Source organism: Erithacus rubecula, assembly GCF_903797595.1.
Source record: "Erithacus rubecula genome assembly, contig: SUPER_Z_unloc_2, whole genome shotgun sequence".
Classification (NCBI taxonomy): domain Eukaryota; kingdom Metazoa; phylum Chordata; class Aves; order Passeriformes; family Muscicapidae; genus Erithacus; species Erithacus rubecula.
In genome coordinates, this window is record NW_027635860.1 from 1,325,682 (window position 1) to 1,464,542 (window position 138,861).

General features: G+C 43.6%; 1 protein-coding gene across 8 annotated transcripts; it reads right to left on the reverse strand.

Annotated features, from left to right (window-relative positions):
• Nucleotides 1–2,216: 2,216 nt before the first annotated feature.
• On the reverse strand, nucleotides 2,217–117,113 carry LOC306814823 (PH and SEC7 domain-containing protein 3-like). Of its 8 annotated transcripts, none has more exons than XM_079331268.1 (16): nucleotides 116,872–117,098; nucleotides 104,600–104,708; nucleotides 90,879–91,866; nucleotides 89,133–89,513; nucleotides 76,155–76,361; nucleotides 75,973–76,053; nucleotides 66,969–67,081; nucleotides 64,186–64,244; nucleotides 60,644–60,733; nucleotides 38,211–38,254; nucleotides 30,352–30,545; nucleotides 27,865–27,935; nucleotides 21,917–22,074; nucleotides 20,920–21,064; nucleotides 17,741–17,884; nucleotides 2,217–11,963 (listed from the first exon to the last, which is right to left on the reverse strand). In XM_079331268.1, the coding sequence occupies exons 1-16, from the start codon at nucleotides 116,890–116,892 to the stop codon at nucleotides 11,751–11,753; spliced, it is 3,018 nt and encodes a 1,005-aa protein (XP_079187394.1). In that variant the 5' UTR covers nucleotides 116,893–117,098; the 3' UTR covers nucleotides 2,217–11,750. The 8 variants fall into 8 exon arrangements, with proteins under 8 accessions (XP_079187394.1, XP_079187393.1, XP_079187396.1 ...); XM_079331267.1 differs by lacking the exon at nucleotides 116,872–117,098 and adding an exon at nucleotides 112,391–112,441; XM_079331270.1 differs by lacking the exon at nucleotides 104,600–104,708 and having other exon boundaries at nucleotides 116,872–117,113.
• Between the last annotated feature and the right edge of the window lie 21,748 nt (nucleotides 117,114–138,861).

Genomic DNA, 138,861 nt, shown 5'->3' on the forward strand with positions numbered 1-138,861 from the left:
AAATCTGTCCCAAAGTCTGGACTTCCCAAAGTTGTTATTGGTGAAAACTCAGCCTATTATTAATACACACTGCCTGGGAAGAGGGGACAAAACATCCCCACAAACTTCCAATTCATAATAGCAACCATTACCTCCACATTCTCCAAGGCAAATAAGTCTGTTTACTTTTGATTCCTTCACCTGATCTCAGTTTAGTTTCTCGTCTTTGCATCTTACTGTGAGGAGCAGGCCAGCAAAATAAAAACTTGCATCATTTATGTACTGATTTATCAAAAAATTAGCTGTGGAATGGGACCAAAAAATATGTCCTAAAATTAATGTGACCATGACACGGGAAACCTGGCAAGGTGAATAGCTGTTGTGCAGCAGCTCGTGTTTTTAGGATAGCCCTTTTGCTGGGAGAAATAGTTAGTACAGTGGTTGACATAATTTGAGAAACTTCAATTTAGTAGGAAACATGGAATGAATGTGCAATGTGCAATGACCTGAAAAAACAAAACCTGGGTTAACATCACATGATACCACATGATTTATCTTCCAGCTCTACCTTAAAAGCTACTAGGTATTTTTGCCCTTACCTTGTAGATTAGGAGGCCACTGCAGTACATCAGTGCTCTGATGGGTAAGAATTTTCTTCTCATTTCCAATCTAGAGATAACCATGACAATTTCAGACCAAACTCTGCAATACTTTGAGTCTTTTTCTCGTGCTACATTATTTATAAATACCCAGAGATGTGTAGCTGCTGTAGACTGTGAAGATTTCTCCTGAGTACACAAACTAGCCTTCTCAGTCTTCCTTGATAATTATATTCTGTACTTGGAAACTTGAACTGAAAATGGACAATGAAGAGAATATAAATGCATCTGTCTTTCACTTTGCACCTGTTCTGTCACTTTGTTCTTGCTCATTGCACTGTGAGCAACGTGACATGACTAATGATTCCAGGTAGAAAAATCACCAGAAAATGCTCAGCGTTGACTCTGTCAGCTAGGAAGAAACAATAAGAAAGGATGTGATGAGCAGTACTGACATTAACATTCAGACACAGTTCAAACATTCATTTGGGCTTAGAGGAGGTATTTAATGCATCTTTGTAAAATACTCCCACCCATCCTTACTACCACTTTGTTTAGTCTTTTCATTAAAAACATATTAATCCAGAAGCATGCACTGGAATCAAAACCACCAAGTGCTTTGAAGGAACCAGGATGGTACAATAATTAAGAAATTTGATATCCCAAGCACAGCGTGAAAAAACAAACAAACAAACAAACAAACAAACAAACAAACAGTTATCTTAATGTGAAAGTCTTACCATTCATCTAAAGGCAACACACTGAGGAAAAATATAAAGAAACAGTCATCTCAAGATAGTCAAACATTCACAGAAATCTTGGTAAGAAATAACACATCTCCCTTACTATTGTCCCAAGTACAAGCTGCTAGCCCTGTGGCAAAGCCTGGGCATGTCCCACCTGTGCTGGCCACGTCCTATCCATCTGTCCTGGCATCCACTCTCCACACAGTGTACTAACTTTCCATGTTGAGCTATGTCCAGCCCAAGAACTGCAAGCATAGTGGTGTTTACTGTGTGTTGAACAGACTGCTCCTCCTTACTTTGGACAAGCTCAGTTTCTTAACCACTCCCACCTCTGCCATTTTACACTCCATCTTTTTCTTTAGTGTCTGATTCTTCTGCTTTTCATGGGTCCTTTCCTCCCATATGCCCTTTCAGCAGCAATTCCCAACCCCAAGAGTGACCTCCTCATACAAATTCTGAGACCAACTCCCAGTTGTTTCTGAGCAGCTGTTTGCCGCAGCCTCTCTCTTTTAATCCACATGCTGCTAAAACCATTTAAAAACAGTTATTTCTCTTCTGGCTGTCTCTTCACAGCAAGCACTGCAGGCTACACACCCTTAAAGAACTGGAAGGGATGCCACCTCTTGTACAGGCACAGAAGGAAGAGAGATGTGCTCCAGCTGCCCTCACATGGGACTCATGTCAAAGTGCCACTGGTTCCACTGGTTACCACAACTACAGGTCAGATCCAGACTGTAAGGCAGACAGCACATGTGTGCTTCAGCTCAGGAAACCTTGAAGGTACTGACTGCCAGGACTCAGAAGCAGAACAGTCAGCCACTGTAAAGCCACCTTCATGCTCTTACTTTTAGGAACTACTGACAGGGTTCAAATAAAAAAAAAACCCATCCAGTTGCAGAACGTGAAATACATTTGGTTTATTTTTTTCTAAAGTTTGTACATATACATATATCATTATACATATGTGAGATCCTTCAATAGGGTTGCTTGAGTTCAATGACATAAAAATTATTGGAAAGCTTGCAGGCTCTTTGTTGCCCGTAAGCAACATTTATTCCAACTTATAAAAACACAGAGGAACAGAGTTATAGTCAGGAACATGGACACAAGAGAGAAGTCTACTTTATATCTCACAGTTTCAATACATCAAAGGCAAATTATTTGTCTGTATACTGTAGGCTTACTTTATCAGCAATGATAAAATAGAGGAAAATATTTATATACAGTCACCTCAAGTGAAAAATAAAGCAATGTAAACTTAAATTCCAAAATATTATTTTAAATGATATAACAATATCCCCAAAAGTCCTTCTTCCAAGGGGAAGAGGACTGATTAAGTGCCTTCATTTATCAGGAAATTATCATTCTAGTACCAGATACATGAAGCAGAATAAGGGAGGGCATCCTGTGATACCTGTAGAAAAGAGTGACAACTCTGCTTCAGGAAAGCATCTCTGTGTAAGCAAGTATATGTTTGAGTCCTTACGGACATCAGCAGCACATGGAAAAATCTCCCGTGACCCAGGACTTGACTTAATTCTGCACAGCTCTGACTCCAACCACTCAGTATGCTCTTCTGACCATGCCTATTCCCAGGGACAAAACAGGGTGTCCTGGTAGTAGGACAGCGTCAAACCTGAGATGATGACTTCCTCAAGAGTCAGAACAGCAAGTTCCATGCTGCTGGAAAAGATTTAATGGCTACCTCAATGTTGTTGCTTCACAGCAGAACCACAAAGCAGTGAGACTGGAACTGTGTCTTTAGTGTATTACATGAAAAACACTCCAGCAGTTCAGTGATAAGAGTAAACTGAATTCAAGGTTACCAGAAAGAAGGTTCCTACACATCACAAAAGCGATAGGAGACCACCCAAGGAAAGGTCTTGCAAGGACTGCTGTCAAGCCCTGTAAGGTTAGTTCTGCACAAAAGATATGTATAAGGTGTATGTACACGCATGTGCAAAATGTTTTTCTGTACTACCACTGCTGAGAGTTATGCTTCCCATATGGCTACCAAGCAACAGTGACTGAAAATTCAGCTCTCTTTCTCAGCCTAAGGGAAAACAACATAGCAACAGCTCAGGTGGAGGGTAAATGACACTTTTTAACTGTGACTCTGAAACTGACAGTGCTCACACACATCTTCCCATCACCATGGAGAGCAGGAAACCCAAGGGAGAAGCCCAGTACCTGAAAAAAGATTACAGGGCTACAGCTTGCCCAAAGCAAAGTGACGGGTGGTCCCCTTCATTTCATTCTGAGCTGCAGTTCACTTGCGTCTCAGTTCTGCAAGACACAATCACTCTGGCTGTGGTTCAGTGAAGTGCAAAGGCATAGTTTCACAGAAATTGCTCAAGTGCTTCAACCTAACTGCACAATAAAGAGTTTTATGACTCCAGGTAAGAATCACACCCTCAGGTTTTGCTCTCTCTTTCCAAGAATAATCCAGATCACACTACTGTTGCCCTCACTAGAACGCAATAGGAAAATTTACTGGGTTTTCCCTATGTCTTTTTCCTCAGACCAGCAACTGGTTAAAAGGTTGTTTAATGCTCCCAAGAGAAACCTCTTGGAAGCATATGAGATGCCCAAGAGAGATAGTTCAGCCCTGCTACTCTTCTTTGTCCTGCTGCTGAGCCACTCTTCTGGAAATTTGTACAGTTGCAGAAAAGAAAAACACCCTCAACACTGCTGTACAGCTGTATCTGCAGGAGACATCACAGGCACCTGTCCTTCCTGGACACATTGGACATGATGTCCCTTTGCTGAATTTTCACAGAGCAAGGTCAACATTTTCAGAAGTAAAGCTGTGTATTAGATCCCCAGAGCATGATTTTCAGAAGTCAGCGTGGATGCTCCCTGTACAGGCATTGGCTGATATAAACAGGGAGAAAGTCAGCCCAGTGTTAAGCTAGCAGAAAATTCCACCCACTAACTCTTGCTTAGATTCTCAAATATATGCCTTGCTTTCAACATGCAGAACAACAGGCAACCCCTGGTGGACAACACATGAAGATCAAAGGCAGCTCAAAGTATACCTTAAACCTGTAAAAGCTCTGATAGCTGTCTAACCTTGTTTGAGAACAATCAGAACAAGCATCCTAACAATGTTTGCAGCTGCAGAAGTGCTTTGACCAAAAAAGCCTCAGAAAAGAACAGCAGGCTTTGCAGTGCTGAGCCACAGAAGCCATACTACACTTAAGAAATACACACATCTACAGGCATCACTTAATATGTCCACCAAATAATGTAAGCCTCAGAGTGTACCTCAGACAGAGGAGTGATTTTAAAGTTTTTAAACAGCCAAAAAACTCTGTCCTTTTAGCCAAATTATAATTCTAGACTCAAGTAAGAGGACACAGTTGTCATGAATATGTACAAATTTAAAAAAAACCCAACCACAACCCACCCCTGTTCTCATCCTACAGTCTTTCAGAATCTGACAGCTCTGAGCATGAGATTTTCATAAGTGTGTGAGTTAAGACTTATATTACCAGTAGAGTCTGCCCTGTGTGGTGACACAGACTCGATAGCATTTATTTATCTCCCTCTTCCCAGCGAGAGGCTAAGGTGAGTTGGAGGATATTTTGTGTCAAGTCTCCATGGCAGCTTAGCTAGCTTCTTCGTCACTACACTATGATTCTACTCAATTGGCCCAAGCCGAAACCTCACCTACTTAGACAAATAGTATCTTCTTCTCCCAGTCTCATTTAGGCGAGTTACAGACAGGATCACTGCTAGAGTGGCTACTAATTACAATGGTTTATGTCAGAGAAAAATTCTGCCCTTATGGCTTGTTGCACTTTCAATGCTTGCATCGCTAAGTGATGTACCTTTATTGGTCCAAATAAAATTCTGGCCTGTACCCCAGCTGGTTCCTGGCCCAGATTTAAAAGCAGATGTCTTGGGAGGTCCCTCATTGATTAAACATCCACAATTTTTATGGAATAATTAAGCGTTCAAAGGTGAGGAAGAGAGAACACTGTGGACTAGACTAAATTTGCTCCTTCTGACCATAAGGGCAAAATCAGGTCAATGGTCCAAACCTTTGGGAAAGTTCTTGCTTCCATCTGGTAAGGGATGGGCTCTAATAAATACCTAAAACACAACCTTAATGCAGCTAACAAAATATATCAGCAAGAGACATTCTCTCGGGTAAGACCAGGTCTGCCTCCTTTCAGTGTTCAACTGGATGTTGCCAGGAGCAGAGCAGATACTCCCAGATGGCATTCAGACTCCTTCCAAGGACCTGTCCTCCTTGCTCTCAGGTAAACCAATCTCCTCACAAAGCGACTGTGGTAACCCCTGGATAAGGGTGCTGCTGTCACAAGGGAGAAAAGCAGTGGGTGGTAAGGACAGTTCCTCAATCAGCACAGACTAGAGGGAAAAGGAAGCCAGTTTCTCATTATTCCCAGCACTGAAGGCAATACTAGAGCTCTCAGCCTCCCAGCAGGTGAGCAGCCATGGGCAGTGGCACTGGCTTCTTCCTACAGCATCGTTTTCCTGTGCACTGGTGCTCAGCTCAGGTGGTATCATTTCTCAGAAGGCTGACAAAGCCTCTTTCCTGTAACTCAGGTCCCCATAGTGAAGCTCCAGGTGAAGCAGCTCACTGTGCAACATCTATGCTGCTGGGAGAGCTCTGGGAGAGAGGAGAGGCCAGACTTACTGCTTCCATATGCACTAAAAATATCCTTTAAAAAGCACAAGCTGCAGACTAGCTCTTTCTGAGACAGCTTTTATGGCTCATCCCTCTAGGCAGCCTAGATACCAGATGCTGAAAACACATGCTGAGGAGCAATGATTGTGCTCTGATGAGAAAAGTGGACTTCTTAACTGCCCCCTCAGAGCAGATGTGACATCCCAGAGCCTAGGGAGAGCAGTACTGGAGAAAATTTAAACAAGCAGCAAGCTGCAAGATTGCTTGACATAAGATGCGTATACTGCTTTTGACCCCACAAGAAGCAGCCAGTGTTTCCAACAACCTGGATACCAGAAGAGTGGGAATGTTGCAAGTGTCTGGTCTAAGTGTGGGAGGAGGGACTTTTTGCATCCCTGCAGCATACAGCTAGAGGACCATGGCAGTCTAAAACTTGGTCTCACACCTCCCAGCTATAACTGTGGCTGGAAACACAGGCTACCAACAAGCATAGTGAAAAAGCTTTTCACAGGGTTATCCATTCAATGCAGCACTACTTCGGAGCAAGTTTTCTCAAGGCAAGATGAGAGAGTCAAATTTTCTGGATTTCTGCAAGCATGGAAGGAAACAGACCTGTTATACAGAACCAGCTGAGGTGCTAAGATGACAGACAAGAGCAGCTTGTCAGAAAAGGAGGAGGAGCTGTCAGACTAACCGCAATAAGACCAAAATTCATTTAGAAATGGAGAATGCAGACACAGTAAGCAGTATGCCATCTGCAGAGAAAAGCCTTTCCCACTTTCAAGGAGAACACTGCCATGCAATGCCTCCAAGAAGCCTGATGATAACCCTGCCATCTCTGACTTCCTCCACTGCCATAACCACATCTTCACTGAATGGCCTGCTCTAGTCAAGCAAGAAGCTCATTTCCCCACTGGAAAAATGCAAAGTTTTGGCTTTTTCAAGTCAGAAGAGCAATCAGTCTTGTTATCCAAAGGCAGTGGAGCTGTAAAAAGTCACTGAATAATTCCAGTCCCTGGAGGTCTGAAGGGCAAACTCCTCTTTAAAGCAGGGCTGTGGAGAGCATGGCTCCACAGGACAGCCCCTTAACATGGACAGAGTACAATCTGGGAGCAGGCAGGATCAGAGGGAAAGTATTTTAGCAACGAGCTGTTACAGATAATTAGAAAGTTTCTGGTAACCGTCTACAATTGACTGGTTACAATGAAAAACTCTGAGTCGGCAACACAGCAGAACAGCATTCCAGCTCAACTCTGCTGCATTAATCATTCTGCTGGCTGACTTACCTCTCTACATCAATTAAAGACACAACATAAATACTAGATTTAGAAGCTGTAGTCATGTTCGCTGGTTCATGTGTAATTTATCTGCAAGATACAAACACACAGCCAGTCCAGGGAGTCTCTCTCAGAGCTGCTGATGAACAAAAACCAACCCAACCAGTCCCCTGACCCTGCTGACTCATAGAGGAGAGTGTGGTTTTGGCTTCAGAAGAGTATCTCACCCTTTGGTTGCTGGGTGGGGAGAGGGGAAGGCAATCTTCCCCATCCCCATCAGCTCTCTGCTGTCAGGTGCAGACTAGTGGGGACCTTTCCTGTCTCTCCTTGCTTAGCTGGGGATAGCAAAGGGTCCAACTCCTAGACGATGAGTAAGCCAGCAACACTTCAAAGCAGGGTGAGTCCCTCCAGAACCACTGTCTGTGCCTTAAGAAACAGGAAGCAAGGAAGTGTTGGCCCCAGCCTGCTCTCCTCTTTGCATCCCCACTCTCTACATGCAGGCACAGGCTTCACCTCAGCAATGATAGCACACTGGAGCAGAGAGGGTGACAAGGGAGGATGACACTTCCCTGCGTCACCAATGCAAAGGATCTCCTGCGCACACACATGCTCGTGGCGGCCAGCCAGTAACTCCTGCTTGCACTAAGCACACCCAGAAAACTGCAGGCTGCTCCAGTGATTTGCGGCTCAAGACCCAGAGGAGGGCATGAAAGCAGCAGAATATCCTTACATACTGCGACCAGAGCTCCTGAGTCGCTGCAGTCAAGCACTGCTCTTCCCTAAAGACAAACATCTCAGCAAAGAAATGCCATGCGCTGGGTACCATGCAAAGACACTCAGGGAGATGCACCACTTAAGATTGCCTGAGAACCTGTCCCACCCTTTACAGTATCACTAGGAGGGAAAAAAAGCAAATCACAGTACTGATTGGTGGATGAACCTATTCCCAAAGGAGGGCAGAAGTCTTACACTTTCACAATGGGATCACATTTTTTTCTTGGTCTCAAAAGCATGCATTTCTACATGGGTGCCTGCGATGCTTATAAATTATAAAGTAACAGAGGAAAATGGCACCAATTAAAACTGCAGCAGAAACCATACATTCTGGGTAAACTAATCCACATGCCTCAGCAGTCTCAGCAAGACTGCTCTAAGCTCGACAAACATTTAATGACTAAAAAATGCAGTAAAAAACTGCATTTGATATGCCCAGATGAGACCTAAAAAAAATAACCTAATCCGTTTACAAGTATACATGGAAATAGACAACAAATAATGAAAAAACCATCTTTTTGCAGTTCACTTTTTGATTTTTCCTATTGCTTCAAATCATTTTTTCTGCAATGACTTTCAAGAGGAATTACCCAGTTTCTGTGTCAAAGCTGGAAAATGCATTTAACAGGAGTAATTTCTTTTTGAGCTCAGCAATTTAACTGGAATTTTTAGCAACCAAAATATGTTAAAATCCAGAGAAGAAGGAAGTTAAATGTCATCTTTTTGCCTTTTGAAGCACTGCATTCCATAAACACAAGAGGTTTGCCAAGCATGTTCTAGCCTTCAAGAAGATCATGTAGGCAACCCAACCCTGACAGCCAAGCAGGGCCATTTACAGATCTGCACCTTTTTTGGGTTCTGTGTCTACTGCATGTATTGTATTGTTATATAAAATAATGTACTGGCCAGGATGGGATTGATTTTTGCAGAAGCCAGGCAGGGGCATTGGACTTGAAGGTTATTCTATACAACCTCATGTCATTTTCCAGAAACAGAAGGTGTCCATTCTGGGTCGGGGTATTGGGAAATGGGTATTTGGGTATTGTTGGGTTCTGCAGGGTGAGCATTCTTGAACACTCTGTTATTAATACTGCTATTGTTTACCACTCATTTTCTGATTTCATTACCATTTCCAGTAAATTGTTGTTATCTCAACCTGTGATCTTTGCCGTTTAAGTCTCCAATTCTCCTCTTCAGCCCACTGCAAGGATGGGGAGGGGAAAAAGGAAGTGGGCAAGGACCACAAAGCTTGGAGAGTCTCAGGGGGAACACTCAATTGGGGAATGCCACTCCTTAATCGCAACAGAGAGGTCAAGTTTTCTTCCCAAATATGCATTCAGCATTCCCCAACTGAATTCCTTCTCTCTGTTCTGCTTGCTTGCTTTCAACCTCCAAGGCATGACAAACAGCTGCAGGGATCTATATTGCTTCCCTTCCACAAACCGCTGATCTAGCACTCAATTATGCCAAACAATCCCTCCCAATAAGCAGTATCATGCTCTCTACACTGAGTCTCCCCAAACAGTAAGCTGCACCACACCACTTTAACTCCAGCAGCAGAACACATTTCTCTTCTTCAAGAAGAGAACTAAATGTTAATTTTACCTTAGAAATGTACAAATTCTAAAGCCCCAGCACTTGGGAAACTTTGCCAATTTCTAGTCAGGACTCTACAGCTTTTAGCAACATTGCCAAGGTTAGGAGCCAACCCCCTGACTTATAGCACAGAGTGGCCACTCTCATTGGCAGATGCCAGACGGATGCGTATCCCAACATCACTTGTGAGAACAGTGTCATCTGGTTTTGCTATCAAGCTCCAGCTGCAAGGATCAATTTGCCCCAAAACTTCACATCTGAGTGCAACTATGTTGTTACAGCCAACAGCCAGCACAACTCCAGGAAAGCTGTTGCACGGAGATACTTGGTCAGGGAAGCAAGTCATGCAGTGCCTGTTTTCTCTTTGATCACTCCCCGTTTTGCCCCCTGGACTGGTAGCTCAATAAACTGGATGAATTGACTTGGACCCTTGGAAAGCCTGACAGAACACATGACCACTCAGGCAGCAATTTTTTTGATGTGTGGCTCTTTGACTACCTGGGCTGAAAGCACCACTGCATTTCTAAACAGTCCTTGCATTGATCTTGACATTTCTATTTGCATTAAGAATTGCATTCATCGGGAAGGCTGCCCTGTGCCAGGCCCAAGAGAATGAATAGCAAGGAGCAATTTTCAACTGGCCCTCAACATTATCTCCCAAGGTGCTCTGTGGGAAATGCCAGTTTGGCTGTACTACTTCATACAGAGAAAGGGCAACACAAAATGGGAGAGACCAGTCCAAGCTCACCCTGTGTGTCAGCATAAAAACTGAGATGAAAACTCAGGTAACAGGTAAGGTAACAGGAGAGCCAGCACGCTCTGCAGAGCCATGACACTGCCCAGGCAAGAGGGGCAGGGAAGCAGGAAAATTATTTCTAGGTCATCTTTTTGCTCTCTGTGCCTGAAAACTGCTGGCCATCCCAAGGGTCTATGGCACAAACAGGGGCTTTTTAGGTATGAAAAGATCTACCCATGGTGGTCTCTCCCATCCTGTGCTCCCCTTGGAAAGCCTGGCACAGGGTATGCAGGAACTGTTAGGAGGCATGAGCCTCTTCCACCTGTATGTCAGCTAAAAAGGAAAATGGAGAACTGAGGAGAATCCCTTTCTGAATAAAAAAGGCAAAGTGCTTTGTCACTATGAGAGGAATTGAAAGCAGCTCTCTGTGCACACCAACAAGGAAACCCCTGGAAGGGGAAGCAACAGGACACAATATATCATAAGGCTCTATATAGCAGCTAAGTGAGAGCGTATAGTTAAAAACTACACAGAGGCCCTTTGTCTTTAATATATATAATTAACATATAATGCTAATGGCTGACATCTACAGCAGCCTTCTCTGCAAATAAATGTGAAGCCCAGATAGCCATTCCAACTGGGTAATCGCAAATCTTCCTGACTGCAGAGATAGCATGGGTTTGGATGCCTTCCAGCCTGCAAACTCAGGAGAAGGCTCTCTGCTTGGAAGGAAGCAAACAAATTATTCCAATGCCGTCATCCCAGCATTGCCAGAGGTTTCCCGGTTTCATTTCTTTGCACTCCCGTGTCCAGGGTCAATGCAGTAACAATAAGCAACAGTGACTATTTACTGTACCACCTGCTGCTAAGTACCAGTACCAACATGCCCCACATTGTCAGGAAACTAGTGTTCCCAGCACCCTAGCCTCTAGTCAGCCTTCTGCAGCTGCACAGTTCTCACAGCTACAGCTCATATTCACAGCACTGCAGCACTTGTCCAGTTATTTTTCCCACCCACCACGTAAATAAAGTGACAAGTGACTTGAGAGATGAAAGCCACATGCCGATGGGAGGAGATAAATGGGGAGGAGACAGAATAAACGTCACAGCGCTCCACCCCTTCCCCAGCTCCTTTAGAAACAGAACAACACAAAAAAGTCCCGATGCTTCAACTGCTAAATGATAAATTAACAAAGCAAAGCAAAGCAGGAGCAAAGACATCTCCCACAATCTGCACAGAAACAGCAAAATATACAATAGAAAATGTCACTAACACCCCATTCAGGCAGATGCACTTATTTTTTGTGAATGACAGGTTATTAAATGAAAAAATTTTGACCACCGATATTTTGCTGCATGGCTGTTCCCCTAGCTGTCATTTCCACCCTAAGTGACCTTCTGCTTAATGCTGGGTGTTTCTGGCCTGTAGTCCTTCCTCTCTGAGACATTGCGTTTCACCTTGGCACTAACTGGAGACTCCTGATTCAAAGAAGGACTTGAGTGGGACTTCTTCAGTCCTGGCGCATCGTTCTCTCCTCCGCTCAGCAGCTCCTTCACTCCTTCTTTCAGCAGGCCAACATAAATCTCATAGCGATTTTTCTGGGAAATGAAAAGAAAGGCCCAAATCAGTCTGGAAGAAATTTTGCAGGGGCACATGAGAGACCACGTAAGTAACTTAATGTTTTCCGTTGGTCTTAAAAGCCAGGACTCAACATGTACGTGAACAATGGTGCCTAATGTGGATATGAATAACAGTGGCTAATGTAAATTAAGCAAAGAGGATTTCAGGCAGACTGAGGCCTGGGGTGCAGTATAATTAGAGGCACTCAGTTCTACAGCACACCAGTTTGGATGCTCTGCTCACTGGTGGCTCCCATTCCAAGTAACACCACCAAACAAAGCTCAAAGGCTACCTCAATCATGCTGAGACCTAAGGTGTGCTTACATATACTGAGATCCTTTGTGCTCAGGCACACATGGAGATAGAAGTGCACCAAACTAAGGGACAACAAAAATCCTGCTCTGGTGCACTCCTCCACTCCCACCAGTATGTCCTGCTTTTCCTGCTTTTCTTATCCATGCGGGAGAAACCAAAGCAAGATCTAAGTTCAGACTGTACCTGCATGGCCACCACTCACCACTCTCACTCAGGCCTGTGAGAGAATGTTCTAAAAGGCCAGACTTAACAAAAAGGAGCAGATGAGAGGGCTATGACAGTAGCATGGCATGCTCCCCTGCTACGTCACTCACAGGGAACGATGAAGGTTGCTGTCTGTCCAAACACTTGTATTTTTCAACCGGAAAAGGTTCCCTTTAATGTACCCCATGGCCATTTGCTCTATTTCTTGTCTGGACCAGAGTTTTCCCTCTCCAACAGAAGGATTTAATTCTGTTTGCTACAATTGCATAATTTTCCAAGAAACAATTCAGCAAGGAAGAAAATGAGGGTACAGTAACAGAAGATCCCTGAGGTCTCAAAAACAGATGTTGGGGTAGGAGGTCTTGGGAACAGAGCAATCCACTTCACAGGAGTGATTTAATAACCTGCCCCTGATATATCCACTAAAGACATGGTGCAGGCATTGTAATGAGAGCAATCTCAGTCCCTCAGAATCCCTGGAAATCGGGGAAGGTAGATGCAAACATCTGTATTCATTGTTAATTTGTATTTCAAAGTGGCAAAACAGCAGCCAAGCTATTATGTTCCTGATAGAGAAAAAAGTATTTAAGAAAATAATTCAAATTTTGTAATAAAACAATAAAGTTCTGGTAAAAAACATTCATTTGAGGGCAGGAAGTCAAAAAGCTTGGTAACCATTCTTGAAGTGTGGAGTATAAAGGGAGGGAGGAAGAGGCTTTTGAGAATCCTTTGAATAAACAAACCCTCATAGAGGAAAATCATAATAGAATCCTCCCACAAATTAAATAAATCAGCATTCCTATGACTTCCATATCTGGAGTTGCAGCTTCATAATGTGAGAGACAAACACATGAAGCAGGTAAGATGTGTAATTTAATAAAAATGGAAATGGAGAACCAGCAAGAAGAATCCTGACGATGATGCACTGCGCTGATGGATGATTCATCACAAAATATAACAGACACTTCTGCAAAAGGCCAGCCAGTGTTCTTAGCTTGGGAACAGCTTAATATCATGAAATGGAGAGGGAGGCTTTACTGCTGTAAGGATTTATGCTTTTACTGGTCCAGTAAATACCATCAGAGTCTCAAGACTCGGCATTCAAAATAGAAATCCAGGACCCACATAAGTGCAAATGGCCATTTTTCCCCAGACTCTGTGGGCCCTTGATTATTAATATAATTAATTAACACATTTCTACTTTGATTTCAACCACAAAAAAAGCAGGTCTTTCAATGACCTGACATTTTAGTTAGGCAAAAACGAGTGGAAATTTTGACTTAAAAGAAATTAATTTGGAAATTTCTGTCAAGAAATAAAATCACAGAAGTTCAAGCCATTCAAAAGCTTCTGTACCATTATCTCTGAAGAATGAATGCACATAATAAAGAAGTATGAGGTAGACACACAAGAGTATTCTGGCTTCACCTCTCACCTGACAGCACTCAGATCTTTCTCCAACAATAAATTTTCTGCAATAAGCAACAAATTTTTTGCAATCTGATGCCATCCTTCCTCAAGAGAGCAGGCAATGAAAACTATGCCTTTCATGGTGTGTGTAAACAAAGAGACCATCAGAAACAAACGCTACTGGCTGCATACCTGAAAAAGGACTTGTTACCTCCTGGTTTACCTCCCCTCCATTTCATCTGTCTTTTCAGGAACAAGAATGAAGGCATCACCAGAGTGTGAACAAAAAGAAGTTGTAAGGACTTACAGAAAAGGGAAGTGGCATCTTTCTTCCTAATGGTACTATGCTGCTACCTTAGTAAATCACAGACCCTTCTGGTGTGTTTCCTGAGATGTATCAGGATGGCCCTTTGTACACATACACTAGGTTCAGCCTGCAGTCTCAGTGTGGAAGAGACAGTTACAAAATCCTACCTCATCTGCCTCTTGCCCTTTTCATTTAACCTCATGCAGCAAGCTCTTTCACCACCTCCTGGCAGCCCTGACAGGACATTGTTCTAAAGGGAAGATTTCCATACACAGAGTTGCCATTCAGAATTTTCATACATCTCAGCTTAGGTTTGGTTTGGGATTTTTAGTGCCTCACAAAATAATAGAATAAACTGAGTTGTAAGGGGCCCATGGAGATCATCCATGTCTAATTCCCGGCCCTGCACAGGACCATCCACAAGAATCACACCACGTGCCGACAGCATTGTCCAAACACTTCTTGAACTCTGTCAGCCTTGGCGCTGTGATCCCAGGGGAACCTGCTCAAGGGTTCACTCTCTGGGTGAAGAAAAACCTGTCTCTCTGCAGGGCCTCCTTGCCTTCAAGGGAGTCAACAGCTTCTCCCACTTCTGTAACATCTGCAAACTTGCTTCATATCCCTTCCAGTTCTGTGTCCGAGTCACTTATGAAGATGTTGAAGAGCACAGGGCTGAGGATGAAGCCCTGTGGAGCCCCACCAGTGACAGGTCCCCATACTGATGTCATTGTAACCCTTTGTGCCTGACACGAGCCAGCTGCTCACCCATCACATCATGTGTTTATCCAGCTGTGGGATGGACATTTTCTCCAGAAGAATTCTGTGAGAGACGGTATCAAAAACTTTACTGAAATTGAAAAAGATAGCATTAACTGGCTTCTTTTGGTCAAAAAAGTGGGTTATCCCATCATAAAAAGAAATCATGTTGGACAAGCAGGACTTTCCTCTCACGAACGTATGCCAGCTGTGATGATGGTTCCAGTGTCGTCCAGGTGTTTTCCAACACTTCCTAAAATAATTTTCTCTGTAATTTTACCAGGCACCAAAGTGATATTGACAGACCAACCGATAATTTACAGTGCCTTTTCGCCCTTCTTGAAAACTGGGAAAAATCTAGATAGTTTCCCAACCATCTGGGATCTCTCTAGACTGTTCAAATATCATTGAGAGAAGTTTTGTGATGATATCAGACAACCGATGTTTCTTGAATGAACCTCATTATTTGAGGTTCCATATATTTGAAGCCCCATATAATTGTAGGGATCCAGCTGGAACAGCTGATCCCACACAACTTCAAGGTTAACTGGGAGCTCATCATTCTTATAGTCATGGTCTTCCAGCTCAGGACATTGAGATCCCCCTGGTCTATCATCCATATTGAAGACAGAAGTAAATACTGCATTAAACACCTCTGCCTTGTCCATGTCCCTGTTTGTGAGATGACCATCCTCATCCTGTAAGAGACTGATGTTATTTCTACACTGCCTTTTGCCATTAATGGTAAAAACTTTTTTTAAAAAACTCCTTTTATTGTCCTCCACAGTTCTGGCCAGCTGCACCTCCAATTGAGATTTGGCCATATGAATTTTCTTGCTACGATGGTGAGCAGCATCCCTCTCTGTATTCCTCCCATGCCACCTGGCCTTACCTCCACTCAGCATAAACAGTACTTTTTTGCCTTGGCGTCAGAAGAAGATCCCAGTTAGCCTTCTGTCTCATCTGTTTGACTTCCAACATTTTGGAATTGCCTGCTTTCATGGCCCTTGGAATGGTGTGATAGTTCAACACGGCCTATTAAATCTGTGCTTGGTGTGAAGCTAATACAGCACTGCACAGCAGAATCTTGAATTACTATTTCTTCCACATAACTGAAGTTGCTGCCACAACTTGCCTGCTTAGATGAGCATTTCTGAAAAGCTGATCAATTATCTGAACTGCACAGCTCAAATGCTGTTTGAGACTCTCCCTAGTGAAGACAACAGCTTTTGTTTCCTGGGGCCTATACTGGCTCTGATTTGTTCTGAAGTACCTGAGGAATATCTCAAAAGATCACCCTGATTAAACTGACAGGAAACAGAAAAAACCCCACAACAATCTACTCCCCCATCAATCTTTCTATAATCATTTAACACTCCGGCCTACATTTCATCCTAACTCACCAAGCTTCTAAAAGTGATAGAAAATAAATTTTTTGTCAAGAGCCCAAAGTTCAGAAACATCTTTATCTTCCAAGTTTTATAAGACCCCCTCCAGAGAAAAAGTGTGTGGCTTACTCTGTACACCTGAGGGCTCTGTTCAAAACTAAGTGACACTGTGCCACTGATCACAACCCTTCAATCTCGATTGTTCAGCCAGACCACCTCACTGTCAATTTCCTAACCCACTTCATCAGCTTGACTACAAGCACATTAGAGGAGACAATGTCAGAATTCCTGTCAAAGTGAGGAACAAACAACTGTTCTTCCCTCATCCATCACACCTAACATCCCATTGTAAAAGACTATCATGTCAGTCAGGTTATGATTCTTCCTTCATAAAGCTATGCTGATTGACTTTGCTACAGAAAGTGAAACTCAACACAGTGGTTACAACCTTCTTTAAAATGAGTTAAGTCCAGGAGTAAAAAGAGTCCCTCTAACAGAAACTGATGGCACATGGCATAAGGCTTACTTCAGTTCTGGAGGCTTGCATTGTGTTGCCTCCAGCATCAGCTCTGGTGGTTTCATCTGTCTTATCTGCTCTTTCTCTTTTTCAGACTAGGTATTGTCCTTGCCAGGCAGTGTGTATTTAGAGTAGGATCCTTTCAGACCCACGGCAACATTGACTTGCTGTCCTGGGGGAAAAAGCTCAAAGGTACAGCCCTAACAAATACTAGACATCTGCTGGGTTGCCAATTCATTCCCACATAGTCCTAAAATGTGCCAGACACCATTACAGATAAAAGCTGTTGTCAGATATTCAAAACAATCTCCTAATGCTTCTGCCTAAGTTGCACCACTCAACCCTGTGATCTTTAATTCTACTGTTTTCCTTCTCATCCTGACATGCATCTCAGTATACATACACAAATGGCTCTGATGAGGGAGGCATGCCTATGACAATAACTTTAGCATATCTGTTCCTTCAGAACCTACCAATGGAAGACAATTACCAGGATCTACATCCCTGCAGAATGCTGTCATTCTCTAGAGACTGAGGCTCCAATACACTACGCAACACGGTTTTACAACATGAGACACTTTGCACATGAAGATCTTATAATCTCTTCAAACAGATACATCTGGAAGGACAGGAGTCTCATTTCTATCCTCCATGTTACATATTAGGAGCTAAATTCACAGTTAAGGAAGTTCTCATCAGAAAGAAGAGCCACATTCCAGATCTGCAATTGCTATGACTTATCTGTATAAAAAGAACATACTTCCTAGGGAAGTGAAAAATGCAGAACTTCAGGACTGTATCCCAAATGTAAGACTATACACACCAAAGAGTAAAAGTAATAATGTTTCCCATATGTACCTCAAACTCCAGGTAGTGGTCCTTCAGTTTGTAGTCATCTACTTCCTTGCCTTTGAGCTTCTTGTCAGGAGGATAGGAGCGATGTTCAGCAAGCTCAGTGGAGATCTGCTTCAGCTTAGCTTCATGGGACTTCAGCTGTTCATCCTTCAGAAATACATTAGGCATTTAAGTGACAGAATCTAAAATACCCAATAAGCAAAGAAAAACAAAGAGGTTCCTGTACAATAATACCTCATCGTTTCCTTTTCTTGGATTCACAAAGTCTGTCATCCCAGAGTGCTGTCACCAACAGCTCTCTCAAAGGCAAAGTGGCCAAGCTTGCAAAAAACTCAGCAGCTAGCAGATGCCACTGGGAAGGAGAGCAAACCTGTCATCCATTGCCTTGCTGTGAGCAATGGAAGCAGCTTGCTGCCGAGCAATACTGACAACATGACACTTTTGCTTTAATACATTTCTTGGTAAATTAATTGTTGTGTATGCAGACAAACCAAGGGCAGAAGGAGAGAGGCAATGAGCCTCTCAGTTCCTTCCAGGATAGAAAAGACATGGAGTCAGGGCCCCTGCTTCTACTTCTGCACTGCCAAAAGCTCTCCAGCATGTGGTTTCTATTTGTTTAGAACAATATAAGGCATTCAGAAGAGGAAGGGCTGTCCAGTTACCAAAAAGGATTTCATTTTGCTATGCTGCTACCAATTTTTAGCCCACTGTGCAGTTGGAGAAAGTGAGGAGCTGCTACTCCCACGTTTTAGGCAGTTTCCTTTATCATAATCCCAGGCCCACTCACTTCCTCCAGTCCATCTGTCAGCTAACCTTCCCTTATCTCAGAAGGTTTCCATCTCCTGCAGGATGGCCTTCTGTCCATTTCTAGGCTTGGATCTGAAATTTGAATTAGGTAAGTCCAAAACAGACACATGACCATGCAGATATTGGTGAATTAGCCAAGAGGTAGTATCCAGGTCAGCTCCTGTGTAGGCACCTCTCCTCAGAGGGGGGACCAGCTGCCAGTGTTGTCCCTCAGTGGTGTGGTTCTGAGCGCAGCCCACAGCTCAGATGAAGCCGCAAACCTAGCTCATACATGCCTGTACTGCACTGAGTCACACTGGGGACTGAGCCTCTTGGATCGCTGAGCTGGAGCTGCAGAAAACAGCAGAAAGGGGAGAAACTTCTACAGATGATGATAGCCAAGCCTCAGATAATCTTGTGTTTCAATTATTGTGCAGGAGAACTGAAGAAAGAAATGGGATAATTTGCCTCCATCTAAATATGGTAGGGCTGAAATCACTTGCTAATGGTTGCAAAAATTCTTGTTTCTGTTAGTTATTACCCTAAATGTATATGCTTTTTCATTAGTGTCCAAACACTCTTTACACTGTGCTGATTCCTACAGACATCCTGTGGTAGTGAGATCTACAGATAGACGATGGGAGGTCTTTGCGCAGCTATTAATACAGCAGTTGTCATTTCCAGGGCACCAGCTTTGGAGCTCTCGTGCGTGCTGCGCATTCTCAGGAAAAAAAAAAATACCCTAGTAAATCTTTTCTAGACTGGTTGTTCCTTTATATATAGCTTTGTCACATCCCTCTTTGGTTGGACTAACCATCTTCAACACAACCTTTATCATGTCCAGCCTCTCTTCCCTACCCATGTTGGGTCCTCACTGCACCCCAACTTCTGGCTGACCAGGAACAGACCCTTTGAAGAAGCAGTGTCCATCATGATTCATCCCACAAAACCCTAAGCATCAACTCAAGGATTTGACAATTTGTATTTTTTTTTGTCTGCCAAATGAGAAACAGCCTGCTGGCAGCTTTTCCACACTGATAGATGAAAGCAGACATGTTTCTGCTTGCCTTTGAATTTATATACTTCGAACACTTAACATTCTTCTGCTTGTCTAAAACAGCTTATCTTTTTCCATTTTTTGTGTCTCTCCTTCTTCAAGATACAAACCACAGGGCTGTGATCTACCTTTTCTCTTTCCAGATTAAATGGAACAATGAGACTAGGAAACAATGTGCTAAATGGAACAATCACACAGAACAGTAGTGAGTAAAAAAGCTTCCTTTGGTGGCTGGGAATAAATTATAGAAGCTCTATACTGTATTTTTTAAAAGGTATGCATGAGTAAAAAGAAAAACCAGGATGAGACAAGTTAGTATTATTTTTTACATAACATGCTTTAAAATTTAACCCAGAACAGAAGATGGTAAATCAGTCGCCACATTGTAAGAAGAAAGGCCACTGTCATGGAGAGAGAAAAAGCAGGGACAATCTAAAAAAACCCACACCCTTAAAGAAACACAGATTTTGAGACAGTGGTTTCTAAGGATAGTTGCTACGCTTTGAAGATGGTAAAAAATAGCCCAACAAATGCATTTAAGAAGCTATCCAGCATGGGCACATCACTTTAAAAACTACGGGAAGATGTCATGAAGTATAACCTCTGTCACTCTGTCTATCTGATCAACACAATCAGTATCGTGTTCCTGCCAATGTAAGAGGAATTCCAGACAGGAATTGCATCTTCCAAAGTACGAAAAGCTATGGGCACAATCATCTGACACAGCCAGTCTGAGATAAGCAGAAATACATGTGTTCATGCAAGTAGCAGTAGAGCTGTGAAACTCCCTGCCATGGGATGCTAAAAGCTTGTGTGATTACAAGAGAGACTGAAAACATTCATGTAAGACACAGTCTATAAATATATATTATACAGGAAATCCCTGAGCAGATAAATGGAGAAAATCTGGAAAATCTAATGGGAGAAATATAATTGATACTTATCTGATGCATCAGCTTTCACCTTTCATCAATTCAATAAGACAAAGACCTGGAGTATGTCTACTTCTTCTGAAATGACTGGCTTTCATAAACATTCAAATTCAAAACCCCATCAATCAGTATTTGAAATGTCCTCTGCAGGGCCACAAGCACAAGAAGAAAATTCTTTATCTGGTACTATTTTCTTCAAAAACATAAACCAATTCTATTTGAGTCTGTTCCTTTTCTCCCCCTACTTCAAATCTTGCATGAGGAAATGAGCAGAGACTTACCTATGCAAGCATTCTTCTCCCAGCACTGATAGTGGCAACAGTTATAAAACAGTGACAAAGACCACCACCCAGTCTCCAGCCAGAGAGAAATCATTATCACCTACCCTCTACATAAAAATGTCTCACCTGAGATAGCTTTGTTGTGGTGGCTGGCAGGAGTGGGCGACTGAACTTCTTCTGAGAGCCAATGGCTGCTGGAAATGGTGGTGCAGAGAAGACAGCAGCCACACAGTTAATCTTGTTGATCCAGGTCTGCATTTCTTCTTGGCTCCTGGGGAAGCAACACATATTAAGCAATTGACTCAGCCTTTTATACCTCTTTTCATCCTTTCTATAGCATTTTACAAGTCAGAATAACCAGAACTGGACAAGTCTTAAGAGTTTGCTGTCTTCCTGCCTATGTTTGTAAGCGGTCAGTGCTAAGTAACTCAGTCACAGACTGGCTTGTGAGGTCCATACCTCACCCTTGCACATATCTTTTCCTAATCCAATCCAAGTAACACAGGTGACAGGGCCAACTAATGCCCTGATTCAGACATATGTTCTAAGGTCTTGGTTGTGCCAGACACCACAGATCTCTAGGAGGTTTCATCTCAGAATGGATCTACTGGATCTCAGTAGAAAATGGCTCAGAAGCAAAAGGCAGGTCATCTGTTCTGTCTGGATATCATAGCATGAAAAACTTAATCAAATCATTCTTGTATTAAGTAGTAACTTTGGTACTAACCACAGCATATCTTCTAGAAAGACATCTGGCTAGGACCTGATGACATCAGGAGACAGACAATCCAAGACTGTCTTTGGTCATTTGCTTCAATGATTAATCACCCTGACTGTTACAAGTTTGTGCCTTTTTTCTAAATTGAATTTCCTGGAGCTTCAGCTTCTAGCTGCTGCGTCTTGTTATACCTCTCTCAGCTAGATTAAAAAGCCTCTTAAAACCGGATGTTTCTTTCTTATGCACTACTTGTACACCCTAATCACATCACTACTTAATCTTATTTCTGATCAAATAAACAGATTGAACCTCTTAAGCCTCTGTTTTAACCTGTCCAGGAAGGAATTTACCCCTCCTTCAGCAGTGCTTTCTTTCCTCAATGAGTGGCATGAGGAGAGCACTTACTGGGCTTGGAAAAGCAGGACTCTCCAATCTGCTGTCTTAAGCTTGAGGACATTGGGTTTCTTCTCATAGTCTGTTGCCTTGGATGCCAGTGCATGGTGCACACTAACTGCATTCTTCAGATCTTCCTCCGACAAAGCCTTTTCTGGCTTATATTCATCCTGAAGGAGATAGCAGAGGGAAGACAGCATTTTATTTCTGTGTGTACTATTCCTTTTTCCTTGGCATAGGGAAAAACCTTGTTCCAGAGTTCAGAAATAGTAAAAAAGTATATGAACTAAGTGCAACTTGACTTGCACACTTGTGGATTCCACTACCTTTAACACGTTTCCTTTCCCTTTCTTTCTCTGTTTGGATGTCTTTCCAATGGAGACAAGTAGTTCCACTATCTGCTTGACAGGAAGAGATGTAAGCAAAAAGTATTTGACTATGACAACAGCTGTGGATTATTTGTCTTAATTTCAAGAATCCTTCATAATCAGCTGCCCACCTCCACTGCTCAGCTACTTGCATACTCAGCCTATTTTTTGTCAACAAAATACCTTTGTAGGTGGCCCCAGGCAAGCCCTCACACACTGCAAAAGCCTCATTACCAATGTCCACAAAGCAAATTACAGCAAACTCCCTTAAATCTCTCTGATGAGGGTCTACGAACGGCAAGAACAGCTCTATCTGGGTTTCTGACCAATAACAGTACCACATCAGATGAAAAAACCAGGGACTCTTGTTTTGCAAGCATCAGCCTGGAAGCAGGATCTCCTGAGTGACAGAAGCTGGACAAAGGCATAATGTAGCCACAAGTTCCATCCAAAGTCCACATGACTATAAATGGCTTCGGAAAGCCAGGAGCTTTCTGAAAGAAAAGTGATTTGCCATTAAGGTTGCATCACTGTTACTGAAGGGCAGGCCAAAGTAGTCTGTAACTGACTCCATTCCTTCCCCCTTACTGCATTAGAGAAATCAGTCTCACCTGGAATATCCACCAATTGTGAGAGCTGCAAAGCAGTAAAATAACTCCCTGCAGGCATGGTAACTAGGAGGAAACAGTGCAGGACACAGAGTGTGTGTGGGGATAGCACTAGCTTCAACATCCAGGGAGGCACCCACCTGAGAAAAGAGCTGGTTAATGTGCATGAATTCATTAACAGAACTTCTCTGGCAGAACGCCAAATAGGATTGCAGCCAGAGACATCTACACCACTGGCAAAGGTACCTGTGCTTTCTGCCAGGCTGGGCTGGGGCTCTCTGGGTTGAGTTTCAGTGGATGGGGAGCCACCAGCTGCAGTGACCACCTCTCGGAAGGTGGGAGAAAACATCTTCCTCCTCTGCCATATCTCGTCCTTTCTGATGGAGGTTCTGCTAGTGCAGGCCCAAAATCTGCTATACTGCTGCTTAACCTGAGAAGAGGCAGCTACCCAGCAGTCCTGCCACACCATCACATCCATCTGGAGCTAGGTAAGGGCACAGCCAACCATGGGTCTGGCAGGCCCTGCAGAAAGGCACAGATTACTGCACAAGGGACCAAAGGGCAGCCTCCAACCTAGACTGTGACATAAGGGGTTTTCAAGGGCAGGCAGTGAGCAAAGCCAAATGTCCTTCCTCTCTCATAATTCAAGACTCAATAAGATTTAGAGGCATCCATCTATCTTGAAGGATTTTGTCTATGTCCACTAAGGGCATTCTTTAAACTTTCTTCCAGGAAGTCTGGAACACTCTGTCTTGAAGATGGAGGAGGCAAGGCCTCCTTTAAGGGTCAAAGCGCCTTCCTTTAAGGGTCCACAAGCTGATTTATTGGTTGTAGTTTTGGGGAAAATGACTGGCTCCATAGCCTAGGAAGACTGGGAAAACCTCAGAGCCAGGAAATTAACTTAGACAGGCTTCAGACACAGGATACTCTATCTTGCCTAGAGACAGTGTCAGCTATCACTTAGCTTGTTGTCTCCTAGCTTCCTCTGTGAGTTGCATCCGATGTCCACAACCTGTTCTGGTGACTAAACCTGTTTCAGAAGAAGTCCACATTTGGGCAGTCCCAGAAAAAGCCCTAGCTGATAACCTCTCCTTTCTAACAGAAAGCATTCATGGCAATCCTTGCTAATCCCACCAGAACAGTTGGCAGCAATCTACCTTGACAGCTGGGGCTCTGCTAGCTTCTCCAAAGGCATTGATCAGCATACCGGAAATGTCTCCACATAGTTTGCCAGCCTTGGAGAAAGCTGTAAGGACAAGAATGTGCTGCCAAAATTCCTTATCCAAGGCCTTTAACTCTTTTTGACTGGTAGGGAATGCTAGTGAATCCATTTTCGCCTAAGCCATCAAGGACAGCATGTGCTATGCTGTGCTGGTGTCAGTGTGCAGGCTGAGCTGAAATGGAAGGCAGTTCTCTAAAGTTAGACCTAGACAGTGGCAAGAAATATGTATGGAGCCAGAAAGGAACTGTGATCTGTCTATCAGCTGAGGGCTGATGTGCGTGCTGCATACAATGCAATGGCATATCAAATACATCTTTCTCAAACTTCTGGAGAATTACTTTCCCACATCCTGATGACCCAGAGCCAGCATAGTTCTAAATACATTTTTGGTAAGCCAGAGAATGACATATGTCTTTTCTTATCAGTCACTGTACCATGGATGGATATCTCCATGCAGCTGCATGTGATGGCTGCAAAAATTCTCTGTCAGAAAGTCTCACCACCAAACACTCTACATCAGTCAGGCCTTTCTCTATTTTTTTTTTTTCATTTTTAGCAGAGGAAATTTGAGAAAATTTATATTAAAATACCCAAAGCATGCAAGATTATAAAGCACCACATCAAAGAGCAAAGATGTTGCAAACCTCACAGAAGAGTCCAAACAAAAACATGAAGGTTTGTGTCCTGCACTGTTTGCCCAGAAGCAATTTCTGGCAAGGAAGCGAGGTCAGCCTTATGTTCTCTGCTTATAAGCTTCTCTTGTGTATGCACATCACATCCCATGTCAGTCTAGTGAACAGACATTCTGTCAAGCTCCTACTTTGCAATTTCCTCTTGCTATGAAGAGAGGGCAGGAAATTAACCTTGGCCTGAGGATGCCCAGAGACACAGCCAACATCCCAAACATGTCAAACTTCTTATTTTATATAATACTGTGCAGGCATGTTTAGTTGGCTAATTGTGAACATTTCCACTGAGCTCCTCCGGTGCTCTCTGTGCTCACTAATTCAGAAACCATCTCTCCTAAATCACTTATTTAAGAACAAAACAATATGCACCACAGGGAATTCCAATGGGAAAAAAAACCAGGTGGGCAGGAAGACTAGGCTGCCCAGAAGAAGCCCTCAGAAAATTTCAGGTGGCCACCATTTACGAAACACTCCCATACATGGACTTTGACAGCAAAAAACCAGAAGAACAGGAATGCAAACAGAGTGACAGAAGAATTGGAATCACACTGCCCACTGGGGGAATCACAGCTGCTATGAAAAATTAATATTTATTTTACAATACTATCTCGAGGGAACAGTTGAGTTGCAGATGAACACAGAAAGCAACACTGCAGAGGTTTGTGCATGTGTTTGTGTGTAGACAGACCTATACAGTGAGATTTCTCTTTATTCTGATGAATAGCACTCAGTGCAACAAAATCACCATCACAGATGTCATCTCCACAGACATATAGAGAATGAGAGAGAGAGGATATGCATGTGAATGTTGCCCTACTGCACTCTATAATCAGGAGAGAAGGTAAACTGAGGCAAGGTAATCCTTTGATTAGAACTATTGCAAGAACTACTGCAAGAATTATGCACTTGCAAAGAAATCAAGTTGTTCTAAAATGCTTCATTACTTTCTAAAATTACGATAATTTCAGTGCCTAGTATACTACAGAAGGAGCTCAGAAGCAGCTCAGCAACCTTTACTATAACTATTTAGCCTAGCTGTGTATTTTAAACTCTGGAACCTTTATCTTCTACAATACTGAATCCCCAATAGAGTAAAATGTATTTGAGTGCTAAAAGAAAGCCCTGGTGGACCTTCTGAAGCTGAAATCATAGGCTTTTTCACAGCTGCAGCATGTGGCTGAGCAGGGGCCAGAGGCACCCTGGGAAGGCTCACAGCCCTGTCACTCTTGGAATGAGTTACTTCTCATCACACCTTTCCCTCAATCTCTCACGAAAGCAAAAGTCTTGCCTGTCAGTGAGCTACAGTAAGATGGCTTCAGTGCAATGGGTGGCTCCCATGAAAATGGGAAAAAGCAGCTTTGCAGAGTACTGCCCTGTAATCACTGAATTCAAGTGCGCTGACAAGTGCAAAATACACAAATAAGAACAAGAATTCCAACAATGCATTTCATTCTGCAAAGATGCAGTCATATGTGAAATTACTCCCTGATCCTGAAAGCATGGAGGGTAACGAAGAGGAGGGCAGCATTCCATTGAAAAATTGCATGCTACATCAGCATCTCTCCATTCTGTTAAACAGAAAGCATTTAAAATAATATGTCAGCAATACTCATAAAAATATTTAATTAAGGTGCAAAAATAGACAGTATTCTCAATTCTTTCCTTTCAATATCAAACAAGAAATTAATTAATTTATTGCACAAATTAATTGTAGTACAAAAAAGGAGCCTTCTTATTTTTCAGAGAACCATGCAATCTTTTTCAGGAGAATATTAAAGATTACTTATCTCAGAAACTGAAGCAGATTAATCCACTTCGGTCAGCAAAGATCAAGTTCAAGCCTGCTATGAAGGCATTTTAGTAAAACTTCAACTTGCTCCCAACAAAAGGCTTTGGTATTCAGCAGACTTGGTTCTAGTCCCTTGCACTGGCTCTGAGCACATCACATCCAAGTTTCAGCCCAAATCTTCTATCCTGACTGTTTCCTCTGTTTCAGAATTTCAGTACCCCCAAAAAAGATACAGTGTCCCAAGCATTCACCTTGTAAACCTCATGCTAATAACCTGATCCAATCACTCTTTCTTCTCAAGAGGTTATGCAGGTTGGCTCCAATGAAACCAACAACTTCAGAAAGATACAGCAAGTGGGAAGGAAATGCAGTATGTATTTGCACTCCTGATTGCCACAAAAGTATCAGTTTTAGAGTGAAAATGTAAAACAGCTTTCAAAGAAGCATACCACTGCAATATAGGGCAGTCTGGACAAGGAGTTATCTATTCCATGAATATTTCATCTATATTAGAGGGCAAAAAGCCTTAACAACCTACTTAGCTGCTGCCATTTATTTGATTTTGACAAAATCAAGTAAGTTCTCACTCACATGTTGCATTTTATGTTCTAACAGTATAGTCAAAACTGTACTATAATTTATTTAAGCTTGCAACAAAAGGTTTGAAGGGTTTCATCTGACATTTTTTTTAGATATCTTGCCGTCAGGAAGCACATTTTGTTAGAAACCAGTCTCTTCTTGCTTTGTGGAATAAAGTATCCTTTTATCCTTCAATTTTGCAAAGGAACGGAAGCTGCAGATTCCTACTAAGGCCAAGCTGTTGTTCAATTGTTCTGCAGCTGTTCTTGCAGGCACTGCAGAAAAGTGTACTATGAAAAGGTGGGAAAGGAGGACAGCTTTACAGAAGGAGAAGTCATACGTACGAAATGCAAAGCTAAAAGCAGCCGAGAGGAATGCAGGCACGACACAGAGAGATGATGCTGACTTTGCTGGTGAAGCTGGCTATATTTTTCAGCCATGTGAGACACCAGTGGCATACACTGGAACTTACAGGGTGCACATGTGGATGCAGGCATTGGAACAGAATTTGAAATTGTGCAGAGGGAGAGGGTGTCAGTAAAAGATTCATGCCTGAATGTGTGTGTTAATAGGGTGGGGGTAGGGAGATCAGCTGTGCTGTGCATCAGAGGGAAGGAAGCCTGGAGGTGCGCTGAGAGAGTGGAGAGGATGCATGCTGCTTTATTCCTCTTTAATTAGTTTTCAAAATACAGCGATTTCCCCTACCTTCTGCAAGTACAGGACAGTTCCCTTCAGCACTGCATAAAAGGTTTTCCAGCCTCGTTTTCCCCGGGGAGCTGTAAAGAAAACAAATGAAAACCCATTTAACTCCGATATATTTTTACACTCTGTCTAGGCTACAGGAGAGCTACATTACTCCTGTGTTAAACCTCCTTCATACTATCTTTTTCAAAGCACCATGCAACTTAGCACAGTACCTGCTGTGAGACAGTAATACAACAACCCTGATGACAGCCCTGGACTGGATCAGAATGTAACAGCAGCAATGCAGAAAGCAGGCCACAGAGATCCAGTCTTTGTGCTCTTGAAGACAGGCAGACACTGCCCCTACACAACTACATCTGAGCTCTGCACCACGGCAATTTTTGGAAAGAAACAGTCTTTCTGCATGCCACAGTAGGCTGGCAGGCACTACTCAGAAACAGTGGGATACCACTCAGAAAGCAGTGTCTCACATAGCATCCTTCCCATTTACTGCTGCTGCACCCCCAAACTGACACTGAGAAAGCAGAAGGGTGCCAACCAAAATCATATGTAAAATACCCAACCACACAAGAAAGCCAAAGTCAGTTAGAGGTTGAAGAACATATCTAGCAGACATATAGACAACATATCTAGCCCACAAATTCCTAGAGACAAGGAGTGGGTGGGGGAGGGAAGGGGGAAGTAAATTAAGCATGAAGGCTGAAGGATCCAGTCTGAAATTCAGGTGTGACAGAGGAAGAGAATTAGGCACACGCTGTACAGTCACAGCAACAGAGACCAGAAGGCTGCATCTAAGCTCACTCCCCACCAAGTGCACACCACTGACCATTATCCATATAGTGTATCACTGATGCTATACTGAAATTAATACGCATACAACTGAAGCATCAGAAAGGCATCCCATTCTGAAGTCAGAAAGCGAAGATGAAGAGGTTACAAGTCACTCATCCCAGAGGTTAATCATTCTCATCTTGCATGACAAGCCTTACCTCTTATTGGCATTTGCTCAGTTCAGTTTCCAGTCACTGGCCCCTGTTACATCCTTCTCTTTCAAGTATCTAAGTGCTTTAGCCCTCAGAACTTGGTTCCCAAGAAAATACAGATGTGCACTCTAGCACATCACTTCATTAGAAATCCCACACGAGCTAATCTCTGCCCTGCACAAACTCCATTAGGAAATGAAATACAAAAAGGTTCTAACAAACAAACAAATAAAAAGAAAAAAGTTTTGCTTTATTTACACCTGAAAAGCTAGAATGCAACTTTTTAAAGAAAGACTGACCTTCAAATTGTACAGGAATTTCTGAAAACATGACCTTAATTATATCAATCATAAAGGAGTTACCTCCAGAATGCCAGTGTCCAGTGTGCTCAATAATGAGCAATTCTGGTATTTATAATAAAATAAATAATTTAATAAAGGCAATTAAATACAATTACTTATTAAGGTTGAATAAGAAGATGTTTAGTAAGGACGAGTCTATTTAGTGTATCCAGTCATCACAGAGAATTACGTCAGCTTGATTTTGACACCTCTGTCTGGATCCAGCTGCCCAGCTGTCAGCTTCCATCTTGAAAATACTGACCTCCAACTGTACCTTCTAAAACAGACTAGCAAAACATGTGAATATCAGAGACCTTAGCCCAGCTAGGAGAGACTGGCTGTTACCGGAATCCCATTATGAAGCCAGACTTTGTCTTTGGGATTTAGCCCAGCAATGTGAACCATAAATAGGCAATCATCAACACTGACTGAGGAAAAAGCAGATGTTCTCACTAAACTCAGCTTTTCCCAAGATCTGTAGCAACAAATGAAGAATAGCCAAACAACAAAACACACACAGGTGCATCAGAGGCCCTTGATAATTAGTGCATCACAAACAGAAGTAGGACAAGAAGGGAAGAAGATAATTAAAGTAAGTAAGAGACGCAGCAGGATTATTAGAAGAAAGGGGCAGGAAGGAAATGCATAGTAAAAAGCAGGCTGGTTCCAAAAGCTGCTGCCCTTCATTGGATATGTGACCCAAGGCTGCGAAAGTAGGAAAGGGAACAGCATCTTCCAAAGAACAGCCTTTCTTTAAAGACAGAGCCACAGGAGAGGGCAGATTTGGAACAATTTGGCATCACATAAGGAAAGGAGAATTATCAAATTACTGCAGAGCAGCTACTGTATTTCACTTGAAATTGTTTTCTATTCTGTAAATCATTGTATTAATTTTCTTTTAGCACAAAAAACCACATTACTTTGCTGCATTACATTACTTCTTATACTCATGTATTAGAACTGCTGCAAATAGGACTGAACATTGTGAATTCTGACCTAACAGTAAAAGTTAGAGATAATCCAATTGTTGTGTTGCCCGATATTGCTGCTATTTCCCCTAATGAAGAGCTCTATTCACCTTGAGAAGTACATGGGCTCATTGGTAAGTGGCATTGTGAAGACGGAACAAGAAAATAACACATTAGGATTGAAAAATTACTCACTTTTCTTTCCATCCATATCTGCATGGATTTTCCGAGCCAGAAACCCAGTTTTATACACGGCAGCATTGGGATCATGAGGGATGTCCAGGAATGGGTTATTTGAATTGCCAATTCGACTGACAGCCTTTGTCTGGTTCCCATTATCCTTTTCATCTGTACCATCCAAGTGAGATTTTTTTTTCTCTTCTTCATCCCTTAAAAAGTAGAGAAAATCATGCATGAAGGATGGACTGACCAGCAGTTTCATTTCAGCAATTTTTGAACACTCCTTGTCAAAGCATGCCTCTCTCTTTATAGGGGGCCATATTTCCATAGGGAAACCTAGAAATATATCAAAATATAGACATATCATAGCAAAACTTCACCTACTTCACCAGCACAGGACACCAATTTTCAATAAAGCCCAAGTTTCCATTATTATCTCATAAGACATCAAGAGTGTTCTGTGTCCTCCAGCTTTGCCAGTTTTTTAATTCCATATATTTGAGTGCTAAAAAGGGAAATATTTGTCTGCTGGTTTCAGCTGAAAAATCCCCAATTTCTTCATGAGTTCACATGTACATGAAAAGAATTAGAATACTATTATAGATCACTGTGATTTACCCCTTAACTTAGCATATGAAACACAGAATCTACCTATTTTTCTTTATTTTCCTCTACAAACCAGCATAAAATTAGTAATTTAAAAATAAAAACTACACAAAGTGAATTACATTATCTTTACTTTGGAAACAAAGTACTGCTCAAAATGTTACTTATTAGAGTAATGTACTCCACATAGTTCTTGGGGACAACAAAGCAAGTCATAAATATTGCCTGACTAATAAATACCTTTTCACTTGTCAAAGGCAAAGGCTAAAAAGGACTATGCAACCTAGAAAATAAAGGGTTATCCATCACAGGAGCAGGATAACAGTTTTTAGAGAACAGGCCAGATTACAGAGCAGCCTTCATCCTTTGAAGTCCGCATACATTCATTTCTGGTGACTAGGAAAGGTATGTCAGGGAGTATGAAGGCTGTCATGGTAGCAACACCCCCTCACACCAGCATCTGATTTTTTAAAAAATTATCACCTGATGGATAATAGTGCCAACCCATTGGGGGCGCACCTCAAGTTGCTGCATCTCACTGGACCCAGATGACCAGCAGAGAGAGCAAGCTCAGGCAGATCTTCCAAACACATGTATACATTCAAAGGCATGCATTTTATGAGGATTAGCAAGGCATATATCAATCCAGAAGCTCCTTCAGGGATACACTGTTGTCCTCCAAGAACCGCAGGCTACAGCAACAAACCTATCTTATCCTCAGGTATGCTGCAAAGGAAGCTCATTATCACTCTCTACAACTACCCAACAGGAGGCTGTGGCCAGGTGAGGGCTGGCCTTTTTGCCCAGGCAACCAGTGACAGAATGAGAGGACATAGCCTCAAGCTGTGCCAGGGGAGGTTCAGGTGGACTCAGGAGAAATTTCATCTCTGAAGGGTGGTTAAGCATTAGAACAAACTTCTCAAGGAGATGGTGGAGTCACCACCCTGCAGCTGTTCAAGAAACAAATGGATTTGGTACTTGTTGCTATGGTCTAGTTGAAAAGGTGATGTTGTAACGTGTCAGAAGGGAAAGGTTCCTTGATGATCCTGGACATCATTTCCAAACTAGATGATTCCAAACAAAACGATTCTATGATTCTACAAAATAGTCTTTGGGGGAATAACGTAATCTAAGGAGGTAAAATGATAAGAGACTGGTTTGACAACAAGGAAACAAATCCAGAAACATGCTGGCTGTATCAGTGCACTCTGCAGTAGCAGGGGATGTTCCCAAGCATTTGACTTTGATAACTTCACATAAATTATAGAACTATAGCTAAGGAGGTGAACCATATCTTCATGACATTATCTTGCAAGGTCCCCTAATTAAGAGGAACGAAACTTTTTACTTTTTTTTTTACTTGAAGACCTGATTCTTGTAAGGAAGAACAGTCCTTGCATCATTGGCCTACTGCTGTGTGCCTTCCCACTTCAGCACAGGAAGTTCTACAAAAATTTTTTATTACACAAAGCAATAAGGACTTCTTCAAGTACACTTTATTTGAACCTCTCTCTCAATTGAAAAAGTGCAGGCATTTCTGACAATTTTGTCTGTCCTCACCCTTCATGGGTCATATACACTTACTAGTTGCTGGTAAGTCTGAACCACTGTGTGTTACATGCTTCTTAGATATATGTCCATTCCAGAAGCAAACTCTCTCAACATGAGTCTGAGGCACCTAATCCAGACTAAAATCTCCCAAAGGACATAAGCACACAGGCTGATTTGTCACAGAGAAGTGTCTTGTGAATTCTGGGATTTCAGCCAAGGACACAGCAGATTTCTCCTTGTCAGCAGAGACCAACTGCAATAAAAGGCTTAATACTTTTTTGGAATAAGCTATCTCATTTGGAGCTATGGAAGTGAATTACTGTATACTGATCAATTGTCCTGTGGGAACATACTAGTGCCCTTAACCAAGCAGCCACAGTGGTGTGATGAGCAATCCTGTGGGGGAATCCTGGACACCACTAAGAACTGGGGCCAGTGCTCTTAAACTCAGCACTTCTGGAGTAGCTATTAAAACATTTCTCAAAAGACATGGTGGAAAGGCCAAAATAGCATCTGCTGTCATGACTACTGACAGCATTGAACAAACTAACTGGTCTTTTGTTCATCATGAAAATGGGACATCTTTGAGACTCAGAGGTTTCAGGCATTTCTGAGAGCTGAGTGCTCTGACAATATGCACGAGGGCAAGATGCACGAGTCTGTCTGCAATAGGCAATGAAGGGAGACAGAGACAAGAAGGACTCATTACAAACAAGAAGTGGAAGAAAACCAGGGGATCTGGGACTCACTGGTCAAACACAAGAAAAAAGCAACATGATTTGGAGGAATGTCAAAATAGCAAAAAAAGTTCAGGTATTAGCTTTTTCCACAGGTACCTTCCACAGCTAGCTGAAAAGACAGGTGCCAAATACTGTTTATCAGGGATTTAACAATTTGAGCTTAATTCTAATAAGCCTTTAGGGTACTTCTTAAAGAAAGAACTGCAGAAAATTCTGGGGGGCTCTGGACATACAAACCTGAAAACTGATCTTTGTCTGAAACCTTAAATTGTGGGGAAGGTGACTACCTGCCCATCCTCAGACAGATCACCCATGTGCTGTAATACCCTCAGTGTGAAGACCTCTAGTGATGTGGGTAAGAGTGAGTGGGTGGCAGTCTCCATGTAGGTATGTTGAGAGTCATGGACATAGTGTTACAAGAGCTCAGGTCCTTTTGAAGGGCAGGACCACTGCCTCTCTTTTCCACTTCATACAGGAAGTAGCACAATTCTTGTGCCTTTAGTGGAAAAAAGCCCACAATGGTTCCAAACACCTTTCAGTGTGCCAAACATCATCATGGGGGTTCAACTAGGCTTGAAGAAGTCTTAAGAGATTTTCTGCAGAAGAAGATCATTCCCAGCTCTGGGTCTGGAAGCAATTCCTCTGCTGACACCTCCTTGATGACTGAAAAGGACTGAGAGCTACAAAATTTCATTTAAGTCCCACTTTCCATTCATAGGCAATGGAGCCCATAGTGTCTCTGCTCTGCAGAGTACTGGTGACAGGAAAAGGTTACCATCTGTAAAGTTTATCTAAGACTCTGCTTATGGTACATGATGTCTGCAAGGCTTCCCAAATCAAGGAGCATCGGTTCCACCTCTGTAAGCCTGTCTCTTTGGAAAAGGACCTTCAGAGAGAGCAGTACATTCCTCTGGCTGCCTATGAGAACAAGCATACCAAAGCCAGGATCTACTTGTGCTATCACTTGCAGTCACAGCATTGAAACAGCAATGTGTGCCTTCCCAAATATATGTCAACTCAAAACCAGAAAGAGGCTGCCCCTTATTCTTGAACACACAGATATGAAAAACATAAAAATGCAGATGATGCCATTTTGGTGAAGAAAAACATTTTCTGCCTCTCCCTCTTCCTATATAAGGAAGTCCCATTTATGTCTTCTGGGAGAAAAGCACCATCTGATTCTCTCAGTAACAAAATTATTTCTGTACACTCTATTGTCTGATTTGGGGCTCTGCCTCAGGAAATTTTGAAATCATTAATCTGAAACAATGTGGTCAAGCCCTTCATTTTTAAAACTCTGCTTAATCTCTGCATTTATTCAAATAGCAAACTTATATGACACAGGAGAAGCTTGAGATCATTTATTTAAATATTGCAATTGAAAAAAAAAATCATGTCTGCAACATGCATATGTGGTACTAAGAGCATCTGTATTAGGAAATTGATTTGAGAGAAGTTTTGGCATCTTTCCCAGTGGGAGGAGGGAAGAAAAGAGAACCAGATTGAATACCACCTGACCCTGCATGAAAATCAATCAAGAAGCTGCAAACAGAAAACAGCCTAGAACCTGGGAGACAAAAGTTAATTATAATAGAAAGTTTGACCTAGAAAAATTTGAGCTTCAGCACAAATATCTTTGTAACTACGTACATCTCAGTATCACCATTTGATTGGGTAGCATCTCTTTACCACCATCACTGTTTGAATGACTTGTTTTGTTTTGGCTGAAGTAAGGTAATTTTTCAGTGTAGTCCAGAAAAACAAAAAAAAAAGAATATACCATGCCCCTGTAAGCTTCTCTGGATAAAGAAGTATATCATTGGCTACTGAAAAACTAAGTAATTCTCCTGGAAACTACACTGTTCTGCTGAGAGGCACTTTTGGGATACAACTGGCTCAAAAGAAGCCATTTTAGATTCAGCAATTTTGTAAATAGAGCTTTGAGAGTTCATGTATTAATTCTAGATCACCTATTTTAAAATGATAATTTTTTTATTCCTATTATCTTCAGCAGTAAGCAGACACAGTATTACAAAATAACAAAAACAATAATGGCCACCATGACATTTCCATACAGACATCATGCAAATAAAAGACATTTAGCTCTGGCATCTTTGTAATCAAATGTTTGGTTTTTTTCAGCTTAAAGCTGACAACGATCAGTGTGAAAGCCAAAGAATGAAAAACACCTAAGAACCTTGGGATACAGTATTATAGACAACGAAGGGATGTTACAAGGCCAGACAATCTATCTCTTTGCCTCTACGGCTGGATCTCCTCATCCTAATCCATTCCACACAGAACAACCAATTCACAAAAACCTCCAATGAAAGCACTTCTGTAGTTCACCCAGGCAAACCTGTGCCTTGGTTTAAATTTATAGAAAACTTCTTTAAAGGTTGATTTCAAATTTAAGCCCATCCACAACAGACATGAAGAACAGTTCACACCTTTGGGGCTTGCAGTATGGAGTAGAAGTGTGCTTTCAGGATCCTACACTCACCAGTTCAGTGTAAATTCCAGGTAAGATCTACTTATTTTAAGATTATGGTATGTGATTCACTTTTAACTTTGTGGAGAACTTGAACTACGTACTACTGCTGAAGAAGAGCTGTAATGCAATTCTCTCTTCAGAGGTGTACTCACTCTTTTCTGTTCTAAAAGGATAAATGAACACTCCTACTGAAATTCTCTGGTAAACATCTGCTGGTTAGGTTGTCACTTCTCGTGATTACAAAATTGAAGTCAATGGTAGTCTTTTCTTTGTGTGGGCTTTGGATCAGACTATAATTCTATTGGAAATGTACTGCAAACTGTTTAAGACAATAACACACCTAGCCCACAATTAATAAAATAAGGGTTGGATAGTAGTCTTTCCTCATCTTATGTTTCACTGTTACTCTTTCCTGCCTATGGACTTACTCACAGCCATTAATCCACTAAATAATGTACTTTCAGAGCAGTTCTTAAACCTTTGCTTAGATCATGAGTGTCTTAGATTCTCAAAGGATTTCTGGCTGGAGGAAAGGCATTCCTTCCAAACAGCAGCATTGCAGGAATGCTTATACTGGGGTTTGCAGTCCTATCTTTACCTTTGCCTTACCTCCCATTTCTTACCTTGCCAAATGCATCAAGGAGACAAAAGAATAATCTTTGAAAGAGAGAGGTGATTTTCGTTGGTCCCATCAGAACAAAACTGACCACGTCTCCTTACCATTTAGCTTTCTCTGCAGATCACAACAGTAGAGCAAGAGAGTTATGTGCCTTCTCCCTCAAGCTCAGGCAGCCCCAGGGCTTCTTGGGGTTATTACTTTACGACAACCACACATCTCTATAAAAATGAAGAGAAACATCTTCACACTCCCTCTTCCAGCAGTATTCTCAGCTCCAAAGGTTTTGACACAGCCCAGAGTGAGCTCTCTCTCTCATCACGGAAATAATTTGTACCATCACTCCTAGCTACACGTCAGTCTCAAACTGGAACAGACAACTGGCACCTTTGAACATTCTCCTGTAAGAAGTCAGCTTTATATCCAACAAAGAGTCTGAATTATCCCTCTTCCAGCTTGCGTGGAATTTTCCCCCAAACAAAGGGCATGGATTAGACTACATAAATGCCAAAGCAGTTACCACCTATACAGGAGCAAGATCTCATAAATCACCTCGATTGAGGTTCATGGGAGCAGAGCCAGTCATGAGCCAGCTCCCACCTGGAGGCTGCCCAAGTGTATTAGACACGGTATGGTCTCTTGGCAAGAGCTGGAGGAAAATTCTGACATTGAGAAAGTCACATAATGGATTCTGCTGGTTCTAAACTACCTGTGACAGTGTCTGGCTAACAGCTTTGGTGTGACATTCACACAGCGTGTTCCAGGTCCAAGATACAGTCTGTGAAAATGTCTCCCACCACGACTTTCAATACTCATCAGAGATGGCACTTGCTGATTTCCATTAATAGCACACCTTCTTTACTACTCTGACATCACCTAGCACATTTCTGAACTGGGACAGAAATCCCACTTGGAACCAGCTGCCCTTGCAAGGCTGCATACCCTGACAAGAAATTTGTGTGCAGACCATGAACTTAAAACAATGAAGACCAGAAGCCACTGGGCCTACAAGACCTACGGCAGTTGCTAGAACTTCTAGCACAAGAAGTGTAGAAGCACGCATTCCAGACATACACTGTTCCCAAGAAGATGAAGTTACAAGTATGTAAATACATGCAGGGAATTACCTTTGTATAGCTAAAATATATAAAATATATAATTTTCCTATTTTATACCAAAATCCACTGTTCTACAAGTGGCAAAATCAAAAGGAGACACTTCTACCCTTTCCTGGCATAAGAAGACTATATGAAACCTAAGCACAGAGAAATGTCAGTTTAACACAATCAGAAACTGAAGCTTTTTCTTGTCTGCAGCATTTACATAGTTAACAAGTGTTAGCCGGTCAAAAGCAACTAAGGATTGGAGGGAGTAATATCAGACTTTGTCCAATTTATCATCTTTCACATTAGATTGTTGTCAAGTTATCCATAGTTAATCAGGAGACAAACCAAGACAATCAACCAACAGCAGGAAACTCAATCCAAGAAGTGTGTTTCTATTCAGCAGTTCTGACACAATGAACAGAAAGATAAAGGGAGACGTCAACTTCTGTTTTATTTATGCAGTCATAGAACAACAGAGGATTTAATTTCTCACTTTTCAGGCTGAAGTTTCCTACCAAATGAAATGTCCTCTTTCCTTACAAATGCAGTTGGCTCCTATCATTGACAACTCCCCTTGCTGGAGAAACAGATGAGGCTGTATTGCCAGGTCATTCATTAGCAAAAAAGCAAACTCATTATGTATGCAGGCTATCTTCTACAGGCTTTGGAGCCCACACAGACAGTGACATAGGACATATAAACAGATTACTACAGAGGTACTATTGTTAAACTACTAATTTCCACAATAGAAGTATACTTACACTGCCCATTCCAACTTCTCATTCTTGATTGAATTGTAGAGGGCCTGCAAAGGGAAGGAAATGAGATGGAATTATTGTTTGACCCCTACTACACATACATTGATATGTTGAGGAAAGATATCCAGCTAATACCAGCAAGCAAGCAGTCTCTGATCAAGAAAGTTCCATAATCTGCTAACAGCAGTGTGAGAACCTTCAGCAGAAATTTCACCTAAGAAAAAATATGGAATGTATGTTTTGAGATCACAGTCATTTTCTCAAGCAAGAAGTTTTTGAGGTTTGTGCCTTCCTAAGAACATAGAATCATGGAATAGCCATGGAAAGAACCTTAAAGATCATCTAGTTCCAATACTCCTGCCATAGGAAGAAACACCCTCCACTAGGCCAGGCTGTTCAGAGACCCATCCAAACTAGCACTGAACACTTCCAGGGATGTGCATCCAGAGCTTCTCTGGGCAACCTGCTCCAGTGCCTCACCAAGCTTACAGTAAAGATTTCCTTCCTTACATGCAGTCTAAACCTATTATCTCTCAGTTTGAAGCCATTGCCCCTTGTCCATTCCTTACACGTACTTGTGAAAACTACTCGTAGGCTCTATTTAGGGGCTGGAAGATGACAATTAGGTCACCCTGAAGCCTCCTCTTTTCCAGGCTGAACAATCACCATTCTCTCAGCCTGTCTTCATAGGGAACGTGGTCCATCCATCTGATCATCTTGCTGTCCCTGTTCTGGACTCACTCCAGCAGTTCCATGTCCTTCCTGTGCTGGTACCCAGGGCTGGGTGCAGGGTTCCAGCTGGGGTCTCACAGAGCAGAGCAGAGGGACAGAATCCCCTCCCTCCCCTGCTGCCCACGCTGCTCTGGATGCAGCCCAGGACACGTTTGGTTTCTGTGCTGGGAGTGCCCATGGCTGGGTCATGTCCAACCTCTCACCCACCAGCACCCCCAAGTCCTTCTCACAGGGCTGCTCTGATCTGTTCATCCCCCAGTCTGGGTTGATGGCAGGGGTTGATCTGACCCAGGAGCAGGACCTTGAACTTGGTCTTGTTAAATCTCTCAAGATTCCCTTTCCTAACTTGTCCAGGTCAGTCTGGATGCCATCTCATCCTTCAGCTGGGTGTCATCTGCAGATTTGCTGAGGGTGCATCTGATGCCTTCATCCATGTCATTAATGAAGACATCATATAGTACTGATCCCTGTATAAACACTTGAGAAGCACCACTTGTCGCTGATATCTATCAGACCACTGAGCCACTGACCATTAACCTTCTGGATGTGACCATCCAACCACTTTCTTACCCATCTAACAGTCCATGCATAAAATTCATCTCTCCACAATTTAGAGACAGGCATGTTATGAGGAACTCTATCAAAGGTTTTACAAAGGTTCAGACAAATGACATGTATAGCCCTTCCTTTGTTCACTAACATGGTCACTCCCTCATCCAAGGCCACTGGGTTGGTCAGGCAGGACTTGCCCTTGGTGAAGCTGTGCTGGCTGTCTTGAATCACCTCCCCATTCCCATGTGCCTTAGCATAGTTTCTAGGAGGATCTGTACCATGATATTCCCAGGCACATGGTGAGGCTGGGAGGTCCCTGCTTGCCGGAGTTCTCCTTCCCACCCTTTCAGAAGATGGGCACAATATTTCCTCTCTACCACTCAACCAGGACCTCCCCTGACTGCCATGACTTTGGAGAGTGGCTTGGCAACTACATCAGCCAGTTGCTTCAGGACTCTGGGATACATCTCACTACTTCTAATAGACTTAGGTATATTCTAGCTCCTCAGGTGGTCATGAACCTGAACTTTACTTACAGTATGCAAAAGCCACAAGACTATGGCATTGAAATTCAAGGTTCAGTCTCATTCCTGACACTCAATGAGATGGTTTTGCCAATGACTCTAATGGGAACTTAAAGATTTCAGCATATGGGCTAATCAGTGAGAATTTGCCAGAATAGCTATCCAAAGTCCCTGGGCCTCACAGACACCTGAATGCTTTCTCAGTCACACATCTAAACATAAACATGTTCAACCTCCAAGTGCAAAACAGAAAATGAATGTCAAGCAACTTCTATGCTTGAAGATTACTATCTTGGACTGCTGCCCACTAACACCATTCCTCTTTCAATTCATAGGACATGTACCCAGTAGGCTTGACACCAAAGGAAACAGTTCTGTTTTTGACACATGCCTGCAAAGAAAACCTGACTTAAGACTGGGTGGGTATCAGACAGCTGGGATGGATTTTTTTTTTTGAGAGAAAGTACATGTATCAATTGGAGAAGAATGCCGTATTTCAGGCCTCCAGGAGCTGATGTATACAATGGTTAAACTCCTGGTATTACTGCAAGCTAATCGAGTTCTTCAAATAGGTCACTTAACTCAAGTGAAGTATTTTGGTATGGAATGTCCCTGATTCTCACACATACAATCTGCATTTGTAATTTACCTTACATACATAGCTAGATTTACTCCCTCTGGCACATAACTCCTACACAGCCTCAAAATATGTTAACGTGTAGAAGAACTGTTGATGCACATGATTAGCAAAAAGTAACACATCAAGCATGAACAAGGCTGAAAATCACATACTATAATAGCTATGACATGATGCTCAACAGAAACAGTAACATTTAGATAGCCTTAATTCTGACCCAAACCAAAAATAATTTGGAAACTGAAGAGTTGAAATTAGTCTTGTGCATTTGCCACAAATGAATTTGAATGATAAATACCATGAGCATATCTCACTCTTCATTCTGTCATCCACTGGCTCCTTTCTGAATCTGGAAGTCTAATTTGAGATCCTTAATATTCAACTCTGTGGAAATCCGGCTTAACCATACACAAGCGGGTCAAACATTATGGCATAATTCACCTCATGCTGATGCTACACAGGTAGCAACTCTTAGTCAAGAAAATAGGTTTCTCAGAGCAATACAACAGATATGAACACCAGGAATAATCATGCCTCATCCTACTGACACTGAACTAGCAAAGAGAGGACCTCACCACTAAATGAGCTTCACTGTGCTATTCAAATAAATACGATGAAGTATTTCCAAATCTGGAGTTTTCACTATTTCTATAGAACCTATCTTCTTATAAATTGTATAAGGAGCTCTGAACCAAAGGCAAACTGCCAAAGGTGAACGGATGGGCATTTCTGGCAACTCATAGGCACTTGCTTGATTTTCAGCTGAAAGCCATCAAGAGATTTTAAGAACACTCTGCAGAAAGAAAGCAAGAGTTAATATTTCTCCTGCCAATTCAGCAGAATTAGATACAACTCCATTTTTGTACACAAACCAATGCTGATACTGATTCCTGCAGTCATCGAGCATTTCTTACATGATTTGGCCAAAGCCCCTGTCTTATTCTTTGACTTGTTCTTTTCTTCCTGCCTATGACTCTCCTGCATTTTGAACCAGATATATTCTCCTACATTTTGAGCCAGAAAATTATATCTAAATACAAGGCAAAGAGGCTGTATACTTCCCCCAGTTGCCTCCCCGGTTTTTCAGAAGTAGTATTCTTTTCCTCACCTAGGTGAAGGAGTTTTAGAAACAGCAAAAGCCTGGCTTGAGGAAACACATTTGTTGCTCTCTGGCCCAAATGCCTACAAGATTGGGTCGAAACCTCTGAAAATTAACACCTGACCTGCGCAGGTTTTTATGAGATTTCAACAAAAGCTTCAAGCTTTTGCCTTGTAAGAAGTAAGCTATGTTTGTCCCAACCTTTACTCATAATGAGCCAGATACTGTCTTTTTTCTTAAGGGAGTAACAGACACCAACCCAGTCATACGACACTCATCTGACCAAGGACATGGCATCCCCCACAGACCATCAAATAGAGCCTGTCAAAAAGTTTCTGGTATTTATGAAACAGAAAGAAAACTGCAGAATATGCACAGCCCAGGCAGCTGTACATGGCACATTCTGTGCCATGAGTGTCTGCCAGGCATGTTCACTGAGACCTCAGCAAGCAGACCTCTCCTGAGATGCAAATACATGAGTTCTCATGCCTGTTCCCCAACCTACATCTCTGGCAGAGACTGCTGCAAGGCTGCACACTTGCTGCTGAACTCACCAGCCTTTTCAGAGCTGCTTTATGATCCTTCTCCAAAACAATTTATACTTAAACATTTTCCTGATGGCTACCTGGGCTCTCATATGTTCCAGAGAAGCAAAATTTCCTCCTGTCATGTTTTGCAACCAGAAGCGCAAGTGTAAGCACAGCACCTGTTCTCTGATTTATTTCATGGCTATTCCCCAAGGCACTGATTCAGACAGCAGGTCTTTTCAATATACATTTCTCCAGAGTATGACTAAACTAAACTTGGAGACAAGCACTTAAAAGCTTCACTAAATTGCAACAAAGCTCATCAGAGATTAAGGTATGGACATGACTCTCATTGCACTTAGCTAGCTGCAAGGACAGATTTTATTAACTCATGTTTACTCTCTGGGAAATGAAAATAGAAAAATAAAAAGGAAATAAACTCTCATTTAAAGCACTCTTACAGGCTGACACTTCCTACCTGTAAGCCTGGGAAGTGTTTGGCAAATTTGCTATGTAACAGAAAACAGGAGGCAAACCACAGCAGTGAATGACAGAATGAATATTGCATAGGTGTAATCTTCCAAGCTGGACTGATATCAGTCATAAAGTAGAAAGACTTTCTATCTCTTTTGTCACCCAAGGCTACTCTAGACAGGATCCAAACTCCCAGATACCAACTACTCAGCAGTATCTGACTTCAATGCTTTGACTTTTTATCCCTATTACCCAGAACACAGAGACCTATTCTTTACAGCTTAAAGCTTCCCTCTTTCTGATAAGTGCTGATCTCTAGGTCCACCACACCTCAGACCCCACATGACTGTAAACTCCTTGGAGAAACAAGTACAATTTTGAAGGCAGAATAAAAGAAATCGACTGCTGCATAAAGCAGAACAATAGGCAAAATCCTAAGCACCCCCCTTATTTTAACTCCAATGCTCTTTCCTACAGCCCCAATTTAACCCTTAGAAGATTGCAGTGTAAAAAAAAAAAAAGTGGAATTTGTTACATACTTGTGAGATTTGTTTGTATTTGTTCATAAACTAAGCAAGAAACACTTTCCTATTTAAGTGGAAGGCTGTAGCTCTAAAAAAAATGCCAAATTCCACCTCCACTTCCCCTTCAGTAAGCAAGTAGGTGCACAAAAACCAAAACTATGGAGAGAATGCTTCTGAAAACTCCAGTTTATTTTACAAAGCCACCAAGGGAGAAATGATTATCCACCACCCTCACCTTCCTCAAAATCTTGTCACATGCACGAACCACTGGACCCATTTAAAAAGGCTTAACACCTGCTGGCTGCCAGTGACGCTGTGAGTCAGCCTCTGCATACAGAGGTAGTACATGGAAGAAAGGCACAACCAGGTGTGCACACAGGGTAAAGACATAGCAAACTACCCAGATACTAAGAGTGGTAAATCATCTAAGTTACAAGTAGGCACAGAGCCCCCAAAGCCTAGTCAGCCAGGTGCAAGATGTTTAAAGAGATCTCAAAACAGTGTACAATTCCCCCTCTCAAAAAGCAACATAGGGCTGGCTCCTGAAGCAAGCTACTGACTTTCTGTTTGCACTAGCTCATGCAGAAAAGCCTGCCAAGAGGGAATTTTTTTACATTTTTTACACCTGCTCCACACATAGAAGACGAGCCAGAAACACCTGCTGTAAGCCAGTAAATAGGCAAAACAAAAACTAAGTTCATAGAGACAGCAGGGATGACCCAGACTGTCTTTTCTAGTTCTCGTCTCCCATGGTCTTTGCTTGCACCCAGCTCCTTCCTGATTTTTGGAGTCATTGTTGGAGGAATGATCATCTGATCATTGCAGAGGATAACCTGGGTGGCTTTTGACACCCCCCAGGACAGGCATGCACATGTGGTCTAAGCTGGACCCTTGCCACACTTCCCTGCTGCCACTGCCAGAAGCAGCCCTGCCTGGATACACTTCTTCACCTCCAGCTGATAATGGCATGGTTGACTCCAAGCAGCAAGGAAGCCCCACATACACCTCTGGGCAAAGACATGCTCAGTATTGGAAGTCACAGCACCTCCCCCAATCACTCAGCACCTGTCCATCGGCTTTGCCCTTTGGAGCTGAGCAGTCAAGACAGGCATCAGCTCTGGCTGCTGCCATATGTGCTTTACTGGAGGGAGAAAAAACAACTGAAGTAGCACAACTCTACAAAAATAAAACAAGTTACAGAGGCAACAGATAATAGACATCACAGGTGTCTGCATGGAGTCCTAGTAGGTGTTGGTGTGCTCATTCTTTGGACAAGAGCACAGCTCTGTATCACTGCCTTTTGACAGGTCTGGACAGGGAGTAACATGTAGCTATATACCACTCGTACTTGCTGTTTAGGTGACTACCTGAAGGCTGGCCCTCACTCAGAATACAGATCTCTGCTACTTCACCACCTGCTATTTGCCACCCTCCCTCAAAACCCAGATCTTGACATTTTCTCCTGTCCTCATGCACAGATCAGTAACACCTGGCAAGAAGAGGATAAGTGCTCTGATCACTGAGTGCCTGTAGCTCCTTGCCAGATTCAAAGCCCACACACTCTCGATTTCTCATGCACCTTCCCCCCTTTTGATGGGGATGCAGCAAGGATGCTAGAATAGTACCCCAAGAAGCCTGTGCATTAGTGCATGGCATCGCCTGTCTGCTGGTATCGGTCTGAATTTTAAATTCCACTGGTTTGTACAACAAACGTTCTTCTAACAAGCCAGCATACATTATTCATAAAACAGCATAGAGCTGTTCAGCAGCATATGGAACCGATGAATGTTGTTTTGGTGTAGGAGGAGATAGGGCTGATAGGAATGTTTTAGGGGGAAGGAAAGGAGATCATTTCACCCAGGGAATTTCAAGTGCGTCACCAACCGGAGGAGAACATTTCGAAGAGAAACTCCTCTGTTAAAAATCTGGTTTGCATGGAGAAGGAGGGGGAGGGGAGAAAGAGAAAATGGAAAGAGAGATTGTGCCAGATATATCATCATAAAGCAGAAAAGGATGGTTAGCTGTGGCTCCTAAGAGTTAAGAAATTAATGCCACATAAGAACTGCATCCTCTGTATTCATACACATAGCTTGCTTGAAAAGATTTTTTTTTCTGTACTTGCTGAAGTGTTTCATCCATGTCATTGTAAAAACAGCATACTGAATTATTATAGAAAAATAGAGAAAAGTCTAGAGAAGTATTCTTGATAGTGGACTACCTACAGAGCCTATTTCTACACAGCCTATTTCAAGCTGTTTTATTGGCCCTGTGCATTTGCAGGCAGGACAGGCACAAGTACTTGGCAATTCAGTCCATGGCTGCAGAAGAGAAATCTGTCAGAAGAAGAGACTACTGAGCATGCTGGGTCACACAGATGATCCTAAGATACTTTGACTCACCTTGCATGCAGTCTGGACTTGAGCCTGCCCTCCAGAGAACAATGGTACAGAATTCACAGTATCTTTTCACAGGTTCTCCTGCTGGCCTCAGGCTGCAGTACTGCCTATAACATATACTCAGGACATATCTCCCTAGTGAAGACTGTCCACACAGTGGCACTACCTGATGTGTGTCAAGGAGATGCAAGGTACTTGGGCTACCTAGCTTCTCTGACACTGGCAGGAGGCACACCTCATCTGCAGGCACCATGTTGGTGCTTTGTCCATGCTAACTAAAGCATATTAATTAGCATGCATAGCATTATACTCTCTAGCTTACCAAAAGAGATTGAGTCACATAAGTGAAAAGGAAAAGAGGAGTACGTTTCTGAGGCACAAATGGTTTAAATCCATCTCCTATCCAACGTCAGCTGAAGCAGTCGCAGAAACAGTTCTTAAGCACTGTAATTACTTTATATGGGGAGCAGATAAAATGCAAAGCAGTTCAGACACAAAGAGGGGAACACACCAAAGAAATATGAAGAGGACAAGTCTACAAACCAAACCTTACTTAAGACTGAGGAGATTTACATGGCATCAGTGTCCAGAAAAACCCAGCCTAGAACTGAAGACATTTCCTGAGAAGTGATGCAAGAACACGTATGCATAGTTACACTGATAAAAAGAGCTCCTTTGCCACACTACAGATTAACAACCTCCAGGTTGTTCCACCAACACAACAGTATCGAAGAGCCAAAGCTCAATTATAAATCAGTTCTCTAGATCAATGACATCTTAGCAAAATAAAAGGGCAGACAAAGATCAGAAGGGGAAACAGAGAGATGTAAAGAACAGAACTGTCCAAAATCACGAGACCAATCACTTGCAGAGCTGCTTGTCATCTTATCAAGGAGGCAGGCACCACTGAAGGGAATGCAGAGATCTTCTCAGCCCTCCATAACACAGTCTTTATAAATCTTATATGCCCCACAGATACGAAAACCTTTGTTTGAAATAAGGAAACAGCACAACAAACCAAAATAAAGCTGCAGTGTACTTCCCAGCTTATTGAGATAGGCAGGAAAAGAAGTGGTTATGTTTCAAATAACAATCTACAGCACTTAGAAGGAAGAAATGTGAATTCCACGGAGGAATGAACACAGAGCTTTCATTACTGCAGTAGTTAACTAATTGTGTCAGACACAACCCCTGGGAGAAAGTCCCTGCCCTGAGGACGCTACACCATGCATACACAGTGGACAAAAAGCCTGGCAGAGGGAAGATACAGAGACTAAGTAATTAATCTAACATCAAAGACTTGAGTTTTTACTATATGCACGAGAGTTTTCATGAATAAATCCTGTCACCAAATACTGTGCAATAATTCCCATGCTTAGGGTGAAAGTGATCATGACAGCAGGGTCCCAGATCACCTGCAAAATGCAGCCCTTACTTTGGTATTTGCTGGAGAAGCACATACTGCACCAGTAACAGCCTGAAAATGATGGCCATGCTATTTCTCTGCCCCAATTCAGCAATACACTATTTTTTAGGTATGGTTTATATGGTCCTGAAAACAGAGGCTCATTAAATTGAACTGAAAAAAATACTTAGATTGATTTCTGGTTGCAGTACCCTGTGATTTAAGTTATACAGCTCATGATCTAAAATGCCATACAACCTGTAAGCTAGCAGAGAGTGATCTGCTAGGAACTACTGTGCACCACTGGGGTCTTTTCACCATAGTAGAGGAGGTTTCTCACAGAATAGACAGGAGATTTAGGGAAGGGACACTACAGGAAGATCCATATATGTGCCTGCTTTGCATGGAAACGGACCCAAGACGTAGTTAAATGCTTGGCTGATGCTTTTAAATATTTCACCCTGATTCAGCATACCTTTGCAAGCGGTTGTATCTTTTAATCCCAAGGTCAGAATCAGGGCATTTTGGTCACTGCATAAAGTTCATCCAACCCTTGGAGACATGGAGCACTTTGAGACAGAGACAAATCTTAAAGCACTTGCCAGGAGTTCCTGGATGCTTCTCAGTTATTGTGCGGGAGAGAGGGATGAGGGAAAAAAAGAGATGCTGCATGGAGTGGAGGTTGTTTGCTTAGGAACTGAATAACTGGGCTGGGCTGGATGAGGAGATGCTGCACACAGTCCCTGTAGCAGCTGGGAATTGTCTGTGCTACCACCCATTACAATACACTAATGTATTCCTTTAAATGCACAAGCAATGCCTTCCTAATAAATACTTGACAATAATATTTAATCATGCATGCAAGTGAGAAAATATTTTCACTTAACACCACACCTACTAAACCCCAGAGCTGTAGATAAGGAGTAAATTTTTTTTTTTCTACAGGAAACAATTCCCATTAAACAGATAATCCCAAGGACATCACCTGCCAACTCTGGCATGTTTCCCAAGAGTAGAGCTCTAACTAGCACTGTCACTAGCAAGTTTTCCCTATTTACTATTGCAGCAAGCTCAGGACATTCAACTAATACCTGATCATTGTAACACCAGAGCTCTTTCACCTTCAGGTCTCCCCTCAAACGCAGAGGTTTTTTTTCATGACCTGACAGCAATTCTGTGATCACTGCAGATCATCCAGAGCTCTTAACTCGTGCAAAGCATAACCTTTTCACAACACCAACCCCATGCCTAACCAAGCAAAACACTACTAATATTTAGTCCTTTACCTTGCTTTCTTTAGTAGAAAACTCAGATGAGTTGGAGATTTTCATAGATTTTGACCGATGGGACTGCCGCCAGAGAGATTCTTCTCGGGAATATTTCACCGAACCTGTGGCTCTCACCCGGACTTTGCTGGTGCTCTGAACACTATTAACTCCAATCATTTCCAAAAGTGAGTGTATGAGATGGGAAAGAAGAAAGCTAATGAAACTTCCCAATCCTCTGCAGAGGAACAGAAAAAGGTTACGACTAGAGAGCCCAGGCTCAAGCAATCAGTGTTAGCTTAAAGCACACTAGGCTGTTTTCTCCAGCATCTTCAGGCACAGTGTTTGGAGCCAGCCTGATTGTTCCAGGCATTGCTCACGTCACTGCATGGGAGGAAAAAAAAAGAAAAAGAAAAAGAAGAGGCTGATAGAAACTCCTCCCCTGCTCTGCTCTGCTTCCCTCTCCAGCATCAACTCCCCCTTCATACACACACCAACAGTGAGAGGGAGAGAGGTGGAGAGAAAGATGCTGGAACAAATGCCAGCAGATCAAGCAAGACATTCATTTTCAGTTCACACGGCCACACTTCCCTGCCTGCAACAGCCTGCCACACTCATTACTGCCTGCAATAACAAAGAACACTGTAAAAAGAGTCTTCAATCACCTGCCAGCTAAAGGCTTCTGGATGTGAGAAATACTGATGGATTCCCAAAGCACCAGAGAAATGAGTGAAAAACCACAGCACCACAACAGAGTACTGGCAAGCCTCAGAGAGACAAATCAGCAAATTTCCAAACTCTAAGTGTTTGTATTCATTAGCCAGAGTCCTTGGGATGCCTTCCCAAGGTGCAAGAGAGAGCAAGACCACTTTCTCTCTCTAAAAGGGCTTAGGGGAAAAGAGATTACTTTCCCAAGGTGATCAATGCAAATCCATGGCAGAGGTGCTGTGAACAAGCACCTAGGGACTCATCTCTCCACTCAGCAGCCAGGAGAGCTGTAGCCATACCCCTTCACAAGCAAACATGCTTCACAAGCCACATGCTCCAGTGGCTGACCTCACAAGTGATGCAGCAAACCCATACAGCCAGTGATGGGAGGGCCACTACCACTGCTAAAGGCACCACTCCAACCCACAGCAGCATGGCTCTGGAGGCCAGGCACGCTCTCTGCCTGAAGCCACCTGCCTTCATGCAGGGGGCAAGGGTAGGCTGAGGCCAAAAGGAGCTTGTACTCCTACTGAGGGTGGATGCGCTACATATAGGAAAAGAGAGATGTTTACCTCAGTGTTGCAAAAGCACCATCATTTCTGGCTCCTGGAGACCCAGAGTGCAGCAGACTGTGCATTGCCATGGCAACGTGCTCCAATGTGAGAGAAAGAGAGAGCGATTGCTCTGCTCTACTCTGCTCAGCACAGGATCAGCACAGCTGCCGACACACACCGGACAGGTGGAGCAGTTTGTGTGAGCAGCAAGGCAAAAGTGGACAATGGGGACATTGTCCCAGACCCAGAAAAGGCAAATAGTTTGTGCAGAAGGTGCACAATGAGCTGGAAGACTCTGCAGCAAGGCTAACACCAGGTTAAGCAACCTGCCCCATACCACCATATCACCAGGCAGGGCAAGGACAGCAGCAGTGGTGTTGGGTTGTGGGAGAACATGAGGGCTCTCATCCCACTCCCACTAAGACACACAGGGAGCAAATCTGTGCACACAGACAGCAATGAGGCAGTGCTGCCCTGGCATCTTGAGGTCAATGTCCCATGCTGAGATCAGGCAGCCAAAAGCTGGGTGAAGAGGCTCCAGTCTGCATTTACATCTGAGTCCCATTACATGTATGCCAAGCCATGTGAAAGCAAAGTAAGAAGTTTGCCTACCCTATGTCATGCGCCCAACAGCACCCAGGGGTAAGTAAGTTGCGCATGAACTGAGTGGACTTTTACCCTGGTTACATCTTCCCTTGAAGCCTTTTGCAGTTAGGAGTTTATATCCTTACAGGGTAAATGGCTAGACAGCCACATAATGGTCCTGGGTGAATTTTTGCTCATAAAAAGATGCTGCTGTCCTCCCCAGCAGGCAGTAACCTTTCTGACAGCATTAACCTTTTGCTCATGTTTCCTCCCCAGGATGCTACAAGGTGCATACTCTTCCCACAGACTGTAATAGGTGTAGACCTGCTGACAGACTACGGTCAGTGGAACAGGGGACAGATTACCTAAGTATCAACATAAAAACTGTCCCTGGGGTGGGAAACTTCTGATTCCTCACAGATTCTGCCTCTCCTGCTTGAGGCACAGATATCTTCCCTTCTGGCCAACAAGAAAAGTACATTTTCATTTCCACAACAGTCAGATCTAGCAAGTCCATCCCTACCTCACACATGAAGATCAAATCCCAAATGTACCCCTCTTTTACACAAACCTGTCATTGCTAAAGGATAGCTGAAAGGAATCTTTCTCTGAGTTACTCCTGCCACTTTGCAAGAAAGGTTTTTTGTTACTTAACCCATGCGAAATTATCCACTGCTTGTGGGAAAGCTTTTAAAAAAAAAATCTCTTCTTAGAGGAAATTTGCACTGCAGTCAAACCACTCCAGATGAGCTAAGCAGCAGGTTCTGACAGATGCTACGTAAATGGCCACAAATCACTCTCTATCCTAGCAGCCCCCTGCCTAGCAGATTATTCTTGCTCTCAGATTTATAAGGCCAACTCCCCAAGCACCCTCAACACATCTGAAATAATTATACTCCCTAAATATCACACACAGGCCTAGGCCAGTGTCAATTACACAGTGCAATTTTATTAAACACAAGCCAGACTGAATCAAAGCAGTATTTATCTTCTGTTTCCCACACCACCATCACTGCTGCCTAATTCCAGCTGTTCATCTAGCATTCTCTGAGCTGAAGTTAGCAGATGCTCAGGCAGGACAGGAACCTTGCTTCAGAAAGGAACAAGACTGTTTCTGCAGCAGCCCAAAATTCCAAGGATGACATGGAGTTATGTTCTTTCTTCTTGTTTCAATTGAGTATGGAAAACTCAGCTCACTCTCTCCCAAATAAAGCCTCCCGATATTACGCATTTGAAGCCTTAAGCACCTTCAGATTGGGAATTCAGTTTAGATTTCATCAGTGTCCCTGATTTACACCTGCAAGCAATGATACAGTCTTGTACTCCTGAGGCAATATTCTGTGTACACACTAATTGTTATTCTGGGGAAAGACCATGCTTTGACATTAGAAAAGACCCACCATTTTAAAAATTAGTATGCACACAGGATTGATTTATGTTTGTAACTGAGCAACAGGGATTTCTGAGGGAAAAGTGTGGGCTGAAATAGCTGTGCAGTATCAGAAAAATCAGGGCTGACCACACCCCGGAGACCCTGCAAGTATGACAAGAATTCAGGATCTTCCTCTTGTTCAGAGGTCAGCAAAAAGGTGGTAGGAAAGGGGCAGAATGTAAATATTTGTTTAGTTGGTGACACAATTGGGGTGAACAAAAGGACTATGACCCTATATAGCAACCTTCCCTATCAGTTCCTCTAAGGAGCAAACTATACACCAGCAGAAAAATTTTAAACTTGGCGTCAAAACAGATGCAGGAGCAGAAAACTAGAGTCTCTATTATTCTTTCCACCTTGTCCTTTTAAAACCATACAAAAGCTTTTCTCTTGTCACAAGGCACTATGTCAGACCCCATCACCCATAGAGGAAATGGGCAGCTGGTCCAACTTACCCTGAAATAAGCTCCTTCCCATCTGTTCCTCCCACCAGTCAAGTTTCCCTGGGAGGCAAAACGTATTCAGTCCTTGTTTGGTCTTCCTAATGTCATTCAGTGAATCAACAACACAAGAAGAAAAACTGCAGAATTCAAAGTAAAATTCAATATTGGCTTTTGGGGTACAAACCTAAGGACCACATTACTGCATCTACAGAACTCCAACGTCCTCAAACAAAGTCACAGGAATTCATTAGTTAATTTAAATCTGATGTCAATGACAAATACAAATAACACAAGCTGACAAAACACATGAACACACACATATCAACTACTTAAAATATACCCTCAGAAGCCAGTAGCGTATTTGTGTAGCACAGAAAAGCAAAACTACTTAATGTTGCCAATAAATGCTGCTTGTTAAATAAACGACGTTAAATCTTTCCTTTGCCCTTCGTCGTTCATTCTTTCATCTTTTTTTTTTCCTTCTTCCCAAAACAAGAAGGAAGGGGAAAGTCAGTTCTGACAGATAAGCTACTCTTACACAGTGGCTAAAGAACTAGAGCTTAAAACTGATCAACATAAAATTTGTGTAATATTAAGGTAACAACTTCTGAAGTCTGCTGACTAGGGGAAGCTGACAATCAAGATTAAATCTAAGTGTCTCCTGTGAACAACAGAAATACTAGAGCAATCACTTCATTTCTACATGCACAAACAACCAGATCAACAGGAATCCTAGCAGGATAACAGTTGGAATGGTGGGAGAACGATGGATGACTGCATGAGGGCAACTGAACTATCTCTGGTTTAGGTTATATGAGAAGAAGGCTAAAAGAGCATCCACAGCCAGCAGCTCACGATCACTGCACAAGTATTTACAACTAACTTTTTACATCAACAAGCACCTAGAAGTAGCAGAATGACAAAACCACAGTGACTGGAGGAAGATCAAATGAATCCTGGTGTCACAGTGTGGGAGCCCAGGGTGTACCCCTGGCCTCCTTGGGGGTCTCAAACCCCCCCTGGCAAGGGTCTCAAAGACTCCTGAGTGAGACCCTGGTGTCACAGGCACTGAATTCCAACCCCTGGGGAAAATTACCAACATAGAGGGAATGGAAACAAGCCACCAAAATTAGTAAAGTGTAAATTAGATTGTTAGAACGTAGATATATAGACTTTTGGGAATGTTTATGATAAGGGACACGTGGTCAGAATGGAGAATTTGGGGGGTGGACACCTTTTCCTCCTTCTTCTCCCTGTCATCCATGTTGGGTGACACATTGGCACTTTTAGATACGATGGGGTCAGAGCTGGACCACTTAACAAGATTGTATTGTATTGGAAAATTGTTGTAAACATGTAGCATGTAATTTAGACTATCTAAGATAAGCCCTGCCTTCACCAGGCAGATTCCACCATGGATGCCAGGCTGAGCAGACCGCTGCTGGCCAGGCAAAAGGTCCCTGAGATAAGAAACAATAAACAATCCCTGGAACAAGAGAAAACCGTCTCCAGCAGTCTCTCTTTGGCTGCTTCAGAGAAAACCAGGGTTTGAACCACCTTCGTGTCCCTCTGGGGTGATCTTGGGGCAAAGGAGGAATCTCAGACTGGTACATCACAGTATCTCTGGGATTCACGCTGCATTCTGTACCAAAAGAAACCACTCCTAATTTAAGTGCCCTGCTGAAAATGATAGGAGATCACAGGTTTAATGAAAACAAGATGTTGGATAATAACAGGGATGCAAAGATATCATGCACCCTGTTATCCTGACTAGCACTGCAAGTGAAAAAATGCCTTTAGCCATCTTCCTATTTCTTGCAGCAGATCTGAAAGCAGCTGTTTCACAGACTAGTTGTACTTCCTGGCAGAGCACTATAGTACCCAAGGGGGGGAAGTTCCTCTTCTTGAATTCCTCCTTTTAAGAATGATCACCTGCTGTCAACAGAGCTCATAGAAATTAAGTGAGCCATATAGTGGATTAACACAGACCACCAAGTTCCTTAAGTTAAAGCAGACAAATGTAATTACAAAAAACAGCAATACTTGTGGCAAACCCATAAAAGCATCAAAGCCCTAAAATTCTGCAGAGGTTTGACAGAAACCCATAGGAAAGCAATCAAAGAAGTGACGCAAAGTCTACATACTATCTCAGATCAGCTACAAACAGTCTCTGCCTCTGTCCCTGCAGTGAAATAAACCCCTCACCCTAGACATCTGCATTAAAAAAACAATCATCCTCTAAGGCTTTTCTCTAACTCAAATAGCAAAACACAAGACCAACAAAAAGGAAAAGAGGAAAAGAAAAGGAAGAACATGGAAGTGGAGTGGAAAGGAAGGAAGAGAGCAAAATGAAGGGGGCAAAAAGAAAGGGAGGGGGCACAACAGGCAGAAGTGGGAGAAGAGAGGGGGAAGAAAGAAATTGAGGCCACTGTAAGATCCACACAGGTAACAAGTGAGTCTCACCTGTGGCTGTAGGCATTGCACTACAGTGTGGGGAAACAGGCACAGTCTTCGACATCCATTTTCTCCACAATTACATCTACCTATAGAGTCATGTCCAGCTACCTTGCCCCAAAAGCAGGTGAAATCCTTCCCACCTCTCTTGACACCTTCCAGAACCCATCTGTCAACAGCACAGTGCCTTGGATTTGTCCCATATTTGTACAAGGATCGTGTGAATACTTAATTGTCAAAGAAAGCATGACCTCAGAAGGAAACTAAATATTCCATTTAACATCATAGGAAAAGAGAAAAAAAATCTGAGTTTAAGGAACAGCTTAATAATCCTGTTTGAAAGAAAACAGTGTAACTGGGTCACAGAAAGAATAGACCAAAGCTATTTGAAAAGTGCAGCAACAAAGAGAAAGAAGGAATACCAAAGATTTATACAGCAATAATCCTAAAGCTGGTGGAAGGAATGTTCTTTCTTCTTCTTTTTTTTTTTTTTTTTTTTTGGAAAATACGGTATAAATTATATTCCTACTCTTCCTTCCCTTGAGATGCAGCACAGAACTTAAATTTCAAGCAGTTCAGTGGGTGGAAGATCAAAGAATGTTTTTCAGAATTTGTTTTCTACCTACATGGAGGTGGGAGTAATATGTCACAGGGACTAAAATGTATGTGTGACATTGTATTAGAGAATTCCCAGTCTGAAAAGAGCCCAAAATTCCTCATTTAAAGTGGCAGAGTGCATCATTCTTGTAGACTACCAGTCTGTATGCTCCACACTTGACAGCCGACATTGATCCTCAGGACCTGCTATGCATTTCAGTTGCAGCAGGAAACAAGTGACAGCCATGGCAGACAGGCTGGAGAAGCCAAACATCAAGTAATTCCCTTGTCTGATCCACCCGGACAAGACATTACAGACAGCTTGCCTCCACAGATGAAAATTAACCCTCCAAATTTTCATTATGAGGCTGGTATTGAGCCACATAATTGCAGCCAGTAGCAATGGAAATTCTTAGCTGACTCTGCTTGGGTTTCACTCCTTCCTGACACAAAAGCCTGGTAGGCTAGGTGAGATCTTCTGAATAACAATTGGAAAGAAAAGAGGTGAAAGGTTGAAGAAGTAAAAATAATTCAGAGAAATGCAGACTGTCAAAGCAGAATAGGCCCATCCCGAAATCCAGCCTGCTTCCCAGTTAGATAAGCAATCTCTTGTACCACCTCTAGACTACACAAAGCAATCCTAATTCTTGGATAACCTTCAAAGAATTTTCTGTTTTAAGTCTTGTTTAAAGTTCTGATTTCCCTGCTCAGAGACACAGTTGGTATTAGGCTTTTGCTATCATGAGGCTTTCTTCAACTCAATATACAGGTTTACTTGACCTGAGAAAAAATATATAGACCATAGATTTTTCTTTTTATATGCACTGAGGCAAGTTCCTGAAATGCAGAAAGGAAATATATTTGCCTTTCAACAGGATAGGATGGTGTCAGGAAGCTCCATAATTTAAAGGGCACAAGGCAATACACATACCATCAACACTTGCTCCAATTCTCAGCTCTGCACAAGCATGCTTTAAGTGGTATTGCTCTTGAATAGGACAAATGACAACACCAAAAAATCTCGAAGTTGAAGAAAACAAAGACTGTCCTGGCAGGAAGGTTCTCAGCAAGGATGGAGAAGAGTGAAGACAAGCTGGGTGTTCCCTACAGTCACTATGGATCTGTGGCTCCTCTGAGAGTGAAAGGAAAGTATACTTTCAAAAAACAACCATTTAAGACAAGGACTAATGACTTAATCCTGCATTCCCTGACTTTTACACTGCCAGACTAGACTCTGCTGTCTCCTAGCAGCTGAAAGGGGTTTTCTATAACAGATCTATTTCATACAGATAAGAAATGGTGCAAAAACATTATTTCCAACAGAAGTATTTTTAAGAGGTAAAACTTCACTTTGGTGGAGAAACAAGGAGGCAGACCTCTGTCTTATTTAGTGGAGCAAAGACACTGTTCCTCTCCCTCCTCTGCCCTCTGCTGCAGAGTGTTACAGCAGTCAGTGCAGTGCTCCTGGGGCCATCCTGGCATGCTGTCACATGCTCTCATCTCCCCGACTTCATCAAGCTTACCTGGAAGATGGAAATTTCTTGCCAGAAAGCAACGACATAGATGAAGTACAGAGACTGCTGATTAGAGCAATTAGGGTGCACACAACAGTCCAATTAGTGCGAGCTCCTCTCCATAAAGGAGGGCTGAGGCTCTGCACGGAGAAGTTAGCTACCTGATGCTCATTCTCTCTGCTAAATACCTGAAATGACTGGATGAAGATGCTAGTAATTCTCTTTAAACTGAGTGTTTGCTTTGGAGGGCTTTCAAAGAGAATTAAAAAAGAGAGGGAGAGTGAGAGGAGGCAGAAAGACAGTGGCAAAAAACCCCCTTAATTAAAGTGCAGGGAAGTGACGGAAACATAAGATAAACCCTACTTTGCAGCTTCTTTAGGAAATTGCATATCCCAGGAATCCTGATCAAGAATTCAGATCATTTAGGAATTAAGGAGGACGGGATCTTCGGAAGAGTTCCGCACCAGCAACTCCAAGTTAATTTGGTCACTTCATTACAGTGCTTCTGCAGGAGATAAGGCCTACCCAAAAAATAGCCTTTGAGAAAAAGAACATTTTTTAATGCAGGATTAGTATCTTATCTCCATCAGCAGCCCCTTAGAGGATGAGTCTAGCCAAGTCCCTGCAGAGCATCTCAGGTACCCTCAGCGTGATGGAGGCTCCCACATGGTATAATAGGTCACTGAAGAGCTACCATCCCCTACCAGAAGACACACAGCCACATATGACTTCCTCACTTCCAGTGTTCATGTCATGGGGCAACACTGTGACCAGTCAACCCATGTAAGAGATTGGATGATGCCTGCAATTCCATGACTGAGGTGTCTTGGACACTGTAAATGCAGAGGACATTTACTTATGTAGTACAGGGACACTTTGCACATAGCCTAACAACAGAGCACCCTGCCCAGAATATTGACTAACAAATGCAGGGATCCATTTCCTCAGTGATACCTTCTTGCAATCTGTGGACCACAGAAGACATTTTCTCTCCTTACATATGAAAGGCCTTGTTACTGACACCTTCTTGGAGTGGGCTCCCACACTCCTTGTCTCAAGATGACAAGGAAAACATTGTGGCCAGCACCATACCAGCACTTTGTTTGGGAGGACCACACTATCCACAGAAATTGAAGCAAGAATGTATGGTCTTTCCAAGCCAATCTCCTCCTCATTCCAGAAAATCTTGTAAAGCCCAGCTTTGAAGAAGGTTTTGGTCACACAGTACAATTTCCCAGAATATCACTGTGAGATGGTATCACTACAGCAGATTAAAGCTAGTGTGAGCATGTGAGAAACAAACCATTCTTACACTATACTCATGAGGTTTGGCACTGACAAAATGTCAGATTGATTTTGTTTTTTTCCAAGGAGGGAGATCCTAGCCACAGCTTCCCTTTCTACATATATACATGTGATGAATACATTAATACTACAAGCTGAGCCCATGGGCAGAAGTGCACTTTTAATCAGAGTTTGGCATATTTGTCTTTATGGGTCCCAACTTTAAAAGCAACCTCAGATCTGACTAAAGGTGTGAGGATAAAGGAAAGGCAATGAATCTTTGTGCAGATGGGGGTAAAAAAGCAAAACCTTTTTAAATGCTAAATGAACAGACAGCAAGACACAAAGTGAGCAAGATCACATTAGCATTTCTCATTTCTACTTTCAAACCAGAGTGAAATACCTGTTCTCAAAGCACAACTAGGAATACACAGAGAATCAGGTCATGAAGGCCTTGTGGTTTCTATCAAAAGTGTTCCCACTGTCAGAAAAAAACTTAGTAAAACATAGAGATAGCTCCCCCACGGAGGTGAAAGAAAGGAGTAACTTGATCTAATGCCCCAAGTTTTCTGAGGCTGATCACACAAAAATGCATCCCTCCTTATGTGTAGACGGTCAGCTCTTGATGTGCTGTTTTCCTATCCAGACAAAATACTCATGGGCACACTCAGGGTGAAGGGATTGACTGAAGGCCACGTTTGACTGATGCCTGTCAGCCAGCTCTCCTGGATAACCCAGGCATTCGCATTTGCACTCCTGACTCTGGGAACTGGATCCACAATAAATGCTGCACAGAGCTTCATAAGCCCTGGATGAACACTCAGCTCTCCCTGGCCTTCCTTCCCCTCCAGCACTGCTCAGATTTGCTCTGCGGCTAAGCAGAGTCACAGAACTTCATACAGGATTGCAGCAGGGCCCCGAGGAGAACACGGGTACACTGCAGAGGCAGAAAAGCCCACTCTCTTCACCACAGGTCTGCATTAGTCACCAGTGGGTGCTCAGGACCTCACTCCCACAGGGACACACTGCCACCCTGTGGAAACTGCTCTTCCTTTCCCAGGTGGCTGGGCAAGGATGCAGGGAGAAGGGTCGCCACCTCACCCATGCCCAGCAGCTACACAGCTAATGCAACAGCAAGCCACATGCCCTTTGGTGCTGTGCTGAAGCAGGGTGCTGCAAATTGAATTTATTGAGACTAATGCAAAAATTAATTTCTGCTAAGTCTTTGTAATCGCATATTTAGTGGCAGCATGGCTGCTGTGAACACTGTAGCATAATTTCTCGTACTCACTCCACTCCCCTCCACAAATAAATTAAAAGGCAAAAGCCAGTTCATCAAATCTTCAGACAAGCCAGATGAGAAACAAAAGCTGAGCACTGCCTCTGTCCCCAAGACATCAAGGCAGCACATAGAAACAGGAAGAAAGCCTTAAGTGAAGAGGGATACCAACAACAAACTCCTTCCATCTATGTCCAAAAAATACTGAGTCCTGGTATTTGCTCTGGGTGAAAAGTCAGACATTCCTAGCATTAGCAGGTGAGTGCTAAGCACTACAGTACAGCCACAACTGCATAATTTTGTCAGCAGGAAAACAAACAGCAGGTAAGCACCAGTGGAAGTCTCTTGTCAGTACACTCAGGTTATTTAAACACAATCTGGAGATCTATTTATGCAGTAAGGGCTGTAATTAGCCGGCAAATTAATCTCAACACATCCCACTATGGCAAACTGAGAAATAAGATTCCTTGGGGGAAAAAATAATTTAAGTGTGGCTGCTGACAGATATACAGATTTAAAAATTAAGGGCATTAAATCTAAAAGAAAGGATGGTTGAGCTTATATTGAAGCAGGAGGCCCAACAAAAAGCTCCCTGAAGAAAATGAAGAAATTACCAATACTAAAAGACAAACTACTGCTTTCAACTATGTGGGTACATCTGTATTTCAAACAGTCTTGACACAAAACCCACAGAAGAGACTCATTTTGTTTGTTTCAATAGGCATTGGGTCAGCTCTCAGACTGGCAGCCTCTTATTTTTATTTCCATTACAAAAATATAAATAAATTATGAACTCCAGTGTATGCGCACCTGTCTTCGTTTAAGCAAAGTGCTGTTTCATGCTAGTAATCAGACAAAAAATAAGTGAAACATTCTCATTATTATTGACAATAAAACAAGGTTCGTCCTGCTCAGCCTCTTCCCTCATTCTTCAGATTTAACTCCTGGCACAAACTTAATGAACAAAAGCTGAAGCAATGCAGCCTGTGCCAGACAGCACATTATAATCTGAAATTACATCTCCAGCTCTAATGTGAATACCCCAAAGCACCTTTGATGAAAAAACACACACGCCTTCCAGATTGTACAAAGAGATAAGGCTTAGCCTTTATGTATTCACACTCAGAGCCAACTGGCTGCTCCAGTCCGCTGTAATCAGGAGACAGCACTCTGGATTGGCATGACCACAGGAGTTTACAAGGCACACAGCTCTGGGGCAAGACCTGCTGTAGCTCAGTTTCACCCCTCTGTGCTGCAGAGACTCTCCTTCACTATCAAGTGAAGAAAACAAGAGAACAAACATTATATATATTATGTATCTTCTGGGAGGAGAAATGTGCCTATCACTTGTCATGTTTGACAATTAAGATTCAGGAAATGCAAGATGGGTGTTCTGTTTTGAACTATCTTCCAGCATAAACGAAACCCACGTGCTGCAGTTAATTCCTTACCTTCAAGAGCCCTCTCGGGAAGTCCTTGCCATCATTCATTCCCTGGAGGTTAGCAACGAACTCTTGGCAGGTCATCTTTTTCCCAATGTTCTGAAAGGGGTATCAGAGAAACAAATTATCATATTCCTGCTGCTTTCCCAAATGACAGAATGAGTAACATCAGATTAAATGCATCTTCCTGCTCTCCTTCAAGCCTAAGGCAGACAATACTAAGAAAGCATTAAGGAGATTACTCACAGATGAGCGTCCTTGTATCCATACAGTTAGAAAAAGGAAAGTACTTTTGCACCAAAGGCTAACACATACCCTGCAAAAAAACCCAGCTTAATACTGGGGCTAATGAAGAGGACAATGATGAAAATCTCTGGTAGTTGCACAGTGCCTTATACCCCATGACTCTTGACATGTGCCATGTCTCTTGACATTTCCATAGGCTCATTCTCTTTCCTCTCTTCATGTGTAAGTCTCAGACTGAAAGTTGCCGAAATAAGCCACAAATGGAAAGGAACAGTTTGGCTGTTCCTACATGTTTGTGAAGGAGCCAAACTACATCCAGAAGTTTGAGGCTGCCCTAAATGACTCTTGAATCCCCATCTCCATCACCCCTCAGAGAAAGTGTCTGTACTCAGTACTCCACGTGCTGGAAGGCCCCTGCTTAACATGCAGGGAGCCTTGTAAGTGGGCAAAAATTACAGCACTGCATTGATGAGAAAGGACATCAAAGACATCTGAGGAAAGGGAGGCAGCCTGAGATGAGCTGTGAAATGTGATATCAACACAGGGGAAAACAGGGCTCTGTGATGGTCATGGTATCTTTGAGGATAACACCACTACCAGACAGGAGATGGAAGTGAAGACTTTTCCACTGTCAGGGCATGCTTTTTCTGAAGAAATACAGAAGAGCTCTGTGTGAGCTTTTCCTTCCGCTAGAAGAAGGAGCCCAAATTAACACAGGACTGGAGCCCAAGGAAGCACAGCTGGTAATACAGGTCATTCAATGTTATGAGTTACATGACAGCTTAAAGTGCATAACCTCTATTTCCCTTCCATAATCTTTGATCAGGAAAACCACCAAATCTTGGCCATCAGCCTCAGCTAGCTGATAAGGAAGATTCCATAACAGCAGCCAGCACAAACCTACAGAAAAAAAGGCAAGCAGTAACCCTGGAACAATTCATGGCTTTCCACAGATAGCTTCTGACAACACAAACAGGCTGTACCCCTGGCTCTATGATTGCAAAGTTTATAGAACACAGCTCATAACTTCAGTCTTCAGCTCCAGGCTGGAGCTGATCTAGTAGACTTACAAATGCTTTCCTTTCTCCCTGCAACTTCAGTCTACTTCTATTTGTTTCCTCCATGCAGCAGTTTGCAGCTTCCCCAAGCTGACCAAAGCCAACAGCAACGTGGCATTGCAGACAAAAGGCTGTTTTGCTGCAGGACCAAATGTAACATCTCCATATGGTGCCATAGAGGTTCCAGAAGATGTGGCTGGTGGTCTAGAGATACCTTGAAACTCTAGCACCAGTGTGGGTGATGACCTCTGTGCAGAGAAGCAAGCATGCATTTCCAAGACATACCTAGCAAAAACTGCTTAGTTTCAAATAGAAGTGTGGCAAGAAAGGGAAAATCAAGGGGATAAGTTAGAGTTTGTCTAGAAGAGTTAAAGGCAAGTGTGAACTGTAGGCAACACAGCTGCATTGTAGCCATACAAGCAGTGGAGGTGATTGTGAAATAGAAGTATCTGTGCCTATAATCAAGTATATCAGTAACAAACAGACCTCAGTAAACAGATAGGCCCTGTGATTCATTTGCTTCCTGCTCTAGCAGAATCCTGGTAAGGATGGGGCAAAGCATTATCTTCATTAGGAAACAGGCAATTAGGCATATCTACAAGGGCTGCATTCCAAGTCAAAAACACCAAACTTACCACCTATGTGGAAAAATGTAAAGCAGTAAGAGGAAGACCAAAATTAGAGGAAATCAGTGGGGTCAGAGAGAACACAATGACACACCCATGGACATAATACAAGCAGGAGTCTGGCAAATACTACAGCAGCATATACACAACAACACACTGTCAACTGCCAGTGGGAAAAGCCTCCAAAGTTACAGACAGCAAGAGCAATGATGGATCAGAGCCAGATCATTTATTCCAGTACCTACTGAAGACAGTAAGGGCTCACTCAAGCATTGTAGGGAGCAGTGAGGATTGCTGTTGGGCTGATGCATGATCATTATTTGGTCTCCCACTCTGACCTGTGAGACCAGGCAGGCTGTAAAGTAGGAGCCTCAGGCTGCTCACCAATCTGGGGAGTGGGATACCTGTGCAGAAAGACTCAGGTGTGCTCAAGAGAAGCCATGCATGCTAAGAGACAAACTGGGGCACATTCCTGTACCCCCCATTTACACACGACTGACACACCCTTCAGTAGGGAAAGCTAAGCCTTCAGAGAAAAAAATACTTCACAACTCCCTACCCCCTCCTGTTTCCACAACCTCCAGACAAAGGCATTCAATTAACAGAGGTGGGTCTCAGAACTCCCTGTGAACACTCAAGTCTTGGTTTTATTACCTACAGCCCCATAGGGGCTAAGCAGACTGTTGAGAGAGAGACTCAGTGTGCCTCCACATCCTGCTGCCCAATCTAACACCCTTAATGTGTAAAAATTCCCAAGGGACATCCTCCTGGAAGAGCTCATTCAAGTGCAGTGGAGGGCCAGAGAAAAACCTCAGAGTTGCCTGGCTGAACCCACTGCTTCTGCATACTGTCATGTCATGCTCCCTGTGTTTTTACATACTCCATCCTAACTCCAGAGCAGAGGAAGCCTCCCATCGGCATGGGAATACCTTGCATAGCAGGTGTAGCACACCATGGGTGGTGCTGAAATACCCATCCTAATGCTACTGGCACCTTGGAGCAGCATTACTAAAGAATTCAAACCAGAATACTATTTCACCCAGGCAGGCAGTGGGGAGAGGTGTGCATAGCAGGAACAAAGGGCTTCCACTCAGCATGCCCACATCCCCACTCCATTCTCTTGGCTCTGAGTACACCCCTCATTTATCTGTGCAAAACTCTGCTTCCATCATATCTGCCCCCTGCAATTGAATGTCTGCAAACATAACCTTCCCTCTGTGACCTTCCCAAAATTTCTTCACCTCCCTTCACCTCACTTCTTCGCATCTTTATTCTGCCTTCCCACATGTGCGTACAGACTGTAAAGGGGAAGCCAATTCCAAGCACAGCTTCCTGGTCAGGGCCTGCTGCAGGAAGGATGGTAAGCACACCAGAATGACAGGCCTGAAGACAGGGAATATGCTCAGACATTATGGCAACACGAGACACAATGCCAGCTTACACATGACTGATGAAGACATGCTGGAAAGGCCTGCCCCAGAACAACAGTCTTGGAGTGCAGCCTTCTCACTGTTTGCTGTCTGCAGAGGCTTTAGAAGAAAGGGACAGGGACTGCCACAAGACCACCCCAGCCCAACATGGTGTGGACAGGAGCACTCTACACATAGCTGTGCATACTCACATGGCCATGCAGGTCTGTGTTCAGCAGCATCATGGCACACGTGAGACAGTGAACTCCATCTGCAAAAAGAGAAATAGCCTGAGTTACATGCAAAACCACATCTGGACCTTTAAGAAGCTGAAACTGAGACTAGCAGATTAATTGAGTCTGCTCCCTTTACAAGAATCTGTTTTATCAAGAAATACACATAATTAAGTAAATGAGGTCATCACACAGCTGCCAAACCAGAACTTTCTTTTAACTTTTAGTAACCGTCAAAACTGTCTTGCAGCACCCATGGATGAGGCAAGAAGACAGGAAATCATGCTATCACTCTTAGCTTGCTAATATCAATATCATAGTCTGAATCAACACCTTCTTCTTCATTTACTTCAATGCAGAAAGGGAAAAGTAAAATACACTCGTTCTTGTGTAAAGAGTGGGGCAGCAGGGTATCCTGCTTTTCTCCCCCTCTGGCTCAGTCCTCATTCAGAGCTCAATGAGAACCTAATTTTGGAGAAGCACAGTTTGTTATTTATGCTGCCCTGGCTCCATGTTGGGCAGAGAGCACTCCAGGGGTTTCTAAGCTGATCCTGTGGCCAGGGCCCTCAGCAGTAAGCCAGATTCATAGAACCACAGAATACAGTTGGAGGGTTGAGAGACTGAAGGATATTATTACTGTCTCAAAGCAACTGAAATGTGCGTGTAGGGGAGGCAGCTCTGCAGAAAATGGGATGTGCACTGTTCCACACCCCACTCTCTGGAGCCTCTAAGTTCAGAACTGCCTGGCACACTGAAAGCAATGCCCTACACCCTGCCCTGGAGTCCCAGTCAACCCTGTCTGGGGCAGCCAGATGACTAGATGCCCGCCCAGGGGGTGCTTGCTACAAGAAGCCAGAGCAGACCCCAGGACATGTGATTGTGTCTCTACTGTCTTCAGATTTTATGGAAGCTGAAATCCCACTGGGATCCAGGTCAGTAGCTGTATCTTATTTTTTGCTCTTTTTTTTTTTTTTCTTCCTTTCTATTCCTAATTTCCATTTTCTGAAATATAGGTAATTAAGGCTGGATGAGTAAGTCAATGCTTTGTGAAATATTTTATTTTAATTGAATGTTTGTTTTAAACTTTGCCAAATTCCTGAACTTCTAAGGTTTGCTAGGAAAGTTTAGTTACAAACATTCTGAGAACCTTTGTCAAGCTCTTTGTGCCCACCTCAGAAAAAAGCAGCAGTACTTTTAAGCCATTTTTGAATAAACTTCCAAGTAAGTTTAGAAAGCACCCTACAAAGATCATTAAGTCCAACTCCTCTGCACAGGACATCCCTAAGAATCACACCATGTGCTTGAGAGCACCATCCAAACATTTCTTGAACTCTGTCAGATTGGTGCTGTGACCACTTCCCTGGGGAGCCTGTTCCAGTGCCCACCCACCCACAGGGAGAAGAACCTCTCTCTAATGTCCAACCTAAACCCCTGCTGACAAAACTTTAAGCCATTCCCTCAGCTCCTGCCACTGTCACCACAGAGAAGAGATCAGTGCCTCCTCCTCCCATTGTGAGGAAGCTGTAGACTGCAATGAGGTCTCCTCTCAGTCTCTGCAAACTATGTGATCTCGCTGCTCCTTATCTGTCTTCCCCTCTAGACCCTTCTCCATCTTTATATTCTTTTTCAGGATACTTTGTGATAGCTTTGTATCTTTCTTATATTGTGGTGCCCAAACTGCACATAGCACTAAGATCCTAGGTTAAAGTGTGTAGGATTTAAATCCTTACTCGGAATCCAAAGTTGCAATTTCCCTCTTGCACCCTGGACTAGAATAAAGCAGCCACATCCTAAGTCATTATTCCACTCTGGACATGATGCATTCTTTCTGCCTGACTGCCTACAGTGTCTTGAAATAAGAAAGGCAATAGGCAGAGGACAGAGACAGCACAGAAGCAGATCCTGTCTTAGTCCCAACTCTTTCCCTCCCCTGCAGACAGCCAGCAAAGTTGAAGAGGTGCAAAGTGCCCAAACATCATCTCACTGCAACACGGGCAGGTCACAAAGCAAAGGGTAAAGAGGCAAAGCGGTAGTCCAAGTGTAGCAGTTCTTCCTCACTTACACTCGAAATTAAAGGTACAACTAAGCCCATGATTGGCTTCTTTTTCAACCTCCTCCTTCAGTGTGTGATCAGTGTGTGCTGGAATCACAAGGCTACAAGGCTCTGCCAGCCTGTCTGGCTGAACACAGCAGTTGTGCCAACAGACAGTTTGTCCTCTTCTGCAATCCCAGTTTTCTCAGGTTTGATCTATGTGCTTGTTTGTTTCCATCATCTATTTCCAAACTGACTGAAAACATTGGCAAGGAGAAGCATTCTGATGTTAGCTAGTCAAGATGAAACCATGCCAGGGTCTGGATGCAGCACTCAAGATTCACCCCCACAACTGGCAAGAACTGGCATGCCTGATGCCAGTGCATGCAGACACAAGCACTGAATGGAGCACAGAAAGTGAACAGCCTCTCTTCCACCTGACACGAGACCTGTTCTTGTCCACATGAATGCAGCTGGAGTACAAGGACCCACACACTGAAGCCAGTGTGACCAGAAACTACAACTGAGGACAAATCTGGAAGTGCCACAACTGAGGAGGTCTAAACACCCTTCCTGCTGAGGGTTTTGATGCTTACCAGAGACAGTCTCTAAAATGTGGTACAGTGACTACATAGCTTCATTTTCCAGGCATACACTGTATGTGCTATTGAAAGTGAGAAGGAAGGAAGACAGAAACAAGCAAAGAACCCAGTATCAGAAACAAAGTTACCTTGAGAAGAAATGGCATTTGGGTTGCACTGGTAGTATCTGCTGGAGAAGTGGATTAAAACTCTCTCTCGTTCCTGAGTTTCTCCAATAAGTGAAAAGGCCTTAAAGAAACTCCTAAAAGAGCAGTGGGAAAAAAGGTGAAATTAAGGTAATAAATCTGTTTTTGTTTCACACAATACAAAGAGCAAAGCACACATCATAGCAAGAAGTACATAAGCACACATTTGGTTCCAAGAAGCCTTTCTAGGAAACTGGGCTATCATTCCTCACACAGTTAACTCCAACATTACAGTAAATGAAGGAAGCTTTCAACTACCACTGGTCTCAGTCACAGAATATACAAAATAATATGTAATTCACCATTTGAAAGATCTGTTGTTAATTTTTTTTTTTTCCTTGGGCAATGTATTGGAACATGTGTCTTTGATGCATGGTAAGATACCCAGAATGTTCTCCATTGTCTTCTAATTGCCCATCATCCCTGCACCTTTTAACTTCACTTCATTAGTACTGCTCTCTAAATCAGAGAAGCTTCTCCAGATGGTGAAGTCAAGCAAGTGCACAGCACTCACATCTAACAGCAAATGTGTCGTCACTTCTCAGAGTGGCCAGCACCACATCAGTCAGGGAGGAGTGTGACTACCTGACCTGCAGAAAATACCTGAGCAAAAGGGCAGAAGACTTGCAACACCTCCCACTGAGCTTCAACAAGAGGAAGAGTAACTTGGCCCTCCTGAGGCTCTTGCTTATGAGAGCCCAGGATGCAGGGCTGGTGCATATCTGGGCAGACTCACTGGATATAGCAAGCAATCCTGTGCAGAGAGGTCGGGAGGACACACATCTTTCACCTCTATTCTCCTATTTGAACACCCCTCCTCTTAACCAGACTGCTATTCTTCCCACTAGAAAAACGTGTCTCACAGCCAAAGATGACCTTCTGCATTCACTTATCAGAATGCTTCTAAGAAAATACTGAAAACACAAAACTTCTGGATCTGAAGTAAGAAGACATACAGAATGATTGTCTAATAGACAATTTTTAAACATGCCCTGAGAGACTGAAACTAACACCAGATCTGAGAGGAATGGAATATATTCCTGGAACATTCACATCTACCTAATCTTGATAAACAAACTATAGTTTTTTCTCTGATGTAAGGTCAGAGACAAGCTGTACTTGCAACAATTTCACACCCACACAGAGTGTGATCTGCCTGGTAATAACTTAATTTCATCCGTAATGTATTGCGAATGCTCCAATTCACAAGCAGATACAAGTGAATCTTCACTTCACAGGGTTTTCCTGTCCTTCCTACTTTGTGCTCCTGTCCTGGTTGTGCCCAGGACAGTGTTAATGTTTAATTTAAGAGCTGATGTTATTTCTGATCCTCTTGAAGGGACCCCCAGCTCATATTTACAAGAAGTGAGCAACATATACTATTACTAGAACTACAGAGCCCCAGCCAGGTAGAAGAAATGGATAATCAGATCAATTGGACTGTGTGGATCCAGTGGCCTGGCACATCAGACACACAGGAATGTAAGGCTTTAGCTCATACCAACACACAATGCACTCTGATGCCATCAAGATACGTGGGGACAGAATCCATCTCTTTCTGGGGTGCCAGGGGGATCCCAACAGCTGACTGCACTGAAAGATGGAGAGAGCATGACTGGCAAAAACACCCCACTGCCACTGGCCTCACGAGCCCTTGGCATAGGGTACCTCAAAAGAGGGTATTCCAAGGACCAAAAAGGCATTGTTAGGACTTTTAGGATAGCTGCTGTGGAGACAGAGGAAATGAGACAGCTGAATATCTTCCCTGGCCTCTCAGAGGACCCCTCTGTTTTGGGACTGCTGAAGGTCGAAGAACAACAGGTAAAATCTCTACCACAGCGTTGCAGCATCAACAATACTGGCACCACCTGGGACTGTGATCCTTATCCACGAGATGATCCATGAACTGCACAGCCAGGAGTGGTCAGCAAGACTCATTCACCCTTACACAGTCCTTTATGGTCAGTGTGCAAGCCCAGGGACCAACAGACTATTGTGTCACACCACTGAGAGCCACTGTGCCCAACACGCTGAGACTTCAGTACGAGCTGCAGTCCAAAGCAGTCAAGTGGTGCCACCATCAACACTGCTAACATGTTTTTCTCCATTCCTTTAGCAGCAGGGCACAGGCCTCCCTTTTTTACCCAGATGGGTGTGACATACACCTGCACAACTCCCCCAGGGGCAGAAACAAACATCCAATATTTATGCTAATTATGCTAATTTTGGATTAATCTGAACTGCACTGGAAGAGGAAGTGGGGAAAAGGGTGAGGTCCTAGAATGCTTCCAATATATTGACAACATGATCACACAGGACAACACAGCAGGAGTTTTTGAGAAAGGTGAGAAGATAATCCAAATCCTCCTGAAGGCTGGCTTTGCCACATAGCAAAGTAAGGTCAAGGGACCTGCCCAGAAAACTCAGTTTTTAGGAGTAAAATGCCAATGTAGATGTCATCAGATTCCAATGAACATGGTCAATAGAACAGCTAGGCGCTGCGGGTTTTTGAAGGATGCATATCTCAGATTACAGTCAGATTGTAAAATCTCTCTATCACGTGATCATAAAGAAGGATTTCAAGCAGCATCCTGAACAATAATGACATTTTGAACAAATTAAACAGGAGGTTGTTCATGCAGTAGCCAGTCAGGACACTACAAGATGTAAAAATATGCTCCACAGTGCAGCCGGGAAGAATGGTCCTTCCTGGAATCTTTGGCAAAAGGTCATGTGGAGACTCGACAACGACCCCTGGTGTCCTGGAGCTGGGAACACAAACATTCCAACATACAAAGGATCTGAAGCCAGCAATACCCCCACTGAAACAGAGACACTGGCAGTTTATGAAGGGGTTTGGGCTGCCTCAGAAGTGACTGACACCAAAGCACAGCTCCTCCTGATGCCCCAGCTGCCTGCACTGGGCTGGATATTCAACATCATGCAACACACCAGGCCATTGTGGAGTAACTGGGTTGCTCTGACCACACAGCAAGCTTGAGTAGGAAACCCCAACTGCCCAGGGATCTTGGAAGTCATCACTAACAGGCCTGAAGATGAAAATTTCAAACTACCATCATGATTAGAGGAGGAGAAGATGACACATGCTGCAGCGGCCCCACACAATAAGTTACCTAAAAATGAAAAGGAATATATCTCTTTATTGACAGTTCCTTTTGTATCAGAGGGACAAATCAAAAAGTGAAAGCAGCTGCAGAGAGCCCTATATGACAAGTCACAGAAGCTACTGAAGGAAAAGGTGGATCAAGCCAGGCTGCAGAGCTGAAAGCCATCCAGCTGTTTTAGGTATCACTGAATGAGAGAATGGCCATCAATCTACCTCTACACTGACTCCTGGATGGTGGCAAATGCTGTGTTGGGGGGGCTGGACTGGCAGAAAAAGCCAATCAGCAGTGCAGAGGGAAACCCAGCTGGGCTGGTGAACTGTGGCAAGAACTCGCTGCCTGGCAGAGAAGCTGGCTGTAGAAGTACATCATGGGAAGCACACGTGCCAAGAGTCAGGCTGCTGAAGAACATCACCATGATGGAGAGGTGGATCAGGCCACCAAGATTAAAGTGTCTCCAGTTAATCTGGACTGGCAATGTAAGAGCAAATTACTTTGGCTCAGTGGGCTCAAGATGTCTCAGGTCACCAGAGAAGAGATGTAACAAACACGTGGGCTTGTGACCAGGGGGTGGATTTAGCTGTGGACACCCTCTCCCAGTTACCCATGACTGTGAAGCACGCTGCCATGGAGCAGGCCAGGCAGGTAAAGCCTCTCTGGTGTGGTGGGCAATGGCTGAAACACAAACATGGGCCAGCCTGGCCAATCAGTCACAACACACAGCTGCAAACCCAAGGCAAGCGTGCTGACACTGGTGGAAACAGCCACTGGATGACTAGAGATGAACCTCACACCAGGGCCCAAAACACAATCCTGAGCCTCCAGATGCAACTTCTGCGGCAATCCACCCCAGAAAGAACTGAGTTGGACTAAAGGGACTCACCTCAAAAATATCCCCATAGATACACGAGCCAGAGAGCACAGGATTGCCTAATATACACTAGCCTCTGAGAAAATTGAACAGTGCAATGGACTGTTCAAAATGACACTGAAAGCAATACAGTGGTGGCACTTTCAAACATGGAATCTGCTTTTAACAAAGGCCATTTCATTAGTTAATACAAGAGGCTCTACCAATCAAGCTGGTCCTGCCCAATCAAAACTTCTATGCTGCAATAGGGAATGAAGGCCCTGTGGTATATACAAGAAATGTTTTAGGGAACATGGTCTGCATTGGTTCTACCTTTCTGCAAAGGCAAATCCATCCATGGGCTTGGTTTTGCTCAAGGACCTGAGGACATTTGATGGGTAATGTAGAGAGACTGGGTAATATGAGGTGTACCCCAAAGGGACTAAATTTTTGGGTGAGAATGCTTTGTGTAATTGCACAATACTGTTTGCTGAAGGCATTGCCACTGTATGCCATAGCTACTACGGAGAATGAATATGGACTGTTCCAGAAGTATCAGCCATGAGCTCCTAATGCGGACTGCAACCAGCCAAAAGCACAGCCTGCCTGGAAGATATCCAGAACAGATAGAATCCACAGTCACGGACTAAATGAACTCAACAGACATCTTGAAAGGACAGTCAATCACAGGAAATTATACTGATGCTTGTGTTTATATATACACACACACACACACACATATACATAGCTGGGAGGAGTAGGACCTAGACATGATATATGGTATAGGATAAGGGGAGGAAAACATATTGATTCTGGCCAGGACAGTTAAAGTTCTCAGTAGCCAGGAGGAACACACCTAGGAGCCTGATGTTGTTCTGTATCACCTCAGGTCACGCGCAGGGGGTGTGAGAGGAGGCATTCCTCCTGGTCTGACAGGATGGTGGAGCAGTCGTGGTATTGCTGGTTCCACAGGTGAGCCCTCGTGTATGAACCACTCAACTCTTCTGTACACTCTGTTATTAATATTGTCACTGTTACCCTTCATTTTCTTATTTCATTTACTTCTGCCAGGAAATTGTTCTTATCTCAATCCTCCATCTTTGCCTTTTGTGCCCCCAATTCTCTTCTCCAGATGCCCGCCCTATGGAGAGGGGGAGGGGAGCTACTGGAGCATGGTTTCAAGTTTCCGTGGGAACATTAAAGTAGGTAATACTGCTCCTAAACTCACAACAGCTCCCAAGGTACATTTTGAGAATTAGCCATCTTTCTGTCTCCTACCCCAGTCTGGCCTCTTTCCAGCAGTACTTCCTACAACATCCCCTCCTCTGAAGCACATTTATGCCCTTGGAAGCTGACTTGGAAAAGAGACTTATGAAAGAATACTGGTAAATAAACAAGGCAGTTTCCTCACTCTCAGAGCACAACACTGCAGCCAAGGGCCACAGGCATGAATTGCTGCCCACCAGGAAGAACAGAGAAGAACATAGAACACACTAAGCTGGAAGGCACCCAACACGGATCATTAAGTCCAACTCCTGGCTCTGCACAGGACCTCCCTAAAAATCAGGCCGTGTTCTTGAGAGCACTGTCCAAACATTTCTTGAATTCTCTCGGGCTTGGTGCTGTCACCACTTCCCTACAGAACCTGTTCTAGTGCCCAACCACCCTCTGAGTAAAGAACCCCTCTTTAATGTCCATCCTAAACCTCCCCTGACACAACTTTAAGCAGTTTCCTTGGGTCCTGTCACAGATCACCTCAGAGAAGAAATCAGTGCGAGCCCTCCTCTTCCCCTTGTGAGGAAATTGTAGACTGCAATGGGGTCTCCCTTCAGTCTCTTCCAAGCTGAACAGATCAAAGGACCTCAGTCACTTCTTTGACTTCCCCTCCAGGCCCTTCATCATCTTTGCAGCTTTTTTCCAGATACCTTCTGGTAGCTTTGTATCTTTCTTACAATGAACAGAACTGCCCCCAGCACTTGAGGCTGCCCCAGAGCAGAGCAGAGTGGGAAATCTCCTCCCTTGCCTGGCTGTGCCTGATGCACCCCAGGACAGGGTTGGCCCTCCTGGCTGCCAGGGCACTGCTCACTCATATTCAACTTGCCCTCCACAAGGACTCCCTGGTCCTTTTCCATGGCACTGCCCTCGAGCAGCTCATTTCCCAGTCTATCCAAGGTGCAGAATCCAACACTTGCCCTAGTTAAATTCACATAGTTGGTAGTTCCCTGGACCTCTCGTTCATCAAAGTCTCCCTTGCAGGACGAGACAGCTCCTACAGTTTAGTATCATCAAATTTACTTATTATATGTTCAAGTCCTGTGTTCAAGTAATTTATGAACATGCTGAAGAGCACCGGGCCTTAGGTGGAGCTCTGTGGAACCCCACCAGTGACGGTGACACCAGTCTGACATCACCCCATTCATTGCAACCCTTTGTGCCTGACACATGAGCCAGCTGTTTACCCACCACATGAAGTGTTTATTCAGCTGTGGGCTGGACATTTTCTCCAGAAGGGTCCTGAGAAAGACAGCTTTACTGAAAGCCTTACTGAAATCCAAAAAGATCACATAACTGGCTTCCCTTGATCATCTTTTTCCTCATGAAGCCATGCTGGTTGTGACCAATCACTGCATTGTCTTTCAGGTGTTTTTCAATACCACCCAAAATAATTTTCTCCATAATTTCACCAGGCACTGAAGTGAGACTCTCAGGCCTACAGTTTCCAAGGTCATCCTTGCCCCTCTTGAAAGTTAGAAAGTTTCCACTCAGTTGGGACCTCTCCAGATGCCCAAGACCATTCCAAAATCATTAAGAGAGACTTCACAATGACATCAATCAGTTCTTTTGAGTATGTCTGGATGAATCCCATGTGGCCCCATAGACTTATGAGGATCTAGATGGAGCAGCAGATCCCACGCAAGTACAGGGTCAGTTGGGAGCTTATATTCTCACAGCCATGGTCTTCCAGCTCCAAGGCAGTTAGTCATTCTGCATTGTCTTTTTCTATTGACTTATTTTTAAAAGAATCCGATTGTTGTCCCACACACCTACTGGCCATGTTCAACTCCAGGTGAACTTCATCAGCTGGCATTCTCTCTCTATAGTGGTGAGCACCCATTTGTATTCTTCCCACATCACTTGACCTTGCTCTCACTGGACAAATACCCTGGATTTTTTGCATTAGTTCCAGAAGACCTTTGGTTATTCAAGTTAGCCTTCTGCCTTGTCTGCTTGACTTCCAGCATTTTGGATTTGCCTGCTTCTCTGCCTGTAGGAGGTGGTGACCAGCACTGATGGATCCCAGCACCTTCTGAAGAATTTTCCCAGGAAACCTTACTAATTAGTTCCCTGAGCAGCCTGAAGTCTGCTCTCCAGGTGTCCAGGGCTGGACTCCAGAATGAACACTGAGAGGAGTTGGAGCAGCCACCCCACTACATCCCCTCCTGTAGTCCTGCAGAGGTTGCAAGAGATGCAACCACTCAGGAGGTGCATGGGCAACATGGATTCAGGGAGTGGACAGTGAAGGAACAACTCTTCACAGGTCTCAGACTTGTCAGTGATGCTGCACAACAGCCCCCCACAGCTAGGAGGCAGCACGGATCTCAGCAGCTGCCTCCAAAATGCTCAACAAACCACAGCTTGTCAGTGAGCCAGCAACAACAGCATTGTTACCTCTCACCCTCTGCCAAGCGCGAGGTAGCACGCCTCAGTTTCCTCTGGCTTTGGGATGATTCTTTGTCCCTAACTGCTACTGCATGATTAGGGCATGTTGCTAGCAATTACTTCAGCTACTCTTAAAACCTCAACAACACTTTGGCTTGTTTAAGTTCTACATGAGCCTGGGCACATTTTAGAGAAGGTCATAACTATTAATATTAACCAGAGATCTACAGGGAGCAGAGACCTCCTAAATATGTGCCACAAAGCAATTATGTCTTGGATTTCACAATTTAAAAGAAGGGTAAATTTAGCATCACACTTCAGGGGTGCAGCAGACCTCCCACTGCCCAGCAGCTCCCACCCCATGCTGAGTGGATGCTCCAGCTTGGCTCCACTCCCCCTGCCTCAGGACCAGGCAGTTCACGCTTGTGCAGGCATGTTCCATTTCCACTGCCTCCAGCAGACAGGCCTTTGTGGGTGCCTTGGATCTGCTATGGTCTCATGGCATCAGACCTCTAGAAATGCATTTGCAAAGGGGGTGAGAAATGCATGCACACCTCCTAGATTTTCATTAGAAAAAAAATTCCCACTTAGTTAACCTCAGTCAAATGAGTTAAACTAATTTAAATCCCCATAAGCACCAGAACCCCAGCAACTGCACCAACAGGCCACTGCTACACAAACTTGGTGTTATGACTTCTGAGAAATAAAACACTAAAAAGAAACATTGCTGAGGTCTGACTCCAGTGTAAAAAGGAATGAAAATTGAAGGGCTGGGTCTTCAAATGCCCACGCTGACAGTTACCAAACTCACTACAGCCTTCTCCACCTAGAAGCTTTTGCTGCTCGGCACATTTCTGGATTCCTCAGGGAGACACAGAGAGGAGAGCTGCTGAGCCACACCAAACCCTGGTCTTAGTGCACTGCAGCAAGGCAGGGTGAACTCCAAAAGGCATCAGCCAGGAAGTCTGTGCAGATCAGCTGAGAGCAACACTATAATTGCTCACTAGCACCTGGCAAACTGTAAGTCCCCCGTTTTGCCAGTGACTGGACACTCTCCTCCAGCTTCTCTGTATCAAGGACCATCCCTAAGCAGGGCCACCAAAATGTTTCCCTCTCTACCTGGCCACCACTCCAGTAGCACTGCAGTACTGCAGCACTCCAAGCCAAACAGAAGATGAAAACTCTGTCCCCAAAATATATCACAGTCCTCTGTTCATCTTCATACATCCCAAAAAGGATGACCATGTAAATCAGACAACACTGCAAACAGCACTTACTAAAATAAGAATATAAAGTTCAGAAATGGTTGTACCTGAGTGAACAGTCCAGCGTCATGCCTGTGAAGTCAAAAAATTTAAGATACTCTTCGGCCACGAGCTTGCTGAATTCATTGCTAAAGAAAAGCAAAGAAACAAATAAAGGTTATAATTCAAGAGTGAGCCCCTGCAGAACCATCAGTAAGAATGTGGCCAAAGGCCTCGTATGAGCACATACTTTTTACCCAAATGTTTTGCCACATCAGAGCGTTTGAATCTGTCCAGATGGTAGAGGCGTTTAGCCAGGCGCCTGGCTGCTTCCAAATTGCTGCTGCTGCCATTGCTGAGGTCATGGCCAGGGGCTCCAGTGCCATCTTTCTCCTGAAGTTCATTGCTCCCCATGGCTGCACTGCAGTCTAACACCACATTCTGTAGTTCAACATTGCTGTGAGATGAAAAGAACACGGAAAGAATAAAAATAAGACAACATTAGTGTTTCCTCTCAGAATAGAAGGCAATTAACTGTATGGAGGCAAAATGACACAATGTAACAAAATGCAGTTAAGAGGAAGAACTGTAGAACAGGGACATTCACTTAGCAGTCAGCAGAAGTTAAGGGTGTTTAACAGACAGCCAGATATGGACTTTCCTTCTGACTGTGCTATGTATCCTCAACTTGGGCTCATTTCAGAGAGAGCTCTTTGCTATTATCAAACTACAACTGCACTTGAGCACTTCTTGCATTTGCATTTCTTAACCCAGTTGCTTGCTTGGTTTGAAGAGGTCTCCTTGCAAGTAGAAAAATAACCATTTTCAGGGGAAATGCAGTGATTAAGCTAGGATGATCACTTACTCCAAGCTGAGTCAGAACAAGTCCCTTCCATATTCTTCCCCAGTTGTCCTGGAAACAACATAATTCCTTAAATCTAAAATAATATCACCAGAATTCTCAGTGGCTTCTGCATCACCCATAAGCTGCGGACATCCCATGGGAAGGCACTGCTAGGAAAAGCAGGAGTCAGAGCAAGGAACCCAGTTTGGATTATGAGAGACACAAACCATCCATGCCAGCCTGGAGAACTCCTTGCTTCCTTTCTGCTCCCTCATGGTGGCAATTATTTCCCTCACCAGCTGCTCAAAGTCAAGACGCTCAGCAGGGCAGCCCCAGGGCACTTCAGATACATCATGCTCTTATAGATTCCTCCTACCCGCAGTACAATAGGAAAGCTCTGACTGAGCTGTGTGCCTGCTTTGCTTCTCTCATGAAAGAGGCAAGAGCCTGCCACACCAAAAAGCACACCTTCACATATACACCCCTGCACAACAACAGGCTTTTAACTTTTTAACTTTTCTCTGACACTGGCATGAAAAGTTTTGCAAAATCTCGGTTCTGTGTACGTGTGTGTGTGTGTACGCACTTGACAGCATTTCTATTTTATTTCTATATTTTTATACTATATAGAAATTCTTTCTACTACACTTACACAGGGCTAATGAAAGATCAGCAAGGGCCATGCACAAGGCAGATATGAGTGGAATGAGTTAAAGATGACTTTGAACACACAGCACTTTAAACAACATACCACAGCTTCACACACCACTGTGATTTTCAGACTTGACAAGCCACAGTCAAAAAAAAACTGACTGCTGTGCTCTTGTAACAATTGTCTAGCCATTTATTCAAATGTCTGCTAGCCACTTATTAAGTCCTCAAAGATGAGATTTTCATCTATAAGATGAGCTCAAAATAAAAATATTTGGTATTCTGCATGCCACAAATCATCACCTGCTTCCTATCCCTCTTCTCATCCATGGTTTAAGAGGAGGAGACGTATTGAATGGAGATTTGCCCATTTCATGTCTGTTTCCATCCTTTCAGTGCTGCTACGACATCAGAAATATCACACATCCATCCTGTGGGAACAACTTCTTTATCAAGTATCTGGGGAAAACAGAAATCTAGCCTGTTTCTGCAAGAACTGGTGATTTGCATGAGTTTTTATTTATTTCAGTGTAAATAAAAAGGTGCTATAACAAAAGAGAGTCAGTCTCAATGTCTAGTAGGAAATTAATACTGTAAATACAATTCCAACAACTTGTAGTGTTACTGGCCATCAGTTATCCTAAAAAAGAAAAAAAAGCTCCTCCTGACGTCACTGTTGTGGAAAATGCCTCCTCAGTTCTGTCCAAAACCACTAGCCAATGTCTGAAATTCTCTAAATTTGGCCTATACCAAACTTGTGAAGAAAGCAAATGACAGAGTACCTTGACACAAGCCCTGAGCAACACCTTGTCCATTCACATCAGGTACTACTTGTTCCAAATTCCCATCTCTAACAATTGACAAGAGCAAAGCTTACCCAGGTGAGCTAACACATCTACAGTCTTCCATGTACGAATATTACTTCAAAAGCCCTGCCAACTCACAGAGCCTCACCTCACTATAAATCACACCCCTCTTTCACCACTGCTCTTTACTAAGGGTAGTATTTACAGCCCTGAAAGACAGCCAAAGCTGACAAGAAACATCTGTACCCTGCTAGGAACCAGTGCACTAAAAGAACCAACATAACCACAAACCAACAAAAGTTTAGAAAGAAAGGAAGTGCCAGCATCTGCCACTTAGTGAAATTAAGAGTACAGCAGCTCCCAGCTTCTGCTTTGCCTCTTGGAGCCATGGCTGGGATGTGAAGGAGGAACACCCAGCAAGAGTGAACATGCGCTCTTTCCCCAGCTTGCCAAAACTAGTCAACAGGGCTGCATAAGAATACCTATCTTCCAACTCCTGCAGTTTAATAATAAGCAGTGCTTCCTTCCGCTATTCCAGTAGTTAATTCTGACAGTTGATTAGCTTATTACTTAGTACAAAGGGGGGGCTAAGTAAGTACCTTTTATACCTAATACAAAAATTAAGTACTAAGTGAGTACTTTTTCTACTTCATACAGAAGTATAAAGTACAAAAATGCTGTCAAATCAAAACAGGTTGACTGTAACATGAGCCTCTTGTTCAGTAAAGTGAGACTTCAGTTCTCAAGTGGCCTTAGGTGGCTTGAAGACTCTCATATCACTAGCAGCTTAGGAAACACAGATGCACTGTGCACGGGTACTGTGGAAGCAGCCTTAAGGGCAGGATATTTTAGCAGGAGCCAAGTGGTGTTACTCAGGAAAAGGCTGATGTCTCTTCTTACTTTTCAGTGCTTTCCAGGTGCATCATTTTCCCTCTGTGCCTCAGTTTACTAATCTGCTGAACACAGCAATACCAGCCTCCCTCTGTAAAGTGCTTACTTACAATGAATTCTAATCAGGAGCTAAGAACAACCAAGGCTGAAAATAGGTCTCTCTCCTACAGTCTATAGTTTCTACACATAAAGAATCCATAGCAGCATTACCATCAAAACAGTGCCAAGAAAGGGCTTTCTGACACAGAGCAAGGCTGGACATGGATTTTTCATGCAGCTTTACTGTTTACCACATAAAAATGAGAAACCTCCCTTAAAAGACACAGGCTGAAAAATGTAATATATTGCATCAATCCTAATCCTACATTCAAGGCCAAAAGAGATTGTAATGATATTACTGCTAATTGCCTGTCCAGCAATGGCTGCTGATTTTTATCCAGAGATACTTACATTAATCTCTGCTTTCAGAAAACACAGAAAACAGAAGGTACAAAAAAATTCCAGATCTCTCTAGTCTCACACCACATAAGCTATGGCCAGAAATCAGGTCTACAGACCTTGATATTTCTGTCCCCAACAATGCATTCCTGATGCTTCCTTTCTCCTTTGGTCAAAGCATCCCCAGACCTACATGGAGTGCACAGAGGCTGTGACTACCATATCCAGCAGAAATTACAGGAATTTGATAAGCAGCTGCTGTGGTAAATACAATACTATTTTAACAGTAGTAGATACCTCTCCATGCTCACAGGTAAAACATGTAAGTTGTAGACTGTAAGCTCTTTCCAGCTTTCTGGTAATACACTGTAATTATTTGGCATTTTATACTGTTTTCTTCACTTATTTCATTACAGACCAGTTCTACAGCAATTTAGCTTCCAATGCCAACCTATCTCAATCTTGCCATGCTCAGCACTTAGCACACTTGATCTGTTAGAGAATGTTCTAGATTCAATTACTGCCCCATCTCCCATTCCAGATACCACCAAAACTGAAACTCTACACAGCAATGTTTGATTGAAGAATGACTGCAATTTCCAGATAAAAAAAACACATCAAGGCCATAACATAATGATAATGATAAGGCACCTCATAACTCAGTGGTCCACCCTCACAGCCAACTAGGCTGCAAAAGGAAACCTCAGCCTAAGTGTGAGTTTATGATGCCTTAAACCTTGGTATGCTCCTCATTTTGAGCAAATCCATGGGAAAAAAACTCTCTGCTACGTCTCAAGGAAGAAATGCATATCAGTATTTTCCTTTATGGAGTAAAAGCACTGAGAAACTGGCCCAGCTGCTAACAAGCAATGTACAAAGTTGACACTGAGTGGCAGGGTGTGACAACTAAGCCTAAGTGCTGTCCTCATCGTAGCCACTTCAGTGATCTCAGCTTGCCACTGCCTTTCACTTTTACCAGACTGATGCACAGCATCTGCTCTGTGGCACATGGACTCCCCTGGATGCATATGTTCCTTCCCCAAGGAACATTAATTCATCTGGCATACATGTCTGGAAGGAGTGCTCTGGTTGCATCAACTGCAGAGGAGCTTGGATTAAGACACAGCTGGAACCTTCACAGACTTTTAGGTAAGAGAGGACATTTTCTCTCAAATAAATGACCATGCCTTTAACATCAGTTTTACTCGAAGGCAGGCTGTGTTAGGCATTTGCCAGCAAAATCCACCAGAGCAAAACGCAGCAATGATTAAAACTAAGGAAGGGTGGAGAGACATTCTGGCATGCTGAAGCTAGGGCCAGAACTAACACTGTTTTCAGCAGGGGTACAGGGTCCACTGGGGATCCACACTGAAGCTGATAATCACCCACTGCAGAACAGTGCCCTGCTGTTTTCAATGCCTTCACTCCAAGCCTTCTCCTCCTGGTTCTGAAACAGGACAGCATTCCCTCCATAACCATCAACTGTGTCCGTGAAAAGTATGCTCTAACACTAGTTCAACAGCTCCTCAGAAGCATGGCAGGGACAAAGCAGAAACAGTCAGGTGTCTGCCCCCACATCTCCGCTCCACCTGCCATGTCCTGCCCTGCGGAAACAAATCCCTGCTCTGCAACCCTTCAGAGAGATGAGGCTGCTCAGTGAAAGATAGCCTTTCACATTTCAGAGTAGACCAGACATAAGCAGTTCCACAGTCTAAATTTTGTTTAAAAGGACCTAAGAAGTTGTGCCTGAACAGCCCAGCTCTGAAAGGAACAGGCCCACTGAAGAAAGTGAAGAAATCCCAGCAGCAGTGGGATGTGATGACTCAGTTCCTGCTACAAATGACCCGACCACACAAATGGGCAGGGAAGGGCTGTGCTGCAGCTTTGCTGCAGCTCCAAACCAGCTTCTTTAAGGCCAAGAGAGAGTGAGCACAAAAGCACTTCAAGCAATGATTTACCTTTCCAGTTACTTTCAGCTTGAGGCCTCTTCCACGATACAACTGTAGGAAGGGGAGAAAAATAATAAAAAAATAAAAATAATGCCCTTTCCTAGCAGATGACTCAGTATGCTATTTTACTCCAAATGGTTTAAACAGCTTTGAAGTCCCACGTATGGATTCTCTTCAAAGACATGCTTTGAAGTAGATCCCTCTTTGAGGACTGACACAGCTGCACTTTGCTGCAACTCAATTCAGTGGGTGTCTCACAAGCACAGCATCAGCCAGGACATACAAAGCGAGGACAGTGTCCACAAGCCAAAGTAACCATGAAGCATCTCTTAAAAAGTACCTCAACCTCACATCACATGGAGGGTGCAAAGCTAAAAGTAACAATCCCTGTAATCCCTTACTAGTTATCAATAAAATACATATGCAAAGTCAATTTCAGGGGCTGAGATGCACACTGCTGCTCAGAAATAACCTTTTCTTTCCTGTAATCATTTGTCTTTTTCTTTCATTAAAATAATTCCTACTGATTGTAAAAAGGGGAGCTAACAACTAAAACATTCAGAAAACACCATTTCTGCAGGCTTGTATACAGCAAATGCAATTGTCATTACAGGATCACAGCATTAGAACAAGAAGTCCTGCCACATGCAGGGACAGGACTGCAGCCCTTCCGAGAGACAGCGTGTACTTTATTACACAGACATGCTGGCCTGCTGCCACCTGAAGTACAAATATCTTGCTAAAAATACTTCAGGTTTGATCCCATTTTGACCTCAGGATTTATACATTGCTATGGCAAGGGTTAGGGCTTGCAAAGGGACACTCACCACATTCATGTCACTATGCCTAGAAAGTGAAAACCTGACCTCACTACATGGGGTACCCAAAGGCTCCTCTCTGCAATGGGTATTTCTCACATGCACGGACACATTGACTGGTCTCTTAAAAGCATTAAGATTGTCCCATACTCAGGATCTGATCCACCCATCCCCAAAAAAATAAAAAACAGATCCAACAAACACACTGCACACCTGTGACTGCTCAGAAAACACTTAGCCCCTACACATATCAGGAACCCTCAGGCTCTGCCCTCAGAGCGCACCTGCTGCAGGAGCCAAGAGCAACCATCCTTGTGTTCAGCACCCACATGACTCTCCTTCCCTGTAAGGCTTCTGCGGGGTTCTACAGGATAGGACCAAAACCGGGAAGCCAGCAGAGTACTTCCCCATTATGCTTGGGCTTGGTTTAACTGTTGGGAGACTGGCTCAGGAAAAGCATATTAACCAGGCATCTGGTCCAGCTGGAACTCCCAGGTAGGGAGCAGCAAAACAGATGCATAAAAATACACCTTAGAGTTCAGGCTTCCCTGCCAATATGCAGATTAAGCACTCGAACACTGGCACTGGTATCATACAGAAGCTTTACATTGAAACCATGCAGCAAAATGAACCACCTGTCCTCAAAAAGAATAGTGAATAAAGAAAAAACAATCAAGGAAAAAACCCACTAACCAACCCACAGCTCACCCAGCTGTGCTAGCAAGGAGTCTGCACGCTCTGTGCCCTGTTCTTCTTCACCGCTGCTCCAGCATCACATCTGAAGACATGCATGCCTCTCGATGCTGTCCTGCCACCTGCCAGGCTCTGCTTCTCTCTATCCCAGCACACACAGCCAGGAAGAAGAGGCTTAACCAGCAATAACGTGGAGAGGGGCTAGACTAGCAGCCAGTCACGGCTAATGGATGAGACGGCAGGCTGCACTTCGGGACCAGCTCAGAGTTAGCAGAGACGCCTCGATTTTGGTGAATCAAGCCTTCCTGACCTAAATGGCTTTGACTTTAATGGAGATGTGCCAACAGATGCCAGCTTAAAAGCTGAGCTGCTGACAGCTCTATACTGAGACGCTTTTGTAGCAAACTGATCAGCTGCTCCACTTTTTCTTTTCTGTCTCTGTCAGCTCCTGGATTTTTGTTTTGTTTGTTTTATTTTCAGAGGAGGCTGGGAACTGAAGAGGCGAAAAGTCAGCAGCCCTTTTTTCCCTAAAACAACAGTTTATTTAGGAACCAGAAGCAGCTTTGCAAACTCTCACTAAACTGGTGTTCCAAGCACCTCATTAGCCAGAGCAAAGGTAAACTCCGTACAGACTATCACCAGAGCCTTGATAAAGTGATGACACCTTCCTGGAGAAAATACCAAGGTGAAAAGTGTAGCATAACATTTTATAAGTTACTAGGCTGTGTAATAACAAGGCAAATCCTCAGCTGTCAAAATGCTAGTGGTGTCAGAAATTAACATCTGTGAATTTTACCACTTCATTTTTACCTGGATTCAACATAATCCATGCCAGCATATTGTGGTTAGCAGTGGCTCAACAACTGACAAATGCATTAGCCTATGTGCCAGCAAGTGGGCTCCAGTGCTGGTTTGCTTGCTCACCAGCTGCAGATGCATTTGAATCATTTGCTTTTATAGGACAATAACCAATGCCATCCCTCTAAACAACCTTCCTTATTCTGGGCATATGGCTGGCAGCAAATATGAAGTATCATGCTCTGACTGACCTAAGTCTTCTTAGTCCCAGAGGTTCCCGTGAGCTGAGGCATGTCTGAAGGTGAAAAAACATCCACTCAGAAAAATAGGGATCTCAGCAGATTTCACACTAAATGAAAAAATTCAACTGGGTCTCGAAGTGAATCTTCAAAGTGCAAAAAAATTCTAACAGACCTCTGTCAGAGTATAATAAAATGAATGCATAAAGGTTACATGTTAGATTCCTAAGTATCGTGTATTGTAACTACACTGAAAAATCAAATACAAGCTACTTTGGACAGAAATACCATTGTGCAAACTGAAAATCAGAATTATAAACTGGGAAGAGACTTATAGAATCAACCCAGAGAGAGAAATCAAAACTGGATTTATTTGTCAACAAAGTTTATTGTCTTAAAGAAGGAATAAGCAGAGTGCCAAGTAAGAAACTGCTGGAAATGACCTATACACAGAAGAAAAATATCCACCATGGGAACTACTACAAGAGGCCCCAACAATTAAAAGTAACCTGGTACCCATGGGAATTTTGGGCTACATTCTTGTGAATTTATTCTGAGAATCACCAGATTGCTTTAGAGAGCTTGTTTTCTACCCTTCTTGAATACACATGCAACTAAATTTGTGTTTGCATCTCTAGGAGAAAAAAAAAATAACAGGACTTGCAGAATTTGCTGAGCACCAGCAGTTCTTTGAAGATGATGGTAGGTGGCAAATACTTAGCATTTTTGAGGATTAGGAGTTGCAATATAGATTTTTATTTTCCCTCTGGATTTACAAAAATCTTGACCAATGTCCTGCCAACAGAGAAAATACTTCCCAAGACAAGAGGAAAAGGCTCTTGCGGCAGGAAAAGAAATGCCGTAAGTTTTTGTTACTGTTTTCTGGGTTTTTAAAAATTTCTTATTCTGACTCTAGCCTACAAGGGGAAAGGGAAAGCCTGCTGTAAAGTGTGAGTAAAAGAAAAGACTAAATGAAATCTAGTCTTTAAAGTCTGGAAATACATAGAGATCATCATAGAGTTAATTTCACACTTCACATTTAGTCACAAAGATGCTTTGGCTGTGGTATAGAAAGGATAACTCCTTTTCCCCTCAGGTATATGTTACTGCTTTGGAAGCACATCCTCTTCACCCCACTCTGACTTGGATGTCCAATTTCAATCAATTTGCAAATAATTACACCTAGCCCAGGCAATGCAAACTCAAGCTCAGTGTCTTGGTAGCAGTTTGCAAACAGTTTTCCTTACTGCCTCTAAAGGTAAGACTAAATTCCCAGATAGGAAGGCTGAGCCTTGCTCGCCTTAACACAGCCCAGTGGCATGGGAAGGGAGGAGTACAGCACCTGGGGCATGGGTGTGACAGTGCGGACTGCATGCCTCTGCAACGATAACAAAGAGACAAGGGCATCAAACACGGCTCAAATCCAACGTCCTTACTGTTGCTACAAAGCCTCTTTACACTGGCAACCTGCGGCTCGGCCTATTTCATGAGGATCTCACTGTGCCCTGACACCCAGCAAAGCTGTCGCTCAGCTCTGAAACCGCACACACCACCACAACTCCCCCTGTTCTCCCATTCCCTGCTGTGGAAATTTAAGGCTACTTCAGCTGCAGAGTCGTTGGGGCTTTTTTCTTGGGTTTTTTTTTTTTTTTTTTCCACAGACAGATAATCACTACAGAATGATAGAATATTCTGAGCTGGAAGGGACACAAAAGATCATCGATTCCAACTGTTAAATGAATGGCCCACACGGGGATCAAACACACAACTTTGTAATTATCAGCACCATGCTCTAACCAACTGAGCTTATCTCACAGAACTGAAAGAGAATAAACTCCACTCCAAAGACACGAAGAGTCCCAAAGGAAGGCAGGCTGCACACCCTTCTCTCCCAGCCATCCCTCCTCTACTGGACAAAGGGCACCTAAGCTATGCCGGGAAAGGGCTACTTGCAAAAGTAAGCCTGTCTACTCTGCAGGAAGACCCACGGGCAGCTGACATCCCCCTACCCTAAAGAAACACGGAAGGTGGCTGTCAAAGAAGGCAGGTCCCTCACACAGCTCTCGACAGGACTTACTGCGTTTAACCAGGGCCAGCAGCTGACAGGGAGGACAGCAGGGATGAAATCCTCAGACACCCAGGAGCTCATAGAAACTGGCAGCCTGCAAGCCTCTAATAACTTTTTTTCCTCTTTTTTTTTTTTTTTTTTTTTCCAGTTCTGAAGGCATGTGACCAGCCCTCACATACCAGAGCTGACCCCTCCCAAAGCCAGCAATTTCCTAAGAGCAGAGAAGGATGTTACCCTCCCGCTTATTCATTACGAGGCCAGGTTTCCTTGTCCTAATGCATCAAAACCTCACTCCCTGCGTGAGGTACGCTCTGGATCCCTCCGGACAGGTGCAAAAGGGGCTATGGTGCTCAGATACCTGCTATCAGGAGGGCATGGCCACGGGAGCCCCGGCTCCTCCTTCCCCAACTGGCATACGGATTTCAATTTTCAGGTGTAAAACCACCAGCTCTTTGCTCTCAAGTCGGCCGTCCCCTTCTGCTCTGTGCCAGGAAGAACTGCAGTTTCACACTGCTCTCCCATAAACTAGTACTGGTACTTGGAAGCATGCTCCCTCCCCAATACTTTGTGTATCACCGAAACACCACGGCACAAGGCGCTGCTGAGATTTTAGTTTCGGTTTTTGCTCTCTCGGATTAGCAGCACCGTCTCAGGAGAAGCGGGGAGGGAGGGAAGGGGGTCTCATGCTCCTTGCTGTCCCGTACTGCCACACTATCCTGCTCAGTTCCCAAATCCCCCGCACCCGAAATCCCCCCGCTTCCCTCAGCACTTGCCAGCATCCACATGGCGAGCCCCCAGAGCAGCCCCCACCCCTCTGGGAGGGGCCAGTCCCGCCGCTCTCCTCGGGCGGGGGCGGCGGGAGCGGGAGCCCCGGCGGGCAGAGGCACGGAGCGCTGGGGCGGCACGGCAGGGCCTGCCTCCCCCACCCTCCTCCTCCTCCTCCGGGAGGGCTGCACCGCTGCCGAGGGTGGCCCCGCTGCTCTGCGGCGCCAGGCAGCCGCTCCGCGGGAGGAACTGCAGCCCCAAGCTACAACCGGAGGCTCACGGCACCGTAGAAAACCGAGAGCTTCACCAGCAGGCACAGAGGTGCCATACGCTCATCGCACAGGCAGACTCAGGTACACCTAAATCTCGGATCGCTTTAGGCAACACAACCGCGCGTTCCTGAGCCGTCAGGGCTCAGGAGGCTATTTCTGGTTCCCCTGAGCATGACCAAGGCACACCGTCCTGAGCCCTCTGCGATAAACCTCCCGCCGCTCCCAGCAGGCACACACTGCTTCTCACCCACGCGCTCTGTCATTGCCCACTGGCTCCAACCAAGTAGTACTCACGACCTGTCAGTCGCCTGTCAGTCACCGCACAACACACGCCTGGTGCAACACAACATTCTACTGGAATACCAGAGGAAGAATGGTACTGTTGGTTATAAGATTATTGTTGGGAGGATTACTCTGTTGGGCATACTCGTGGTTTGCCGTCCTGCTGTGGTGACATCCTCTACTGGCACCTACCTTAGGCGAGCCGTTGAGGCTGGTCCCTAACAAACCAGGAACACTCTTTCTTTCCTTTATTTTTTAAATTAAGTGAGGAAAAAAGTATTTAAACATACTGCTGGTTTATCAGTACGGCTGCAAATCTAAACTAAAATTAATCCCAAGTGAAATCCACATTAGGCGGGCACCTGATATGACTCATCTAAGCACACATTGTCTTTGTGGTAATTTTTGTCTTGATGAGCCAATGTGGGCCTTACTTGACAGTATCTTTTAGATACTAGACGCTGCAACTCCAGGGTAACAGAATCAGGATCTAAATGTGCTGCTTGTTCTCCCCTGTCCAGTTTTATGTCAGTCTTTGGTTTCACTGGAAGAAAGGAGCTGCAAATCCTGGGACTGGCCTCAGTTTCTGGGTCCATACAGGTTACTGCCTATTGGCAGGCACGATGCATACACATCTCTTTTACTGTATGATTGAGGGGAAAATATTTTAAACTCTGAAGTCCTTCTGCCTGTTGTTTTAAGAGCAAACTGTACCTTAACCTAAAAAGTTAGCAAAACTACTTCTGCTCAAAGCACTTCTTTGACTTTAGCAGAAAAGAAATAAAACAGACAAAAGATCTCCCACCCTTACTCTCAGGAAAACTCAAACTAGACTAGTCCCATCTAAGGGAATAGTCCAAGGAGTCTTAGATAACATCCTGTCCCTGGAGGATAAAGACCAGAGGCATCTCTGTAACTCACAAGGTCCTTCACCACTTGGCAGGTGAGTTGCACCCTCACCACTCTGCTTTTAACTCAACCTCCCACTTTGTCTGTGGATGCCTTTCACTGTCCCCACTCTTTGACAGCACACTATAAGAAAGGTTTGCACATAGAGTGGTTCTCCACAATTGTACTGTATTTTCTGACCATTGAGCCTAGTTTTTGCTTCTCACATGACTCTTTCTTTTAATAGGTTTTCTCACCTTCCCTTTTACCTAAACGGAAATTATTAACAATTTTGAAGTGTTACACCTCGCTCCTCTTTCAGTAAGTGCACAGACAAAAGAAGCAGCTAACCTGTGAATGTGGTGGGAGCAAAATCCCAGCAGAAGTAAGGTTCTAAACTCCCACTGGCCTCAAGAGAGGAAACACTGTGCCCAGAGACACATCTTTAGATCAAAAACTGCATTTGGACAACTCATTTGTGTACCCAAAAGTGGCTGCCAATAAATTAGGTAGGAACTAGAGCTAAGCAAGATTAATTTGTAACCAATAACTAACTCCTTCAAAGACAGGTCCCAGAGAAGTGAGAATTCCAGACAGACTTTTATCAATACATCAGCATTGCCTACTAAATCTTCATAATGTAAATTTGCATTCTTCTTATGAATGGCAGTTTTGGATGGCTCATTTCTCTCCTGCAGTCACCCTGGAAATTATTCTCTGTAGAAAATCTGAAGTGTTAAGACGCAAAATTACCTTCTGTGACAGTACACTGCAGAGATTGGGGGAAAATCAGCAAATACACAGAAAGCTCACCCACTGCTTTTACCTTTCCAGACGAGAGACTTCTGTGACATCTCCTTTGAAGAGTGTTTCACTTGCATCCCTTAAGCCATTGGCGATGCCTTCACCACATCCCTTCACTTCCCTGTCGGGGACACTTGTCTGCCCCAAGGCTGATGTCCTATCTAAAAACTGTCCACCCTCCTTCATGCGCTGCTGGATCATGGGAGTGAGTGGCATCTCAAAGCTGAAGTAGCTATCGGGCTCCGAGTACAATGTCTCCAGCGATTCTGCACTGTAGTACAAAGATGCATTGTCTAGGATGTTTTCAAACTGTGAGCTGTACAGATCAGTGGAGACGTCAGAGTGCCTCTGCCCAAGGAAATCTTCATATCCTCCTGTGGCAGCTTCCCCCTCCTCCACCGTCCTGAAAATTAACCAGAAACAGCTCATTTCATCTTGGGGGCAAGGTTTAGACTTTGGGCAACCCTTCTCACCTTTCTGAGCAGAAAGGTCAATGCAGCTTTATGCAAGAGAGAGCACTGCAGGTAAAATGCTGGCTTCTTCTTGCACTACCTCTCTTTATGACTGGCACCCTCTCCTTCTCCAGGGGCATAGAAAGAAACAATTTTCTGGGTAAAAGAAGAGGGCTGGGAGACAGCCTAATATTGTCTAACAGATAACGTCAGCTGCTTATGAGAAAAGCACAATGTGTAAGATATGTCCTAGCACCAGTGCCATGCCAGAGGCTGCACATGTTGGAGGAGATGTGTATCCAGATGGAGCCTCTGCCCCTGAAGATAATTTGCTATGTCTGCAGTCCTTTAACTGGGGTCTTCAGCAAAAAGCTGAAGGAAATCACTCCAAAACGCAAAAGGAAAGATAAGCAATTAAAAATATGGACCCTGGGGAACCAGATTTGAAGGGAGAAGACTAAGCCTGCTTGCAGCTGGAAGGAAAGGTGTACCATCCCCCTTAAGAGTTTTCTTCTCAGCTGCACCAAATATTGTGGGGCTTCTCAACATGCCAGTGGTTGGGTTATCCAGCCCAAATAATTCCATGCACTACCCCGCAGATCCAGAGGTGCAGTGGTGGGATATAGATAACTCATTGTCTCAGCAGCAAACACCTCTCCAGGCCAAAGTGGGCATGGTCTGCTCAGAGCGCACCAGCAGAACCCTTGGTTTTGTCAGAAATGTGCATTAGGAAAGAAAAGCAAGCAAATCAGGATGCAAACCAGAACATCATTCTTGCAATATGTACTGCTAAAATGATATAAAGATAGATAGATAGATAGATAGATAGATAGATAGATAGATAGATAGATAGATAGATAATACAGAAAGCACATATTGTAACATTTCTCCTCCTATGATCTACATGGCCCTGGATAAAATATTATCCAACCTTTCAGAGGTTCTCACACTGTTTTTGCACAAACTGAATGAAACCAAAAAATCCATTTAGGTGCATGCTGACTTTATTTAATTACATGACATGTCCAGATCCCAACTACTGCTGCTTCAGATGCTTCATCACACTGACATCACTGTGCAAAAACAGCAAGAATTCTGATCTTTACATTTCAAAACCTGAGATGGACTGCAAACTTCAGTAAGATGGTATGGCTTCAGAACCAACTTCAGGAACTAGCCCACCACCAGCTATGAACCACTACTGTAAACATCACGCTACAGGCAGCAGACAAGTATTTGCTGCTTCTCATTAGCTCCTAAGCAGATAGGCACAAGTCACACGTCTGACCCCTGCTCCCCTCTTAGCACCAACTCACCTGCCCTGGCCTCTTGCAAGCACAGCCATCTCCTCTTCACTACAGTTCTTCCTGTCCTTCACAGAAACTTCATCCTTCCCATTTTCATTGAGCAGTTCTAGAGGAGTGGCTCCAGAGGCAGCAGGTCCCAGCCTTGGGTCTTCACAGACCTCACTCCATGCACTGTCTGGCAAAGAAACCAAGGCTGGGGAGACCACTGGTGACACAGGGTGGCTGGATGTTTTGGGGAATGCCTTCCTCTCCACAGACACAGAGTCCAGCAGTGAGTGCTTCTTTCTTTTCTGTTCCTCAGCTTTTTGCAGCCATAAGATCTCCACACCTTGAAATTCTACGTGTTTACTCACAGCTGCCTCTTTAGCAAGCCTTCTCTCAGGACCTGTTTGCATTTTGCCTTGACTGTACTCTGAAAACTCCTCAGAACCTGTCCCCTTCTCCTCTCTGCTGACTGCTTCCAGGTTTGTCACAGATGGTTTGTGACAGCTTGGTTTCTGAGCTGTGTGGACCTCCTCTGCTTTATTACTTTTAACTTGTGAGGATTTGGACTGCTTTTCTTCAACCCATATTGAAGCCAGATCCTTCTCCATGATCAAATGCTTTTTTTCCTCAGCTGTTCGTTCAGATGGAAGAAGCATGTCTGAGAGTTTTTCTTGGCCTGCTGGAACTGGATCTCTGGCTGCCTGCACATTTTGGCTGCCAGTAATACTCTTTTTTTCCATTTGCGTCTCTGAATCGAGAGAAGTATTTGCTCTTTCCTTCACCTTTGTTGCTTCTAGCCGCCCAGAGATCTTCATAATCTCTGGCAGATTACCTGCAGGTTGCAAGCCCTCCTCTGGGGTGCGAGGGGCGGCGCCTGCATCAGGCCTGGCGCGGCCCTCGGGGCTGCGCGTGACGGGCCCCGCCGCCCGGCTGCTTGACTCTACGCTGCCGTACTCTGGAAATTCATTGATGATGGTCTGAGGAGGCAAACTGCTGCTTCCACGGCCACTACCTGCAAGGAGAAAGGAAAGAGACCCTGGATTTATCTTTTGCGTGCACAAAGCGAAAAGCCTGATCTCCCTTTCCAGCCCACTCCTAACGGAGTGACAACGCACTCCCCTGCAGGGGAAATACTGTTCAGTTTAACTCATTTCTGCATGCTCTCACACTGCAGTTATCCAGAGCTGGTCCTTTCACCTAGGAGTTTTTGGGCAGCCCTACTTTGGGAGTGTGCACTACAGAGGAAGGAATGCCAGAAATGTCTGCTGCACTTCAGAAAAGGTTCCAGTAGCACATGAACAGTCTGAGGCCGCAGGCCAGGTGCATGGGCCTAAGAAAGCAGAGATTCAAATATCTGACATCCATCCACAGCATGCACCACACATGATAGTTTTACTTTAAGAAGACCCCACACAAGATGGTTTTATGTTTTTAGGTAATTTGCAATTGTGAAGATGAAACACTGGGAAGACATCAGCCACACCCCTTATGTTCTACAGCCTTGACAAAACTAATTAGCTAAATTACAAAGCAATTAATGAGCAATTCAACCTTCTGCCAGCACTACCCTCTTCCTTTAACAACTCGGGTAGCTGAAGGTCATGTTGCAGTGATGGATGCCTACCAAGTAATTCATATTTTCTACTGCAGCAAACACACTGCTGCAGAAAAACCTTGCTATCCCTCCCTTCCTTGTGCTGTTTTTCCAGCTGATGTAAACAAAGCAGGAGCAAAAGTGGGTGGTCCCATTTTCCAAGTGCCAAGCACCAGTGGCTCCCATTGTTGTGAGGTAACAGAGAACCATCTGTCCCGAGGGACCTCAGGGATCACATAATGACAGATAATTGGCCACCTTATACCACAGCCCAAGGAGCAACTGAGCTTCAGGGGGGGTGAAAAAACCCCAAAAAACAACAAAAAAAACCCCAACAATTAACAGCTGGATTTATCCCTCAGCCTAGAGTATGAAAGTGTTTCAAACCATACCGCAGGGTAGCCAGACCCAAACACCTTCTCTGAAAAGCATCAGGAGTGACAGCACCAAAACCAGACATTAACTTGCATTTGAATGGCTTAGTTCCAAGATGCATCTCTAGGTGCTGCATTGCAAACTGATTCCCACCTCAGCTCCAAGCAGGCTGGCCACAGTCTGTGTCTGAGGCGGAAGCCATGCAGCTGAGGTTAATGACAGGCTGAGTTCAAGGTGAAAGAGAGGACAATCTAACACAAGTTCAGAACCACAATAATATGGCTACCTACGTGCCAGTAGATTTTAAAGTAAGCAGAAGTTCACACCTGCCAGTATATCCCAGTCTATCTAGCCACAGGGTAAATACCACACACTGGGCGTGGTGTAGGATCAAAGTGACAGTCTTGGACCCTGCCAAGCCTCAGAATCTTCCCCAGTAGGTTCTCCAAACATGTCCATGCCATTGGCTTAATCACCATATAATAAAACTTCAGTTTTAACCAGATGGCTTGGTTGCTGTTCAGGACAGTGACTGGACAAAGCAGGGACCTTTTCTCTGCTGCAAGATCCCAGGGAGCTGTAAGGACACAGATGCCCTGTCCACAATTGCATCACCAGCCCATCTTCATGGCAAGGCTTCCAACACACGGGTATGGGTGCACCCACAGTGCTCTTCCTAAGCATCTGAAGCAGCAGACAAACAGTTCCATTTGCACACAACTCAACCACACAGTGCTTCTGCACATCTCCATCAAGCCTATCCTTTTCAAGGCACAAGCACTACCTTGTCACTGTGGTACACCTCCACCAGGACAGACTCACATGTGATTGTGATGCTCTGTGGTACAGGGTCCCTACACCTGCACCACAACAACCCCAAGCAAGCAACCCCAAGCTGCCTTCTCATTCTGCAACCCTAGTCTTCTCTGATGCAGAAGCTCTAGTGCCTGCTGCTCTCTCAGCATGGTCTTAGAAGTCGGATTTCTTAGGAGAGGACTGATAGGGAGCCTGTCACTATAGATGCTAACATAAACCATTCTTGGAGAACGCACCCACCCACAGCAATGCTCAGTGTGTGCCCTCAGCACTGTGGGACAACATCTGACCAGGCCACTGCCCAGCCACACTCTCTGGCTGCACTGTGTGAAGAAAGGCAATTCATAGTGCCCCAAGAGCTGGGACCCCCCGTGCCTCACTCCAACCCACACATCCCGCCTTGTTGGAAGGAAGCCTAGAGCATCAGCCCCGGCCTCCTGTGGGGCTGGGAGGCAGCCAATGTGCTCCGGAGGCCAAGCCCTAACAAGGCACTGCACACAGATCCTGCCAAGGGGCCACGCTCGTCTCTGCTAATTGCTATCTTAGCTTCTGAACCAACATGAGGGAAACAGAGGGGCCTTATTTCTCAGGGTGAATGCTAAATGCTCTGCTGTGCATCCCCATCTGCCACCGACAGCCAGTGCTGACAGTGGAAAGAAATCCAAGTTTCTGATTTACTTCTCCTCCTTAACTTCATACTCTGCCAAGCCCATCAGACTCCAGAAGAGGTACAGATACAGAGCACATACCCACACATGCAGGCACAGAGAGATGTCCGAGGGGAGGGAGAGAGCTTACACGCACTCCCCTCTGCCACGCCTGCAAACTGTGCTCCACCTGGGCAAGAGAGCAGCACTATCACAGTAGAGAGGCAAGGCCTTTCCTAAAGTGAGGTATCAGCAGCCCTCCACTGGACAGACTGCTCCTGCTGCCGCCACTGCTGCTGTATACGAGCACAAGTCAGTGGGATTCTTGTCTTCATGCAGCAATATTGCCTAATTCTCTGTCTGACCGAAAAAAATCATATATGACATCAAAGCAGTGTTCTGTTGCCATTATGTTAGGTACCACCATGCACATGACTGCCAAGGTCTCTGTTTTGTGAGGTAAACCACAACCCTCTCTCCCAAAACTGCAAAGCCTTTCCCTTTCCTCAGAGAGCTATTTCAGGTACAAGAGCTTAGGGGAGCTTGAGCTCTTTAAGGGAAACTCCTCCCTTATTCCCATCCACCACCACAGCATCATGTCTTGCTGCAGCTACTGGCATATCCTGTCCAACCCCATCCCCCAATATGACTGCATTACAAACAAGGCTAGAAAGACAACAACAAAATTTAAGGACTGCACTGAAGATGCGCAGGGAAAAAAAATACCCATCACCAAACAAACAAAGGACACACACTTTCAGGTAACACAAATTTCTACTTTGCATTGAAGGTGGCTTCTTTAAACAAATTAATAAAAAAATAAAAAGAAAGGAAAAAAAGAAAGAAATGGATAGGGAAAAAGCTAAAATAGAAAGGGGGTGAGTGACTAGAAAACTGAGACTGGGCAAATATAACCTAAGAGCATTTGGCAGCCTTTCTGATGACTAGACGTTGAAAGAATTAATGACTTAAATCAGGCATAGATATGATATTTCATAGGTAAATAACCATTCCATGTCAAGCAAACTTGTCTACAGCATAATAAAAGGAAATTCTAGGAAGCAAAACACAAGTTAAAAGCATAGACAGACATTTTGTTTACAGGTACATTTTTAAAAAAGAATGGTGTGAGTGTCTCTCTCTATACAGTATATATATATATATATAATATAGCTCAAGAAATTAGATATATTTGCTTGAACAGTCTCCTTACTCACAGAGGTTACTGTAGCTCCAGCAGTTACCCATTGGTCAAAGAAATAAAATGCACAGATCATCAGTTTATCTATAGCGATACCAGCTAATTCAATTGCTGCTGTTCTAGTCAACTGGAATCAAAATAGTTTCAAATTTCCTGGCAGCTGCTGCCCTGCACTGCACACAATGATGTAAATGGATGCTTTCTGAGTATTATGAAACTGATGGGGGAACTGCAGTCTCATTCAGTCTATCGCAGGAGCTAAGGAGTCCACCTTGGCAGCTTGCAGGGGGAAAAAAAAATTTCCTCCAGCAAGGCTGCCTGACGGCATGCCAGGGATACGTCTGTACTTAGCTGCCGTTTTTGTAACTGCATCCGTAAGGGGAGAACTGGGCAGAATGGCGATGCTGAGAGTCATGTGCTGGTCTTAGAATGTAGGATGCTTTATGGCATTTCTGCATTAGTGAGCTGGAAGCATTCATTAAGCAGCCCAGCCATCCTGCATTTTATGTCTCTGCAGCTCCTTGTGCCGATCACAAGTAGCACGTGGGTGAGCGAGCTTGCATGCAGCATCATATCAGTTACACTTTCCTGGTATTTCTTGTCACTATTCGTAAAAGGCAGATTAAGGCAAGTAAAAAACAATGTATATATTAAGATGAAACATATCTCTAGGTGACAGTTTAATGAACAAATCACAGAATTTATGATATCATATCACTACTGCAGCCTGCCAAAGAGGAGGGTTACACGCATTTCCTTGTCTTGCACTGCATCATGTTACAATTTCTATGGTCACTAAAACAATTCAAATTGATAAAGCAGCCTGCTCCTGCTGAGATGGAGCGGCCATCCTCTATAAAAGGGGAGGGATGTTGCACAGCCTCTGGCAGCCTTGTGCAGCAGCCCTTTTTCCAAATGATGTCATTCTCCATGCTGCGATAGGTCCTGCCTGGCCAGCGTAGCCAAAGCCAGGGGATTAACATAACACAAACATGCAGCTTTTGTAACTGGACTGCAAACATCCACACCAGACTGGGGGCAGGATTTTCTGCAGCTTGCAGACACTCCAGGCTTTTGGACAGTTTGCTTGCTCTAAAAAGGAGAAGTGAAGCCAGGTCTTCATCCCGTCAAAAGTTACAGCAGCATTATGTAAAAACAACAAGCTGGTGGAAATGGGGAAGCTGAGTGAAAGTGAGAGGGAAACTGAGGGAAGAAGTTGGGGAGAGCTGCCTCGAAATAAATCCTGGTGAAATGCCTCTGTGCCTTAGCAAACATGCAGGGAAGGTAGAGGGGAACAGAGGTATGGCAGGGCCCTTGCACAAAAATTTACTGTCTTGGCTGAGATCACTCACCCCAAAAACAGACAATGAGAGGGACTCCCTGGTGTGGTCACTGAGAGGTTTGGCACAGAGCCCAACAGCATGCAAAGCCTGCGTGCTCTCTGCAGTCACCATACTATAACAGCCAGACAATGGTGTGACAGACAGTGGCTCAGGGTTACCCAGAAATTACACTAATTTGTTCAAGGGAAAAAGATAATCCCCACGCAAGCATGCAGGGACAGTGTGTTGCTCAGGAAATTGTACACCCACAGCTCGCTGCACACTGGAAGAGATTCTCAAAAAGGTACTACTCAGCACTGCTCTTGCATAGTTCCCTAAATTCTGGCGGTTTTGGGCTACCAGAGGCTGTGCTAGATGAAACATCAGTCTGCCATAGGACAACCATGCCCATGCTAAGTAGATCTGTCACAAATCTCTCTGTTAGCAAGTCCCAGTGCTGGAGTCTGGTTGTGTGATGATGCTGAGTTTTCATTGGTTTGGAAAACAGAGTGAGAAAAGCCACTAGGATAAGAATGCAAATTCTGTGCATTTAGAAAGCAATGACCATTTAGAAAGCATGCAAAACACATGAGTCACTTTTTGTCTCTTTGAGAGAATGTGTAGATTTTTTTAACAACTGCACAAGTTCTAACCCTATTTCTGATTGAAAGTTTTATGCAAGCAATGCTGTGACTTGGTTGCATATTTCCCGCCTCAAGATTTTAACTAATTCCCAGTGGCAAAAATGGCTTGGGACAACTTGCATAAACCAAACTGCACTGAATTAAGAGTCCTCCAAAGAGCCCTGTACCTTTCCCCTGGTTGCAAGAAGGATGGCACCTTGCTGCAGTCACTCAAAGGCCTACAGCAAGCTCAAAACAGGACAAAGTCCAAAACTAACATGCAGTACGCACTGAGAGGATTTAGTGTGAGGGATTATCCACTACAAATTGCTGTATGGGCCACAGATGGTCATTGAGATAGCTCAGTCCCAAGAGTCATTACCCTGGAAAGCAAAATGGTAGAGTGGAACATCTGTTAGCATGAGCAGGAACAGGAGGGAATACAAAGGGAGTATCTGTATTCCTTATCCTGACATAAAAGTGCAAGTGGGTCTTAGAATTATTTAATGCACTTTTCTTCTTTGAAATCTCACACTCTGGAATGATATGGCTGTGAGACTCTCAAGTTTTGCTTTAAGACTTATTTGGAGAAGTCTGAAATCGAAAATGTAAACAACAGATCCAAAAATAATCTGAAATTTTCTATTTTTCTGCTGCTATGATTTATAAATGAAGTGACTAACAGGTGATTTTCTAAGTATAGATACACATAGTAATTAGCAAGAATAACTTTAAAAGCTCCTTAAGAGCCTTCACCTGAAGAACAAACTTCTGATGCAGTGACAACTCACAGCTGCTTTGACACTTTCAGCATCTACAAAGACTTTACAGCCTCTCTAAATTCACCTGTAATGAATGTTATATATTTAAAACACTGTATTTTTAAAGAATCCTCTCAAAACCCTTGGAAAGTTGCTTTGAGCAAGGTAAAATGGCTTTTAAAATCCCTCACGTCTAAGCACAGATCTCAGAAACTCTGGATTTTTGTAGATCCAGAAACCAGGCACATCTGTAGAAAAGGACATCCTTTACTACATTTCAGTGTTTGGGATCAATTAACCAAGCCAAGAGTAGTCTCGTTAGGCAATTCTTAAAGCACCCTAGGAGACGGATCTCAATTATGCACCCAGCTAAAATAGGACAGGGAGGCACATGTGCATCTCCCAGGCTCCAAGTGTTTGTTGCTAAAGGTGCAGTTGGACACTGCATAGTAACTTTGCAGCAGGGTCTCATAGCGTATGAGACTCCCTTCCTGAGGAAGCTGGACAGAGTTAAATAAACAACACAGGGATCTAAGGCAGATCTAAGGTACTTGTTAAAGCAGTGAACTGTGAACAGGAAAAATACAAGCTGTACTCTGTGTTACACTTATTCAGTCCAATACCAGGCCAGAACGGCATCTACCCACATAATTTTATTTAAATGTCTTCTCTGTGACATATCAACAGCAAGTTAACATGCATCACTCCCTTCAGAAAGCTTCAGAAATAAAGCAAGGCTACAGCACAGCAGAGTGTTTGTGTTGGAGTGCTGCTGATCTCATCAGATGATGGGGTTGAGGCCGAGGAGTGGAGTTCATGAAGACAGGTAAAAAATGCAGCTGTGTCCCATTGTGCCTGCCTACAAGAAGCCAAGCCAGCTAAATGATCCTCTCCTATTGTGCCCACTGAGCTGGATGCCCCATTTTCTGTCTGCCTGATGGAAGGGGATGTTGCCTCCAGGACTGCTGAGTCCTGCCAGCTTCAGCCAAATTCAGCCTGTGCCATGTGTGCTCAGAACATCTGAGGCGGCCAGACACTGACAGACTGCCAGCATCACCAGGTCCCCAAATATTTGTGTGTTCACATCAGTATGGCTCTCAGCTTTGGCCAACAGAGCACAGACAAGTAGACATTAACTGCCTTAACTCTGGCATTTCCTAACTTCTGAGTGCTTAATTCTGCACCTTTAAAAAACAAAAAACAAACAACCCATGTTTTAACGATTATTTGTACTAAACCCTTGGCCTTCAAACAACTCTGTTGTTTAGAAAGTTGAGGATGTGGTAATCTCCTCCCTACAGCTGTAGGTTATGATAACTTGAACTATCCAGCTTTCAAGTGGAGGTCACAAGACATACAATTTCCTCCTGTGGAGAAAGGGCCGTAGCATAATGCCTTGTTCCCCCTTTGGTTTTCCTCTTCCCTGGACTGGAAACCCAGATATCCATCACACCACACCTGACAGCTCCAGGGCATGTCTCAGCTTCTCCCAGCCCCAGGAAGCGGGATTCAGAAATTCAAGGGAAATAGCAAGACAGCTCCACCTCTCTACCTCTGCAGCCAAGATGCAGAGCACAATTAAACCTGCACCAGCATTTATTTTCCATATGCACAATTCTCCTCTCACAGAACTGTAAGAGCTTGCTGCTTTTCAGAGGATCCAAAATTACTTGGTTTACTCCATACTGGAGTGAAAAAGGAGCCCTCAAACAGCTGGTGCTGAGGAGGTAATCACTTCCTATAGTGCACAAACTTGACTGGAAAAGTACCTTCTATTACATTGTCTCTGGAGACTTGAATTTAAAAAATTAACCTTCTTTTCACATCATTGCCAATCAGCAATGCCAAACACTGGGGATATTTATGAAAAAACTATTGATTACACATTATGATTCAAAAATTCCTGCAGGTCTTCCGTATGTCAGAAAATGCAGTAGGACACTAGAAACAACAACAACCATAAGCTGATAAAGTCAAGTATGCACAACAGGATGATGGAATTTTAATTATGGGTGGGAGGGGTACCCAGCTCTGAGCATTCTGTATTCCAGCCTTGTGTGTGCTTCTGGTAAACACTGTAGGACATCTGATGCACCAGTCCTTCACCGTAATTAAGCAAAATTAATGTGAAAATCAGGCAGTCCTCCAACCCTTAGAAAATGCAGTCTTGCACTTTTAAGGAAAGCAGAGCTGCAGAGAAGATACCAGACCAGGAAGCCCAGACTTTCAGGACTGCCTGGAGATGGAAAGAACAAGAGACAAAAATATGGCAGAGGGTGGTGCCTCAAAATGGAAAACAACGGGTCTGGAGCATTGGCCAAGACTACAGTCAGCAGTCTAGGCTATCATGAGAACAAAGCCATGAATGCCTGTGGTCTAAGGGCAGTTCCTGCAGTGAAGATCAAGAAGGTGCCACTTCCATGAAATGGGAGGAAAATGCAGCAGAGCTGGACATGCGTGCCTTGAAATAGCAGAGCAAACAAGCAAGGCAGACAATTTAGGACAACCTAGTATGTCAGTGATGTTCATTTTTACACAAAGATGCAGAGATAACTTTCTTAAAGCTGTTTACATCAGCAGCATAGAACCCTGAAAAGGCTTTACTTTTACAAAATAGCAGCCATTGTGTTCTTCTTTTGCTCTTGCAATCATTTATATGATTGCAGTTCAGGAACGAGTATGTTGCATGGGTCAAAGTATGTGTTTGATTTCCTTTCGCATGTTAAACCTGGCAGTTTGACCCCTTGCAAAGGTAACTCAGCACACATTGCCAGGAGAAAACAAGCCCTTTCTAAGAATTGTTCTTTTGGCATTATTTGGGGGGGGGGGGGGGGCAGGGGGGTTGTTACTCAGTTTTTGCTGGCTTGAGCTTGCTAAGCAAACAGATGAGCACAAGAACTAGCATGAGACAATTCGTGGCAGTGTGTGTCTGGGACCATCTCTTTTGGCAGAACCAAGATGTTAAATGAGCTCAGTTCCCTCATGACACCTCACTGAACACAAAACAGCAACTGACAGGCTTTCCAAAATGCTATTTGTTTCACCAGCAATTCAAAACCAAGCTTCTTCTAGCAGCTGTTGGGAAAGACCAGATTTGCATAGCAACACAGGCAGTATTTGTACAGGGCCTTTTTGTGAAGGATGAGATTAAACCTCTGGTACACAGGAGGGATGAAAGCTTTCTTCTCTCACAAGCATCAGAGAAAAGACTGTTTATTAATCCTAAGAAGTTATTTTCTTCCTAACACCCATCTTGGATTTATTTTCTCATATAACAGGCATTATGGGGTATTTGGCCTTCATGTTTATTTAAGGAATTATTTTGTAGTATCCCTCACTTTTTTCCCCAAGGAAGCACTTTTAGGAGTAAGTCACATGGCCGTGACTTTTTTCTTTTTGGTATTTAAATGTAGTAACGGCAAAGTCATAAAAATCAGGCCTGTAGCACAGCCAAGCCTGAAGAAAAATCTGCTCAATAGAGATCACTGTTTCCACAGCAGTTTCCAGAAGAGGAATGTATGTTTCCACATACAACAAGCAGCCTTTTATGTCAGTGAGTCTGAGAAGAGGTCTTGTCCAACCCAGCTAAATTCAGTTTCTAAAAAACATTTTCTTTTGCTGGAAGGCAGAAGGCTGGGATTTCGCCAAGGAAGGTGGCCAGGCTGTGCAGGGCCACGTGGACAAGTGTGGAGCATCTTCCCCGCTGCCCCAGTGGGAGGGCTCTACAGGGAGATGTGTGGTCTTTAACCCTTCCACAGCACTAGGGTTCCAGGGGCTTGGACCTGCTTCTGCTCCAAGTAGTGCATCCAGGGCAGGAGGATGGACAACAGACAAAAGAGGAGAGGACCCTACAAGAGGCATCATGCATTAAAGACAAGAGCACACTAGGGCATCAGTGCTCACAAATATACCAGAAAAAAAACAGAATGAAGACAGCAAAGGAGAGAAAATGTTTTATATGTGACAGCTTTATTAGCATTTGAATATTACTGATGAAACAGCTCTTCTAAAACCATCTAACTTTTTATTTTCCCCCCTCTCTAAAAATGATCAGCAGCTTCAACCCATAAGGTAAAAATCAGCACAGGAGTTTATTAAGAAAAGCTGCCATGTCCCACCTGGGTAAACAAGAATGTTTGCCACAGTCGCCCCAATTTTTGTTCCTTGTGAATTGGCTTGTCTGATGCAAGGGTTTTAGTATTCAGTCAAGACATGTATATCCTCAGCAGCATCAGCAGGGCTACAGTAATGTGGCTGTGGCCTAAAGGGGAAGGATAAACCAGAACACAGTAGTAATTAAGCCATTCAGCAGCTCACATGCTATGTTCCGTTTCTGAGGCACGGGTCAACTGCTTTAGGTTAGATAAATTAAAGTTCAGCCTAACTGCCCACAGTGACAAGTTGTTTTCTTGATCAAGTTTAAACACCAACATTTCTCCTGGCCCTGCCTTTGTCACTCATTTGCTTGAAATATTTCATACTTTGACCCCTAAAAAGCATGTCTTCTTTCTTTTAAAGGAAACTTCAGAAAGTAGCATGTTTATTTTGATTTTTGTTGGTGTTTTCTCCCTTCATATCTAACACAAAGAAGAACAAAAAGACTTTCAAGCACAGCTGCTTCCCCCAAAAGCATATGTTACGACGTATTTGGCATATATAAAATTAAAAAAAAAACCAAAAACATGATTTGATGCAAAAAAAACCCTGAGTTTGTACTGCTGTCCCCTCAGTCACCCTGTTCTCATTCATGTCCATTAATAAGCAGTTAAAACCTGCTCACATGAAGAAAAAACTAGAAGGGGCAGAACCACTCTCATTTATCCAGGGTGGTCAAACAACTTGGAAGAGAAGGAGGAGGAGGAAGGTGCATTTGTCTGTGAGAGCATGAGGCCAGTGTGAGTAGGTAAAGTGTCACCCAGTTTTTGGGTACAATTCACAAATGTACGTTAATCACCGTTAAATATTCACAAACCCTCCTATGAGGGTCCCTTGAAATCACTCCCATTTTGCTAATTGTTAGCCCCTAATTGTAGTTTCTCATTAATAAAGGAACAGGAGGAGATCCAGAGACAAGGCAAGAGGCAGCACAGGAAAAATACAGAGAATTAGGCACATAAGCCCATATATCTGGTTTACTCTTTGCCACCTTTTATTTTAGAGTTGAGTACTTAGCTCAGAATGCCCATCATATTTGTTAACTGTTTTGGCTGGTAATGACAATAGATTCACTTGGATTTATTAGACACAGCATACTTTATTTAATACCAATCTCTGGATTTGCACCAATGCCTGCTGACAGTGCTCTCACACTGTGTCTTTTCAAGCAAGAAATGAGGTCATCATGATTCATGCAATAAAGTGATACACATTTTGTGGCAATTTGAAAGAGTTTTTAAAATTCCTGCATGAGGTCCTTTTGGTTTGGGTTTTTTTGAGGTTTTTTTTCTATTTTTGGAAGTTTGGATTTTTTCAACTTTGCAATTAGGATTTCCCAAGTGGATGACCAAACTTCATAAAACCCAGGGAGAAAATCAAGTTGTGCTTTTTATTATTATTATTACTACTATTACTATTATTATTACTATTATACCCTTTTTTTCCTTTTCTTACTGAAGTTGAGGAGCTTACACAGTTTGTTTCTGAACAAAGTGCTGCCATTTTCTGGCAAGAAGGGAGTCTTCTCTAATTAACTGACATTCCAGAAAGTTTGCAATTAGAAAGGATCAAGGTATAAAGAGAACTGCCCAAGGAAATGCTTTCCAAGAGGGCAGAGCTTGTTGATAATTTTTATGAGGCAAAAGGAATACTTACAATAACTACATTTATTTTCTTCTAAGCTTAGGCTCTTAAAAGGTAGAAAATTCTCTGTATTTACAAGACGACAACAGGAACAAGACAGATACTCAAGCATAACATTAGATATTGCACCTGGACTTCTGGAATTACTGACTACAGAGGACAGAGCAGTTCAGGTACCGACTCAAGTATCTAAATTAAAATCTTACCCATCTTTACCTGTAGAAAGACCATGAAGCACATTTCTGGAAGGAGCTCCAGGCAGAAATGGCCATGTTTCAGCATGAGCAACTGCAGAACTTGTGACTGAACCACTCCACTGCAGAGAAGTGCATGGATTCCCTACACCAAAGCGTCTCCAGCACGAATCCCTGCTGTCACATCATGGAGGCTCACATCAGCCACAAAGAAAGGTGGGGTATAAGACAGGCAACCACTGTCATTTTCTGGGGCCAAACCACTAGGATCCTATGGTCTGGTACTGGCAGAACAGCACAGTGAGTGAGCCCTCATAGGGTCATTAAAGGAGCAGCTTCTGCAAAACTTGCCTGAGTGGCTTAAGAGATTTTCTTTCTTTTTTTTGTACACAAGAGTAATAAATAGCACTTACCCATTCCTGAAGGCTTCTCTTCTTCCAAGCCAAATAAAAATTCATATTTGGCCTTGGCAACATTCTGGGCATGAGCTGATATGTCATTATCCAGCACAAGTGCTTCTGCCTAGAGTCAAAACAAACAAATCTTATCTACCTTTTAGTGAAAAAAACAGCAGAAGGAACATGAAATCCCTTCAGGCAGCATTTTTTAAGTATTCACTTCACTCTGTCACCTCCAAGATCATGCAGAGTAGACATGGGCCAACTCAGAGCACTTTTGAAGAGCTCACCTGTCTGTCATCGAACCCAAAAATTTCAGTATTAACAACAAAGATCTAACAGAGACGTTAGAGCCCCAACCAGTCTTTACCCACTCTTTAGCCAGCTTACCCCTTGAAATGTCAGCAGCACTGGCCAAGGATCTCAATAATACGAGTTAGGGTTAAAAATACCAAGGGAATAGTATCAGAAATAGCAAATTTGAGTATGTATGTCATAAAACTGGGACCCATGGGAAAACCATAAATGGGGCAGGCTGTTTCTTTGAAAAGAGAGTGGGGTAGAAAGTGAGAAGCAAGGACTACAACAAGGATGATTTAAAAAGGAAAGAAGGATAAGGTAAGCAAACATGTAGGAGTACTGTCTAATGGTCCCTGTTGGACAGCCCATGCATGACCACCATTGTCTATGCCAGGACAAGACCCCAACATGGTTTTAAAACCATACCACAGTAGTCATACCTGCTTATCTGGCTAGGAGGCATCAAGGGGATACGGGGTGGTGAGCCCAGTGAGCAGGGGAACACCTGGAGGGGTGGATGGACAGATGGATTGAACAACCCGTTCAACCCAGGCCTGGTGCCACCAGCACCTTCCCACTGCTCCCCTCTTGTAAGAAACACTGACAGAGTAAAGGTCCAGTTTCTCAGAATAGAGAATGGCTACAGGACTAAGATCAAAATACTTTTATGAACAGCTAGGGAAACAAATCTCTAAGATGAAGCACACACCAGCAATAAACTGTTGTGCAAAAACTACCTAGAGAGTCAGCAGTAAGTTTCTTCCCAGCTGGGCAAGACGGAGCCCGTAATTCTTCTGCTTGAAGTCACAGATAAACTAAACCATTAACTCTATAAATTCTTCAGTACACTTTATATTTATATGAGGCAGTCAATTGTTGTGTCATAGCAAGCCATGGCATGGTTTATATTGGAGAAAGCATTAGCTTACAAAACACTCTTTAAAAATCAAAGCTAAGTGGAACATTCTGTCCCCCAGGACAACAATAACTTTTATGCATTTCTATCAAATACCTTAGGATAAGCATCAGATACAAAGAGAAATTCAAACTACCAGGGACACATAATTCACAGGAACACATAGCCATGGCTATTAATCAGAGATGGGATGGAGTCACAAATCCATATATTCCTCCTAGGCCATCTGTCCAACAATTACATTTTCTTCCATGAGGATACTGATTAATAGCTATCCTGCCCCATGCTCTAGAACTGTTTTGCTCCAGGCTCTCCTGGCCTTTTACACCAATTTCTTCTCCTATCTTTCTGCACTGTGCCAGTTCTGCAAGATGTAGTCTAACACCACTCTGCCTTAATCAACAGCAGATCTTACACCAGGGTCTTGGACTATAATCTATTTACCATTCACTAGTCCAACTACTCAGCACTAAGGACTTCCAGTACATTGATGCATGTGCAAGCACCAGCCTACCCAACCCTTTGGTAAAGATGTGATGGAACTGATAAAGGGCTTTCTAGCGCAAAGATAACTATCACAAGCGTGACAAAATGAGCTTGGAAGAAACCCCCATGTCTCTCCTACCTTTACAGGGCTTCATTCATTCACTGGCAGGGAGGCGGGAAGGGCAAGAAAAGGAATAGCTGGATCCAGAGCATACAGGAGAAGGCTCTTTGTCTGCAACAGTTTAGACAGGAGCAGCTTACAGAGCCAGACAAAAATTCAGCCTACTCAGATGGATGTGAAGGGATGGGATAGCTAACAACTATCTGGTGCCAAATCCCAGTGACAGATAAATGAAATGGAAAATAAAATGAACAGAACAGTCCTGTTCCTGAGCAGTAAGGAATTTCTGATCTATACCCCTCTGGGACACAGCTTCTCCATCCCTCACCCTCGCTCTTTGAGATTTCACAGACATCTGCTGCACTGAGCATCCCTGCCAGCAAACACACATTCCAAGAATCTCTATTTGCCTGTACCTTATTGTAAAGCAAAGAAGAAAACTCCAACTTACAGCATCCTTTGCATCATCCAGCAACAGGTACAAGTAAATTGTCTAATTAATGGGGTTTCAGTGTATAGAGCATAATTTATCAGAGTTAGAGGCCTAAACAGAGGTTACAAAATCTTACGTCTTTGCATCTGAAAGGGGTAACTTGATTTTCAGAAGTGTTCAACACTGCTGATGAGAACTGCAGATACTGGCTTATATAGGGGAACAGCTGTATTTAACATATATTTAGGCTGTCAGAGCACTAGAAGGATGTATAAAGAAAGTCCAGACCCAGATTAAGGATAAGTTTATCATACTTCATCCAAACAAGAAATATTAAAAAAAGAATGCAAGGGCAGGAAAGAATGAGGATGCTGTGAGGTCAGAGCTAGTTTTTAAGACCATTGCTTTACCAATGTCCAAATCAAGAGACAACAACAAGAGCCTCTCCTTTCTTTTTTTCAATCTACCATTCACCCAAGAAGTCAAAATGCCCTGAAATCAGGAGCCCACAAATGGGCTGGAGAAACATTTATGGTGCTTTCAAGCTGCATTAGCAAAGATTAAATACGAGCAAGATTGAAAGGGATATAAAACTCCTGCTTAAGCCTTCTGTCTCAGCTCAAGGGCAAAGAAATCTGCATCCAGGTCAGCTCACTTCATAATTGCTTCCCTCAGAGGGCTTTAACCTCCACCTTTGATGCATGTCATCTTTGTCACTGATGGAGAGGGTGATGTTTAGAGCACCAATCCCCTTAAATCAGCCCAGCTGTACATATACTTCTCATGAGCCATGTACATATTATTTTTCACTCCAGTGATGCTCTGGGCAGAGGGGCAGCAATTCCTACCCACTTGTGTATCACTCTTGCAGTGCCTTCTGCCTGTTTGACCATGTTTGATCAAGCCCACTTATCTAGGTCATAACTCTTGGTCAGGAGTTAGAAGGCTACATTTGCCGCTCAGTGAATTTTAGATACCATTTATGAGGCTGCATTAGTTTGCACTTGGCAGTCCTCACCCCTCAGACCTCCTGCCAACACACTGGACCAGTTCCTATTGACATCACACAAGGCATTGGCATGGGTCAACAGAGGTCCCACCTTGCTGGCTTTCTGTTTCATGCTTAGGGAGCAGAGAGATTCTTTAGGATGAGCCCGTGGTGTTCATGGTGGTTTCAGGGTAGCACAGGAATGAAGATGCTGAACTGAACAATGCTGAACAGTGCTGAACTCAGTACTGAACTGAACAGCAGCAGGATGCTGAGACCACAGGGCTCCTGCTACTTCAAGGACAGATAAGTCAGCCCAGCAGGAAGCACGCACACTGCCTCTGCTCTGCAGTCTGGATGTGCAAGTGGAGCAGAGGGTCAGTATCTGCAAGGAGAAACTGCTCCCACAATTCACCCTTGAGAGGCATCTTTAGCTCCTGATAAGAGCTGGGTGCTGCCTTTCCTGAAGCAGTTTCTCTCTCTGGATGAATTTCATTTCAAATCTCAAGCTCCCCTCAAACTAGCCTCCAAAAATCCTACTGGTTTTTACATAGGTATAGTGAGTCATAAAAAGCTGAAGAAAATGCTTCACCTTTTCCACAGAAGAAAAGCACTAAAGCATCCTTTTTGACTTTCACTGAGGTTCTGGTTGGGACCTTTTTTTTGGTACTAACAGGTTTTGTCTTGGGGCCTTTTTTCCCTTTCATCCTGTCTTGGGGTGAACATTTCCTCTTAACTTGTCTCAAAGCAGGATATATACCTACATATCAGAGAGCTTTAAATGAAGAACATCAAACTCTTGCTATCTCACCACTATTTTCAGCTGAGCTGACAGGAGAGCTAGACTTTGTCTCAGTGGCAGGGATAACATTGTCCACAGCTGCTGTGACAAGGATTGGGTCAGTCTGAGCACACAGCACCAGTGTGAACCCATGCCTCCTGAAGCATTCACACTTAAGGTCATACATTTTCTTTGAAAACATCTAATGAGGAGGAAGTATTCAAAGGAGCAGATAATTAAATGGAAAATTCCAGTCTGGAATTTTTCAGGCTTCTTGAGAGGACAGATGCTATTAAGATAAACTCACTCCTGGAGGAGACCTGGGAAAAAAGTGCTTAAGAAAAAGCAGAACAGGATGGGTGCTCAAAGCATGAGCACAAGGGAGAAAGAGTCCGCCAAAATTCTGGACAGCAAGAGACCACTCATGCTAAGGGGAAACATCAGCAGGAAGGGACCTAAGGAGCATTCATTAAGAACTCTTAGCTGGAACAGAGAGGTGAAAGCATCCTCAGGCATGTTTGCACTGCTCAGTCATACAAAGAGGAAGCTCAGCTTCACAAGCTTCCGCATGTGCACAGGCCTGTTTCCCAGAGCTCCCTGCCTTCCCCTCAGCCACAGCACCGCTGGATGTAGCTCCCTGACAGCGGGCAACAACGCCCGCATGGCAGCGCCTTTCCGAGGTTACAATGAGGCTGCTGGGGAAACGCTGCAGTGTTGCAAGAAGCAGAAAAAAGCCTTGAAGAATGCCTGTAAATCACAGTCCGCTATGGAGAACTTCACAGCCACACCTGCACCATTTCTAATCCCAGGCTGTGCTTGCTCCATTCTCATTGCATCAACATTTCTAGCAGCAAAAAACTCAATTGCCTGTCAGCAGTCTATCAAATACTCTGATACAGTTAGTTTATGCTCTCAGCAAGAATGATGGACAGAAGGTTCCCACAGATTTTAAAACCTTCTCCAGCAAGTTGCAATGTCATGGACGAGTCTTTGCAGAATCCTGCATTGAGAGCTCTGCCTCTGCTGTCACATCATCTCTGCATGGCGAAGAGCTCAGCAAGCTTCACTGCTTTTGACAGGTCATACCAATTGTTCTGAAAAGACTATGCCTGTTGAGCTTGTCTTAAATCACTTTCCTAAGTAACAGGATTAAATGCAGAAAGATGGCACTAAAATAAACTTGCTAACTGGTGAAACCTAGTGCACCAACATCACAAAAGAGTGTGGGTGCTCACAGTAAGACCACTAGCAAGGGTCCTAGTGTTTAATTCCATGTGACCTCATACACCATACTCTTGTGTTTTCCTCATACCTCCCCACACTAATACACGTGTTTGCAATTCTTGAATAAAAGTGTTAGTAAAATAGATTAAAATTCAAAAGAACAGGGGCTTTGCATGGCTTAATCTCAGCTGGAGCGGCTAAAACTTAATGCTAGCCAAGGTTTTGAAAGAGAAGAAATCTCAGCCAGAGTTTTAAACTAATTCCCAACTATCAGGAGTTGCAGGGAGATGTACAGAAAGCCAGAGGTGGGGAACAAAGAATGGGCTTGTGTGAGAGCACTGCCTATAGCTGTCTTCCAGCAGAGAAGTTGGGATTTTTGAGAGAGTCATGCAAGACTTTTCAGCAGCGAGGCAACTGAGAGATGTGGCAGAGGTGCTTGCAGTGACAAGGGATCTGCAAAAAGTAAAGAACAATCAGTAATTCAGCACCTTTTTTTTTTTAATGCAACAGGCAGAAGACAGCAAAAGAAGGTATTGGGAGTCAGCACCCTACCAAAGAGGACATGGTTCCTCATCGTTTATAGTCAAAACCACCAACTTCCTTGGAAAGCAATGTCACAGACAACCAAAATACTGAGGTGCCTGAGGAGGGTGAAAAGCTCAAGGGATAAAATCCCAAAAAATATAGAAATCACATGAATCTCTAAGCTGATCTGTTCCTGGGCATCTGATGACTTCCACAACCACAGACATGCTCCTGGGCTAAAGCAGCCTTGAATCCAAACCAGTGCAGTGAGTCTCACCAGGCTTCAGTACTGCCATGGACTGGACAGACCTCAGGCTTGGTACCATCCAGCCAGCTCCTCTCAATCTTTTCCACAGCTTACCCCAGGGATTCACCAGAAGCACTGCAGGCTTCCTAGGCCATTATTTCCAGCACTACAGGATCTGTTTGCTACGAGCAGCCTCACAGGAAGCAGTCAGACTGGAGAGAGCAAAACTGAAAGGGTGCAGATACCATCAAAGCCACTCTCCCTGTGCAAAGGCAGACTTCACAGAAGTTCAGTGTCTAAAGAGAGGCTCAGTTCAGAAATTAAGCAAAATATTTGCGCTTAGAAAAAAACCTGGGAACAGTGACAAAAAACTCAAATTAATGCCTTAGCAGCAGTGTCAAGGAGGTAAAATTTTTTTCCAGTCTGGTCACCTTGTTTTAGACCTGCACTTGAGTTTTTCTCCCCTTAAAGAAATTTTTGCTTTGTTGTTTGGTTGAAGTTCTTAGGAAGCAGTCAGCTGTTATACAGAATTAAATGCTTTTTATTATGCAAAAGCTGACGCTGTCTGAGCTGTAACTGCATGGCTGTGAATAGCATATTAATTCAAAGGCTGTATGATTACACTTTACCATTAAAGGTCACTCAGCATTTCGTATTTGCCAAGTAAGTGATTTTTGATGCATGCTGTAGGGACCTCTGGATACCTATGCATTATTTCTAAGGTATGTGCAAGAATCAAAAGAAGCCCGCTGAGAAGAAGGCTTCAGCTCACTGCCTGAACCACCTCCCTATGTTATGTTCTTCAACTTAACACACAGAGATAATGAAAAACACCCAAAACTTCTATAAACACAGTGCAAGTATTTTTCCCGAGTTATGTCAAAGAGCATTGGGGTGGGAGTGTGATTTAAGAAAAACTGTGCAAAGACAGCATCTTTAATCCCGAGAATTCAGTGATGCATGTAGTAGACATCTTGCATTTACTGTTTTTGTTCAATCTGTTCCAGTATATTTAGCAAACTGACAGACTGCTTCTCTTCGGCAGGTAGCGTGCTTCCATCCTCTTTAGGCATCTCAGATGGCAGAACAATGTTTAGACAGGCTACAGGCCTGCTCCACATGGATTTCTATTTTATGGAAGATAAAATTTGAATATACCTAAATGCCTCATGAGCCCACCAGAAGTTAGTTCTGTATCTTTAAGCAACTGAATTATTTCCAAAACCCTAGCCAACATCTGCTGTCCCTTGAAAATTTACAGACAGCATCCTTTGCCATGTGCTGTACATTTTTTATGTCCAGCTAAATATACTCTGCTTTTATGGATGGAAGGACAAGGTATTGGGAGAGGTCATCTTCATTTTTCAAAGCAGTATTATAAACACAGTCTAAGATAGTGCCTCCAAGCGATTAAAATATTCCATTTCAATGAATGGTTAAGGAAACCCAAAACACAAACCAACAAGCAAAAGAACACCCCACACACAACCATTAGACCATTCTACACTGGAAGAATTTACATTTGCAGAAGAGTAAAACCCTGCATTTTCTCTGTGCCAAGTGCAAACTGTAGAAGTACAACACAGAAACAGAATATACAAAATGGGATATGTATCTCCTGCTGACTTAGACATAGCTTAATAATTCTGCACGATAATTTCATATCACATTTTTAAATTAATTTTACAGCTTTCACTACAGCAGCTTTTTTCTGAACCTTACCTAGATTAAATAGAAGCTTTTTGGAAAAGAAATTTGACTGAAGTTTGATCTGAGCCATCTTACCTCTGGCACAATTGAGGCAGAAGCGAGAATACACATCAACAAATTTCTCCTGATGTGCAGGCACTGGGGGACTGAAAATACTGCTGCAAGACCATTTGCTTGCTAAGAAAGTGCACCTTAAGGACTGCAGCAGTGTCGGGCAGCTATGGTCCCACAAGCGGTCAGGAGCCAACAGGCAGTTTCAGCTGTGGCAGGAAGGCAGAAGACATCAGAGATGTTACATCCCCCACAAGCAGCACAACACAGGCCAGCTGGCACTCATGTCCCGCTGGTGAGGAAGTTAATACCTCTTCTTTTTTCCTCATTAAGTCACAGCAAGTCCACAGACAAGACAGCTGACAACAAACAGAACTTGCTGGTACTATAATTTGTCTCCTCTTGAGAACAGGGCTTCCTTGGCAAGCATTCTTCTGTTAGCACTGACATGCAGACATATCCCAGGCCTAAATGCATCTTGCCATCACATTTGGCATTCATTCAGCCTGGGAAATGCAGTTATTACTCAAACGACACTTCCCATTTGAAAAATGTAGTAAAAAAATAATGAGTACACTTTAAGCCACCTCTTCCACTGTGCCATTTCATGCCAAGAAGAGAAAGCAAGCCTCATTCATTGCTTCTGCAAAAAGGAAGGCTTGTATTATGCAATCTGTGCCATTTAGGTTGTTTTCTTACTGCTCCCAAACGACTGCACCGCGGTTTCAAGACAAGGGCCTCTTTTCAGTCATAGAATCATAAAATAAACTGAGTTGGAAGGGACCCATCATGACCATCAAGTCCAGCTCCTGGTCCTGTGCAAGACAGTCCTTTCAAAAAGTTGCTGTGGCTATAACGTGATGTTCTTGGCAAGCATGGTAGTGGCCAGTGTGCTTCTGCCCTGGCAGGCCATTCTCAGAAGCCAGCTCCAGCCTGGTTTCCTTTGGCTAAGCCCAGCAGGGCTTAGCCCAGTCTTTCCATGCAGTTAGCAAAGGGAGCCACAGCAGATGCCACACAGTTCCCACAGCCATCAGTGGTGGCTGAGGTACTCGTGGAGATGGAAATGCAGTGCTCACACTCTGATGGACAGCTTGATCCCTGACGGACAGCCTGATCCAGTGCCCAAACAGGTTTTTTTACTTACAGCATCCAGGAAGTAAAGTCAATTCAGGAGCCATTCAAGCTTCAAGGGCTAGATAATACCCGAGCTCTGACTCCTGATTCAACCCTGTAGCAAACAAGCCCGCACCCAGAGGGCTAGCTCTTACCCCACCCTGCTTTTAAGCACCATCCACAACCTGCCTTGCTCATCCCTGTAATGCAGAGAATAAATGTCTGGATGCATTAGCATCACAGGAGTCTGTGGTCTCCAACAGAAGCTGGCAAAACTGCAAGAAACATCTCAGAGCAAGGAGGAGCTGCACTCAGAGAAGTATCTGGAAACTCTCTGTAGAAGGAATACTTTAAACAACACCATTACTGAGAGGAATGGAACACTTACATCCAGAATGAAAGCACCAGGCACATACTTAAACCTAGTTTCAAACACCTTTTCCATCTAACATAAGAAAATTATTTCTAACACAAACACCCCCCCCCCCCCCGTCAATTTCACAAACAGGAAAATGAATATGACTGGAAATAGTCTCTGTGACCACGGGGTTTGGAGGGCATCAATCCATTTAGAAAGATATTCAGACATTCAGAACAAAAAATTGCACAAGACATAAATTTGTTTATCTGCAGACCCACTCTGTTGTACGGTAACTGTCCAGGGAAGCTCCCTAGCTGACACCCCCTTCTCAGCCAAACTTCCAGAGAGGAGTCCCGTGCAACTTTACAACCCAGCAGGATGCAATGAACCACCCAGGCCGCTGAGCAGGCAGATCGAGAAATCCCTGCTCCACCAGAAGCCAGCTCTCCATCAGGGACCATTGGCAAGGAAATGTCCCTTCAAGGACGGTGGGTGGCATATGTCCCTGCTGAGCCCAGGAACATGACTCCCACCTTTGCTGGATGAGCTCAGCAAGACTCACACCAAACAGCTCTAACAGCTGATGCACCCTGGGGATCCTCAGCACTCACAACGCAGAGCTGATCTGCAGTAGTATACTTGGACAGCCCAATCTTTGAGTTTTGGAAGCAGTTGACAGGTTTGTCCAGCCTCAGCTGAAGAACAGCAGCTCGGCAGATGGTTTCTCAGTACCCTGGGGACCCACTCTCCTAATCTTACTCTGCAGATACTACCCCCTCCCTCCCTTTCTTGGGGTCCCTTCACTAGGCCACTACATTGTGCTCAATTACCTTTTCATTACCACTGTGCCTCTAAATTACCTTTAAAACAGCACCTAGCAGTACCCCAGCCTCTTGCTCTCTCTCAAGACCCTTGCAAGCCAAGAGAGGCTCTCCAAAGAGACACATATGCCTCAGGGAAGCACATGCCTGAGAAAAATCACTCCAGCCCTCAGGTCTGTCAGCCTGTCTCTCCATGAAGCAGGGATGTTTCAAGCAATCAGCTACTGAGCAAGCACAAAGTTTATCAGCAAAGGCCCAAGAACCCTTACTTAGCACTGGTGGCCTTGTGTGGTGCACAACTTGTGCTGCCTAAACACTTAATCTTCTAGCACTTGCCTCAGAACACACACATGGAGACAAGTGCCTGCAGAGATGCTCCATGGCACTCCCGCAGAGAGTCTGCCTCTTCAGCCCACAGGAATCAAACTCCAAACCATCTCTTATATCCAAGCTGAAAAATCAATTGCCAGACTTCCCTGGTGTGATTGGTAAGAATAGAAAGGACTGTGTTGGTGTGGAGGCAGGGAGGGGAAGTACTCTAAACAACATCCATGTTTTTCAGCTATGCACCTTGACAACAGTAAAGAAGCTATTTAGCTTTCTTTACTGTTAAGCAGTAAAGAAGCTTTGCTGAAAAAAAGAAAAAGCTGCTAGCACGTTCATTAAGATCCTCACTGCTCTTCTCCTTCTCACTTTGGTCACACAGGCATCAAACTGAAAATTGGAAATAGTAAATCAAACAATCCACTTAAGCACAAATAGCACAGGAAAGCCACTTTCATACAGATCAGTTGTGCAAGAATTTTCTGTGTGGATTAAGAAGCCCTAGTTTTTGTTTAATAACTTTTATCAAGTTTTCGAAACAGCACCATCTAAGTTTCTTCGATTTTTTTAACATCACCACAAAGGATGTTCTTACACTCTCAAATGAACCAAGGCTCTAATTGAATGGGACCATTTGCACGGGGTCTCATACACGGTTAACCTCACCTCTCTTCCATCAAAAGCATGCCCCAAAACCAACTCTCGGTCTATGTAAATCAACAGGGCTAGGACAGATTCACGGAGAGCATTAAACTGGCAACATCTGCTGGAACAATCAACTAAGGATATGACTGATGAAAAAGAATTTGGAGTAGAAAGAGGCTTCTTTCTACTAGCTAAACCAGAAAGGTTTGGATGACTCTCTCTCTCTCAGCGGTCTATTACAATTGCTTCAAACACTGGGTGTGCAACCTCCAGTTTCATTACAAATACTGCATTTGACTTTCTGTGTTAATGGCCCTATGCACAGACAAAATTTAAGTGTGACTGAAGCTACAAAACTAATAGTACTTGTAGTTGTCTATTACACACCCAAATCATTTCAATAACATATACATGTGGCTTTGCCTGATGATATACTAACTGGACCCTGTGGGAGCCAGGTAATTGATGTTTATAGCATGGAAATACTCACCTATGTGGGAGCTAGAAACTTCAGGCAGTTTGTGTGAACTTCAAACTCATTACAACTGTATGGTTATGTTCCCACTGAGAAGTGCGGCTCCAGTTCCCGGGTGCAAGGATGAAGACAGCACCTCAATTTCACAGGAGCATGCTTATGTAGATTAATATTCTACAGTTTTACACTTTTGGTGAAACCATTTCAACCCCACTCTTACCCTGAAAGTGCAATGCTAATGCTCAGCCAAACGCTGACTTTTCTGACCACATCTTGTTTCAGTTTCTCGTTTCAAAATGCAAGCATTTGGCTAGATTAGGAGACCTTGTCAGGGCAGCAACAGCGCCGATGCATTACACAGACAAGTTACTTGGAGACCCAGCAAAAGGAACTGCATGACATGCAGGCTCGGGGTCCCAGCCCTGAGAGCAGCTTCCCTCTGCAGCTGGTGTCTCCCGGGATCTAGCAGTTACGAACACAGAAGCGGGCTCCCAGCTTTTTTCCCTAGGGCACTGTGAAAACGATTAAAATAAAAAAAAAAAAGGAAAAGGATAAAGAAATTAAGAGGGTTAAGGGAAAACAATAGAAGGAAAGAAGAAAAGGGATAAGGGAAAAAGGAAAAGAGAAAAGGTAACAAAAAGAAAACAGAAAGAAGAAAAAAGAAAGGTGGGAAAAGGAAAAAGAAAAAAACTGAAAAGTACATGGGGAAAAGTGCCTCCGGCTGAGCGCAGCCCCCGCACCCGCACGGGCACACGCCGCCCCTTACCGCACCGCCGGCTCCCTCCATCTCCCATCGCCGGCCGCGGCGGATCGCAGCCGCCGTCCCGCCGGGCCGCGCCGAGCCCTGCCGCGCCGAGCCGGGCTGTGCCGTGCCGGGCCGGGCCCTGGTGCCCCCGGCCCGCAGCGGAGCCGGGCAGCGCGGCGGCCCCGGCGCGGTGGGCGCGGAGCGGAGCGGCGCGGCCGGGCGGCGGGGCCGGGCCGGGCCCGGCGGGGCGGGGCGGGCCGCGAGGGGAGGGCAGCGGCGGCGGCGGGGGCGGGGGCGGGGGTCGGCGCGGTGCAGGGGAGGGGAGGGGAGGGGAGGGGAGGGGAGGGGAGGGGGAGGGGAGGGGAGGGGAGGGGAGGGGAGGGGAGGGGAGGGGAGGGGAGGGGAGGGGAGGGGAGGGGAGGGGAGGGGAGGGGAGGGGAGGGCGGCGGGTGCACCACGTGCTCCTTGGAACGATTTTAAAATAAAGAGGAAAAAAAAGGAATTATTTCAGGATTAGCAAAGCAATAGAGTGAAAAGCGTGCCCGCAGCAGCAGCGCTGGGCAGGAACGCGTCCAAAGCCCGCGGGGGCTGGGACATGCCGTACTCTGCTCTTAAATCCCCTCAGCGCGGCTCGCAGTTGTTGGGAAAAAAAAAAAAAAAAAAAAAAAAAAAAAAAAGCAGAAGCCTTTTCCAGCCCTGGGGCTTTCTCTCGTAGTCCGACTTCAAAAAGCAGAAGCGCGCAGATGTCTTCGGAGTAACCCCATCTGAACACTCGAAACTGATTTTCCACTTTTGTTTTTTTCACAGTTCGCTGGAAAGCTCTCTTGCATCGTCAGGTTTTAGAGCACTCAGCCACATCATTAGTATTTCTCTAACTGGGACCTCTGAGCCTTGTTGTCTCAAGTAAAAGTGGGGTTTCCCTGTCAAAAGCTGTACTTTAGAAAATACGCCCAAATCTCATTAGCCCAGTTAGAGGAGTTAACTGCAGTTAACAGGGGCTGGCAGACTGCATAAGGAAGGATGTCAGTTTCTTCAAGTTCAGTATATCTGTGTTGTGTTCAGCAGCAGCTGAAAACTTCTCTGTTTTTAGCCAACCAAACGTGAGGATAGGCTTTCTGGAACAATCTTTGAGGACCAGGAGTCACTGAACACACTCTATGTTTCCTTCGTTCTGAGCATGGGTAAAAAAACCTGTGTGTTCGGTCGTAGCAAGGTTGTTCTCTAATGCTGTGCTCTTCTGAAAGGCTTTGGACAGTGCTGGTGGTAGAAGTGCATCACCATGAAGTCACTGACATTAGCGTACCGCACCCAGACACAGCAGCACCTCTGTGGCTGCGGAGACAGCCTAGCCCTGCCTTGTTCCCCACTGGCCCCACAGCTCAGTGCCAGAGCCACCCTCCCTGCCAGCACTGGACGATCTCAGCCTTTGCTCAGCCCCATGGGGGAAAAAAGTCCATTTCCAGCCCGATAAAAGTATGTGTGGCATAATGCTTGAATCATCCTGGCCTAAAGCTTTCCCTGTTTGACAATAGGACAGGGGTACCAGCACTATCTCTGGGCTCTTCCAACTTGTCTGGGGGCTCCATCCAGCAGCACCTCCCCATGCTCTTCCCAGTATGGCTGTGGCATACAGAGTTGATACTGCTCCTAGAGTGGACCCACTATTTCTCACCACTTCCAGCTCCATGTTTACCCAAACAGTAGTGCTCCTGCTCTATACCCACATCACCCAGCAGCAGACTGCACCACCTTTATCATCTGGGTGCCAGTGGTGTACACTGTATTTCAGAAGGCATTCTGCTCTTCAACTTCCCCTCTTCCCATCCTAAACCTGCTGCCTGCTCCCCAGGAGCACAGGCTGTCTTTAACCATCCATCCCAGGAGCAGCACACAACCTGCCCCCTGCCCTGCTCAGCCACACTCCAACCCAGTCGATTCTGTCCTTTGGGAACAGGCGGGTGAAAACATGTCGTTCCATCCCCTGAAACAGGGGAGGACCCGAAGAGGTCCCTGTGATGCAGCTCCTCCGTGCCCATTGTCTGTGGCTCAATTGCACTGGCAGGGCTGGGTGACGTGCTGAAGGGCGTCGCTCCTCTCCCCCAGACACAGCTGTGACGCCAAACATGTTTTGACCCCGCCAGGGTTTTGTCCCATCTGTCAGACACTCTGGGGGCCCCGGGAGCTGGTGTGGGCTCTCAGGCTGCAGATTCCCCATCTGTGCCACATCTGAGATGGCTAATGCAGCGGAAAAAGAAACCACCCAGTGCCTGGGTCCCCGAGGAGTTGATGCACTCTGCCTGCCTCTTCCCTGACAGGCTGAGGTCATGCGATTGCAGGCCAGCAGGCAGCTGGGAGCAAAAGCAGGGCTGGAGTGAGGGGCTGGTGATGTCCCTTGCAAGCCACGTACCCCTGCCCTGGGCATCTAGGTGGCTGATGCACCCACTGCACTCCAGTCTGGAGCTTTTCCCACCAATTTATGTTAAGAAAAAATTGACCTTTTCTCTCTGATCCAGGCATCTGGCCTGAGTCACTCAGACATTTAGCTCTCTGGAACATGCTCTGTGCCAAAGGACTGGGAAAGGAGAGCATTTGCCAGCCTGGGGCAGGACAGTCCTACAAGCTTCTCCTATGTGGGCATCTAGCTATTGGTTAGCTTCACTGCAAAGGAGAGTGATGGAGTCCTGAAATTGACACAAACTGTTTCTTCTTACACTACTGATCATTGTTTTCTGCAGAAGACCCATATTAAATCCTAAAACACTTCTGTCAATGGCAATCAGCAGAGAAATGTGGAGGGGTTACATTTTTGAAGGAAATCTGTATTTTTTTTGTTTAAACGCTTGATATAAATTTCCAGGTAGTTATATTTAAAAAAATAAAAGTCACAAAAAACTGACACAAAACCTGTCAGTTTGCTAAGTAGTTATAAGCTACATATCACAGTTGGAGAGCACTCTTAATTGTTAAAGAATTTAGTTGTGAGCATACATCATGTATTTTTACACAATGCAAACAGAAATTTAAAAAAAACCCAAAAAAACTCAGAAGGTGGCAAACAATCAACTTCCGCTGTGCAGTGGCTAAGCTGGTCCAAATTCCCCAGCATGGGCAGCGATGGGGAGCAGGGAGCCAATACTGGGCAGGTGACTGCACGGGGGCTGAGCTGAGGTTGAGCAGGGCACGGGTAATGAGAGACAATCTCAGAAACTGCAGCAGACAGAAGTGTGAAAGCACCATGAGGGACAGCTGGATCCCACAGCTTGGATAAGGGGGATTTGTGGGAAAAGTGGCCAAACTGTGAAGGCAGTTGCTGGGGGTATTTTGGTGGAGTGGAGACTTGCAAGGCCAACAGTGCTCATCAGCTGAGATTGCCCAGGTCACAGTATTGAAAATAGCAAGTTTGGGTATGCCAGGTAGCAAAACTGGTACCCAGGGCAAAATAGTAGTTACGGTGGATTGCTTGTCTTGCAAAGTCTTGACCAGAAAATGAGATCAATAAACAGGAAAATGGGTAAGACAGGCAGTGTCAAGGGCTGCCAAGGTGTGCTTGTCAAGGAAGCCCACACTTGACCCCCAGAGAGGGAGCAGGGCAGCAAACCAAACCTGTTTTTCTGACTATAGCACGCAGGTCAAACCTGCTTCTGGTAACAACACAGAGGTCATAGCGTGCTTTCTCTCACCAGCAGGGCAGCACCGAGGTGGATGCATGGACTGAGCATTGCTGTGTCACTGCCTGTGCCAGCCAGATGGCACCAGTCTCTTCCCACCACTTTCTAAGACACACTTAATTGTCTGAGTCAAAAATTCACAGCTGAAAATACCCTCCCTCACTATACCACTCCATAATGAAGAAAAAACAAAAAAGATGAAAAAATTTGAAAGGAGTGTATTAAAATCAGTGTTCTGCAAAGAGTAACTAATGCATAAAATATAATTTCTTGCCAATAAAGTTGCTGTCTTGCTCATTATTCTTCTCTCACAGGGAAGTAGTACAGGAAACTTACTTTCAAATAATCTTTCCTTATTCAAAAGGCAGAAAAGCAATCACCCAGGTACTCACCAGAAAATTTCTTAGGACATTGCATTTCAAATCAAATGAGGCTCTCTTTTGTCTTGAGGGAGAAGAAGGCTGGCAATATAAAAAAATATATATATCATTTTACAAGCCTTACCAGAAACACCACTATCTACAGATGGAAAGACTGAGTTAATCATTTACTGGATTTTCCTTGTGTGTCTGGATTTTCGGGACACAGCTGGAAAAACATTTTTTTTTCCCTTTTTACTCAGAAAAACAGTCACCATCACAACCAATTTTTTTTTAAATTAAGGGTGTTAAAGAAGCTGCAACAGCACAAGGGGAATAGCAAACTTGGAGGTGAGGTGCGGAGTAAGAAAAACTGGGCATGTGTAAAGATGGTAACCTTCCTATTACTTCTTCAAGAGTCAGGTATAAGTCATTATAGTAAAGCCCAAGGTGACAGCTACAGCATGGAATGGGCCAGTGAACACACTGGCTAATTAGCCAGCTTCACTGTGAGAAGTGTGTGTCGTGCTGCAAGCCACACCAGTATCGCCATTCTTCACTTGGCTTTTTCCTCACAGATTGTCAGGTTTGTTTGGTCTCATACCAGAGCTCCTGGAAACTTCCCTTTCATGGGTTAACTGACTCTTGTCCTTCTCCTTCACTCAAGGACAATTCTCTAGAGTCTTGCTATGGCCAGGAAACAATCCAGAGATTTCACTTCACTCCCTCCACCATCTGACATGTTCATTGGGAGGAAAGGAAATGACCAACATTCCCTGCCCAGGGAGCCCTGTAACTGGCCAGAAATAGACCATTTGATACGGATATCTCAAATTTGTTATTCTATCCATCAGAGTGTGGGGATCTCCAATTTTATATTTATTACCAAAACCGGGGACTTGACAGCATCAGGACTTCACCCTGCTGAGTGAGTCTTTAGAAATCTACTTCATAGCCCAAGTCAAACAGAGGAACACAGAAAATCTTGTTGAATATCCCTGCTTTGGAAGGTTACCTCATGGGTGTCTGCTGTCACATCCTCTCTTAATCTTAACCCTTACTCTTCCCCACGTTTAACAAATCTGTCACTTCAACCCCTTTAGAAAGGGCTGCAGGCTCCTGAAATGAGCTCATCTGTAGGGGGTACAACCTTCTAAACAGGCTGCCCATCACCAAACATCACCACCCCAACAAACAGCCACAACTCCTGGATGTTTGTGTGGAACTGATGTGCCCACAGCAGAAACAGGGCTGCAGCCAGATTGATGTTGGCTATGTTCTTCCTGAACATCTCCAAAAGTGACAGAGAAATAGCCAGTTGTTCCTCTGGGCTACTAAGCCCTAGCAAGTCCTGCTCCTGCTGCTCCCCAGCACTAATAGGCCAGGTCTAGGAATTCAGGATACTTCAGCAAGGGGAACACCAACAGTGGAGGCAGGGACAAGGAGATTTCAGCCAGTTCCCAGGAGCTCGGTGTTGTTTCTCTGTCTGGATCTTTGCCACATTAGATCATTAGATGGAGGTTTCTAGAGATCAAATCACCAAGACTCTTTCCCTTCCCCCAGCTTGCCACATAAAGGATAAAAAACAGAATTACATTTTGGTTTCTTCGCAATATCATCCATGTGGCAAAGATAGATTTGGCCTTGGGAGAATATGAGGGAACGGTTTTTTCACTGTGTCATGGTTTAAGCCCAGATGGAAATTAAGCACCGTGCAGCTGCTCACTCAGCCTTGTCATCTCTCCTCCCTTGCCCCTGTAGAATGTGGAGGAGAATCAAAGTAAAACCTGTATATTTAGATAAGAACAGTTTAATAATGAAAATAAAATAAAATAAAATAAAATAATAACAGTAAATAATAACAATGATAATAAAGAAGAAACAAGTACTATACAATGCAGTTCCTCCCAATCCACTGATTGGGCCAGACCTCCCTTCCCAAACCAGATCACCCGCCCTTGCAGGTAACTGCTGCAGTTCAGACAGCGGGCACGGCGCTCTGTGTGTGGGACATGCCTTTGGCCAGCTCGGTCACTGTCCGGACATGCTCCCTCACACTCCCATCTGTGTACCGCCTCCCTGGCAGAGAGCGAGGCAAGGGGAAATAGTCTTTGGCTTAGGATAAACACAACTTGGCAAAATACCAAACCATCAGTGTGGTATCAACACCATTCTCATGTTGAATCAAAACCCAGCCCTGTTACAGCTACTGAGAAGAAATTAACTCTGGCCCAGCTTAACAAGGACACGCTGACTTGTACTACAGAGCATGCATCACACAAGAATCATCAGCCTTACAAGTCAATCTGGCATGCACATCTCCTCCAACTCTTTCCCAGAGGGTACAGTGTCTAGTAGAAAAGCACAGGAATCATATAAGAAAAGAGATACCTTTTCTTCTCAAGCTGAAGCACTGAATCAGATTATCAAAGGCCATCTCAAAATAAATGAAAAAGCTCTGCCTAAGCATGGCTACTCTTAGAAGTCTTCCACTTAGAGCCCCACCTGCTCTGAACTCACTGATTTCCTCCTCCCATCCCTACGTTTTTGCCTGCATTTCATAACCAGATGGATTCATTAGCAAAGTAGCACATCTAGACTATCAGCCAAAAGAAAAAAGAATATTTTGCATAAATATCAGCAGTGGTGTTCAAAAATGCATTCAAACACGCAGGTGAGGAGATAATGTATTTGAGCAGAAGAGAAATGGTCCAAGTAGTCTTTTACCCTCCTGAAAAATACATGTGATTCTACAGAGCATTATTCTTTCCATGGAAGCCTTAGCCAGTCTCACAGGAATCTTTCTGGTCTTGACCTCCAAAAGGAGATGCCAAATACTGTACCTGTATGGTATGCTATCATCAAGGGAAGCATACATTTCAAGGCAAGATATGGTGGATTTGTGGTTTTGGTGTCCTTAGACACTGGCATATTCCAGTTGAGTCTTCTGTACAATTCTCCTTTTGTCATGAGTGTCTTCTTTATCCTGTTACAGATGGTTCAGAGGACTGAGACTGTGCTTTAGATACAAAGCCAGTGAGACATGAGGGGGAAAGAACATTTATTCAATGGCCTTTTTTTAGTAGGGTAGATAGGAGCTTTTTGATGACTATCAGCACCTGGAAAACCCAAGTCAGAGAAGGACTGCTGCAGATATAATTGTGGGTCACACTGACATGCAACAAGCAGCCTTCAGAGCTGGGAAAATGTAAAGCATAACACCCCACTCTCCTCCCCAAAATGAGATAATTATGGCCTGTAACTCTGGCATGTTCGTACAGCAGCCTCTGGCTGAAATGCTCCAGTCAAAAACACATACAGCATTGCTCTGAAGAAAAGTACTAACAAGATCACTTCCTCTGCTTAACAAATCTGCAGTGGGTGTTGACAGCAGAGAGCTGGAAATGGATGGGCACATCCACATCCCTCCCCAGCTCTGCCCAGCAATGAGCACGCATCAGTCACAAATGGCAGGTGGAAAGTTAAATGGGGACAAGCCCATTTCACTGGGACAGAGTGAGCCTAGCCAGTGTGAACAGATCATTATTGGCTTTGGTCAGAACTGGAAGGCCTCAGCTGGCAGATCTCTCAGCAGATTTTCTAAACAAAGGAAAACACCATTCATTCCCACAGCAGAGGACAGGAGCCAAACTGTAGAAGACTCGAGACAGAAGTATCATGTGTCAGCCAGAGTGTGACACCAGAGACAGCCACTCTTGTGATGCAGCACCATGGTCTGCTGTGTGGTGGGCTATCACCAAACATGGGGCGAGTATGGTGTTTTTTTCTTCTGTGGCTTTCTGTGGTTTGTTGGGGCAGCCTGCCACACAAGGCTGCTGCTCAGCCTACTGGGCTAATATCAGCCTCAAAGGGTCATATAACGGGATGGAAAGCTTTAGAAGTGCAACAGCCCTGAGGTGCCTGGAAGGACAGAGCAAGAAGGGAGGCATAGCTTTTGCATCAAGAGACAAGGAGCATATGCCTGTGTCCTGGTTTGAAGGACAGGTGTCTGCCAATAAAGGCAGAAGCTTCTCTTTGAAATGGAGAATGCAAACCCCCTTCCTCCAAATTATTATTTTAATTTTGAAATTAAGGGGCTCTCAGGCAAAGATATGAGAATTAGGAATAACAGTTCATTACTAGGAAAATTAAAATAGAAATACAGTATTACAAAGAACAATCCCAACACTGACATAGACAGAATACAGCCTGACACTATGTCAGTCAGGGTGTTGGTAGCAGTCCCATTAAATGGTGGATACAGTCCTCCTGCAGTGGCAGATGTGGTTCAGCTGAAGCAGTGCTCCTGCTGAATGGTCCAGTTTTCCTCTGAAGATCCAGAGAGATGTGGAAAAGTCTGGTTTTCCTCTGGAATCCAATGGAAAGATGGTATCTTGCTGTCCAAAATCTCAGTTTTTATCTAGATAGGAAAGGCTTGGCTCATCCCCCTGGCTGGAGCATCTGCCAATGGGATGATGTCATTTTATCAGTCATGCAGTGGGACTTAATGGCTCAGCAGCAATTGATATCTTCCTAGAAGGAGGACAGATTGCAGAAAAGATAAAGATGATTGCCCCACCTAGTCTTAAAAATGGCCCTTTAGCAGATAATATGTTCCATGGAGATAAGGGTCACTGCCCCACCCAGCTTCAACAGATGGTGAGAGAATACACATTTCTGGCCACATCAACCCAACACGGCCTGGCATCACACACTGAATATGTGGATGGAAAACTGGCTACCAGGGAAGACTCATGTTCTCTCTTCTCATTTAAATCTACAGTTTCTTGCTCTTCTCCAAAGTCGGACACCAGACTTCCTTTCAAACTTTTCATCTCCAAAAATCAATGTCAGCATGCATCCTTTGAATGTCCACTGCCTCCTGTACCACCTAATTTCCTCAGAACCAACCTCCATCTCTTGCTCCTTACAGCTCTGGCTTCCTACAGCACTCAAACCCATAGCCCAACACTGGAGCTCTCAGTCCCCCTGCTCTCCTGCTCTGTAGTGCTGCTGCCCAATTGGTGAAGAGCCTCACTGCCATACATCCCAACACTCACGCTCCCTACCTCTTTAGCAATCATTTACCTTATTAACCCTGGCCATGGCCTGGAGCCAACACTTCATCAATGAGATGGGGGCACAAACTTGACATTTCATATTACTTGAAGCAGCAGGAAAGATGTAGGAAGTTCCTACCCACCCCACTCTCATTTGTTCCTACCATTTTGCTGCTGCGTCAAATTCCCCATTTAAAGGTGCACCCTTTGTAGACAGAGTGCTCTAGCTAAGGATCATCATTTTGCATGTTGACTTTTTTTCCCTACCTTCATTCCCCTCAAATGAATTGCTTTTATCACCTTTTCTCCCCCTACTCTTTGCCTCAGCCTTACTCTGCCATCAGCAACTGGGTAAAGCAGCTCTCACTTGCTCCTGTGCTGTAACCTGCAGCACTAGTTTTCACCACTGCATGTATCTTCCTCTGCACCCCAGATGCCTGTACTAAAACCCAGAGTAGCTGCTATGCTGCATCTATCTACATCTGCATCTATCTATCTGCAGAAGTTGTGAAATGGACAATGCAATTTCAGCATGGAGATTCAATTTCCTCCAAAGCAGGTTTTATCTGAACAACTGAGAGTGTTGGTAAGCCTTGCCTGTCATTTATCAGTCCCTAACACCACAACCATGTGGATCCAGCACCTTCAGGTAGAACAGATGTCCTGTTCCTGACCTCCTCAAATCCAAAAATCCTTATTCCAAAAAGCTTGATTTTTTTCATCCACTGCCATAATGACTTCTTACAATTCCATCAAGCCAGCTTTACAACTCCCTAATTTCTCAAGATCAAATCCAACTCAAAAATCAGCCCAAGAGAAAAAACTGCTCAGTTCCACAAGTATATGCTCCAATCCTTCATAATTGTTTTCCATTTATTTATTTTTAATTAAAGTCATAGATTTTGATAGTTCAGTACAGAAGCAACATGCTGTTTCCTTCCCTTTCCTTGATGTCAGAAATAGTCTCTTCTGGCTTGAAGAAGTTGCTGGATTCCTGTTTTTTGAGAGAAGCAGAGGATGAAGAAGTATGTAAGGTGAGGAAGTGATAATTATCTGAGACAATTGTAGGAGATACAAGCTTCATTCAAAGCCTGCTGGAATCAGTGGAAAGTTATCACTACCTGCTTTTGCCTTTGCAGTCTCTTTCGGTTCTTCCCAAACTTTGGACTTTCAATGGCTATCTCAAAAGTAAATTTTTAGTCTGACTGCAATCCTACTAAGCACTTTCAATATTCACTACATTAAGTACTAGTGGCAAACAGTCAGCTGTGCTCAGGATAACGCTGTGTTTTCAAGTGCCAGACAAGCAATCTTAATTATAGTTTTTCACACTGGTAAGTTTGTCTGACGTCCAGTGTGCATACTCTTGAATTAATCCTCCTACACCACTTTTCAAAAATGCAAGTCCTAGCAATCTGACTTCTCAGATGAAACAACTGAGGCAGAGAAGTTAAATGACCTGATCAAACCACAGATGCAAAGGAGTGTTACACTCAATATGAAAGGGCTGCTCTTTGCATGGCAATAAACCAAATGCCTCTCAGCCAGGCGCCTCTCAGTCCCTACTAAACACGTGGTTCAGTCCCACTGCAGATAGTCACATACATAAAATTAGCCAGACACAGCACTACTTTATAAATCCAGGACCCAAAGATCTCAGATTCACATTCACATTTTTAGCTGGTAAAGAACTGTGTTGAATGCATCTACACATTTGAAGTGGCCACAAAATAGCCAGCCAGCCCTGCTGGCTCAGGAATGAGCTCTGTGGAATGAGATGTCAGGGAGGGCCTGAATTTCCCCAGGTTGCCTGGGCTTGTTGGAACTGGATGGAAAAAGAAGAGAATTATATTCCTGAGGCACTCAGGTTTGTCCCTCCATTCCCCTTCTTAAATGGGGAAAACCTTTCAATCAATGAGCTCAGATTAATAAACCTGACTCACATCTTGAATTTGAGTTTGAGGGGACTTTCTGAATTGAGTGGAAGATTTTGCCTCTCTTCGCAAGTCAGTATTTGGAAATGTGTTAGTGTCTCCATTGATACCACGAGAAGATCACTGTTTTCTGTAGGTGAAATACAAAGGTTCAGCTTTTCCAAAGAACTCATTCAGTAGTTCTTCAGACACACCTAAGAAAGGCAATCTGATTTGCACTGAATGTTTGCAAAAGCCAAGAGTACAATGGAAAGTCCTTCTACTTCCCATTATGGGAATGTGATTATTGCTGAAGTAACTCACTTAAAGTAATGGCTTTGATCTCTAAAGAAAACAAATACTGCAGGCTTATGATGACACACAACTACCAAATTATCTGGTGGCATGACAGGAATCCTTTTTGCATTTCCTGCATTCTCCCTGCATTTCCTGCAGGGAATGCATTTTTTGGATGGAACATGTATATCACAAAGTTAATTTTTGTATTGAGGCTATGGACCTCAAGCCATACAGCTGCACTTGATGCAGCCTGAGGATTTGCAAGTGCCTCACCAGGGGTTTCTTCTGGATATGAAACATTCAAATACATGGAAAGACTCATTGTGCTATGTCCACTGAGATAACCTGGAAAAAAAAAGGTTGCCAAAGGACTTTTATACTCTTTAGGAAGCAGTGTTTTAAATTAATAAAGCCAGAAGATCTTTGGGATCCAAGAGCTACTTTAAAAGACTTAGCAGGGGCTGGGCATAGACTTCACCATTTTAATCAGGCTAAAGTATGTGGCTGCAGATCCAGTAGAAGGTAGTGGAAGTGAACAGAGGGATACATCTGCCTTAACAGCCACCACAATCATGGGTTTTCCTATAGATCAGAGCCCATAGAAGATCTAGCAGACTATAGTATACATACCACACAACTCTACCTACAAGTAATGCATCTCAAGCCACCAAGATCTTCTCTAAAACAAGACAAATCACCAGTCAAAAACTCCCTTTGTGAACTGGAATCTTTAAGATATGACACTATGTATTTCAAATGTGATTCCAGTGATAAACTGGACAACTATGGGGAGAACTTGTATGCTTGGACTGCACTGGAGGATGAAAGCCATCCTGAAAAGGGACACAGTGGAATGCTTTCAAAGACTAGAGCATGTTGCAGTGAAAAAGGTACAGTGCAGACCACGCAAAATTATTGATATAAGTACTGTATCCTCCGTGAGAGAGAACAAAATGTGGGCAATGCTTGCTAGCATTGCTCCTTACCCAAAAAGTTCACAGTTCAATCTGTTATTTTTTAGAAGTTGATGTTCAACTTCTAAAATGTCAATGAATCACATGACAAGGAAGCTAATAAAGGTGACATGGAAGGAAATACTTGGTAATGGGGCTCTGTGGTTCCCCTCTTGCCATATCCTGGTACCCACTGCCTTAGCTTTTCTCTCTAGTCCCAAAAGAAGGCAACATCACAGATGGGACAAACCCCAGACCTTCTGCACTCAGTCATGCCCTTCATGGGTGTCTTTATCTCCTTTGCCCACACTTAGCTGAAACTGTACTGAGAGCACTGCTGAACCCTGAACCACAATCCAGCCCGGACAGGGAATTTATATTCATCAAAGGTACAAAAACAAATACTATAAATATTAAAATATAAACGTATTCATATAGTGTGTGTTCCCCCAAGTAGTCTGCTGGATTTGTCCCCCATGGTTTTTGAGGTGCAGGCTTTCTGTTGAATTCCTGACTTGACCAAAACACAGGCAGCAACAATTTGATTAAACCGTTCTTGTTTTAGATGGGTTTTCTAAGAAAAACGAAAGTTTATGGGTTTATGCTACCTGTTACCTGTTTGTTCATCGGATTGGTTCCTATAGCATCTTTTATGCTGGTTAGCTAATTTCAAACAAATGTAGGACAAAGGTCTCAGGGAAAATTAATTTCATGGAAATCAGCACTTTATTTATGCTTGTTCCAAGGCAAAGACAGGGAGTAATATATCTCTTTGGGCAGCAGTCAGCATTGGCCAGAGATTCACTCTAGGCAGTTTTTTTTTCCCCTGCCAAATGTATCCAGCAGGACACAAGTGGGAAATAATGACACAAGTGCAAGAGATAGGCCCAAAAGTGTGAATCTGTAGGAAGAGATATTTCACAAAATATTGTATGCTTTCTTACCATTGGCAGAAGTTCCCAGTGTGCCCTGCAGGCAAACAAGGGCATAGTTCGGTGAGTCAACACTAACAACACAATTTGTGCCTTTCAAATCCTGCCATCTCTAACTTCATTCCCTTTGCTAGCACAGGGAAGAGCTCCTGGTTACCAAAGGGAAGCTCTTTGGTGAACACCTGAGTTGCTGCCCCAATATCATAGACAGAGCAACAATAATGAAAAAATCAGCAGAGCTGAATTATGGAATAGCATTCACTCTTGTTCACCCTTCCCCAAGTCTGCATTGATCCCAGCAAGAAATTATTCATGGCATATAGAGGGCAGAGCTGCATTGCAATTTTTAATCTTGAAGCATCCTTGATTGTTTTGGTCTCTCAAAATGTAGAAGGCTCAGATAAAAAGGACTGGCTCTTGGCAGTAGCCGCCTAAGCATTACAGGATCTGAGGGTGATTAGCAGGGATGGCAACATATGGATAAATTAGCATTTGGTCAAAGTGTTAACCAAGGTTTTACAAAACGGAATTTTTGCTCCCAAAATGTCAAATAATGCCTCTGAGTAGGGAGTAGAGATAGGGATCTAGGTGCAGACTGACGGGTATCTTCAGATTGTTTTCCCATTACCCTTGCATGCCCCTTGGGCCATGTATGTCTCATGAACTGTTAGTCTTTAGTCCATATTTCACAGGGTAAAGATACTAATCTACCCTATACCAGCTGTGTGAATGCATGAACACCATTTTAACCATCCCTATTATTTTTGGACTGGATATCCTTCTTTGTCCCATGTAATCTTTTCAAATGTGTCACTATCTTAACAATCTAATCTAAATTTCCCTTCCTGTAATTTCAACCAGCTGCATTTATCTTATCCACCAGAAAGAACAGATTATACCTTTCTCTCGTGAAGCACTCCTGTAATTACATGAACAAGGATCGTATGACCCCCAAGTTACCTCCTCTTTAAATTAAAGCAACCCTGGCTTTTGTTCAGCATTCCTTTTAAGTCCTGCTGCCTGTGTCACTTGTTAGTATTGAGACAGGCCTAGCAGCCAGATAAAGCAAAAATGCAACAATCTACTTTCTCATTAGACCTGAGCAGTGATTACTGAAACTACCAAGTGTGAAGAGAATATTCTGGGTTTATAGAGTATAAATTTTTGGGACATGGAGCTAGAAATACCTAGATCCAAACTCAGATTCTGCTGCTGCCAGTCTGTCCGATCCTGGGCAAATGAATTCCAGTTCACAGCTCCTTCACTTGACAGACAGGTCTAGAAATAACAACTTGCTTTACTGAGCAAAGGATGGCCAAAGTAATTTAAAGCTGGAAATTGTGCAAGACCTTGTGGAAGATGTTGTAAATTCTAGTGGAAGAGCTCCCTGTTATGACGGTCTTCCAGGAGGATAGGTGTACTCTTTTTGAAGTAATTTAATTTTTTTTTCTAAAATATTCCAGGTGTTTTTAAAAAATCAAAGTTCTTCCAGAGGACTAAATCAAACTGTTGGGAAATCAGTAGCTTCCAAGTAAACAAGGGGAAGTTCAGGACTTCAGAATACCAGGAACCCCCTGGGTAAGTATTGATATTTGAAGCTGTCCAAGTAAATGATTAAACCAATTTTCCTAGCATTGCTCTGACCCATGAGTTTCCCAATATCAAGTCATCCAAGCCTGCTGGGAGGATTCTGCCTGTAATAGGTGTATTTCTTCCTACAAGTTGATTACAAGTAGCAGGCTCCTTTCCAGTGTAGGCTGTTGTTTTTATTCTTGTTTCACTGTAGGAAAGATCTACATGGAATCACTAAAAACACTTACTGATGACACATTTTCTCCAGACTGGAACTTTCCTTAAAATTACCTTCCCTTAGTTGTGCTAGCTAGAGAGACTGTATCAAAGCTTTAAACATGTTTCCTAATCTAAAACAGAATTGATTTATTTTGGGTTTAATACATTAAATTCTATGAACATCTCGCTTCACAGAGAGCAGTATTTCAGTGCATTTTCTGAAACAGTGTGGGCATATCAAAAACACCAACTTCATTTAACTCTTTATTGAAAGAATATGTCCCACATAAGTAGATGTAAGCAAGCAAAAAGAAACCAGTATTTTTTGTAAAAGGGGGTAATTTACTGATGTAAATTAATAATCCCCAGGTGAGTCAAGTCCACTTGCAAACATTTTTCACATTGCATGTCCACTCATTGCACTACAGCCACTCCTGTGGGATAGCAGGAGTGCTGAGGTGTAATCTCACAGCTCCTCTGCTTAGTACCACTCTAGGGACTTCTTTGAGGAGCATGGTGGTAGAACTTGTCTATTCTGCTCCCAGTCTTCATCCTCTTAGCACACTGGGTTATTTAACTGAGCTATACCCAGCTTGGCATGTTTAACCTGTGTTAACCATAGCTCACTCACGGGTAGATTAAGTAGTTCAGCCTTCAGCTCTACCCATGGCACAAGCATCCAGATCAGAAGGACAGAGACAAGGCTGGCACCATGCTGGATATATACTGAGGTGGCTGACAAGTACTGTTGCAAATTTGCCCTGTATGATTAGCACCAACCTACAGCTCATTACTCAAAAGATTAGTAGTGCCTCCTGAATCTTGGCAGAATACATTGTATAGCAGGGAACCTCTCATGTTGCAACACCAAGAAAAGCAAGTTTTTTAAAGCTTGAGGGAAGAGCAACCAAGGCAGAAACAGACTCCTATTATCAGTGCTCATTTCAATACAACTTCAGGCAAAGGAAGCCTTGAAAGAGGTTATTTACAGAGAGTGGAAGAAGGAATAACTTTTCCAGGCAAGTGGGACAAGGCTGTTTTTCTACAAGAAAGAGATGTTTATCTAAGCAATGCATCAATAATTAGGAGAGGTGAGCTTCTGGAGTTATTAAGCCTTGCTTAGAAATCTCACTCACTATTTTTGGCTTTTACTTTTAAAAAAACTCTTCAAGGACTTTAGCCCAAACTCAGGAGCTGAATTAAGACAGAGGAGCTTGCTCACAATGAAAGACCAACATGGCTTGCTGCCTCTAGCCCTAAGGGGGCCAAGTGCAGCCGTCACAGAGTTTCTTTAACACAGGTATTGGGACTTTTGCTGCAGGCTGCCTGGGTCAGTGTCATAAGTAGTATTACTGGTATTACAGTGGGTCACAGATAAAGAGATAAAGAACAGAATAAACAAGAGATAAAGAACAGAACCTATAAATGAAACGCTGTCTATGTGCCAACATTGGTGGATCTCCACCCAGCTTGATGCATCCCACAGCAATTGAGCAGTGCTGTCCTTAGAGCTGGGGCAGTGCAAGGGTCAGTCACATCCTCCCCACACACACTTGTTATGCCTGCAAGGACTGTGTCTTTTCTTCACCTATGGGCTGGGCCTAGCATGACCCTGCAATGTAAGAAGGTGCCTTTTCCAGTCAGCTGCCTTACATTGGACTCTCTCTTCCTTTATGAAAACCAGAGGTAAGGCATCTGATTCCTCAATGGCATAAAGCCTCATAAAGATTAGGAAGTTAGAAGGCACAGTATTGTTTCTCAGCTGAAATCCACTCAGGATTTCTTCAAGTTTAACATGGCTAGGTCGCTGTGTAGAAGACAGAAAACACAGGACCAAGCAATGGTGGGATGGCCCTGCAATAATGATCTGTGTTACCTGGCTTTACCTGCTTTCATACAAGAGATATAGCCTGACACAAACAATATTTAGTTCCCATTTTACACTCACTTCTCTTCAAGAAAACATGAGTTCAGAATGGTGGCCAGGTGTAGAAAGACAAGTTACTTGTTGGTAAAACTGCCCTGTTAAGGTTTAAAGCTTAACATGCTTCAGTAATTTCAGAGCAAGTGAGAAGTAAACAAAGCTTGGAGAGAAGGATGTACTGCTGATAGTGGGCAAAAACAAAGCAGAATTTATGTGCCACAATGACTTTTGGCACAACTCCTAAGATAAGGAAGAAACTAATAAAGCAAACACAGCAACTGTCCTGAGATTGGCTCTAACTGGGTAAAAAGTAATTCTGGCAGAGGGAGACAGGGACCACTGACTCAGCCCACCAACTAAAGAAACCTGCCAATTCAGGAGAAAAGAAATCTGCATATGTGAACTAATTGTTATAACAACTTATTAACCAGTAGAAGGTATAATACTAATTAATACGAGAACCATGTAACTTGTAGGCAATGAACTCTGATTTGTTTGTTAAAATGTACAGCTGGTGTAAAATTTTGATGATCAGGGATCTTTTGGGGATCACCACCTAGTTCATACTTTGCACAAACTAAAATAAAGAAACAGAAATACCTTGTCTCAGTGTGTGTGTTGGTGCTGCATTTGAGACAAGAATACAAGTGCAGTTTTGGCTAAATCCTAGAGAAAAATCTCACTCTGCTTCCAGAAAAAAGCTTGTCATAGACATAAAGGAAAAGCAAATAAGAGAAGCCTGCAGAGAATTTTAACTAAGGAGAGGGGTTCTGGGTGATTTATCAACATCATTTAAGGTCTTAATTTTATTAGGGAAAATGTTAATTGAGCTAGTTAGAACCTGTGAAGTAAAAAGTCAACCTAGCTAGGTCTTCCTCGTGTAAGCCTCTGTCCCATGTTGAATCCTTTGCTCTTTGTAGCAAAGGCCTCCCAGGTCTCAGCTGCATCGTGCTTTAAATATCTACAGTGTGAGAAGCTACCTTATGTCACCCCATCTGTGAAGACATGCAAGCAGAGAATTTGTTTTTTTCCCAATTAACTAAAAATGGATTTACTAAAAGGAATATTTCACTTTCAGCTTTTAAAAACATCATTTGCAAAGCTGAAATAGATATTCTGAAAGAAACAACTGCAATTAGAGTGGTCAAGCAATAAGCATAAACAATTAATACTATTTTAAATATTGTAATATTTTTGGCCTGTTACAGGGAAGAGCTTTTAAAATATATACAATTCAGAAGTTTTGAATAAAACCATTTGTACAAAAACAAATAGAGGATTTCAGTGTGTGTGTTGTCTTTAAGATGTCCTTCTTCTGGAATCATTTAACTTTTATAGATTTCCCAGGAAATAAAAAGAAAGGAAAAATCCATTAATGATGTGTGTAAGAAACAGGCCTCCTAAAAAAAGAACAGAGTACATATATAAATATTTTATTTTGAGCTTAACTCAAATAGACATAGTGGCCTGATACCAGGTTGGTGCTTCAGCGACTTGAAAGATAAGCAGAGCATTTTTAGTTACCTCCTCCAAATTTCATATAAGCATTGACACAAAGTGTCATGATGACAAACATCAGACTTAAGTATTTAAAAAACACCCAAGCAGTATGAATTAGTTCCTTAATTCCCTTTCACATAGCCATAAGCACCTGCTCTGCCCTTTCATTCCAGCTCTGGAAGACAGTGTTTCAGCCAGGCCAAATGAGCTGATGGGCTCCCTACTGGTGTGGTCAGAGAATGTGTCAAATCTCACTGCATATTTGGGTGTGGAGCAGATAAATCCAGAGGGACAGACCTGCTTGTCAGAGAGACAAAGTGCTACGTTGTTGTCCTGCTGCCTTCTCCAGCAAAGCAAAAACAGGAAACCAAATTTTTCCGTGTTCATTCCCTGCCTGGTGGGGTACCTGCATATGACTCCAGTTCAACCATGTCCTCAGGCCCTAAGTACAAAGAACACTAATGTGACTCTTACCCCTGTGAAGCACAAAGATGACATTGGTACTTTAAGGCATTCTAATCAGTTCTGCACAATAAATATTTATAAACAATACAAATTATTTTAATGAGATGAGGAATGCATACTGACGAGGAAAAACAGGGAAGAAAATACCAAGTTTGCTAAGTTGTTATCCAGATTTTCATATGGAATGACTGAGAGAATGGAAACCAGAGGATATTTACATGTTCTGGCCTACTGGGAACATACCAAGAGGCTGCATTACATTCAGGAATGCTGCCTTGTGTGCATAGCAGGAAACCACTTGTTGCTTGCTCACACAGCAACAGATTGAGAGGGAGAAAGGGAAGCACTCAGTATGAGAGATTTGTGAAAACTTAACAGTGAAAAGCCCATGTCTAAACAACCAAGCTTGTTGCACACCTTTCTCAAGCCTACAAACAAACAGCACTATGTAATGAAAACCCTACTGCTACTGAAAGAAAAGGCACCATGCATAATACCCTCCTGTAATTTTAAAAACTGCTTTTCTAAGAAAGGAATTCAAGCTGAAATATTTATGGAGAAATAGAAGGAAATGCTCTTGTTTTATCGTTCATGCACTAGCAAACTGAAAGCTGTGATTTGCTAGAAGCAAATGGGAACATCACTCTACTTAAGGAACATGTATTGTGATATCTTCTTTCCCAAAATTCTGAGTTACTTTGTGTTTAAGCAAACATCACAAAGGAAATTTAGGCTGCTTTTGAAAGCACTGAACTTTTTGGTATCTTTTTTCCATTACTATTATCTCACATGGAGTATAACCCCTATCCAGACCTTGCCCACATTCACAAGATACATACAGATGAGATTTAAAGTGTTTCCTGCTCCCTGAGAAAACGAGAATGGATGAAAATGTTGCATCCACTCTTTAATAAACCTCTTGCACTTGGGCAGCTCTGTCAGTCACAGATACATAAATTGAACATATCACATGATTCTTGAATGCGGTACCAAACAATAAACGTCCCATCAAAATCTGGACACTATGAGTTCTTGCACAAGATCAATACTGTCATTCCCAGATGTTCAGTGCCAGCTGTCTGTGAAGCACAGCTCCCGTTCACCATCCTGTGTATTGGTAGACAACCTTTTGAGCAGCTGACAGGAGTTGGAGTTACAATCCTCTCTCTTTGCCACTGTCTCTGCCACATCCACATAGAAAGACTGGACTTTCTAGAAGAATATGAATGAGAAAATACCAGGAAGTATAGTGAACTCAAATTCCAGGCAAATCTCAGAGCTGAAAGAACAGTCTTCTCAACAAATTTTATCTTAGTCACTTCCTTGACTGCAATTTTCTCAAATTTAATTGCTGTGCAAAATTGTTCACTGACTTGTTTCAGGGAATCATTTCAGGTCTTCATTGAATTCGAGCACAGTTTTGCACATTTCAACCCTGTGCTGTTTTGAACCATAATGCACAATTATGAAAATCATTATCACTTTTGTATTCCTTGACTACACAAAAATAAATATAAAACCATAGCTTCTTCTTGACTTTTCAGGTTAGCAAGAACAAAATCTGCTTTGCATCACTATTCACTTCAAATCCTGGCTTGTGTGACACAGAAAATAATAAATACAGTTCAAGCAATAAAAATAAAATATTTTAGAAATGTGAAGGAATACAGCACTACAACATGATTATGAAGAGCATTACTTCAACCATACAATGAGAGAAACAATCTAGAAGTTTAAATATGTTGTAATTTGCCATCTCATTCTTTGCCTTCAGCTGAAACACAGTTTGTTCATAAGTGAAAAAAAATTCCATGTTAAACCAATTTTAAACTGGCATCAACTGCATCAGTAATCACACTTCATGTCATTCTGTGATTATATGATTCTGCTGTAGAAACTCTGAGACTTATTTCATGCCATATTGCAAAAAGCACTTGTAAACTAACATATAACTTATACACAATGTACATGCTTCATTCTTTGCATAATACTCTTTTAATGTTAAAACAACCTTTTCTATCTTATTTTAATTTAAAAAGCCTTTCTTCCTGAATTTGTCTTTAACAAAATGAAAATTTGTTTATTGTGACAAAAAAGCATGAAGGCTCCACAGGTATGCATTCATAATTACTCTTCATATTTATTCCATGCAAAGACCCTCAGAATCAATTATTTGGTGTAGAGGAAGGAATGTGCTGCCCCTATTAGGAGGAATCATAAAGAATGCCTTTTAAATTTAGGTAGCCTTCCATAAATAAGTATGTTTTGCTAGGAGTGACTTTTCTCCCGAGGTAAAACTCTAGCTTGTGCTGATACCAGAAGAAACGTTATCTTTATATTCATCTTAGTCAATATTTGACCCTGTGAAGTCAGCCATCACAAAATCTCATCCCATGGTAACTGTGTGGTTGGAAGAAACCAGAGCTGCTTGGGCCCAGAGCTGTAATGGTGTAAGAGTTCCTAGTGCTGTGCACAGCTGGCACCTCTGGTTTCACCCAAAAGAACACTACAGAAGAGTGCCATGCGATTTTCTTGTGGAGAACTGCTGATGAAGGATTTGTATCTGCAGAATGTGAAGTTTGATTCTGCAGAGGAGGATCAGTGTGATCAGTTTGATCGGTTCCAAGTTTGGGGTGTGGGTGATTTTTCTGAGTGATTTGCCCCAGAGCAGCCTGTGAGGAACAAGGTCCCACATCTCCTCCAACAGTTAGGATACTTTTTATTGTATTCAGGTGCATGGACAGAGGCACAGATAACCCATCTCAGGCACCGATACCAGGTAACTTAAATAAGCAATTAGCTGTTGCCCCTAGTTACAGCTAAGGTAGAGTTAATTCCTTCTCAGTAGCTATTACACGGCTGTGGTTTGGATTTGGAATAAGAATGCTGTTGATAACACACTGATGGCTTGGTATTTTGCCAAGTTGTGGTTATCAAGCACCTTTTTATTTTTTTCCCCTTGCCTCGCTCTCTGCCAGGGAGGCGGTACACAGATGGGAGTGTGAGGGAGCATGTCCGGACAGTGACCGAGCTGGCCAAAGGCATGTCCCACACACAGAGCGCCGTGCCCGCTGTCTGAACTGCAGCAGTTACCTGCAAGGGTGGGTGATCTGGTTTGGGAAGGGAGGTCTGGCCCAATCAGTGGA

Coding starts and splice junctions, on each gene's coding strand:
- LOC306814823 (XM_079331267.1), bottom strand. CDS start 112,426: ATGTGTATTCTCGCTTCTGCCTCAATTGTGCCAGAG. Junction 67,082..75,972: donor ACGCTGGACTGTTCACTCAG/GTACAACCATTT, acceptor CTGCTCTTTTAG/GAGTTTCTTTAAGGCCTTTT. Junction 27,936..30,351: donor AGATATGGATGGAAAGAAAA/GTGAGTAATTTT, acceptor TTTTCTTTACAG/CTCCCCGGGGAAAACGAGGC.